This window comes from Coregonus clupeaformis, unplaced genomic scaffold (genome assembly GCF_020615455.1).
Source record: "Coregonus clupeaformis isolate EN_2021a unplaced genomic scaffold, ASM2061545v1 scaf0563, whole genome shotgun sequence".
Taxonomy (NCBI): domain Eukaryota; kingdom Metazoa; phylum Chordata; class Actinopteri; order Salmoniformes; family Salmonidae; genus Coregonus; species Coregonus clupeaformis.
The window spans coordinates 174,944-306,354 of record NW_025534018.1 but is presented as its reverse complement, the minus strand read 5'-3'; the positions used below and the strand labels follow the sequence as shown (position 1 = coordinate 306,354).

Sequence of the window (131,411 nt, the reverse complement as noted above, 5' to 3'; positions counted from 1 at the left end):
ACTGCCAGTGGCGGCTGGCCGATAGAGGGCGCTTAGGGCGCCGCCCCTTAAATAAAATTATTTTAAAAAAATAAAAAAATAAAAAAAATACATAATAATAACTAATAAAAAACATCAGTATGTCAATATTTGTGTGTTTGAAATATGGAATGCACACAGGTAATATGTGTAAGATATGATAGAAAATCATATTCGCAACCTTTCCTCTGCCTGTCAAACGCCTCGTCAGCTCTGGGCGATACAGAAAGTGCCCCGAGGAGGCGGGGTCTACGTAGCAGTTAAGCCAATTGCTAATTTAAGATATGAATGTATGACATAAAATGTAGTCAATAAGCGATCTTAATCGAATCCAAGGAGGGCGAATTATTTACGCCCCAAGCTCGCCCCCTGATAAAATAAGGACCGGGGTCCAGTGACGCCATTTTTACTAGACAACAATGGCGCAACGCAAAGCATTCTCCTAAGACCTAACCTAACTCGGTGAAATCTCTCCTCCAAGATCCGTTTGAGAGGAGAACTTTGTCAGAGAAAGTTCGGGTGAAAGAGCTGGGCCCAGATCAACCTGACCTCTCAATCAGACAGCAGGCTGGCGAGAAAGGGAAGCAGTATATGCGCGGCTTCTCCCGTAGCTGGTACACCAGGAAGGCTTGGCTAGCTGGGTGCACTGATGCTAATGCTTTATTTTGCTTTCCGCGCTTGCTTTTAAAAACGACGGGGTCAGATTCAGCATGGACAGTACCGGAGTGAGGGATATGAAGCACCTGTCAGAAGAAGGTAAAGAAACATGAGAACACCAGGGCACACATGGACAACTCTGTAAAGCTAGCTGTATTAGGAAGGGTGAACATTGCTACGCAGCTGGATGACGGCCACAGGATTGCGGTGAGGAAACACAATGAGAGGTGGATAAAAAAACAGGCACATTCTATCCAAAATTATCGATTGTGTAAGTTCTGTGGGGCTTTTGAGTTGGCCTTACGTGGGCACGAGGAGACTGACTCCTCAGACAACCCCGGCATTTTCCGGGCTTAGTGGATTTTGTTGCCTCCCTCGACAGTGTGCTGGAGGAGACCTGAAGACAGCTACCGTTTTTAAGGGCACGTCAAAGACGATACAGAACGAGCTGTTGGACTGTAGCTGTCAATGCTTAAGGATTACATCCTGGAGGAAGTAAAGAGTGCTGATTTTATCGCCATTCAAGCTGACGAGACGACTGACGCTTTCCACCCACTGCCAGTTGGTGCTTGTGTGAGTGATTATCATAGAGCCGTCCACAATTATATTTGTTTTAGTATTTTAAAAGGAAAGAGAAGACACAATCAGACGTTGATAATAATGCAGGAAAGTACTACACAGTTTGTAATAATTATTCAGGTGTCCACCAGGTCAATTTCTAGAAGAGGCCTAGTTGTTATTGAATATTAACTTTATTGCTAAGTGAACAGCAGAACAAAAATTATGTTGCATCCCTCTCACAAATGTAATAGAAAAAGGCTTTAAAACGTAATAACATCAGTTAATTATGTACATCACAGGTTAAAAGCAGTTACTAGACATAGTTTGTGTGTATATACACACTGTCTGTCTGTCTGTCTGTCTGTCTGTCTGTCTATATATATATATAAGTCACTGGTTGTGTGTTGAGGGGGAATTACAGTGAGTTAAGAAGTCTGATTGCAAGTTATCAAATTAAACTTTATTTTTTGGACCCAGGGCCTCAATTCCCCTCTTTGTGTGGGGACAGCGCATCTGACGAGCAGCAACAGCCCATCAAGCGACAGGAGGATGCTGGGACCAGGAGAACAACAGAGGTTGGCTATAGAGGTAAGTTGTGATGTAATTGTCAGTGTTTCCCACCTAGAACTTTTTTCAGGCCTGGTAGTATGTAGCCAAAACCCTGAACAATCAGCACCTTGGTAATCATATACTTGAGTTGGACATAGGCATGTGTCAGTCAGGATCACTTGTCATCAAAATAGCTTAATTGCAAATTAAAGCTGATGATGTATCTTTTACAGGTATGTGATACCATCCTGAGTCATGCCAAAGAGAGGTTCTCCTTCACCCAGCACCTCATCAGCGCAACACTATTGCACGGAGAGTTGTTCCCACAACACAGTGTGAAGTTCCCGATACAGCGCTTGAAACAACCGTGGAGCGTACCCCATGTTGAACAAGGCCAAGCTCAAAACCAAACTGTCCCTCATCTATGAGAACAGTGAGTTCAAGGCTTGTAGTGGTGCAGTGCCCCTGTACCAGTTCTTCATGGAGAACAACCTTCAGAGCACTTTCACAGAGACTGCCAGCCTCCTCAAGATCCTCATCACCACACCCATGACAACTGCTGAGTCAGAAAGGTGCTTCTCTACACTGAAAAGGATCAAGACCTTCCTGAGAAACAGCATGACACAGGATCGCCCTGAACGCTCTGGCCATGCTCTCCATGGAGAAGAAACTTGTCAGGGACATTCCTGACTTTAATCAAAGGGTCATTGAGAGGTTTGCCACTCAGAAGGACAGACGGGCAAAATTCCTGTACAAATAAGATGACAGACACACACACACAGAGCAGCTCTGGCCGCATGTTTCTTTGTATATAGTTGACCTTAGCATAAAATCCAGTTATATATGGTACTCTAGAAAGTCTTAATAGTGTCTTTGCTAATATTACTGTATATATGTTGTTTTGTATCAATTAATTGTTGCAGTTCTGGAGCACATTAACAATTAGTCACATTTAGTATGATCATAAAATACTGTATGCTATTCTTCCAGTCAAAGGTTTGAGTTCATCCACTTGATATCCATTTCTATATTATACATCCTTTCATACAGTGTAAGATTTCCTATAAACTTTATAATAATTTCATGTTATTGTCCACTTTCCACTCTGTTCTGACAGCATGCCTGTTGCGTTGCCTGTTTACTACCAATGGTGAAAAGTTCACTTTAAATGCAAATGAAAGGCTTGGGTTTGTGTAATATGTTTTTGTGTAAGAATGCCTCAACTTTTTAATATTGGCATTAAATAATTACTGAATGTTTCACTGAGCACTGCTGTCCTGCAGTTTGTGTTAAAATATATCGCGATGGTTACAGGAAAAAAAAGTATGGCACAGCCCCACCGAGAATATTTTTCACCAGCCGCCACTGAAAACTGCACAGAGCTAGGTGGACCCAGTGAGAGGCATGACATTATAGTCATAAGGTTTGGCCCTGGCTGGACCACAACGTGCCGAATAGCACGTCTCATTTCTTGCCTAACGACTCATCCTGAATTTAATTCCGCTGCTGTATCGATTGCTTCATGGAGAAGAAACGTTAGTGGGCGTGGCGTTTGGCCGGAGCGATGTGGCAATCTCATTTCAACCATGAGCAAAAAACGCACAGCTTCCTCTTTTAGAAGCAATAAGCAGATAACTGTCATAAACATTTATTCTAAAATAGATATCAAGAGTAACCTATTAAATCAGCTGTTTTTTAAAGCTATAATCTTTAAGTTGCTATATACATTTTGGGACTTAATTAATAATATATACCAATTGATTCTTGAAGAATATAACTTATCTTAACTTAACTTATCAAATCCTATATCCCAAAATGAGTACTGGAACCTATTTCAAGTCAAGTACAGATCAAATTCATATGTGCCCCTGCCAACTATTTTATAGCCTTATGTTATACTATTCATATTATAATAATGTTATTCTGGGCTATTTTAAATCATATTGTATAGGATATATTACTATAGATTACAGAAATTATAGGGTTAGTCCTAATTATAGCTATTGAATGAAATAGTCAGCAACATAGTGGACACCATGATGCAAATCACGAATTGTAACAAGCAACAAATCCAGGTGTAGAAATTGTTACATCAACTGCAACTTGCTTTCTCAAGTCCCCCTCCCATTTTTCCTCTTCTTTTCCATACGTCACTTATGGGCGCCCTATTGTAGCGGAGTTGTCATGGCAACGGCGTTCTATCTCCACTCCAAACACTTCGTGTGCCTAGCACATCTTTGACTTTGTTTGGGGTCGTCTCCTGTGATCTGCAAAACTGTAATAAATATTTGATGACTATTCTATGTTACTGCCTATTAAGTTGAATGTAAAAACCTCAAGGAGCCAATGTCGAACTCGACCCCCTTTAATGGTAAGTTGTCTCTTTTACAGCCTTGCTTCTGGCTTCAGCTAACGTTAGAACAAGCTTCCTACTTACATTGCTAGTTTACCTAACATTACCGTTAGTAGCTAGGCAGAAATGCGAGGTTCTCTTGCTAGCTAGCTAAAATGTTAATGAATCAATTTTATGGACAGGGTTTGTAAACTGAGTTAACATGTCATAAAGTTAACGTTAAAGGTTACAGGTCTTCAGATATCTTACAAATAGTTTTACAATGCTTACAATGACGTATAGCTTGCTTGCTGTTTGTGTACATGTATCTCCTCTCTTATCAGCGAGCCTACAAATGGACAGTAATGATGAGTGCCTAATTAGAGATGTTTTTTTCACTCTCAACAGATTTCACCCTGAAAGGCTCATCTTAGAATGGACATATTCAAGGAATGGGACCAGGCGCCTGTAGAAGTGGCTGAAGACAGAAGTGTGGCAGTCGAGTACACAGGATGGGACCAGAGCTGCCAACTACCCAACAGAGGCCATGTCGATGCCCTTTTGGATATCAGCGAGGATATCTCATCCAAAGAGCAGGAGCCATTTGAGTTTCTCTGTCTCTCCGGATGGGAGGAAGCTGTGAGTAATACACTGCGGTTTTATTTTTATTCAGCCAGTGTCAAGTTATTGCATAGGCACCAGATACACACTTCCATTTCATGTGAGTTAAGAAAAAGTGAAACAGTGTCAGTATGTTTATTCACTGTTTATAACTACATTTAATCTCAGAAATCATCTTAAAAGGTGAAACCTAATTTTCTCTAAGTTGCGATACACTGATTAAAATATAATTACGTTTCCCTTAATGCTGTTGTGTTTGTTGTTGAGACAGATCCGGGGCTGGGGCAGAACTACTCCACTTGGCTGCCTGGTTCAGACCCAGAGGAAAGGAAAGAGGGTCAAGTCTGGAGACACAGACCACCACCGCCACCTGTGTGTGGACCTCGTGAAGCTCTCGGACCCCCCTTACTCAGAGTCCAGCTTAACCCACTCCCCTGAGTCCTTCTGTGATTCCTCCCTGGACCAATGGGAGAAACCCCCCACAACCCTGGGAGACTTCCTGAACAGACCCACAGTCATACCTCTAGCGTCTCTTCAGAGGACTCCCCACCAGAGTCCTTCAGGGACCTTCAGAAAGCCACACAGCAACTGACACTCCGAGACAAGATGGTGGAGGACAAGGCTGAGGTGTGTGAGATCAGTGACTCACTGCTGGGATCGGCCCCCTCCCAGGGCCACCACCACTCAGCTTCAGAGTGTCCCATGACACTGATCATCAACAGCTTTGCCGTCCTACCGCCCGTGAAGGCCTCCCAGCCCAGACACCCTAGGGTCACCAGCCAGCTCCGGAGGGGGGAGACCGCAGAGGCTGGGTCAGATGGTGTCACACCTGCCGGGGAGAGCGGAGGTGTGGAGAGAGTAGAGGAAACGAGAGCAGCAGAAGCTGTCCCAGACAAAGACAGGCTGCCCAAGGACACCTACCAGGGATACCTCACCTCTAAGTACTGGCCGTCCAAGCAGAGCCACCACCTGTTGTCTGCTTTCAGCATCCCCATCCCCAAGAGATGTGACATGCCCCTCAGCACACTGGCAGAGCCTCTAGCCCGCGCCACCTACCCCCTGGGCAGACACCTCAGACAGGATCCCCGGACCAGCAGTGCTCATAGACTCTACTTTGGACTGAAGACCAAGAGCCTGAAACGGGCAGAGCCCCAGCTGCCCATTCTGTTTGGAACCAGGGTGCCCATCCCAGCTTCTGCACAGAGACTACTCTGAACAGAGACTGTTACTTTGCACTCCATACTCTTTCCCATCCCAAATGCTCAGTCTTTGTGGGTTTGTGATTAAAAGGAAGCTTTCTGTGAGATATCTTCATATCTTTTACATGACACTGATGACTGTATTTAAAAAAGCTTTGATGAATTCAACTTGGTTGTTTTACACTACATGGAATTGACATATGAGTTTACAGATTGCTGTTAGTTCTATGTGATTTATAGGCTATACCAACTCAGTCTCATTGTATAACCAGTTTATTCATGTGTTACATTCGTATCAAAAGGTAGGATTTGGTCCATCATCACTGTGATAATATGCAATCTAACATCAGCAATGCAAAGTAGTCCAGATTGCTAGAATACATTGTGCACACATGTTATGCTAATTTCTTACCACTGATTATTCAGAGTGAAATCCATTAACTGTTACATGAGCATGCCTTAATTACAAACACTCCACGCACCTGGACATATGAAGTTAATAATTTTAAATGTAGTGATGAATTTACATTTTACATTTTTAGTCATTTAGCAGACGCTCTTATCCAGAGCGACTTACAGTTAGTGAGAGCATACATTTTCATACTGGCCCCCCGTGGGAAACGAACCCACAACCCTGGCGTTGCAAGCGCCATGCTCTACCAACTGAGCTACATGGGACTATGAATGAATATGTATGCGTGATGGCAGCGTTTAGTTCTACATTTTGCATGTGCTTTTATTGTGGTGCTCACGCTTGAGCTTTTAGTTTCCCAGCAATTGTGCTCCTCCTCTACAATGCTGAGCTCTAGGTCGGTTTCTTGGATTCCTGAATGTTACACTGCAGACATTATTCCAATTGTGCTACCTCCTCTACAATGCTGAGCTCTAGGTCGGTTTCTTGGATTCCTGAATGTTACACTGCAGACATTATTCTTGTCAGAACCCCTCGGTGCTCCTCAGTATGACAAAACATGCTCTGAGCCATTGCCAAAGCATGCTAGTGCTATTGCACTCTAATGGAATGAGCAGTCAGTGATTGTAGTGTACCAACCCATGCGAAGATGTCATTGGTAGCCTATTGAATTACATGCTAGATGTGACCCACACTGTGATTCTGAGGGTCTGTGACAGCATAGGTGTGTTGGGGGAGGAATTAGTATCATAGTCCAAATTACAATATTGTATTCAAACGGACTGAGCATAATACACGTACATAGTAAACTAACTTGTACTGCCATACAACCCAGGTGAAAACTGTGACTGACGTTTACCGAAAAATTGCACGTTGAGTGTGCAATGTAGAGGATGGTGTTGTAAGTCAAAAGTAGCCTGTGCTTTAATCATTAATAAAATATTTGACTTGGCTTTATACAGCACTGCATTCCTGTCCTTTGATTTGAAGTGAACTAAGACTAAGCTAGTACAAACAACCAGCTACTACCTCAACCCTTTTTGAAGAGTTTATTATGAGCGTCTGCTGCATATCATCAACAACAAAACAAACAGCGAGAGGCAACCTTCATCAACCCTCTATACATTCAGGCAACTGAAATACAACAGATAAGGCTACAAACAGAAATGCAACTGAAATCATTTATCTTGGCACCAAAGACTGCATGCACTCCCTACTGAGAAAAACCGAAGCGCTGAAGTTGACACCCCCATGTACCATGGGTTGGGGTCAATTCCATTTCAATTCAGGAAGTACACTGAAATTCCAATTATCTTCAATGAGGAAAGATTGGAATTGTAATTTGGTTTACTTTCTCAATTGCCTAGAATTAAAATGGTATTGACTCCAACCCTGCCATGTAGTTTTTTAAGCAAGGCAGTTTTTCCCTCAGCGCTATTATAATCAAGTTCAAGAACGATAAATTAAATAGTAGTGTATTCAGTACAGCATAGTACAGTACAATACATTGTTATGAAATGTAGTGGTCGAGTATGAAAGTCTGTTATAAACTGGAATGAAACGGTCCTGTTTCGATTACTTTAAGATGCAGTGCAAAAACTAAGCCATGTTGTGTAGTATGGGCACAGTGTCATGTAGGCTACAATCTGCAGTTTCTGGGTACAGTTCTATACATATTGATAGTGTACCACAGTAGGGCGAATGCTGCCTTGGACAAAATACTGCATAGCATTCTTAGAACCTAGATGCGTAACACAAAACAGCTTTTTCCAAATACAACTCATAGAAGGCATTCTAACCAGTGGCGGCTGGTGAAAAATATTCTCGGTGGGGCTGTGCCATACTTTTTTTCCTGTAACCATCGCGATATATTTTAACACAAACTGCAGGACAGCAGTGCTCAGTGAAACATTCAGTAATTATTTAATGCCAATATTAAAAAGTTGAGGCATTCTTACACAAAAACATATTACACAAACCCAAGCCTTTCATTTGCATTTAAAGTGAACTTTTCACCATTGGTAGTAAACAGGCAACGCAACAGGCATGCTGTCAGAACAGAGTGGAAAGTGGACAATAACATGAAATTATTATAAAGTTTATAGGAAATCTTACACTGTATGAAAGGATGTATAATATAGAAATGGATATCAAGTGGATGAACTCAAACCTTTGACTGGAAGAATAGCATACAGTATTTTATGATCATACTAAATGTGACTAATTGTTAATGTGCTCCAGAACTGCAACAATTAATTGATACAAAACAACATATATACAGTAATATTAGCAAAGACACTATTAAGACTTTCTAGAGTACCATATATAACTGGATTTTTTATGCTAAGGTCAACTATATACAAAGAAACATGCGGCCAGAGCTGCTCTGTGTGTGTGTGTCTGTCATCTTATTTGTACAGGAATTTTGCCCGTCTGTCCTTCTGAGTGGCAAACCTCTCAATGACCCTTTGATTAAAGTCAGGAATGTCCCTGACAAGTTTCTTCTCCATGGAGAGCATGGCCAGAGCGTTCAGGAAGCGATCCTGTGTCATGCTGTTTCTCAGGAAGGTCTTGATCCTTTTCAGTGTAGAGAAGCACCTTTCTGACTCAGCAGTTGTCATGGGTGTGGTGATGAGGATCTTGAGGAGGCTGGCAGTCTCTGTGAAAGTGCTCTGAAGGTTGTTCTCCATGAAGAACTGGTACAGGGCACTGCACCACTACAAGCCTTGAACTCACTGTTCTCATAGATGAGGGACAGTTTGGTTTTGAGCTTGGCCTTGTTCAACATGGGGTACGCCTCCACGGTTGTTTCAAGCGCTGTATCGGGGAACTTCACACTGTGTTGTGGGAACAACTCTCCGTGCAATAGTGTTGCGCTGATGAGGTGCTGGGTGAAGGAGAACCTCTCTTTGGCATGACTCAGGATGGTATCACATACCTGTAAAAGATACATCATCAGCTTTAATTTGCAATTAAGCTATTTTGATGCAAGTGATCCTGACTGACACATGCCTATGTCCAACTCAAGTATATGATTACCAAGGTGCTGATTGTTCAGGGTTTTGGCTACATACTACCAGGCCTGAAAAAAGTTCTAGGTGGGAAACACTGACAATTACATCACAACTTACCTCTATAGCCAACCTCTGTTGTTCTCCCTGGTCCCAGCATCCTCCGTCGCTTGATGGGCTGTTGCTGCTCGTCAGATGCGCTGTCCCCACACAAAGAGGGAATTGAGGCCCTGGGTCCAAAAATAAAGTTTAATTTGATAACTTGCAATCAGACTTCTTAACTCACTGTAATTCCCCCTCAACACACAACCAGTGACTTATATATATATATATAGACAGACAGACAGACAGACAGACAGACAGTGTGTATATACACACAAACTATGTCTAGTAACTGCTTTTAACCTGTGATGTACATAATTAACTGATGTTATTACGTTTTAAAGCCTTTTTCTATTACATTTGTGAGAGGGATGCAACATAATTTTGTTCTGCTGTTCACTTAGCAATAAAGTTAATATTCAATAACAACTAGGCCTCTTCTAGAAATTGACCTGGTGGACACCTGAATAATTATTACAAACTGTGTAGTACTTTCCTGCATTATTATCAACGTCTGATTGTGTCTTCTCTTTCCTTTTAAAATACTAAAACAAATATAATTGTGACGGCTCTATGATAATCACTCACACAAGCACCAACTGGCAGTGGGTGGAAACGTCAGTCGTCTCGTCAGCTTGAATGGCGATAAAATCAGCACTCTTTACTTCCTCCAGGATGTAATCCTTAAGCATTGACAGCATACAGTCCAACAGCTCGTTCTGTATCGTCTTTGACGTGCCCTTAAAAACGGTAGCTGTCTTCAGGTGCTCCTCCAGCACACTGTCGAGGGAGGCAACAAAATCCACTAAGCCCCGGAAAATGCCGGGGTTGTCTGAGGAGTCAGTCTCCTCGTGCCCACGCAAGGCCAACTCAAAAGCCCCACAGAACTTCACACAATCGATAATTTTGGATAGAATGTGCCTGTTTTTATCCACCTCCTCATTGTGTTTCCTCACCGCAATCCTGTGGCCGTCATCCAGCTGCGTAGCAATGTTCACCCCTTCCTAATACAGCTAGCTTTACAGAGTTGTCCATGTGTGCCCTGGTGTTCTCATGTTTCTTTACCTTCTCTGACAGGTGCTTCATATCCCTCACTCCGGTACCTGTCCATGCTGAATCTGACCCCGTCGTTTTAAAAAAGCAAGCACGGAAAGCAAAATAAAGCATTAGCATCAGTGCACCCAGCTAGCCAAGCCTTCCTGGTGTACCAGCTACGGGAGAAGCCGCGCATATACTGCTTCCCTTTCTCGCTAGCCTGCTGTCTGATTGAGAGGTCAGGTTGATCTGGGCCCAGCTCTTTCACCCGAACTTTCTCTGACAAAGTTCTCCTCTCAAACGGATCTTGGAGGAGAGATTTCACCGAGTTAGGGTTGGGTCTTGGAGGAGTAATCGTTTGCGTTCGCCATTGTTGTCTAGTAAAAATGGCGTCACTGGACCCCGGTCCTTATTTTATCAGGGGGCGAGCTTGGGGCGGTAAAATAATCGCCCTCCTTGGATTCGATTTAAGATCGCTTATTGACTACATTTTATGTCATACATTCATATCTTAAATTAGCAATTGGCTTAACTGCTACGTAGACCCGCCTCCTCGGGGCACTTTCTGTATCGCCCAGAGCTGACGAAGGCGTTTGACAGGCAGAGGGAAAGGTTGCGAATATGATTTTCTATCATATCTTACACATATTACTGTGTGCATTCCATATTTCAAACACACAAATATTGACATACTGATGTTTTTATTATTATTATTATTATTATTTTTTATTTTTTATTTTTTAAAATAATTTTATTTAAGGGCGCGCCCTAGCGCCCTCTATCGGCCAGCCGCCACTGATTCTAACATATCGTGCAACCAAATGTTTTTGAAAGTAGAGGTACAGAAAATGTACTCAACATTCAAATTAAAGATACTCAAGTATTTGAAGTATTCTTCCAATACGCCCTCCACAAATAAATATAATTTAAATGTTAAATACATTTTGATCCTGAACTTCTTCCTACCTCTTAAAGCTGCTTAGTGCATCACTGCCCAATGAAAACAAAAAAATACATAATGAAAAATACTTTAAGGCACCAACGTAACAAAATCGAACATGGGGAAATACTCATAACTTGGAGAGCTCTTGTAAAGTTCACAACAAATGCCTGTTTCTTGAAATCTGAATGGGGTGCATGTGCAAATGAGGTAAAATATTGTAATGATACCAAAAGCTAGCTATGACCAATACAGTAGGCTTTAGAGTAGATAGTTCAAGAAAAGTTTGATAGAAATTGTAATATTTCGTCAGTTAATGTTCCCTAACGTTTAGTGGGGTTGTTATACAGTGCCTTCAGAGAGTATTCACACCCATTGCCCTTTTCCCCAAACAAATTTTGTGTTACAACCTGAATTTTAAATAGATTCAATTTTGTTTGCCACTGGTCTACACACAATACCCCATAATGTCAAAGTGGAATTATGTTTTAGGACATTTTTACAAATTCATATAAAATGAAAAGCTGAAATGTTTTAAGTCAGTAAGTATTCAACCCCTTTGTTATGGCAAGCCTAAATAAGTTCAGGAGTAAAAATTTGCTTAACAAGTCACATAATAAGTTGCATGGACTCACTCTGTGTGCAGTAATAGTGTTTAACATGATACATTTTTTTACATCATTTTCTGTACCCCCACACACAAAATTATCTGTAAGGTCCCTCAGTTGAGCAGTGAATTTCATGAAGTTATTAATTACACTTTGGATGGTGTATCAATACACCCAGTCACGCCAAAGATACAGGCGTCCTTCCTAACCGTACAGGTATTTCACCATGAGGCCAATGGTGACTTTAAAACAGTTAGAGTTTAATGGCTGTGATAGGAGAAAACTGAGGATGGATCAACAACATTGTAGTTACTCCACAATATTAACCTAATTGACAGAGTGAATAGAAGGAAGCCTGTACAGAATTCAAATATTCCAAAACATTCAAGCATAGTGGTGGCTGCATCATGTTATGGGTATGCTTGTAATCATTAAGGACTGGGGAGTTTATCAGAATAAAAAAAGAAACTGAATGGAGCTAAGCACAGCCATAATCCTAGAGGAAAACCTGTTTCAGTCTGCTTTCCACCAGACACTGGGAGATGAATTCACCTGTCAGCAGGACAATAACCTAAAGCACAAGGCCAAATCTACACTGGAGTTGCTTACCAAGAAGACAGTGAATGTTCCTGCATGGACTAGTTACAGTTTTGACTTAAATCTACTTGAAAATCTATAGCAAGACCTGAAAAAGGTTGTCTAGCAATGATCAACAACCAATTTGACAGAGCTTGAAGAATTCTGAAAATAATAATGGGCAAATGTTGCACAATCCAGAAAGACTCACAGTTGTAATCGAAAGTGATTCTAACATGTATTGACTCAAGGGGTTGAACACTTATTTAATGAAGATATATTTGTTATATTTTCCATGAATACAATTTTTTTTGTTCCACTTTGACAGAGTATTTTGTGTAGATCGCTGACAACAAAAATGATAGTTAAATCAAATTTAATCCCACTTTGTAACAACAAAATGTGGAAAAAGTCAAGGGGTGTGAATACTTTCTGAAGGCACTGTATATGGCGGTGGTGGACATACACAACCACAATGTAATCACAGTGACTAGAGAGTAGCTAGATCCTCATAGTGTTTCTCTACAGTGTTGTATCACTTCAGCACACTGTGCTGCTATACACTTACAGCCAGCTAATGAATAAGTCAAAGACAATGACAGGCTAGTCTGCTAACGTGGTGACCCAGTTTATAGGTGGGTGGCCCTGTAACAATAGGGCAATTCTACAAGACTGAACTTCACAATCACATGTCAACAATGGGAGTGCGGCAACTAACTTAGAATTTCACTAGTACGTTTATGCCACATCAAATCTGCCGGAAGCCATTCAATAGCAATATGATTAAGGAAAGGCTCAACAGGCAATACATACTCTCTTATAGCAAACATTAGTGCTCAAACTTTTAAAACGTTGTAAACGGACTAAATTGGCTTTTCAGACCAAATATATATTTAAGTAGTAAGACACGTGCAAATAAACATGTAAACAAGGATGGGAAATCATATCCATGAACTGATAATAAAGTGCTTTTGAACTAGCAGGGGGGAGATGTCTGGACATGCTATCCTAGACATACTACACCCCCCCCCCCTAGAATGTTGTAAGACTTCTAAGGCGGCTCACTTCTACACCTAAACCTCCATTAGTAGAGGGACATAGACTGTAGAGGATGATGAGCCCAGGACCTCCTGGATGGAAACCAGAAACCCATTGTGTGGGGTGAGAAGGTGGTGGGGGGGTATTCAGCTGTTGACCTTCTCGGAGTGCTGAAAGAGAGCAAATAGCTCCTCACACGTCTGCGTCTCCACCGAGCTGAAGTGGGACTCCATGTTCCAAGCCATGTCAGCTGACAGGAAGTCGTCCATGACTGTCTGGGTCTCGTTGCTGGTCAGAAAGAGGTTTCCGAGGCCCTCAGAAGATGCGTCGGTCACCGTCTGAGTCTCTGTGCTGCTCAAGAGCCTGGCCTGATCGCCCTGGGAGACAGAGGGAAGGGTGTTGGAGTTTGGTGTCAGCGGTTGGCGGAGGTCGGTCTGCGTCTCAGTGTCAGAGGACTCTGTGCTCATGGAGAAGCTGGACTGTCGCAGAATGTTGCCCAGGGGCATGTGGCCTCCGGCTTTCAGCAGGAAGTTGAGGTCTGTCTGGGTCTGGGTGTCAAACATCTCCAGTTCCAGGTCGCTGGCCTGGCTCCGGCCCGGCCCCTCACTGTTTCCCAGGCCCTCCAGAAGGAGGAAGTCTGTCTGGGTCTGGATGTCCAGGACCTCCAGGGGTGTGTCGGCCCCCAGCCCGCTCTCCTCCGTCTGAGTCTGGATGTGGGCCGCGTTCAGGAATTCCTCAAAGTCAAAGTCGATGCACGTGTGCTGTTCCTGAACAGAGCCCAGACCTGATCCACAGCCTGTTGAAGAATCCGTCTGCGTCTGGTGACCGGACAGAGAGTGACCCGACAAGATGTTCTCCAGGTCATTGAACAGAGCCAAGGTGGTCTGGGTTTGGTTGTCCGCCATGCTGCCCGACTGGAGATTGTCTGTCTGCATGCCAAAACACATGCCTCCTGCTGACTTGTCGTCGTCATAGAGACCATTACTGGCGCCGGAGAGGGGGTCGTCGACACCGTGGGTTTTGAAGTGTCCGTCTGTCAGTGCCGTCTGTGTGGAGACGCTGAGGGAGTAGCTGTCGAAGAGGTCTGAGCACATGATGGCCTGGTCCATCTGAGCCCTCTCTTCTGACCCAGTCAGGGGGAGGCTGGTCTGGGTCTGCTTGGTGATGTAGGGGGACTGGGATGGGGAGGAATAGGGGCAGGACAGCTGGCTGAGGGTGTGGGTATGGGTGTCGGTCTGCGCCCCGATGGTGGTGGTGGCTTTGGCCTTAGAGGGAAATGTCTGGGTCTCTACACTGACTGGCAGCAGGACCTGAGCACTCACACTAATATCTGTCTGAGAACACGATGAGACTGATGACTCACCAATGGGGCACACCTCCATCCCCACCCCGTCCCCCATAGGCATCCTGGACAAGTATGAGATGTCTGTCTGGATGTTGGTGGAGGTACCTCTCCCCCTGACTCCTCCTGGGTCATTGCCAGAGCCCACTGACTCCAGACTCACCTGCACCCCCATGCTGACAGGCCCCAGACTGGAGCGGGAGGCAGGCATGCTGCCCCTGAAGCCCAGGGTCTTAGGGTCCAGGTGGGGCACCATGGACTGGGGCATGAGGTGGAGGGTGCTGAAGGAGCCCTGGCTGTCCACGGCCAGCACCACAGACCTCAGAACCCCGCTCTCTGTGGAGGGGAGGAAGACGGGGAGATGGGCCAGCTGCATCACAGGGAAATTCACCAGTGCCACTTTGGGCTTGGGTAGGAGGAGCTTCTGGAGGTGTTTTGGGGGGTTGTTGTGGCAGACCCTGTCTGAAGGGAGGGAGCCCTCTGAAAGTTCTCTGTCAGTTTTTATGATCTGACACATTAATTCACTGGGCATGACTTTTTCTGCTCCACTTATCTGTCTCTCCATCTTCCGCTTTTTCACTGGTGGATACCTGCAAACACAGGGCAGAGGAGGGAATATGTCAAGCAGACCAAACAGCAGTAGGTAGTTATAAAGCTTTGACAAATACTAATAAAAGCAAAGTGCAGTGCCAGCATTCTCACTTAATCGTTGTGTTTTCATATTCAAGGTCTGTTCTCAAGCCACGTTGTGCATGCAGGTGTTAGTCCCAACATGATCCGTTATTGAATAATTACATGATGGTTGACTGGATAAACTGCATGACACTTGAAGACTTTGAGCCCCTCTGCCACCATGTGTCCACACTATCTTTAAATCCCCTCCACCAGCATGTCCACCCAAATGCGAGACTTACCTAATAGAAACCCATTTGAATGCCATGTGTAGACTATTGCTTTTAGGAGAACCCACTGACGGTTCATTGACACCACATGGAAGTGACTGCAATATGCAAGGAGGAAGGATAGCCTACCAAGTGAACGTTGGCTCCTTGCACAATGCATGTCTCAATCTGTCCATCTGGCTTGTCAAAATCCTCTGTTTCAGTGTCTATTTATTTGTCCACTTGTCTGTACCTCCATCCTTGGTACAGTAGCTAGTTAAGCATTTTTTTTAGCTAACTACTCAAACAGGCAGTAGATTAGAGGAAGAGTAGGGAAGCAAGATTCTCATCTCCTATATTCCTCCTTGGTGGACATTTCTGTAAATTCTCTTTTAGGGAGATGAATTTAGCATAAATCATAGAAAACAGAACACAGCTGTGTGTCACAGACTGGCATGTGAAAAATGTGTGGGCCAGTTCCAGTTGACATAATGCCAATTTGCTAGTGAGAGCACGAGCTCAAGATAGACAGGCAGGCAGCGTAAACAGGCAAAGTAGAGAGATCATTGAAAGATGACATGATCCAACCTCAATGCATAGCTAATGTGATTTACGGAGGATATTTTTTGCTGGACACTGTCTCCGGCAATGCTTATATTTGTCGGTTTTTATGCATTTTTATCGGCCAAAACCCATCAATAACCGACTAATGGAAACACTGCCCTCCAGTATGATATCCAGTATACACTGAGTGTACAAAACATTAAGAACACCTTCCCAATATTGAGTTGCACAGCCTCAATTCGTCGGGGCAAGGTGTCAAAAGCATTCCACAGGGATGTTGGCCCATGTTGATTCCAATGCTTCCCACAGTTGTGTCAATTTGGCTGGATGTCCTTTGGGTAGTGGACCATTCTTGATACACATGGGAAACTGTTGAGCATGAAAAACCCAGCAACGTTGCAGTTCTTGACACAAACCAGTGTGTCTGGCACCTACCACCATACCCCGTTCAAAAGCACTTAAATATTTTGTGTTGCCCATCACCCTCTGAATGGCACACATACACAATCCATGTCTCAACTGTCTCAAGGCTTACAAATCCTTCTTTAACCTGTCTCCTCCCCTTCATCTACACTGATTGAAGTGGATTTAACAGGTGACATCAATAAGGGATCATAGCTTTCACTTGGATTCACCTGCTCAGTCTATGTCATGGAAAGAGCACGTGTTCCTTATGTTTCGTACACTGAGTGTATACCTGTGTTCTGTGGGGACCTCATGGCCGGTCCTGTAGATATGTGACAGTAGCGCCGCTCTGCTGGCGTAAGGGCAGCCACACGTGCAGCGGTAGGTCCTCCCACAGTCCTCTATGTGGCGCCTCAGGTCCCACTCTGTGCTGTAGCCGTTGTTGCACTTGGAACACCTGTGCTTCTTCTCTGCATGCATCTTCATAAAGTGCTGGAAAGAGCAGAATACGCATAGGGCTATGAGAGGAAGTTACTCGTTACATGAACTGGAAGAAAGCTATAAAGGAATGTTCCAATTTCCTAGTTACACTTCAAAAGCCTCTCTATTGAGATATAATTATAAAGACACACTTTCCAATCATTTACAATTCCCATCCACCATCAGGATCTCAGGGGAGCTCCAAAGCAGGAAAACCCAGGAGGAAATGTCTGACTCAGTCTTTCAATTCATTAGACAATCCTCATGAGTCTGACTCAGGTGGTTTCAGTCAGGCTCTCTCTGGCATTATACAGATCTTAAACTGACTGTAGTGATGTGGTACCTGTTTAACCAGGGAGAACTGAGAGAAGGGTCTGTTGGGGCCTCGTGGACAGCCCTCTATGGGACAACAGTAGAGCAGCTTCTGGGAGCCCTTCATGTCCTTCCTGATGGTGGGGTTGACAAGACCGTCCTATGGAGAGAGAGGATGAATGATTAGATTGTGATACTATAGGTTTAGGATTTAGTGTAATCTATCAGCACTAAAATAATGTAGGCTAACCAACCGCATGTAGGAAGGTAGGCCATCAGCACAATTCAAGACCGTTGAGAGCTAAAGGCTAGGCATTAGTTATACTTTAGTTAGTGAGTGATGATTTTAGCCTAGGCTCTCTCTCTCAGAGTACCATTACAATGAAAACTTCCAGCGGATGGACACGCCAATTATGCTTTGTAGAAAACCATGCGAATGGCAAATACACAGACAAAGGTGTTCCAGATGGTAGGTCCACATCTACAGTATCAGTCAAAAGTTTGGACACACCTACTCATTCAAGGGTTTTTCTTTATTTTTACTATTTTCTACATTGTAGAATAATAGTGAAGACATCAAAACTATGAAATAACACATACGGAATCATTCTGTGGTAGCCATGGTGGTTAAGTGTGCCTTGAATTCTAAATAAATCACATACAGTGTCACCAGCAAAGCACTCCCACACCATAACACCTCCACGCTTTACAGTGGGAACTATACATGCGGAGATCATCCGTTCACCCACACCACGTCTCACAAAGACACGGTGGTTGGAACCAAAAATCACCAATTTGGACTCAAGACCAAAGGACAAATTTCCACCGGTCTAACGTCCATTGTTCGTGTTTCTTGGCCCAAGCAGGTCTCTTATTATTATTAGTGTCCTTTAGTAGTGGTTTCTTTGCAGCAATTCGACCACGAAGGCCTGATTCACACAGTCCCTTCTGAACAGTTGATGTTGAGATGTGTCTGTGACTTGAACTCTATTTTGATTTGTTTAACACTTTTTTTGGTTACTACATGATTCCATGTGTTATTTCATAGTTTTGATGTCTTCACTATTATTCTACAATGTAAAAAATTGTAAAAATAAAGAAAAACCCTTGAATGAGTAGGTGTGTCCAAACGTTTGATTGGTAGTGTATATGACTTTAAAGAGGTTCAGATGAAAGTAATAAGCTTAACAGCACATTGAGCTTGTGCTTTCCACAGTGTGTGATTCGTCACTCCACACTCCTGGCAGTCTCCAGATAGCCGTGCCGAAGCAGCTGTCAGCAGCACATTGCATTAATTCAATGAACAGCATCATGATGCTTATGTAAGAGTACAGCACTGACAGAGCTTGGTATGCCTCACAGGCCACCGATAGACCTCTGCATCGACCCCTGTGTATTTCTAACCATCATTATTAGCATTGCAGTATTTCCCTGCCCAAGGTCACCTAGTAGGCTACATCTACTGTGTCATTGGTACAGTACTTATAAAAAGAGACATTTTGATGTAAATTAGGCTAATATACATAAACATCCTGCATAGTGCTAAAATGATCTGTCTTCACAGTGAACACAGACACTGTTTCTTATACTATTGTACAGGCGATGTCAGAGGCATACAGTTCTGCATAGGCGTCTTGCAGCAGCAGATGGACTAACTGGCGTCTTGCAGCAGCATTCAGACTGTCTGTTCTAGGCCAGAGCACAGTCCCTGAGCTGCTCTCCATGACACTATTATGTCCCTTCCCTGCAGACAGACCAGGCACAGTGCATTGACAGACGGTGATACAGTCAGGCAGGGCAGAGATAGCTTTGTTTCTGTCTGCTACAAGACAGCTTGGGTAGGGTCTGCTGGGCAGCACCGCAGCTAGGAAATGCAAACTGAAAATATGTCAGTGTGCTACATCAAGGAGTCAGGTCATCAAAAGTATTTAACTTGCGAGTTTAACATGTTGAGTGACTCACTAACACCCTCCACACAGCCATTACACAGGAAGTGTGACTAGTCTACACTACAGCCTGCCTAGTACAGTGCATAGGCTAATATTTGAGTGTGCGTTGTAATGTTCAGAAGTGTGTGAAATTAAATTGATTGTTGTGTTACAGCAGTTGGCCAGCAAATGTGATATGGCAGTTCAGCAGAGCTAAGGCACAGTGAGTGTCCAGCGACAACAGTGTTATAACCCAAATCATATCTCTTTCTGCGTTAAGGAATAAAAAAAGAACATGCCTGACCAGTGTGTGAGTAACAGCGGAGGGACAGAAAGCAGCCTGTGCTGTCCTGCCCTGATGACTCCGGTAGGGTAGCGTTAGCCCATAACTACATTTAGTGCTATTTATGAAGGTATCTTCTGGCCGGGGGAGTTTTGTTAAGAGCCCAGACACTCATTCTGAATGTTAACACGTCTCGCTTCCGATACGGTTTTGGAAACATAAGTAACGTATCTTTCAGATCAGTGAGAAATCATTTTCAAAAAACAAAACGGTTACATTTCTACACACCTTTAAATGGTTAGTGTTCCCACGCGGCCATATCTCCATGTTACAGTGCTTGTTTACGGAAGACAGAGGCGACCACCTGTGCTAACTAGCTATCTAGCGTGCTCGAACACCTGTGTGTAAGCGTAACTGTAGAGGAAGTGTAGTTCGTCACTGGAGGCACACAGACGTATGGATCTGTGCAAACCTGCTATAGTAAATGTATTTTATTGAAAGATTATTTCTCATTCATATGAAAGATAAGTTTCATATGTTTTGAAAACAAGCTATGATTATTGACGTTTCTAAACGTTAAAACAGAGCGTCGGGATTGTAGTCACATGGTCCCACCGGTAAGCGGTGCTTATAGTTGAGAACCTTGGTGATAAGGCAGAATGCCTTGTTAATGCCTTGGGTTCTCGAAAGCAAGGGTAGCGTTACCTCTACTGTCAGTCCTTTCACACAGTCATGGACATCTAAGACTATGCTCACTCAACACCATTTTGTTCAGATTGACATTGTGTTTCCTTCATGAACTGCTGCACCATGCTTTTTCTCCTCCATCTCTCATTCTCCTGCATTAGGCCCATTTGAATTGGTTCAGTATTGAGAACAGTTAGTACTTATGTGGGGAAATGAGGAGCATGAAGTGCTTTTCAGACCTAATTCAAATTCAAACATTCACCTTTTATTTTCTTACAAAGAGCTCAGTCTGTAGCAAGACAAAAGACAGCTAGATCCCAGCAGAGAACAGCATTCATTTGGGGGAAACTGGAATCATTAGGACTCCCACGGGGGCAGCAAGACTTGGCGAGGACATTGCATACATTTCTGTTCAAGTGGAGGACCTTTGTCTACAAGACTTTCCCTTACTATAGCCAATATTCATATTTAGGCTAAAGACAGTGTGACATTAACGGTTAGTTGTATGGTGAGACTGATTTCATTGCACATCTAGGCTTAGGCCATCTTCTTCAGCCATTTAAACATTAATTCACTAAAGGTTATTTTAATTGCTCGAATTTCCAGACATTTCTGACTGTCAATAATATGACACAAAATTAGGCTATGTGGGCATGGAGACAAGTATGTTTACATGCACACTAATAATTCGATATTAAACTGATTATGGCAGAAGGCCGAGTATGTCATTAATCATGTAAACACCTTACTCTGCTTATCTTAATCGGCGTAAGGTCTTAATCGAAGTAAACATACGCTGATTAAAACACCTTGTTTTCTGAGCAATCTTCGAATTAAGGCATGAAAACGGTTTAATCCGCGTTCCAGCGGTGTATTTGATCTGCGCATGTGCCAGCAGCCCTAGCGCAAGCCTACCTCATGCGTTGGTGAAGTGAGTTCGGAAGATCTTAAAGTATGCATCTTTTCACATTCAAACGTTATATGTCCTAACTCAGAATCAAATAGTCTTCGTTAAAATAATATGGTCAATGTGGTAAACGTTTATTTTGATTGGCGATTTTCTGCATTTATCAAAAGTCCCATCAAAATCAAATAAAATGTTATTTGTCACATGCACCTAATACAACAGGTGTACACTTTACCATGAAATGCTTACTTACAAGCCCTTAACCAACAATGCAGTTAAGGAAATAGAGTTAAGAAAATATTTACTAAATAAACTAAAGTTAAAAAAATAAAAGTTACAATAAAATAACAATAATGAGACATACAAGTTGTACCGGTACCGAGTCAATGTGCGGGGGTACAGTAATTTCAGATGTCCATGTAAACAGGATTATTAGTGAAATCGACGTTGTTCTTACAAAGCATGTAAACGTTTTAAACGAACTATTATATTAATCTGACTATCCACAATAATCGTATTATTGTGCGCATCTAACCGTGTGTGTTTGAACAGAGAATATATTTGTATGTCAGACATGTAAAGGCAGTACAAGAAAACTAGTTAATTTAACAGCCAGGATAATCAGTCTCATACAGCTATGATCCTAGCCTAGGATGATTGAAACATTGCTTAAAGCATTGTAACACAATAGTTACAAAGTAACGTTATCCGCAATATAGTTATAGGTAGACAACTTCAAAGTACTAGTCTCAAACAGTGCACGATGACTTGTCGTTTTTCCAATAAGCATGCCGCTAACTAGCTAACGCAACTAGTTAGCGATCCTAGTATCATGAATTGAAAAATAGAAAGACTACGTATTGAAATACATCAGTAGCCCCGTAGGTTAGCTTGCAAAGAGGCTAACAAGCTAGCTACCTTTACTCTGTGGGACTTCACCAGATGCATGTTCAGGGCTGGCGTGTTCGGTAGAATCTTGCCACATCCTTCCACGGTGCAGAGGATATTGGTCCGCACTTCTTTGGTGAGCTCCATGATAGACGGTTTGATAATCTCCCGCGTCTGTGCGGGGTGCTCTTGGATGCATTTTTGACTGCCCATGGAAGCGTTATCGTTTCGGTTTGCTTTCCCCGACGCAGAGGCAGCCATGTTTCTGTTGACAAGTTACCAACCCAAACGCTCCTCAACCAGCAGAAACAAGCCAGGAAAATATGGTCCGGAAAATACAAGGACGCGTCCACTTCCGACGCGTCCACTTCCGGGAGACCTTTCTTAGCAACAGACAGCCACTCCCACACAAGCGTCCTGGCAACATCAGAGGGGTGGCAAGTAGCAATATTGTAGCTACTTCTATGATACATTACATGTGCAAAAATGTAAACAAGCCACCCATGACCCTTTGCTGTACACTACTCAAGTAACACAAAGTAAATTCATCCAATAACATTTATTAGAGTACAGATTGTAGTATATGAATTGAGAAACAATAACGATTATTCTTATGGGGGAAGAATTGAGTTTGAAACTGCGAAATGCAGAACTGCACTCTAAATTCATCAACATAATTGCAGAAAATGTTTTTTTTGTTCATACAAAATAAGTGAAACAAATTACATGAAATAAAACAAAATAAAACAGATTACATCTGTCAATTTATTTAATCTGAAACAGAGTGCATGGGGTAAACAAGGTGTTCTAAAAAAATTATGTTAAACTACATACAATGTTAACACATTCAATACAAATATACACTACTTGGAGTTAAACTTGATTTAAACTCCTTTGTCTGTAATAACAAAATAGTTTCTCCCTTTCTGTGTGATGGATGAGAGAAGAGGGGTGACTGGGGTTGACGCCATACCTGTCGAACACAAGCACAAGCAATTACTGAGGGGATTCGTTTTTGCCAGCCCTGTTCACGGGGTAGGCTGAGTTTGCACAGGGTTAAAAGTGATTGCATTCGTTTTTTTAAACTGGGCATCATGAGCCGGGTTCCCTGCATGAAACAAAAGTGATGTAACACATGGAGTAATGAGTTAGGATTTCATGTTCACATGCAAAAGTGTTTGCTATTGATAAAAACACATAAATCACTATCTACCTTTGCAAAGAACAATAGTTTGAAAATGTCTGAATGATCCATCATGCTGCCATGTTGACAATTTGACCAGGTTGCACATATTACTGTTAGATTATTAAACTATTACAGACTACAAAGGGAAGCACAGCCGCGAGCTGCCCAGTGACACAAGACTTCCAGACGAGCTAAACCACTTCTATGCTTGCTTCGAGGCAAGCAACACTGAAGCATGCATGAGAGCACTAGCTGTTCCAGATGACTATGTGATCACGCTCTCCGTAGCCGATGTGAGTAAGACTTTTAAGCAGGTCAACATTCACAAGGTCGCAGGGCCAGACGGATTACCAGGACGTGTACTCCGAGCATGTGCTGACCAACTGGCAAGTGTCTTCACTGACATTTTCAACATGTCCCTGACTGAGTCTGTAATACCAACATGTTTCAAACAGACCACCATAGTCCCCGTGCCCAAGGACTCTAAGATAACCTGCCTAAATGACTACCGACCCGTAGCACTGACGTCTGTAGCCATGAAGTGCTTTGAAAGGCTGGTCATGGTTCACATCAACACCATTATCCCAGAAACCCTAGACCCACTCCAATTTGCATACCGCCCCAACAGATCCACAGATGATGCAATCTCTATTGCACTCCACACCTGGACAAGAGGAACACCTACGTGAGAATGCTATTCATTGACACACCAAGACAGTCGTGAAGAGGGCACGACAAAGCCTATTCCCCCTCAGGAGACTGAAAAGATTTGGCATGGGTCCTCAGATCCTCAAAAAATTATACAGCTGCACCATCGAGAGCATCCTGACTGGTTGCATCACCGCCTAGTATGGCAACTGCTTGGCCTCCGACCGCAAGGCACTACAGAGGGTAGTGCGTACGGCCCAGTACATCACTGGGGCCAAGCTTCCTGCCATCCAGGACCTCTATACCAGGCGGTGTCAGAGGAAGGCCCTCAAAATTGTCAAAGACTCCAGCCACCCCTAGTCATAGACTGTTCTCTCTGCTACCGCACGGCAAGCGGTACCGGAGTGCCAAGTCTAGGTCCAAAAGACTTCTCAACAGCTTCTACCCCCAAGCCATAATACTCCTGAACAGCTAATCATGGCTACCCGGACTATTTGCACTGCCCCCCCACCCCATATTTTTACGCTGCTGCTACTCTGTTAATTATTTATGCATAGTCACTTTAACTCTACCCACATGTACATATTACTTCAACTACCTCAACTAGCCGGTGCCCCCGCACATTGACTCTGCACAGGTACCCCCCTGTATATATAGCCTCCCTACTGTTATTTTACTTCTGCTCTTTTTTTCCTCAACACTTTTTTGTTGTTTTATTCTACTTTTTTATTAAAAATAAATGCACTGTTGGTTAAGGGCTGTAAGTAAGCATTTCACTGTAATGTCTGCACCTGTTGTATTCGGTGCATGTGGCCAACAAAATTTGATTTGATTTGAGCAGGGTGCTCCGCCCTCATCGGTTTTAGCCGGTCATGTAACTGGCCATAGCCTAGTTCACCCCGGTTCAGTCTAATCGAATCCACTCATTTAATAGCAGACCCTCCGAATCAAATAGTCTTTGGATGAAAAACATCAAACAACTCAGCACATCTGTCTGGAGAATGAGATGGACACAGTGAAAGTCTGTCATGGTTCCTCTGCCCCCTTGTGGCCATGGACATAATTGAATAAAGAAGTGGAGCTACGTATGAGCAGTTAACTAACTAAAACCACATTAAATAAAACGTTCTAATGCTGAGCATTCACCTGGAAGACTTGACTTCTCAACCTGAGGGTATGGAACAGACTGCAGAGAGAGAGAGCTATTGTTCATCATTTGGTGTCTCTGCAGCTCTAACTAGAAGATGTGGCTCTTCCATATTGACATAGATTAAAGGGGATATTAAACAAAGCCCAGCCCCAGACATATAGATACTGTACCTGAGGACACACAGTGCCTGAGTGACTCTAGGAGGTTGGTGCTGGCAAACTCCACCACTCCTCTGAAGGGCTCTTCTCTGCCTGTCAACGTCTTGTTAGAGTCATCTCGGAACTTGGTCTCCAGCTAAGAAGAGAGCAGAATACATTGTCACACACAGCACAGCAGGCACATGAGAAGAAAGCTTTTCGTAAACAACCATAGTTCAACTTCTTGCACCCTGTAGACAGCTTTTTGCAGTTGAGGCAGTGTCCCATCGCCGAAGGCCTCACAGGCCATCTGAAGTCGGTTCTCTGTATTCTCAGCCTGTTCTTTCTCTATATTGGGGTCTAATATGAGAAAATAGAATGTCAGTGAAACATAAACTAAGTCAATATTCTATTGATATCTAATTAGTTGTGGTTGTCACCATGATTATGTTCATGTATACATTACAATTGTATTTTATAAGCAGACAACAAAACATACTTCTAGGGACAGGATTCTTTTCCTGGAGAGGTTTTGAATGTTTGGTGGGGAACACCTACGAATGAAGGAAGAGGTGCAGAACACAGAATCTCGTTAGTTAGTTCTATAGGCTTTCCTTGTTAGCAGTAAGCAGTGGGATGGTCATGAAAAGGGCTTTTATATGGCCTGTGTCCCTTCACAGCACCAAGGCCTACCTGTTGGTACTGCCTCATCAGTAGATCTCTGATGGCGGCGAGGTTCCGTCCACTGAGTTGAGCATCCTTCATAGAGCCATATCTGGTGGCCAGAACCAAGGCCTGTAGGACAGAACTCAGTCTGTTAAACAGGCGATACAGACCATAGAAACAGATTTCAAAGCATTGCAATATGACGTTATGAATCACCTCGGGGGCAATTCAGAAAGCATCCTTGCCTGGTTTAAAAGAGGCTTATGCTTCGAAGTTAAGCCGGTCACAAAGACATAAGGGGTCTGAAGATGGTGGACAATGTATGTGGGTTTAAGGTGGTTAGGCTTTGTGAAGTTGTCCCCCCAGGCAATACGTATCCATATGGCCTCATCTGTGTGTTTCTTTATTTTAATAGACACCTTTGAAGGAAAGACAAATACAGGCATTGACTAAGAGATGGCACACACAAGCACAGCAATTGAGGGACATTACATTATGTCAATTTTAAGGAATGTTAGTTTTCTGTCTTTTCTACCAAGCATATAAAAGCTTAAAAGCCGGAAAGCATACATACATGGCTGATGAGCTCTGTGAGGTTGGCCTTGAATTGTTCTTTGAACTGTGTCAGCTCAATGGATGGTGCATCCTCTGTGAAGAAAAATATAATGAAATGAACAGTAGTGCTGATTAGGCTACCTCTAATACCTTCGAACTCTAATATTGATTAGGGTACATTTTTAAATGACAACTTTGTGAGTGTCAGTAAAAGCACCAGATACTAAATGTACAGCAAGGTATTAGAGACTCTCATTTACCCTCTGCATCAAGGAGCTGGAAGCCATGCCACATTCCCTGGTTCGGATTCTCAATGATATCTGGAAAGCATTGGTGAAATGTATTATCTATTACTGACAACTAAGTAGACCATTAGCTACTGAGGGGTAAATTAGTTAATTCACGCTGTCAGATAACACTTACAGATCATTTCAAGTTCTGTGATGTGTTTCACTGTCAAGCCCTTCTCCTGGGAAACATAAAAGTAGAATGTATCAGAAAGGTTGATTGTATAACAACAAAAAATGTCCCAATATGATAGGCATGATTAAATTTAGCACACGATGAACTGTTAAGGAGAGCTAGATTAAACTAATAAGCAGTGGTGTAAAGTCCTTAAGTAGAAATACTTTAAAGTACTACTTAAGTCGTTTTTTGGGTATCTGTACTTTACTTTACTATTTATATTTTTGACAACTTTTACATTTCCTTCACTACATTCGTAAAGAAAAGAATGTACTTTTTACTCCATACATTTTCGCTGACACCCAAAAGTACTAGTTACATTTTGAATGCTTAGCATGACAGGAAGATGGTCTAATTCACGCACTTATCAAGAGAACCTCCCTGGCATCTCTACTGCCTCTGATCTGACGGACTCACTAAACACAAGTGCTTCCTTTGTAAATTATGTCTGAGTGTTGGAGTATTCCCTGGCTATCCATAAATAACAAAAACAAGAAAATGGTGCCGTCTGGTTTGCTTAATATAAGGAATTTGAAATGATTTATACTTTTACTTTTGATACTTAAGTATATTTTAGCAATTACATTTACTTTTGATACTTAAGTATATTTAAAACCAAATACTTTTAGACTTTTACTTTTCAAGTAGTATTTTACTGGATGACTTTCACTTTTATTTGAGTCATTTTCTATTAAAGGTATCTTTACTTTTACTCAAGTATGACAATAGGGTACTTTTTCCACCACTGCTAACAAGTTAGCTAAAGAGAACATCACATCATTAGAAAGCTAGTTAGATAGATAACTAAATAGTTAAGTAGCTACATCTACCTCACAGAGAGCCAGTAAATGTTCCGTCAACACCCATTTTGGTTGTGTGAAGTCCTCCCTTGATAGATGAGCCCACTTGCTAAGCATTGTCTGGAGCATTTGAGAAGGGATTCGTCGTATCATACGTTGTAATATACGCTTTGTAGAGTCATCCATGCTTAAAATATATGCTTTAACAAATACAACTCTTAAAACGCATTAGCAAGCTAACAACAGACACACAAATCCAAAACAAACCGCCGAACAAGAGTCAACCAATCGGAATAACTTAGTGTGTCAGACTTCCTGTTTCGTCATTTCCTCTTAAAATAACGTTTCCCATATATTCACATGCTTTAGAGATGTTTAGAGGTTATTAAATGGGGTTTAAGATCGGCCTAAATTAAACCAAAAACGTTCAAAAACAAAATAAATAGAAACTAAGATCTGGGATTTTGTAAATGTATTGTCTTTCCACTGCCCGATGCGATGGCGCCGTCTGCTGGAGCGGCATAGATGCACAGTGTTTAGGATTAACTACATATAATGATGTAGCTATGATGCATACGTTGAGATATGTAAATAAAATGTGTTTTATGTTCCAGTTGTGCAATGATTGGATTTATTTGCTGTGTGCACGTTGAGTGAGTACCCGCCCACATGTAAGCAACAATTAATGTGATTGGACCACCATCCAACGGGAGCAAGTGTTGATTTGCTGCTGTAATGTCAATCAGGTTACCATTTCCCACAGAGTGTACTGTCCTTGCTGTTACGAAAGGGTGAGACAAGTGTAGCTAGCTAGCGTGCTATCAGCATGTCCTCCCTTTATCAATAAATAACTAGGTTTACAATTGAATGCTATGTCTGAAATGTTAAACACATTTTCAAAGATTTGTACTGTAGCTAGCTAGATGTAAATACATCGACAGTAACCTGGCAGTAATAGGAGTTAAACAAGGGGTTGAAATAACGTTACATTTGCCCTTAAGTGGTATATCTCGCTAGCCATTGGCAGCTAGCTACATTTGGTCAACTTGCTATCAACGAGATATTATATTCCTGGAAGATTGATATCCTAATGATATCCCACCTGAACTGGTAATATCTTTATTCAACTAGCTACCTTATTCTATTCAAAGCTTTTAAGGTAATTCCAGTCTATTTTGGTGGCTACTATACTAGCTACCAGTGTGTGAGTTGTACTGTAGCTAGAACAGTCTGTATCTAACTAGCTAGCATCATTCAATTTAACCATTTTTGTTTCCTTGGCCCCTTTGCCGCAAACACATTTGAGTCTATTTCAACAGGTCTCTGAATATGTAACAAAGTCCATCTCTAAACAACCACAACTTTATGACTGTTAACAACAACGCTGCCAACTACTAGCCTATTTGTTAAAGTAGAGGCTGAAATCCCATTTTATTTTTATTTTTTAGTCATTTTAGCAGACGCTCTTATCCAGAGCGACTTACAGTTGGTGAGTGCATACATTTTGGCAATCACAGCTTTGAGATTCATCTGGATGAAAGGATGGGCTCTTATGACAATAGCCACTCCTCATTGTGTCTGGTACTCTGTCTGTCCTTCATACACCCACACAGGCAAAACTATCCATGTCTTTACCTGGGCTTGTATTAGTTTTAACCTGCCCACCTGTGTTTTACACCTGTCTTCTCTCTCATTACAGGTAAGTGTAAACAGAAAACGGATAATCAACATGAGTTTGCAGGATGGAGAGGGACTGGGTGGATGGAGTATCCTTAGAGTAGACACTCGTTACAGAAACCCAAATAGGAATTTTAAGCATACATTGTAGTCATAAACATGGCTGGTATTGTTTGTTTGTCTTTCCAGGATTGTTTGAGTGGTAAGCCCTTAACTCAGAATGCACCCTGATCTGTCGCCTCACCTGCACACGGACGAGTGCAACATACTGATAAACCTGCTGAAGCAGTGCCACATGGAGGTAAGATATTGTATACTTACCTGAGAACCATAGACTGGGTCATTCCATGTCATTTCAGCAAGCCATGACACCCACCGTCTCAGGTTGTTCTGAAATTGCTTCTGTAGTTAGAACCAGATAAGATTAGCATTCCTGAAACATTATTTTGTTGAAATTTAATTTGATCTCTGAGAAATTAAGCTAATTGAATGCTCCTAAATAGGCCCTTTTAATTTATAGGATTCACATAATATTCAACAAATATAGTACCCAACATCCAATTTGGATCAAACTTCTCCTACCATTGCTTAAGGCATAAGGAATCCAAGAAAGTGGTCAAAAGCCACCCATGGACCCACCACACCCCAGGCCAACCCCACCCCAACAACCAGTATACACTATCAGATTTCTGTGTCTCACAAGTAGTATGGAGCTGTGGCTTGGAGTATTGCTACTTCACCCTTTGTATTATATTCCCTGTGAATTTGGTGATGGTTTTTCCCCGTTTAGAGAAGTTATCCATTGAAGTCGCTTGCATTATTTAGCATAAATTCGTGTCAAAGTACCAGGTTTTGCCCACAAGATGCCGCTGTACCTGCTACTGCCACCACACCCTTTTATCCGTTTTGCTGGTCTCTTGTGGTTCTGATCAAAGGCTCAGTGCAGTCAAAGACGTGATTTTCCTGTGTTTTATATATATTTCCACACTGAGGTTGGAATAATACTGTGAAATTGTGAAACAAATGATAATGCCCTTTTAGTGTAAGAGCTGTTTGAAAAGCCCGCCTGATATTTCAGCTTGTTTTGGTGGGATGGAGTTTTAAGAAAGAGTTCCAAACCTCTCTGCCAATAACAGCTAGTTTTTCCCTCTCCACATAGACCACTACCAGACAGTCCTAGCTAAATTCTGGCTTGAGAAAGTGCTCTTTGCTAAGAAGCTATTTTTGTTTCATTTTGACCATTTGAATGGAAAACAACCACAGTAAGGTACTTAATTGGTACCCAGAAATTATTTAATATTGATATAAAAACAGCTGCATTGGACCTTTAAATGGATCACAACATTTTCTTTGGAATTTAGGGTTGAAAACCAATAGCTTTTGCTCATGGTGAAAATAAAGTGTGGTCTAGCCAGTCCTCCATGAAAGCAATTCAGTTTGTCCTTCTTTTAGCAACCTAATGCTTCAACCCAACTCACCTTGAATAGTCCAACAAATGGCAGCTCTCTGAGAGGGCTATCCGTATGTAGCAATTCTCATATGAACACTTTTCCACAAGCCCAAAACTTGGGTTAGTGACTAAAATGTTATGACAACCCTAATAAAATAATACAATTATAAGCCATTGCATGGTAGTCATGTTTTAAAATAACATTATTAGAAAACATCTCTATGTAGTGTGATTAGTGACATTTACCATTAAACCCAACCCAATACCATTACCAATGCAAAAACACTATACAGTGTGTGTTTGGGTAAACCACTATACAGTGTGTGTTTGGGTAAACCACTATACAGTGTGTGTTTGGATAAACCACTATACAGTGTGTGTCTCCCGAGTGGCGCAGTGGTCTAAGGCACTGCATTGCAGTGCTAGCTGTGCCACTGGTTCGAATCCAGGCTCTGTCGTAGCCGGCAGCGACCGGGAGACCCAATTGGCCCAGCGTTGTCCAGGGTAGGGGAGGGAATGGCTGGCAGGGATGTAGCTCAGTTGGTAGAGCATGACGTTTGCAACGCCAGGGTTGTGGGTTCGATTCCCACGGGGGGGCCAGTGTCACGAACCGGCTCAAGTTCGTAACAAAAGGGAGACACGTGGAGACAAGGAATACTTAAAGTATATATTTATTAACTAAAGTAAACTAACTCAAATAACAATGGGGTGTGTAATCAGTAATCAGTAGTGTGAGTGTTTGCTTGCATAAATGTAATATGGAAAAGTGTTGAGAGGTGCCAAAGCAAACAACCAAAAAGGCCACAAAAATACCACAACCAAAGTCAAAGTATCTGCCTGGAGAGAGTCTCCTTCATGAATGTGGAAGAGGTCCATTTATGCTGGGACACACCCGGCCCAGGTGTTTCCCATGTAGCTGACGACCCTCCCAACTCCGCCCACCGGCATCCTAATAAGGAAACAAGAGCAAAGAGAGAATACGGCAGACAGAGTGGGAGGGTCGTCACACCCCCCCCATAAGACCGGGGACCAACAAGGACCCCGGACCAACGTACCAGCCCCTGCGTCCCAAACCGACAAATTGTACATGTTCACACCTCCACTTGCCCCCCCATCATCCTCCTCTCCAGACCTCAGCAACCTTTACACAGGAAGCAACCTTTAAGAGGAAAGAAGAACACAAGACTAGGAAGGGACAAACCGGAAAGATAGAACATGACAAAATCAAACAATGGTCGGTCACATCAATATTCATGAACAGGGCGCACGAGAGAGCGCATCAGCAATCACGTTATCCGTCCCCCGGATGTGCCGCACATCTAGATGGAAGGATTGTAAAAATAAACACCATCTCATTATCCTCTGATTAGGGCACCTCATGGACCTCAAAAAGGTGAGAGGGTTATGGTCGGTGTAGACCACAATAGGTACTACACCCGACCCAACATACACTTCAAAGTGTTGTAGCGCCCATATAAGTGCTAATGCTTATTTTTCAATGACCGAATAGTTCAACTGATAATGGTTAAACTTTTTTGGAAAAGAAACTAACAGGCCTCTCAACCCCAGCCACATCTGCTTGCAGCAAAACTGCACCCGCCCCCACATGACTAGCATCTACCTGCAAGGTAAATGACAAATCCACACGAGGAGCAGCCAGTACCGGAGTTGAAGTAAGCAACCTCTTTGCATCTTCGAAAGCCTGTTGACAATGAGAAGACCATACGTACACAGCCTTAGCTTTCAGCAAATCTGTCAAGGGAGCGACCACAGTAGAGAAGTTCCTACAAAAACCACGATAATACCCAATCATTCCCAAGAAACGCATCAGTTCCTTTTTAGTAGCTGGTAGTGGAAAAGCATCAATAGCTACCACTTTAGCCCGAACAGGACGCACTTCACCCTGCCCAACCACCTTTCCAAGGTATGTAACAGTCGCCTGAGCAAACTCACATTTAGCCAAATTTATCGTGAGGCGACCCGCAGCCAGACGTCCAAACAAGGCTTGAATACGGGACAGATGTTCCTCCCAAGTATCTGCATATATCACTACATCGTCCAGATAAACAGCGCACCCGGCCAGACCAGAGACAACCCTGTTCATAAGTCGCTGAAAAGTGGCAGGCGCATTACGCAGTCCGAAACTCATAACCGAATACGAGTACAGACCAAAAGGTGTAATAAAGGCAGAGATTTCACGTGCCCTACTCGTCAGTGGCACCTGCCAATAGCCCTTTAACAGGTCAAATTTGCTCACAAACTTAGCTGCGCCGAATTGATCAACGCAGTCCTCCATCCGAGGAAGAGGAAATGAATCTGGCTTAGTGACATCGTTTACCTTACGGTAGTCCGTACAAAATCTATTTGTTCCATCCGATTTACTGACCAAGATACAGGGAGAAGCCCAACTGGAGAAAGAAGGCTCTGCTATTTTACTCTCCAGCATGTACCGGACCTCAGCATCCAGACAACGCAGTTTCTCTGAAGAAACTCTATAGAACCGTTGACGAATGGGGTCAGCATCTCCAATGTCAATATCATGTTCTATTAAGTTTGTACGTGTAGGTGTATCAGAAAACAACCCTGGAAATCTCAATCAAACCAACTATCTCTTTCCGCCCATCAACAGGTAGATGAGTAAGAAGGCTATCTAAAATCTCCAGTGTCTCTGAATTTTTCAATCTACCCTGCAGTATGCAATCATCGGGACCAGAAACATCTTCCTGCTCCTGCACAGACCTAGCATGACCAGAACTCTTGGAATAAACAGTATCAGCCAAAAGAACAGCCTTACCGTCCTCTGTAGACTCCCACTGTTCAGTCTCAGAGGAACGTGCATAATAGGGTTTTAACAAATTTACATGGCACAGTTGGTGTGCTTTCCTCCGTTCTGGAGTGGCAACTAGATAATTTTGCTCAGTGTACTGGCGCACCACTGTATATGGACCTTGAAACTTGGCTTGAAAAGGAGAACCAACAATTGGCAGCAGAGCCAGAACCTGATCACCTGGACTAAAGTGACGAGGCTCAGCTCGGCGATCATATATGCTCTTCATCCTGTCCTGTGAAGATGATAGCTTCTCTTTAGCCATTTCACCAGCGGCATACAAGCGTCGCCGAAAATCACACACATATGATAACAGGGACTGAGGAGGCTCGGGGAGACTTCCAGTCATCCTGGAGAACAGATAAAAGCCCACGCACCCGATGTCCAAACACTAGGTCATTTGGGCTAAAACCCGTGCTCTCCTGTGAAACCTCCCTAGCAGCTAACAATAACCAAGGCAACCCCTCCTCCCAATCCTTTTCCATCTCAGTACAATAAGCTCTCAACAAAGACTTAAGTGTTTGATGGAAACGTTCCAGTGCTCCTTGACTTTGGGCATGATAGGCGCTAGACAAGTTGTGTTTAATATGGAGTTGTTGGAGAACCTGACCAAAGAGATTAGAGGTGAAATTAGATCCTTGATCACTTTGAATGACCTTAGGGATTCCAAACGGTGAGAGAAACTGAGTCAAAGCTTTTAACACAGCCTTAGTCGTGATAGACCGGAGAGGATAGGCAGCAGGAAACCTAGTGGTCTGACACATCACAGTCAACAAATAATTACTACCCTTTCTAGAACGAGGCAGAGGACCAACACAATCAATAATCAAATACTCAAAAGGTTTACTGAGTACAGGAATAGGGAACAGTGGTACCGGCTTAATAGCTTGATTAGGTTTAAAAGTTAATTGACAGGTGTGACAAATTTTGATGAAATCAGAAACATCCCTCTTTAATCTTGGCCAAAAGAAATGTCGTAATATACGATTGTAGGTTTTTCTCACACCCATATGCCCAGCAACGTCATTGTGAGAAGTTGTTAGCGCCAACTCACGAAGCTTAACTGGTACCACCACCTGACTAATCGCCTCCCCCAGAAAACAACTATCATGAGACATCCACTTTCTCATCAGGACCTCTTCTTGGAGAAAATAGCCCTGTGCGACATCTCCCAACTGTTCCACAGGCACAATTTGGTCCCGCAACTCTTCTAATGTAGGGTCAGTCCGTTGCGCCTCGATTAAATCGGAGCGGGATATAGATAACGGGATAACAGGGAAAACAGTAACAGACTTCTTTGTGGTATTCTCGTTAGCCAGCTCCGTGACCAGGTCGTCATGGATCATAGAACGCGTCACTGCACACACAGAAAACACCTTTGGGAAATTCTGCGCACTCTCATCAGGAATCCCTACAATTGACGGCTTAGTGGAAACCACTAAAGATGGAAACGCGATAGGCCACACACGCTCCCCAGCCAAGTTATTTCCAAGGATCACGTCAATACCCTCAATAGGCAATGAAGGACGCACCCCCACAACAACCTCACCTTTCACCAGTCCACAATCCAACATCAGTTTATGCAATGGAACTGACAGTGTTCAAACCTATTCCCCTAATTAGAACACTATTCCCCGAATCAGTCTCCGCAGAGAAGGGTAACACAGATTCCAACACAAATGATTCAGAGGCACCTGTGTCTCTTAGGATCTTTACTGGCACTAGGTTCTTACTTCCTACCATAGACACAAAACCCTCCGTAACGAAAGGTAAATAGTCGGGATCAATATAACCTTTCACCTGGCTCTGGGCATGAGACAATGCGTCAGGAGTGAACTGATGTGGAACAGGCGCTGCTAACGCTGCAGGCCTCGATTTACCATAAGCACCTGTACTGAATTTACCCCTAGACCTAAGAAGCGGACATTCATTTTTCCAATGACCTAATTCTTGACAGTAGTGACACTCTTGACCAACGTCAGTTTTACCACAGGTATCAGGCTCAACCCTAGTTGAATGAAACTCTGCCCGGGAACCGAAGTATCTCGGCGAGCGAGGCCCAAATCTCTGCGAACGCCCCCACTCACGCCGAATACGGGGTTCTGCAAAAACATTTTTGTGAGTCAACACCTATTCATCTGCCAAAACCGCAGCTTCAGCGACAGTCTTTATTTTTCGTTCGTTAATGTACGTCGCTATACGATCAGGGATTGTGTCCTTAAATTGTTCTAACATAATCAGATCACACAGCCCTTGGAAAGTCATAACTGCAGAGGCAGAACACCAGCGATTGAACTGTGAAGATAATATTCGCGCAAACTCAACATGAGTCTGCTGATCATCCCTTTTTAAAGTTCTAAATTGTTGGCGGTAAGCCTCAGGGACCAATTCATAACTCTGTAACACAGCCGTTTTAACCTTCTCATAACTAACACTGTCTGCTACACTAAGAGCTGAATATGCTTCTTGCGCTTTACCAGTCAGCACACACTGCAACATCAAAGTGCGATCAGAATCAGGCCAACTCCTAGCGTCAGCAACACGCTCAAACAACGAAAATAATGTCTCCGGTCCTTTTCATTAAACTGGGGCAACAACCGTAAATTCCCAACAATATCAAATGTGTCTGGATTACAACCAAAAGAGGAAAGACCCCTAGGTAACTCTGGGTCACCTTCCCAGAGCAAACTCTCCCCTGAGAGCTTTCCTTCCCTAACCAACTCTAGTCGCTCATGTTGCAGCTTGATTTTAGCACGCTCCATATCCTGTTTAAATTCCAATTCCCTTTCATATTTTACACGATCATGCTCCATTTTAGCTCTTTGTCCATTTTGTTCATGCTCTAGCTGTAACAGAAGCAGTTCTTTCTGCTGTTCAAAAAGAAGACTACTATGACTAACCGATGGAGCGGTCATTGTAACATATCGGGGAGACAATGTGTCCTCAGCAGAGGCTGCCCCAGTGGTAACATCCAGAATACCACTCTCCATCAAATTGGCCTTCAATATTAACCTAATATAATTTTTTTGGCGTTTATCACTAATTTCAACCTTGTAGTGTTCAGCAACCTTCAACAGCTGTTCTTTAGTACATAATTCTAACAGTTCTTCTGATGGAAAGCGAATGAACTCGTCTACATTAGACGCCATAATCAGGAAGAAAGAAAAAAAAAATATATATATATATATCATAATAATCTTGCTCAACCCCTCTGCTGAGCACACCAGACACAAGAGAAATGACAATCACACCGAGCACCACAGAAGAGAGCTGGGATATGGAGCTTCCCCATAACCTACAATAACTCAACCCTAGTCTTCGTGTGGATTCGCGGTGGGTAATTACGCACTGTAGCCCGCTGGCAAGGAATTAAACCCCCCAGCACGCTGGTAGATTCCACCAAGCCACGGATGTGCCCCCGAGACAACTGCTCAGTCCACAGACACCACACAAAAATAACAAACATTTAACCATGCCCAACGTATCCCAAAACAAAACACGTCACTAAGCCTATCAGGGGAAAAATCTATAGCTCCGGGTAGAAAATGTCACTACCCTACCCAATCTCCCACTGAGGTACACAGCCGATTGTACTCACCTCCTCAGACCGATGCCCCAACAGCGAGTAGAGCAAGAGTTTCCAGGCTGGGCAGGGACTGGAAACTAACCAATGTACTCTCTCCAACGCAGTACACAACCCAAAGGAAACCAATACTGGGCCTATCAAACTCAAACAAACTAACAAAATTTACACAAAAAAAAACTACAGAATTGGACATTAACTCCACGTTCTCCCAAACACAACCAGTTCAAGATCCCGGACGAGCCCCCACTTGTCACGAACCGGCTCAAGTTCGTAACAAAAGGGAGACACGTGGAGACAAGGAATACTTAAAGTATATATTTATTAACTAAAGTAAACTAACTCAAATAACAATGGGGTGTGTAATCAGTAATCAGTAGTGTGAGTGTTTGCTTGCATAAATGTAATATGGAAAAGTGTTGAGAGGTGCCAAAGCGAACAACCAAAAAGGCCACAAAAATACCACAACCAAAGTCAAAGTATCTGCCTGGAGAGAGTCTCCTTCATGAATGTGGAAGAGGTCCATTTATGCTGGGACACACCCGGCCCAGGTGTTTCCCATGTAGCTGACGACCCTCCCAACTCCGCCCACCGGCATCCTAATAAGGAAACAAGAGCAAAGAGAGAATACGGCAGACAGAGTGGGAGGGTCGTCACACCAGTATGAAAAATAAGAAAATAATGTATGCACTAACTGTAAGTCGCTCTGGATAAGAGCGTCTGCTAAATGACTAAAATGTAATGTAAATGTAAAATGTGTTTGGGTAAACCACTATACGGTGTGTGTTTGGGACTTTTACCATTGAAGACCATGAGACCATAACATTTAAACAATTAGATCTGCTGTAGCCTAATGGTTTGCTTGTTCTCCAGGAATGGTCTAACTAACCCAGACCTTTTTTGAAGGGAATAAATCACACACCGAGGGGCCGTTTCCTGGACACAAATTAAGACTAAGAGAAGGACAAACGGAATTGCTTTCATGGAGGACTGGCTTGAATTGTGAGGATGACCATACAATTTATTTTCAACATGAGCAAAATATATTGGTTTTCTACCCAAAGTTGCAAAGAACATGTTGTGATCGATTTAATAAACACATGAGACCAGCAAAACGGATAAAAGGGTGTGGTGACAGTAGCAGGAACAGCGGCATCTAGTGGGCAAAACCTGGTACTTTGACACTAATGTATGTTAAATAATGCAAGCGACTTCAATGGCTAATTTCTCTGAATGGGAGAAAAAAAAACATCACAGGGAATACATTACAAAGGTTGAAGAAGCAATACTCCAAGCATGAGCTCCATACTACTTGTCAGACATAGAGAACTGATACTGTATACTGGTTGTTGGGGTGGAATTGACGTGGGGGGTCCGTGGGTGTCTTTTGATAATTGTATTGGATTTCTCATGTCTTACTCATTGCTAGGAAGAGTTATGGTCGAAATTGGATGTTAGGTACTATACTGAACAAAAATATAAACACAACATGCAACAATTTCATCGATTTTACTGAGTTACAGTTCATAATTTATAAGGAAATCATTCAATTGAAATAAATTCATTAGGCCCTAATCTATGGGTTTCACATGAATGGGCAGGGGCACAGCCATGGGTGGGCCTGGGAGGGCATAGGCCCTCCCACTGGGGAGCCAGGACCAGCCAATCAGAATGAGTTTTTCACCACAAAAGGGCTTTATTACAGACAGAAATACTTCTCAGTTTCATCAGCTGTCCGGGTGGCTGGTCTCAGACGATGCCGCAGGTGAAGAACCGGATGTGGAGGTCCTGGGCTGGCATGGTTACACGTGGTCTGCGGTTGTGAGGCTGGTTGGAAGTACTGCCAAATTCTCTAAAACGACGTTGGAGGCGGCTTATGGTAGAGAAATGAACATTAAATTCTCTGGCAACAGCTTTGGTGGACATTCCTGCACTCAGCATGCCAATTGCACACACCCTCAAAACTTGACATCTGTGGCATTGTGTTGTGTGACAAAAATTGTGCTGTGGCCTTTTATTGTCCCCAGCACAAGGTGCACCTGTGTAATGATCATGCCGTTTAATCAGCTTCTTGAAATGCCACACCTTTCAGGTGGATGGATTATCTTGGCAAAGGAGCAAAACACGCTCTTTGTGCATATGGAACATTTCTGTGATCTTTTATTTCACCTCATGAAACATGGGACCAACACTTTACATGTTGCGTGTTTATTATTGTTCAGTATACATTTACTGAAGAATATATTAATCCTATAAATTAAAATGGCCAATTAGGGTGGAATCAATTAGCTTAATTTCTCAGAGATCACATTATATTTCAACAAAGTCATGTTTCAGGAGTGCTAATCTAACCTGTTTCTAACTACAGAAACGACTTCAGAACAATCTTAGATGGTGGGTGTCAATCCTCTTTCTTGTGCTTTTTGAGGTGGAATTTCTCAACTGGTCTAAGAACATGTCCCACATAGACCTCCATCTGAAAGATCTACTGTATTGCTCTACACTGTAGCTGTTCTGAACTAATGTATAGGAGCAGTCAAGTATAGCTACACTCTTATCTGTCAAAAACATGTCATTAATGCCTCATCCTCAGCACAATGTCAAGAAGTTCTTTGGCCATTGCAATGATATGGACCGTGCCATGAGGGCTTGTTTGAAGGACGAGGTGAGGACTACCAGCAATTTGGTTTTAATTCAAAAGGGATGCCTCACCAGATGACTACTATTGTCATATTTCATTGATGGGAGCACTTTGGTATTTTCGACAATGTGTGTGTGTTTCTCTTTCTGATCAACAGCGAATTGCAAAGAGGGAGAAAAGCAAACAGCATGCTAAAGAGATGAGACAGAGGCTGAAAGACGGCCCTAAGGAGGACTTCTGAGTTGCAGAACTGGCTGAGCCAATGCTCCAGGAAGGGGCACAGGGACTGGGTATTGGATGACTGGGGACTTACGGGGGCCTACTTTACTGCCTGGACATCTGGCCACAAGAGATCTCTCATAATGTCAGTTTAAGTATGTGTGTTGAATAGTGTTGGGTGGGGTGGATTGTCATAGACAGTGGTGGATGATGGAGAGAGAAAGGGTCCTGTGATCATTTCGCTACTCTGTGTTCAGAGCTCATATGGGGGGTCTGTTTCGAGGACTGCTACCCCATCCCCATGCAATCATGGTTGATTGCATATTGAAAGTGGTTAACAAAATAATTGTTTTAAATTGTCTGCGTTTCTGTCTGGGGGATGACAATGTAGAATGAACACTGTATTCCTATTGAATAAAGTGTACCAAAACACAGAATTGCCTTGATGTTATTTTCATATGGGTAGTCAACAGATGCTTTACTTATATGTGAAAGCTCCAAGCTCACAGGACATTTCATTCATTTACAAATGTATCAGTGTCATGCTCACAGTCTTATTAACCCAAGTCCTCAACGGACGCTTAAGAGGGTTGTTCATATCCAGCTTCCATTCAGCCTGAACAATCTACTGCATGTGTTATCACAGTAAATAAGGCCTTTTCAAAGCAGGCCGTTTTGACTCACCTGAGGGCTATTCTCTGCTGTGGTCGATTGTTATTGGTCTGGCACTTCAGTCAAACGAACAGTCTGGCTCCCACCCAGTGTGTGTGTGTGTGTCCGAACACAGAGGGGAAGCATCTGGACATCCATAAGCTCAGTGGATCTTCCAGAGAAACATACTACAATGACCATCTATACAGCAGTTAGCACTAGGAATACCATGCACTTTGTAAATGTTAATTGATCATTAGATCTTAATTATGCATAATTACATGCTACAGAGACAAAGCCATGGTTGGTATTGCCTAAATGTTGAATGAATGCCACTAGGTAATTGTGTGGAACATTGTAATATTTCATTCAGAGCAAACATCCAACCCTGCTCTTCCTGTCTGGATGACTCACAGCGGTTTAGCATTAGGCCCCCAGTCATTTCTGGAAAGCAGAGTGACTGAAAAAAATGCTGAAGAGGGTTATACGTGAGAGTGTCATAGAGGAGTAACCCATTCATGTTAATTTTATGTGGTGTGTTTCAATGGAGAGGAGCCTAAGGACAGATGGATGCTCTTTTAGTTTTGCCTACAATATATTTATCTGAGCCAAATTATGTGTGCTTTTATCCAAACAAGGACATTGATACTATACAAATTCAGCAAACAAAAAGCAAGTAAGTAGGACATGATGACTAAGTAGGAACAAAACTGTTTTTAGATACACAACAAAAACACCATGTTTAAATTAATGTCATAGTTTATTCAAAGCAGATCGACCTCCAAACTCTCACAACGTATGGATACAGCATCCTACAGACAAAATATACAACTTCTAAGGCACCCCGAGGTGTGATTTTAGACTAGAGAAAGGAGTAGAAACTCAACATGCTATAGGTTTGTAAATGCTTGGAAGATGCATATAAACATAATATGGAGATGATAGGAGTTTACAAACCAAACCTAAACACATAATATTCAAGGGTAAGTCCTCCACAAATTAATTATAAATACATGTTTTACTTCAAATTTTTAAATGCATAATTCAAACACAATGTTACTGTATTTGGGTCCTGGGAGAGCAGCCTGGTCTCAGACTATACGTAACATAGTAAATGTAAACCAAGGTACAAATTAGTATGATATGTTATGTTTGGTATGGTTAGATAAGACAGATGGTTACTTAAGGCAAAAATGAAAGTAGGGTGGTTGGTCGGGGTGGATTGGTTGGTGTATAACGCGAATGTCTAGAAACCCCAAGGTTGCGAGTTTGAATCTCATCAAGGTAAAGTTTAGCATTTTAGCTAATTAGCAACCTTTCATTTATTTCCTACTTTTTAGCTACTTTGCTCGACTTAGCATGTTAGCTAACCCTTCCCCTAACCCTTTTAGCTAAGCCTTCCCCTAATCCTAACCCTAACCTTAACCCTTTAACATAAATCCTAAACTCAACCCTTACCTTAAACCCTAATACTAACCCAGGCTAATGTTAGCCAGCTAGCTAATGTTAACAACCTAGCCACCTAGCTAGAATTCGTAACATATATTAAGTTGAGCAATTTCGTAACATATCATACGAAATGGGTGATGGACATCCACAAATGAATACATACCATACGAAAGTAACATACAGTGGGGAAAAAAAGTATTTAGTCAGCCACCAATTGTGCAAGTTCTCCCACTTAAAAAGATGAGAGAGGCCTGTAATTTTCATCATAGGTACACGTCAACTATGACAGACAAATTGAGAATTTTTTTCTCCAGAAAATCACATTGTAGGATTTTTAATGAATTTATTTGCAAATTATGGTGGAAAATAAGTATTTGGTCACCTACAAACAAGCAAGATTTCTGGCTCTCACAGACCTGTAACTTCTTCTTTAAGAGGCTCCTCTGTCCTCCACTCGTTACCTGTATTAATGGCACCTGTTTGAACTTGTTATCAGTATAAAAGACACCTGTCCACAACCTCAAACACTCACACTCCAAACTCCACTATGGCCAAGACCAAAGAGCTGTCAAAGGACACCAGAAACAAAATTGTAGACCTGCACCAGGCTGGGAAGACTGAATCTGCAATAGGTAAGCAGCTTGGTTTGAAGAAATCAACTGTGGGAGCAATTATTAGGAAATGGAAGACATACAAGACCACTGATAATCTCCCTCGATCTGGGGCTCCACGCAAGATCTCACCCCGTGGGGTCAAAATGATCACAAGAACGGTGAGCAAAAATCCCAGAACCACACGGGGGGACCTAGTGAATGACCTGCAGAGAGCTGGGACCAAAGTAACAAAGCCTACCATCAGTAACACACTACGCCGCCAGGGACTCAAATCCTGCAGTGCAGACGTGTCCCCCTGCTTAAGCCAGTACATGTCCAGGCCCGTCTGAAGTTTGCTAGAGTGCATTTGGATGATCCAGAAGAGGATTGGGAGAATGTCATATGGTCAGATGAAACCAAAATATAACTTTTTGGTAAAAACTCAACTCAGTCGTGTTTGGAGGACAAAGAATGATGAGTTGCATCCAAAGAACACCATACCTACTGTGAAGCATGGGGGTGGAAACATCATGCTTTGGGGCTGTTTTTCTGCAAAGGGACCAGGACGACTGATCCGTGTAAAGGAAAGAATGAATGGGGCCATGTATCGTGAGATTTTGAGTGAAAACCTCCTTCCATCAGCAAGGGCATTGAAGATGAAACATGGCTGGGTCTTTCAGCATGACAATGATCCCAAACACACCTCCCGGGCAACGAAGGAGTGGCTTCGTAAGAAGCATTTCAAGGTCCTGGAGTGGCCTAGCCAGTCTCCAGATCTCAACCCCATAGAAAATCTTTGGAGGGAGTTGAAAGTCCGTGTTGCCCAGCAACAGCCCCAAAACATCACTGCTCTAGAGGAGATCTGCATGGAGGAATGGGCCAAAATACCAGCAACAGTGTGTGAAAACCTTGTGAAGACTTACAGAAAACGTTTGACCTGTGTCATTGCCAACAAAGGGTATATGACAAAGTATTGAGAAACTTTTGTTATTGACCAAATACTTATTTTCCACCATAATTTGCAAATAAATTCATTAAAAATCCTACAATGTGATTTTCTGGATTTTTTTTTCTCATTTTGTCTGTCATAGTTGACGTGTACCTATGATGAAAATTACAGGCCTCTCTCATCTTTTTAAGTGGGAGAACTTGCACATATGGTGGCTGACTAAATACTTTTCCCCCACTGTATCATACTAAATGGAGTGTATGAATTTACATAAAGAATTATACGAAATGCTTTGAGACCAGGTTGGGGAGATCTCAAAGCAAAACTCTAATCTTGAATATATTAATATACATTTTATCTTACACTATACTTTAACAATACACTGATCAACACACAAACAAATCAATTAGGGAAATTCAGGGAAATTGTTACTCAAATATAATCGGGAATGGTTGATTAGAAATTGATAGAGCTTTGATTGGTCAGAGCTGTTAATAGCAATATTACTTTAAATGTTTCAAAGTTTTGCATAAAGTGGTTATCAACAGCCTTATAAATATAAATAATTATGCTACATGTAACCATTTTTGTGTGTGTTTGTTGTGTCACTATTATCACACAGGGCAGATCTAGGGAAAAAAGCAATTTACTGAGAAAATCTGGAACAGAAGATAAGAGGGAAAGAGGTGCCTCTGGGGAAAGGGAAATATTATGTCACTGCAGCCCGAAGGGGAACTTGAGCACTAACTTTAAATAAATACAAATAATAATTGTGCAAGATTTCTAACATTGCTTACTATGGCAACACAAACATACCCTGAAATGTAAAGTATTTTGACAGGCAAGACATGTATCTACAATATTGTACATGCATATAGTTACACAATATAACAACTACATGGTTCATATACAGTCATGGCCAAAATTGTTGGCACCCCTGAAATTTTTCCAGAAAATGAAGTATTTCTCACAGAAAAGTATTGAAATTACACATGTTTTGCTATGCACATGTTTATTTCCTTTGTGTGTATTGGAATAACACAAAAAAAAACAGGAAAAAAGCAAATTTGACATAATTTCACACAAAACTAAAAAAATGGGCCGGACAAAGTTATTGGCACCCTTTCAAAATTGTGGATAAATAAGTTTGTTCCAAGCATGTGATGCTCCTTTAAACTCACCTGGGGCAAGTAACAGGTGTGGGCAATCTAAAAATCACACCTGAAAGCAGATAAAAAGGAGAGAAGTTGACTCAGTCTTTGCATTGTGTTTCTGTGTGTGCCACACTAAGCATGGAGAACAGAAAGAGGAAAAGAGAACTGTCTGAGGACTTGAGAACCAAAATTGTGGAAAAATATCAACAATCTCAAGGTTACAAGTCCATCTCCAGAGATCTAGATGTTCCTTTGTCCACAGTGCGCAACATGATCAAGAAGTTTGCAACCCATGGCACTGTAGCTAATCTCCCTGGACGTGGACGGAAGAGAAAAATTGATGAAAGGTTGCAACGCAGGATAGTCCGGATGGTGGATAAGCAGCCCCAAACAAGTTCCAAAGAAATTCAAGCTGTCCTGCAGGCTCAGGGTGCATCAGTGTCAGCGCCGAACTATACGTCGAAATTTGAATGAAATGAAACGCTATGGCAGGAGACCCAGGAGGACCCCACTGCTGACACAGAGACATAAAAAAGCAAGACTACAGTTTGCCAAAATGTACATGAGTAAGCCAAATTCCTTCTGGGAGAACGTCTTATGGACAGATGAGACCAAGATAGAGCTTTTTGGTAAAGCACATCGTTCTACTGTTTACTGAAAATGTAATGAAGCCTTCAAAGAAAAGAACACAGTACCTACAGTCAAATATGGTGGAGGTTCAAAGATGTTTTGGGGTTGTTTTGCTGCCTCTGGCACTGGGTGCCTTGACTGTGTGCAAGGCATCATGAAATCTGAGGATTACCAAAGGATTTTGGGTCGCAATGTAGGGCCCAGTGTCAGAAAGCTGGGTTTGCGTCCGAGATCATGGGTCTTCCAGCAGGACAATGACCCCAAACATACTTCAAAAAGCACCCAGAAATGGATGGCAACAAAGCGCTGGAGAGTTCTGAAGTGGCCAGCAATGAGTCCAGATCTTAATCCCATTGAACACCTGTGGAGAGATCTTAAAATTGCTGTTGGGAAAAGGCACCCATCCAATATGAGAGACCTGGAGCAGTTTGCAAAAGAAGAGTGGTCCAAAATTCCGGGTGAGAGGTGTAAGAAGCTTATTGATGGTTATAGGAAGCGACTGATTTCAGTTATTTTTTCCAAAGGGTGTGCAACTAAATATTAAGTTAAGGGTGCCAATCATTTTGTCCGGCCCATTTTTTGATTTTTGTGTGAAATTATGTCAAATTGGCTTTTTTCCTGTTTTTTTTGTGTTATTCCAATACACACAAAGGAAATAAACATGTGCATAGCAAAACATGTGTAATTTCAATACTTTTCTGTGAGAAATACTTCATTTTCTGGAAAAATTTCAGGGGTGCCAACAATTTTGGCCATGACTGTATGTGTACAACTGCAAAAATTGACAATTTCCTGAATTATACAAAACAATTTCCACAAAACTACATTTCATTATTGGGTAAACCAAAAATAGATATCCATACATACAATATATGTAGATATATATTTCCCATTTCCTGAAGCCATCATCACATGCAGGTATAATCTGCTTCAGCTGCACTACTACTGCATCTTCACAACACAGACAGCCAACAGACAAAAAGTGCAGTGATTACTTTGGGACAAAACATAATCTTTCTGTGCTTTACAAAAATACACAATGTCTCACTAATAACCAATTGCAAGGTAATATCAAAATAATTATCTGTCCAAATATCATAACCACACTCTTTACAATGTAATATACATGCCTTTATAATCAACGGATACAAACCCTGGTCGTCTTCACGATTCAATACTGCAGTAGCCCACTGAGCTAAAGGCAGGGCATTAGCTCTGGGAGCCAAAATAAGTCTTAAGGTCTCAGGCAAGGTTAGTCAACACAGAAGAGTAGTTCAGCGAACCACCCCCGATACACCTTTGCACTGTAATACATGTCATATATGTACCTTGATGATAATGATGACGGTGCACATGTTGCTGCTGATATAATAATGATGATTATGATGATGACTCTCTCTCTCTCTCTCTCTCTCTCTCTCTCTCTCTCTCTCTCTCTCTCTCTCTCTCTCTCTCTCTCTCTCTCTCTCTCTCTCTCTCTCTCTCTCTCTCTCTCCTCTCTCTCTCTCTCCCCTCCATTTGCCAAGGAGAGGTCTCCTGTTGATCTATCAACAGTGTCCACATTCAAATGAAAAGATGCAATCAGACAGCTCTGGTTCTCTATGAGAGTGCTGGTCGTGGTCAAAGAGGGCCCTTCTACACATCCACAATCAATCAGAGGTCAAACCCACCCTTACTGACAAACCAAATACAAGCAATTGAATAAACACTTCCAAGAGAGCATCACAAAACTGTCTTTATAAATCCAGAAAGAGTTCACTGTCAACACTGCCCATTCACAGTGACTTCCCACTTATGGGTGTGTATCATTGGGCATGACCTCTAACTCTTCCCCAGTGGCGCTCCAGTTACACCACACCTAATTCAATGGACAGGTTTCACTTCAATTATTCTTTACATCTTTGGCCAGGGTTACTGCATTGTCCAACTCTGTCCATAGAGAGAGGTGAGAAAATATGTGTTCTACTCTTTAAAGCAAGATACAAAAAAAAAACAGCAGACTAATGGAAAATATATACACTTGGTATCCTTTTTTGCATTTAGGATAAAATCTAAATACATTTTCAAATAAATAATTGAACAATGATTTTAGCCATCAGATGAGCTCTTTTGCCTCCAGCACTCACACAACATTCTGGCGCTGTGCCTCCATTTCCTGAAGAGCCTCGTTCAGTGTCATGGCTTCCTGTTCCAGGTCAATGCTTCCTCAGGAAGGGGTTGACTGGACTCCCAGCCGGCCAATATGAATGCAGAATGAATCCTACACATTAATCCTCTCCAGAAGGTGATGCTTGACCCACAGGAGAGAAAACAGTAGGCCTTGCGGATCCTCTCTTACAGGCAGGGAAGTTGAGGGATGACCAAAGTAAAAAACCCATTGATGATGGTGCTCTGCAGGCCCAGATGTTGACGAGCGGAGCTAAGGCCTCGGAGACTGGCAAACTGCGCTCTGCTGGTTGTTAAAGAAGACTGTTGGTAACTGAAGACCAAAGCCCTATATCTTCAGGGATGTTGCTCAGTAGGTAACTGAAGACCAGATCTCGTGGCCCAGTTCTGCAGGTGCATGGAAGTGAGAGGTCACAGGTCAGAGGTCAGTTATCATACACCTTGTTCTGCAGGTAGCTGAAGAGCGCCTCCAGTCCCTTGGTGGAGCACCACAGCTGTTTGAGCATCTGACACTCTTTCTCGTTCACCTCCTCCAGGACCGACTTCAGGATGCTCCGCACCAGGCATTTAGACTCTTCCAGAACCTTCCACACACAGGGACAAACAGAGAGTAAGAGGTGGCCTGCTTCATATATCGAGGCCCTTCATTTTCACACCCTTGATCTGGCAGCATTGTACTGTATTAGTTACAGTACCCTTGCACATACAGTGAGGGAAAAAAGTATTTGATCCCCTGCTGATTTTGTACGCTTGCTCACTGACAAAGAAATTATCAGTTTATAATTTTAATGGTAGGTTTATTTCAACAGTGAGAGACAGAATAACAACAACAAAATCCAGAAAAACGCATGTCAAAAATGTTATAAATTGATTTGCATTTTAATGAGGGAAAAAAGTATTTGACCCCCTCTCAATCAGAAAGATTTCTGGCTCCTAGGTGTCTGTAATACAGGTAACGAGCTGAGATTAGGAGCACACTCTTAAAGGGAGTGCTCCTAATCTCAGTTTGTTACCTGTATAAAAGACACCTGTCCACAGAAGCAATCAATCAATCAGATTCCAAACTCTCCACCATGGCCAAGACCAAAGAGCTCTCCAAGGATGTAAGGGACAAGATTGTAGACCTACACAAGGCTGGAATGGGCTACAAGACCATCATCAAGCAGTTTGGTGAGAAGGTGACAACAGTTGGTACGATTATTCGCAAATGGAAGAAACACAAAATAACTGTCAATCTCCCTCGGTCTGGGGCTCCATGCAAGATCTCACCTCATGGAGTTGCAATGATCATGAGAACGGTGAGGAATCAGCCCAGAACTACACGGGAGGATCTTGTCAATGATCTCAAGGCAGCTGGGACCATAGTCACCAAGAAACAATTGGTAACACACTACTACACACTACTACTAATCCTGCAGCGCCCGCAAGGTCCCCCTGCTCAAGAAAGCACATATACAGGGCCGTCTGAAGTTTGCCAATGAACATCTGAATGATTCAGAGGAGAACTGGGTGAAAGTGTTGTGGTCAGATGAGACCAAAATCGAGCTCTTTGGCATCAACTCAACTCGCCGTGTTTGGAGGAGGAGGAATGCTGCCTATGACCCCAAGAACACCATCCCCACCGTCAAACATGGAGGTGGAAACATTATGCTTTGGGGGTATTTTTCTGCTAAGAGGACAGGACAACTTCACCGCATCAAAGGGTTGATGGACGGGGCCATGTACCGTCAAATCTTGGGTGAGAACCTCCTTCCCTCAGCCAGGGCATTGAAAATGGGTCGTGGATGGGTATTCCAGCATGACAATGACCCAAAACACACAGCCAAGGCAACAAAGGAGTGGCTCAAGAAGAAGCACATTAAGGACCTGGAGTGGCCTAGCCAGTCTCCAGACCTTAATCCCATAGAAAATCTGTGGAGGGAGCTGAAGGTTCGAGTTGCCAAACGTCAGCCTCAAAACCTTAATGAATTGGAGAAGATCTGCAAAGAGGAGTGGAACAAAATCCCTCCTGAGATGTGTGCAAACCTGGTGGCCAACTACAAGAAACGTCTGAACTCTGTGATTGCCAACAAGGGTTTTGTCACCAAGTACTAAGTCATGTTTTGCAGAGGGGTCAAATACTTATTTCCCTCATTAAAATGCAAATCAATTTATAACATTTTTGACATGCGTTTTTCTGGATTTTTTAGTTGTTATTATGTCTCTCACTGTTCAAATAAACCTACCATTAAAATGATAGACTGATCATGTCTTTGTCAGTGGGCAAACGTACAAAATCAGCAGGGGATCAAATACTTTTTTCCCTCACTGTACATATATATACAGTGCTATGAAAAAGTATATCATCCAAAACACACAATCAAGTCTACATGAAAATTGCTAAAAAGCAACAAATTGGAAGTTTTGGAATGGCCTAGTCAAAGTCCAGACCTAATCCCAATTGAGATGTTGTGGCAGATGAAATGAGCAGTTCATGCTTGAAAACCCACACGTCACTGAGTTAAAGCAGTTCTGCATGGAAGAGTGGGCCAAAATTCCTCCACAGCGACGTGAGAGACTGATCAACAACTACAGGAAGCATTTGGTTGGAGTCATTGCAGCTAAAGGTGGCACAACCAGTTATTGAGTGTAAGGGGGCAATTACTTTTTCACACAGGGGAATTGGGTGTTGCATAACTTTGTTTATGAAATAAATGAAATAAAAAAATGTAATTGTTGTGTTATTTGTTCACTTATGTTCCCTTTATCTAATATTAGGTTTTGGTTGAAGATCTGATAACATTCAGTATCACAAATATGCAAAAGTAGAGAAAATTAGAAAGGGGGCAAATACTTTTTCATAGCACTGTATATATATTGCACTTTTCACTTATATGTGGTTTCTGTTTGTGGTTAGATAATATTATTTAAGAGTTTTATTCAATTTACAGACCAATGCTCCAGGCAAGTTCCTAGCGCAAGGCTTGGGATATAGAATGCCAGCTCTACATGACTATCTCTATGTCAGAAAAGCCTACCATAGCACTGCAGGTGGCCATCTCCTTCACGCGCAGCATCACTTCCTGGTTGAACGTGGTTGGCCAGAAGACCTGTGACACCAGGCCCCGGCTGCAGGCTTCCTGTGCCGTGAGTTTCCTCCCGCAGAACAGCATCTCATTGGTCTGTCAGGGTGAGAGGCGGAGACAGGGAGGAATCAATTTTTTTATGTACAACAAGTTAATGTAAATGTAAAACATTGAATCGTGTTTTACTGCAGAGCTGGGGAAAAAACCTGCACAGGGGACCAGGCAACCAGACTCACCAGAGCCACTCCAAGGATCTGGGGGAAGGTGTAGGAGGAGCAGCCGGAGGGGGTGAGGCGGAGAGCGGCACAGGGCGTTTGGAACCAGGCCCGCTCGCTGGCCCACACCACGTCACATAGAGGCAGGATAGAGGCCCCCAGGCCCAGGGCAGGCCCGTTGATGGCCACCACGATGGGCTTCTTAAAGTGGATAAACGCCAGCACAAAGTCCCTGGGAGAGGAGACACAAAACAGTGAGTATAAACTATACAGTATAATATAAGTGTGTCTTTGAGCTTATTCGTGCTTATCCTGCTTTATGCAAATCAGGGCAAGCAGCCTTTCTTAGTTTAAAGTAAGCAAAATGATCTGCCAGTGCACTAAGATAATAAGACATCTTACCAAGATAAATTAAGATCAAATATCTTGAAATAAGATCATTTATCTTACCCCACTTGTATCAAGCCTTTTTTTTACGTTAAAATAAGCAAAATTATCTTCCAGTGCGCTAAGATAATGTATCTTGGTCAATGCAATCTAATGGTAAGAGATATCTAGGTAAGTGTGTGTGTGTATGTGTGCCGTGTTCCCTGTTCCTGCTGTAGCCTTGTTTAGGTGGATAATTAAGTGATAATGCCCGAGAAGCCAGTGTTTTTTGGATATATTCGTCGAGGGCCGACAAACCGTGCCAATATATCCAACAAACACTGGCTTCGAGGGCATTATCACTTTTATACAACGGGTTACCAACATATTCAAATAATGATTGACATAATTTATTCTTACTATTTCATCCTTCCACAAGATATAGACGCGACCCAGTCTTTCAGTCTTTTTGTTCTGTATCTCTGGACTTTGCCAGTCGTTCGTTCTAAACGTTCCATTGCCATACTGGCTGGCAACGTTCTTATCCCTTGCTTGCTAGCTAGCCAACTACGGCTAATTTACAGTCACGTCAAAAGGTTCCGCCAGAATAACAGCAAAGTAGCTGCATTTGCATTTGTTTAAGCTGTTTTCTAGTGACATTTATTTGGATACATCCATAACAATGAGCTAATGAGGAACGATTTCGCCTGGCATAGAGAATGTGCTCACTCGACAGGACACTGTTGTTCAGACAGAGGAGCTAGCCAACAACACAGCTAACACAATCACTTCAAACTGAAGCTGGAAAGACTGCAAATTAGCTGCGTTTCATTTGACCTTTTTTCAGTGGACATTTTTTTGTATATATCCATAAAAATGATGCCAGTTGATTCATGATTTCGACTGGCTGAGAAACGCTGCCTGCCTGTCTGTCTCGTCCCGACAAGTTCAATACTATGGGACAGCAGGAGATCGAATTTGAATATTGAAACAATGTTGCAAATGTCAGAGACAGACGGCAATGTTTATACAAATCTCCGCTGTTGAAAACTAAATGTTAGTCTAAAAGAAACGTGAGATAATGTCTAGATGCTTTTTATAGTGGAGATCAAGTTTATAAAGTGCCTGACTAGGTTGATGAGACAGTGGATTGCGCAGTCAGGTGGAACAGTGTAAATAGGCATTTTAACGTCATTGATTTAGCTGGTGGTAACTTGTGGAATAGACACTGGCTGGAATGCGGTTTTAACCAATCAGCATTCAGGATTAGACCCACCCGTTGTATAATGGCAATCATGTGTTGTTTCTGTGTTTGTGTCTATAGCCTTTGTTCCTCTCTTACCGTACAGCGTCAGCAATGCGGCTGCTCTCTTTCCTGCGGTCTGTGGAGAGGCGTCCTATCAGGTAGGATGGGTCCAGGCCACTGCAGAAGACACTCCCCACAGCACTGAGCAGCAACAGCTTACTGTCATCAGCTGCTGCGTTGCCCAGAGCCCGACACACCTCCTTCATTATCTACACAGAGAGAGAGAGGGAGGAGAGAGTGAGAGGAGGTAGGGTGGAGAGGGAGAGGGAGGAGAGAGAGTGAGAGGAGGTAGGGTGGGGAGGGAGAGGGAGGAGAGAGAGTGAGAGGAGGTAGGGTGGAGAGGGAGAGGGAGGAGAGAGAGTGAGAGGAGGTAGGGTGGGGAGGGAGAGGGAGAGAGAAGATTGAACTACCAGATCATAGCCCTGCTGTACATCTCCCCAATGATCTACAGACAAGATAAGAGTGTAGCTGTAGGATACCTTCTTTATCTATAGCTAGAGACAGGTAAGACAGGTTATATCTAACTGAGCAATCAGATCAATATATACTGAACAAAAATATAAACGCAACATGCAACAATTTCAACGATTTTACTGAGTTACAGTTCATATAAGGAAATCAGTCAATTGAAATCAATTCATTAGGCCCTAATCTATGGATTTTACATGACTGAGAATACAGATATGCATCCGTTGGTCAAAGACACCTTAAAAAAGGTAGGGCCGTTGATCAGAAAACCAGTCAGTATCTGGTATGACCACCATTTGCTGTGGAAAGTTGCCCCACTCCTCTTACATTTACATTTTACATTTTAGTCATTTAGCAGACGCTCTTATCCAGAGCGACTTACAGTTAGTGAATACACTGTTTTGTGTTGTGTGACAAAACTGCACAACATCTTTGGTGGCCTTTTATTATCCCCAGAACAAGGTGCACCTGTGTAATGATTATTCTGTTTAATCAGCTTCTTGATATGCAACACCTGTCAGGTGGATTGATTATCTTGTCAAATGAGAAATGCTCACTAACAGGAATGAAAACAAATGTGTGCACAAAATGTAAGAGAAATAAGCGTTTTGTGCATATGGAACATTTCAGGGATATTTTATTTCAGCTCATGAAACATGGGACCAACACTTTACATGTTGCATTTATTTTTGTTCAGTGTAGTTCTTCACACCTGTCCAATGAAACTGAGGCTAGAGATCGAGCCATCAAACCAGTGCACATGACTCTAGATCCCAGCATAAATCTTCCCCTTAATGACAGAGAAGGCAGAATCCTAAATTGACATAGCAGCAGCAATTTAACCTCCTCTATATATCATGCATGTATTGATGTCATAGAGCAGCAGTCAATCAGTCATTCTGTATTGTGTTTATTTTACTCTTGGTCTATGCTGTATTTATGTGGAACCCCCACTGGGTGAGACCATTGTTCCCTGAACCCCGAGGTCGTCTGGAGCCTCCATAACCCCTCCATCACCCCACTCACTGACCCTAACCCTAACCCATGTAATCTGATTACTAGGGCCGGGATGATAGCAGTATCTCAATATTTATTTCCATGGCAAAAATTAAAACACGAAGCAGAATGAAGTGTTTGGTATTTTAAAAACCTGCTGTATGTAAAATATGATGTGCTATAGTTTGGAAAATAAATGTGACTCTGGATGACAACATAATAATGTTTGGTTCCAATATCAGGCCTGTTTTCCTAAAGAAGTTAAATCTGCTTCGTGTTTTGTTTCCTTGCCACGACACTAACGAGTATCACGATACTGGTATCGTCCGGGCCTACTGATTACCCCCTGACCCAGGTCTCCCAGTCAACTCAATTCAACATCTCTTACACACTGCATAATCCCTCCTGAACATCAGATGGATGTGGTGTGTGTGTTTGTGTGTGCGTGCCTGCTCCTGTGTGTGTGCCGATGCTCAATTAAACCTGAGGAAAGATAGACAGGGCAGGAGAGTGATACTGACACAACTGGAAGGGGGTGGGGCTGGCATGGCAAGCAATATGTAGTGGTGGTGAAGACACTGCAGCCAAACAGTGTCATTCAGAAGCCAGCCCTGTACACAGGCCCTGCCTGGGAGCCATTTGTGGGAAGCAGCGGGGGGCATCCACAACAAATTGGACTAGAACCATATTATGTGTCAGCTCCCTGAGAATGAAAACGGTGAGCCATGCATATAGATTGTAAAACCCAAAATACATGTGTTCATTTGTCAGCGTGTGCTTGTGCGCGCTTTGCATGTGTGAGTGTGTGCATGTATACACATCCGTGTGTGCGCTGTGTGCATGTGTGTTCGTACTGGGCTTGTGTTCATGTGTCAGCGTGTGTGTGTCTGTGTGTGTGCTGCTCTAGGCTTGTCCTCTGGGCCGTGTGTCTTTCCGCTCCATGCAGCGTGTGTGTGGATTGAGGTCAGCGAGCTAAGCATCTCTCCACAGAGAGCTATCCACCAGGGGAAACAGCGTTAGCACGCTAAAGGCAGGTAACACTCCTGCTAGTACAACTTAAATCCTATATCCCTCTGAGGGAATTCTGAAATAAATAATACTAGAAAGGGAAACTCACTATAGCTGCTACAAAGGAAACCCCTTTTGACATCTAATGAAGCAGTCTTTTTTATGATTTCAACCTCAACTCTCCATAAGGCTAACTACTTCTTTGGTATTTTAATTTGTATTTTATTAGGATCCCCATTAGCTGTTGCGAAAGCAGCAGCTACTCTTCCTGGGGTCCACATAAAACATGACATAATACAGAACAGCAATAGACAAGAACAGTCCAACTACATACATTCAAAACATCACACATAGCCTACATATCAGTATATACACACAAAATATCTAGGTCAAACATGGGAGAGGCATTGTGCCGTGAAGTGTTTCTTTATCAGTTTTTTAAAACCAGGTTTGCTGTTCACTTGAGCAATCTGAAATGGAAGGGAGTTCCATGCAATCATGGCTCTATATAATACTGTATGTTTTCTTGAATTTGTTCTGGATTTGGGGACTGTGAAATGACCCCTGGTGGCATGTCTGGTGGGGTAAGTGTGTGTGTCAGAGCAGTGTGTAGGTTGACTATGCAAACAATTTGGAATTTTTAAACACAGTGTTTCTTATAAAAATAAGAAGTGATGCAGTCAGTCTCTCCTCTATTTTTAGCCAAGAGAGACTGGCATTCATAGTATTAATATTAGTCCTCTGATTACAGTGAAGAACAAGACGTGCCGCTCTGTTCTGGGCAGCTGCAGTTTTTCTAGGTCATTCTTTGCAGCACCTATCCATATGACTGGGCAATAATGAAGATACGATAAAACTAGAGCCTGGAGGACTAGCATTGTGGAGTGTAGTGTCAAAAAAAGCAGAGCATCTCTTTATCACGGACAGACCTTTCCCCATCTTTACAACCATTGAATCAAAATGTTTTGACAATTACATTTTACAATCCAAGGTAAAACCAAGTAATTTAGTCTCCTCAACTTGCTCAGCAGCCACATTATTCAGTATCAAATTCACCTGAGGTCTAGATCTTAGGGAATGATTTGTACCAAATACAATGCTCTTAGTTTAAGAGATGTTCAGGAATAGTTTTTTACTGGCCACCCATTCTAAAGCGGACTGCAACTCTTTGTTTACAATTGCAGTGATTTCACTAGCTGTGGTTGCTGACGCATATAGGGTTGATTCATCATCATACATACAGTGCATTTGGAAAGTATTCAGACCCCTTGACTTTTCCCATATTTTGTTACGTTACAGCCTTATTCTAAAATTGATTAAATTGTTTTGTTTTTCTCCTCATCAATTTACACACACAATACCCCATAATGACAAAGCAAAAATGTGTTTTTAGAAATTTTAGCTAATTTATAAAAAAATAACAAACGGAAATATCACATTTACATAAGTATTCATTCAGAGTATTCAGAGACAACGAGCGACAGCTGCCTCTGATTGGGAACCACACCGGCCAACATAGAACTATACATATTAGACAAGAAAAAGCCACATAGAAAAAGCACAACAAGGAATATACTCACCCTGACTCAACATATAAGCGTCCCCTGAGTCAGGGCGTGACAGTACCCCCCCCCAAAGGTGCGGACTCCGACATAAACATAAACATAACAGGGTAGGGGCCGGGTGGGCATTCCGCCTCGGAGGCGGATCCGACTAAGGGCGTGACGACCTCTCACTCTCCGCCTCCCTGTTGCGCCCCTGGTCTGGTCTGGACCTAGGCGCGCTGCTTTCCCTCTCCTTCCTCCCACGATACGCCAGGCCCTGTCTGGACCCTGGTGTGGGAGACCCCGAACCTGGAGAGGGGCTGACGTCTGGGTCTGGACTGGAGCCGCTGACCGGAGCTGGACTGGATCCCGGTGGAGCGGACTGCTCTGGCTCCGGAGTGGAGCAGCTGACCGGAGCTGGATCAGGCACCGGTGGAGCGGACTGCTCTGGCTCCGGAGTGGAGCAGCTGACCGGAGCTGGATCAGGCACCGGTGGAGCGGACTGCTCTGGCTCCGGAGTGGCGCAGCTGACCGGAACTGGATCAGGCACCGGTGGAGCGGACTGCTCTGGCTCCGGAGTGGAGCAGCTGACCGGAACTGGATCAGGCACCGGTGGAGCGGACTGCTCTGGCTCCGGAGTGGAGCAGCTGACCGGAGCTGGATCAGGCACCGGTGGAGCGGACTGCTCTGGCTTCGGAGTGGAACAGCTGACCGGCACTGGATCAGGCACCGGTATAGCGGACTGCTCTGGCTCAGGAGTGGAGCCGCTGACCGGAGCTGGATCAGGCACCGGTGGAGCGGACTGCTCTGGCTCCGGAGTGGAGCCGCTGACCGGAGCTGGACTGGATCCCGGTGGAGCGGACTGCTCTGGCTCCGGAGTGGCGCAGCTGACCGGAACTGGATCAGTCACCGTTGGAGCGGACTGCTCTGGCTCCGGAGTGGAGCAGCCGTGCCGGACTGGACAAACGCACCACTGGTCTGGTGCGAGGAACAGGCACGGGCTGGACCGGACTAGGAACACGCACCACTGGCTTGGTGCGAGGGACAGGAACGGGCCGGGCCGGACTGGCGACGCGCACCACTGGCTTGGTGCGAGGAGCAGGAACGGGCCGGGCCGGGCTGGCGACGCGCACCACTGGCTTGGTGCGAGGAGCAGGAACGGGCCGGGCCGGACTGGCGACGCGCACCACAGGCTTGGTGCGAGGGGAAGGAATGGGCCGGACCGGACTGGCGACACGCACCACGTCCTTGGTGCGAGGAACAGGACTGGGTTCCTTTATTAACCCCCGCTCCTTCTGCTGCCTAACCAGCTCCTCTCGCCGTGCCTCTACTCTTTCCTTCTCCCTTTTAGCCTCCTGTAGCGCCTCCCTCTGACCGAATAACTCCTGCTCCCTCTGAACCAATAGCCCCCGTAACATGGTGGCCTCCTCTCCTAACCTGCAGATCCACCCTTTAACGGCCTCCTGCTGCCTCGTCGTCCACACCGTGTGCCCCCCCCCCCCCAAAATGTTCTTGGGGTTGCCTCTCGGGTCTCCGTCGTCGGCACTGTTGGCGCCGTTTCTCCTCTCCTACCTGGGCATCCTCCTTCATCGCCCCACCGATAACGGACGGCCTCCTCCTCCGTAATTCTCCCCCAACCGAGGAGGACATCTACTAACGTAACCTCCTGTTGATTCCCAGGCGTTTGCTCCTTCTCGGCACGCTGCTTGGTCCTTGTTTGGTGGGATCTTCTGTCACGCTCGTTGAATGACGGGTCAGACCAAGGCGCAGCGTGATATGCATACATGCTTATTTTAACTATTAAACACCACGACAAAACAATAAACGAAACGTGAAGTCCAAGGTAGTACAGAAAACAAACCTTACATGGAACAAGATCCCACCACTAGACAGTGCCAATAGGCTGCCTAAGTATGGTCCCCAATCAGAGACAACGAGCGACAGCTGCCTCTGATTGGGAACCACACCGGCCAACATAGAACTATACATACTAGACAAGCCACATAGAAAAAGCACAACAAGGAATATACACACCCTGACTCAACATATAAGCGTCCCCTGAGTCAGGGCGTGACATCTAGAGGTTTTCATCAAGGATCTCTCTGTACTTTGCTCCGTTCATCTATCCCTCGATCCTGACTAGTCTCCCAGTCCCTGCCACTGAAAAACATCCCCACAGCATGATGAAGCCGGTGACTGATGTGGTATACTCCTCAATGCCATCAGATGATTCCCAGAACATATTCCAATCTGTGCTAAGAAAACAGTCATGTAGCTTAGCATCTGTAGCTACACATCACTGACAAACTGAAATGGTCCACCCACACAGACAGTGTGGTGAAGAAGGCGCAACAGAGCCTCTTCAACCTCAGGAGGCTGAAGAAATTTGGCTTGACAACTAAAACCCTCACAAACTTTTACAGATACACAATTGAGAGCATCCTGTCGGACTGTATCACTGCCTGGTATGGCAAATGCACTGCCCGCAACCGCAGGGCTCTTCAGAGGGTGGTGCGGTCTGCCCAACGCATTACCGGGGGCAAACTACCCGCCCTCCAGGACATCTACAGCACCCAATGTCACAGGAAGCCCAAAAAGATCATCAAGGACATCAACCACCCGAGCCACTGCCTGTTCATTTTACATTTACATTTTAGTCATTTAGCAGACGCTCTTATTTATTTTTCATACTGGCCCCCCGTGGGAATTGAACCCACAACCCCGGCGTTGCAAACGCCATGCTCTACCAACTGAGCTACATCCCTGCCGGCCATTCCCTCCCCATACCCTGGACGACGCAGGGCCAATTATGCGCCTCCCCATGGGTCTCCCGGTCATGGCCGGCTACGAGCCTGGATCATCCAGGTGCATCAAAGCTGGGACCGAGAGACTGAAAAACGGCTTCTATCTCAAGGCCATCAGACTGTTAAATAGCACATTAGAGGCTGCTACTGCCTACTGAAATCACTGGCCACTTTAAGAAATGGAACACTAGTCATTTTAATAATGTTTACATATCTTGCATTACTCATCTCATATGTATATACTGTATTCTATAATATTCTACTGTATCTTAGTCCATGCCGCTCTGTCATTGCTCGCCCATACACTACCTTTCAAAAGTTTGGGGTCACTTAGAAATGTCCTTGTTTTCGAAAGAAAAGCAATTCATTAAAATAACATCAAACTGATCAGAAATACAGTGTAGACATTGTTAATGTTGTAAATGGCTATTGTAGATGGAAACGGCTGATTTTTTATGGAATATCTACATAGGCGTACAGAGGCCCATTATCAGCAACCATCAGTCCTGTGTTCCAATGGCACATTGTGTTTGCTAATCCAAGTTTATCATTTTAAAAGGCTAATTGATCATTAGAAAACCCTTTTGTAATTATGTTAGCACAGCTGAAAGCTGTTGTGCTGATTAAAGAAGTAATACAACTGGCCTTCTTGAGACTAGTTGAGTATCTGAAGCATCAGCAATTGTGGGTTCGATTACAGGCTCAAAATGGCTAGAAACAAATAACTTTCTTCTGAAACTCGTCAGTCTATTCTTGTTCTGAAAAATGAAGGATATTCCATGCGAGAAATTGCCTAGAAACTGAAGATCTCATACAACGCTGTGTACTACTCCCTTCACAGAACAGCGCAGAACGGCTCTAACCAGAATAGAAAAAGGAGTGGGAGGCCCCAGTGCACAACTGAGCAAGAGGACAAATACATTAGTGTCTAGTTTGAGAAACAGACGCCTCACAGGTCCTCAACTGGCAGCTTCATTAAATAGTACCCGCAAAACACCAGTCTCAACGTCAACAGTGAAGAGGCGACTCCGGGATGCTGACCTTCTAGGCAGAGTTGCAAAGAAAAAGCCATATCTCAGACTGGCCAATAAAAAGAAAAGATTAAGATGGACAAAAGGACACAGACACTGGACAGAGGAAGATTGGAAAAAAGTGTTATGGACAGACGAATCGAAGTTTGAGGTGTTCGGATCACAAAGAAGAACATTTGTGTGACACAGACCAACTGAAAAGATGCTGGTGGAGTGCTTGATGCCATCTGTCAAGCATGGTGGAGGCAATGTGATGGTCTGGGGGTGCTTTGGTGGTGGTAAAGTGGGAGATTTGTACAGAGTAAAAGGGATCTTGAAGAAGGAAGGCTATCACTCCATTTTGCAACGCCATGCCATACCCTGTGGACGGCGCTTGATTGGAGCCATTTTCCTCCTACAACAGGACAATGACCCAAAGCACAGCTCCAAACTATGCAATAACTATTTAGGGAAGAAGCAGTCATCTGGTATTCTGTCTATTATAGAGTGGCCAGCACAGTCACCGGATCTCAACCCTATTGAGCTGTTGTGGGAGCAGCTTGACCGTATGGTTCGTAAGAAGTGCCCATCAAGCCAATCCAACTTGTGGGAGGTGCTTCAGGAAGCATGGGGTGAAATCTCTTCAGACTACCTCAACAAATTGACAACTAGAATGCCAAAGGTCTACAAGGCTGTAATAGCTGCAAATGGAGGATTCTTTGACGAAAGCAAAGTTTGAAGGACACAATTACTATTTAAATTAAAAATCATTATTTCTAACCTTGTCAATGACTACATCTCCTATTCATTTTGCTATATTTCCTATTCAAACTAATTTCATGTCTGTTTTCATGGAAAACAAGGATATTTCTAAGTGACCCCAAAATTTTGAACGGTAGTGTATATGTATATATTCTTAATTCCATTCCTTACTTAGATTTGTCTGTATTGTGTATATGTTGTGAAATTGTTAGATATTACTTGTTAGATATTACTGCACTGTTGGAGCTAGAAGCACAAGCATTTCGCTACACCCGCAATAACAACTGCTAAACACGTGTATGTGACAAATAACATTTGATTTGATTTGACCACTTCCGTATTGAGCGAGTCACTGGTACTTCCTGCTTTAGTTTTTGCTTGTAAGCAGGAATCAGGAGGATATAATTATGGTCAGATTTGCCAAATGGAGGGCGAGAGAGAGCTTTGTACGCTTCTCTGTGTGTGGAGTAAAGGTTTTCTAGAGTTTTTTTAAAATCTGGTTGCACATGTAACATGCTGGTAGAAATGAGGTAAAATGGATTTAAGTTTCCCTTCATTAAAGTCCCCGGCCACTAGTTGCGCCGCCTCTAGATGATCATTTTCCTGTTTGCTTATGGCTTTATACAGCTCATTGAGTGCGGTCTTAGTGCCAGCATCGGTTTGTGGTGGTAAATAGACAGCTACGAAGAATATAGATGAAAACTCTCTTGGTAAATAGTGTGGTCTACAGCTTATCATGAGATACTCTACCTCAGGCGAGCAAAACCTTGAGACTTCCTTAATATTTGATTTCGCACACCAGTTGTTATTGGCAAATAAACACAGACACAGACCAGCTATTCTGTCTTGCCGATGCATGGAAAAACCAGCCAACTGTATATTATCCATGTCGTCGTTCAGCCACAACTCGGTGAAACATAAGATATTACAGTTTTTAATGTCCCGTTGGTAGGATAGTCTTGAACGGAGCTCATACAGTTTATTCTCCAATGATTAAACGTTGTCCAATAGGACGGATGGTAGAGGCGGGGTACCCACTCGCCAACAAATTCTCACAAGGCACCCGGACCTGCATCCCCTGTATCAGCATATTTTCTTCATGCGAATGACGGGGATTTGGGCCTGGTCCGGTATCTGGAGTAAATCCTTCGCGGCCGACTTGTTAAAGAAAAAATCTTAGTCCAGTTAGAGGTGAGTAATTGCTGTTCTGATATCCAGAAGCTCTTTTTGGTCATAAGATCCCTGTATTGCTACTGCTGTATCATTAAAAGGAATTATTTAAGTGAGTTTCAGAGATGCCTTCAGAAAGTATTCATACAGTGCCTTGCAAAAGTATTCATCCCCTTGGCGTTTTTCCTATTTTGTTGCATTACAACCTGTAATTTAAATTGATTTTTATTTGGATTTCATGTAATGGACATACACAAAATGGTCCAAATTGGTGAAGTGAAATTTACAAAATAACTTGTAAAAAAAAAAATATATATATATAATGGAAAAGTGGTGTGTGCATATGTATTCACCCCCTTTCATATGAAGCCCCCAAATAAGATCTGGTGCAACCAATTACCTTCAGAAGTCACATAATTAGTTAAATAAAGTCCACCTGTGTGCAATCTAAGTGTCACATGATCTGTCACATGATCTCAGTATATACAGTGAAAAATGTATTTGATCCCCTGCTGATTTTGTACGTTTGCCCACTGACAAAGAAATGATCAGTCTATAATATTAATGGTAGGTTTATTTGAACAGTGAGAGACAGAATAACATAAAAAAATTCAGAAAAACGCAGGTCAAAAATGTTATAAATTGATTTGCATTTTAATGAGGGAAGTAAGTATTTGACCCCTCTGCAAAACATGACTTAGTACTTGGTGGCAAAACCCTTGTTGGCAATCACAGAGGTCAGACGTTTCTTGTAGTTGGCCACCAGGTTTGCACACATCTCAGGAGGGATTTTGTCCCACTCCTCTTTGCAGATCTTCTCCAAGTCAATAAGGTTTCGAGGCTGACGTTTGGCAACTCGAACCTTCAGCTCCCTCCACAGATTTTCTATGGGATTAAGGTCTGGAGACTGGCTAGGCCACTCCAGGACCTTAATGTGCTTCTTATTTAGCCTTTTCAATGCCCTGGCTGAGGGAAGGAGTTTCTCATCCAAGATTTGACGGTATATGGCCCCGTCCATCGTCCCTTTGATGCAGTGAAGTTGTCCTGTCCCCTTAGCAGAAAAACACCCCCAAAGCATAATGTTTCCACCTCCATGTTTGACGGCGGGGATGGTGTTCTTGGGGTCATAGGCAGCATTCCTCCTCCTCCAAACACGGCGAGTTGAGTTGACGTCAAAGAGCTCCATTTTGGTCCCATCTGACCACAACACTTTCACCCAGTTCTCCTCTGAATCATTCAGATGTTCATTGGCAAACTTCAGACGGGCCTGTATATGTGCTTTCTTGAGCAGGGGGACCTTGCGGGCGCTGCAGGATTTCAGTCCTTCACGGCGTAGTGTGTTACCAATTGTTTTCTTGGTGACTATGGTCCCAGCTGCCTTGAGATCATTGACAAGATCCTCCCGTGTAGTTCTGGGCTGATTCCTCACCATTCTCATGATCATTGCAACTCCACGAGGTGAGATCTTGCATGGAGCCCCAGGCCAAGGGACATTGACAGTTATTTTGTGTTTCTTCCATTTGCGAATAATCGCACCAACTGTTGTCACCTTCTCACCAAGCTGCTTGGCGATGGTCTTGTAGCCCATTCCAGCCTTGTGTAGGTCTACAATCTTGTCCCTGACATCCTCGGAGAGCTTTATGGTCTTGGCCATGGTGGAGAGTTTGGAATCTGATTGATTGATTGCTTCTGTGGACAGGTGTCTTTTATACAGGTAACAAGCTGAGATTTAGAGCACTCCCTTTAAGAGTGTGCTCCTAATCTCAGCTCGTTACCTGTATAAAAGACACATGGGAGCCAGAAATCTTTCTGATTGAGAGGGGGTCAAATACTTATTTCCCTCATTAAAATGCAAATCAATTTATAACATTTTTGACATGTGTTTTTCTGGATCTTTTTGTTGTTATTCTGTCTCTCACTGTTAAAATAAACCTACCATTAAAATTATAGACTGATCATTTCTTTGTCAGTGGGCAAATGCACAAAATCAGCAGGGGATCAAATACTTTTTCCCCCTCACATGTTCTGAAAGGCCCCAGAGTCTGCAACACCACTAAGCAAGGGGCAGCACCATGAAGACCAAGGAGCTCTCCAAACAGGTCAGGGACAAAGTTGTGGAGAAGTACAGATCAGGGTTGGGTTATAAAAGAATATCCGAAACTTTGAACATCCCACGAAGCACCATTTTAAATCCATAATTAAAAAATTGAAAGAATATGGCACCACAACAAACCTGCCAAGAGAGGGCTGTCCACCAAAACTCACGGCCCAGGCACGGAGGGCATTAATCAGAGAGGCAACAAAGAGACCAAAGATAACCCTGAAGGAGCTGCAAAGCTCCACAGCGGAGATTTGAGTATCTGTCCACAGGACCACTTTAAGCCGTACACTCCACAGAGCTGGGCTTGATGGAAGAGTGGCCAGAAAAAAGCCATTGCTTAAATAAAAAAGGATTACTTTATCCTATCCCAGGTATTCCTTAAAGAGGTGGGGTTTCAAATGTCTCCGGAAGGTGGTGAGTGACTCCGCTGTCCTGGCGTCGTGAGGGAGCTTGTTCCACCATTGGGGTGCCAGAGCAGCGAACAGTTTTGACTGGGCTGAGCGGGAACTATGCTTCCGCAGAGGAAGGGGAGCCAGCAGGCCAGAGGTGGATGAACGCAATGCCCTCGTTTGGGTGTAGGGACTGATCAGAGCCTGAAGGTACAGAGGTGCCGATCCCCTCACAGCTCCATAGGCAAGCACCATGGTCTTGTAACAGATGCGAGTGTCTGTATCATCTCCCAGTGTCTGTTGGAAAGCAGACTGAACCAGGTTTTCCTCTAGGATGTTGCCTGTGTTTAGCTCTATTCCGTTTCTTTTTATCCTAAAAAACTCTGTAGTCCATGCCGATGTCAAGCATACCCATAACATGATGCAGACACCACCATGCTTGAAAATATGAAGAGTCGTACTCAGTAATGTGTTGCGTTGTATTTGCCCCAAACATAATGCTTTGTATTCAGGACATAAAGTTAATTTCTTTGACAATTTTTTTGCAGTTTTACTTTAATGCCTTATTCCAAACTGGATGCATGTTTTGGAATACTTTTATTCTGTACAGGCTTTATGTCTTTTCACTCTGTCATTTAGGTCAGTATTGTAACTACAATGTTGTTGATCCATCCTCAGTTTTCTCCTATCACAGCCATTAAACTCTAACTGTTTTAAATTTACCATTGGCCTCATGGTGAAATCCCTGAGCGGTTTCCTTCCTCTCCGGCAACTGACTTAGGAAGGATGCCTGTATCTTTGTAGTGGCTGGGTGTATTGATACACTATACTAATTAATAACTTCACCATGCTGAAAGGGATATTCAATGTTTTTTTTGACCCAGCTACAGTGGGGGGGGGAAGTATTTAGTCAGCCACCAATTGTGCAAGTTCTCCCACTTAAAAAGATGAGAGAGGCCTGTAATTTTCATCATAGGTACACGTCAACTATGACAGACAAAATGAGAAAAAAAATCCAGAAAATCACATTGTAGGATTTTTAATGAATTTATTTGCAAATTATGGTGAAAATAAGTATTTGGTCAATAACAAAAGTTTCTCAATACTTTGTTATATACCCTTTGTTGGCAATGACACAGGTCAAACGTTTTCTGTAAGTCTTCACAAGGTTTTCACACACTGTTGCTGGTATTTTGGCCCATTCCTCCATGCAGATCTCCTCTAGAGCAGTGATGTTTTGGGGCTGTTGCTGGGCAACACGGACTTTCAACTCCCTCCAAAGATTTTCTATGGGGTTGAGATCTGGAGACTGGCTAGGCCACTCCAGGACCTTGAAATGCTTCTTACGAAGCCACTCCTTCGTTGCCCGGGCGGTGTGTTTGGGATCATTGTCATGCTGAAAGACCCAGCCACGTTTCATCTTCAATGCCCTTGCTGATGGAAGGAGGTTTTCCCTCAAAATCTCACGATACATGGCCCCATTCATTCTTTCCTTTACACGGATCAGTCGTCCTGGTCCCTTTGCAGAAAAACAGCCCCAAAGCAAGATGTTTCCACCCCCATGCTTCACAGTAGGTATGGTGTTCTTTGGATGCAACTCAGCATTCTTTGTCCTCCAAACACGACGAGTTGAGTTTTTACCAAAAAGTTATATTTTGGTTTCATCTGACCATATGACATTCTCCCAATCCTCTTTTGGATCATCCAAATGCACTCTAGCAAACTTCAGACGGGCCTGGACATGTACTGGCTTAAGCAGGGGGACACGTCTGGCACTGCAGGATTTGAGTCCCTGGCGGCGTAGTGTGTTACTGATGGGAGGCTTTGTTACTTTGGTCCCAGCTCTCTGCAGGTCATTCACTAGGTCCCCCCGTGTGGTTCTGGGAATTTTGCTCACCGTTCTTGCGATCATTTTGACCCCACAGGGTGAGATCTTGCGTGGAGCCCCAGATCGAGGGAGATTATCAGTGGTCTTGTATGTCTTCCATTTCCTAATAATTGCTCCCACAGTTGATTTCTTCAAACCAAGCTGCTTACCTATTGCAGATTCAGTCTTCCCAGCCTGGTGCAGGTCTACAATTTTGTTTCTGGTGTCCTTTGACAGCTCTTTGGTCTTGGCCATAGTGGAGTTTGGAGTGTGACTGTTTGAGGTTGTGGACAGGTGTCTTTTATACTGATAACAAGTTCAAACAGGTGCCATTAATACAGGTAACGAGTGGAGGACAGAGGAGCCTCTTAAAGAAGAAGTTACAGGTCTGTGAGAGCCAGAAATCTTGCTTGTTTGTAGGTGACCAAATACTTATTTTCCACCATAATTTGCAAATAAATTCATAAAAAATCCTACAATGTGATTTTCTGGAGAAAAAAAATCTCAATTTGTCTGTCATAGTTGACGTGTACCTATGATGAAAATTACAGGCCTCTCTCATCTTTTTAAGTGGGAGAACTTGTACAATTGGTGGCTGACTAAATACTTTTTTTCCCCACTGTACCAATAGGTGCAATTTTTTGCGAGGCGTTGGAAATCCTCCCTGGTCTTTTGTGGTTGAATCTGTGTTTGAAATTCACTGCTCGACTGAGATAATTGTATGTGTGGGGTACAGAGATGAGGTAGTCATTCACAAATCATGTTAAACGTTATTATTGCACACAGAGTGAGTCCTGGCAACTTATTATGTGACTTGTTAAGCACATTTTTTCTCCTGAACTTATTTAGGATTGCCATAACAAAGGAGATGAATACTTATTGACTTGTAAAATAAAAAATACATTTAAAAAACATAATTCCACGTTGACATTATCGGGTATTGTGTGTAGGCCAGTGACCAAAAAATCTCAATTTAATCAATTTTAAATTCAGGCTATAACAACAAATTGTGGAAAAAGTCAAGGGGTGTGAATACTTTCTGAAGGCACTGTTTGAATGTTATCTAATTTTAGCAAGTTATTGATTTCATAAACCTTATTTCTAAGGCTAAATATATTAATAGGGGCTATTTTTTGCCCTTTCCTGGGTAGCTTATCGGAGATAGACATAATATTACGGAAAAAAAACACACAAAGCATGACTGATTCCCCAGACTGAAGGTGTTCACCCCCAATGATCCCTAATTTCTCTGGCACAACTGGAGGAGCATGCGGCAGAGGGCAAATACCTATGATGAAAATTACAGGCCTCTCTCATCTTTTTAAGTGGGAGAACTTGCACAATTGGTGGCTGACTAAATACTTTTTCCCCCCACTGTACTTCCAAAGTCGTGGCAAAATGGCTTAAGGACAACAAAGTCAAGGTATTGGAGTGGCCATCACAAAGCCCTGACCTCAATCCTATAGAAAAAGTGTGGGCAGAACTGAAAAAGTGTGTGCGAGCAAGGAGGCCTACAAACCTGACTCAGTTACACCAGCTCTGTCAGGAGGAATGGGCCTAAATTCACCCAACTTATTGTGGGAAGCTTGTGGAAGGCTACCCGAAACGTTTGACCCAAGTTAAACAATTTAAAGGCAACGCTACCAAATACTAATTGAGTGTATGTAAACTTCTGACCCACTGGGAATGTGATGAAAGAAATAGAAGCTGAAATAAATCATTCTCTCTACTATTATTCTGACATTTCACATTCTTAAAATAAAGTGGTGATCCTAACTGACCTAAGACAGGGCATTTTTACTAGGATTAAATGTCAGGCATTGTGAAAAACTGAGTTTAAATGTATTTGGCTAAGGTGTATGTAAACTTCCGACTTCAACTGTACTTGTATAAGCTGACGTCAAGCACACTCCAGAGCCAGTTAAAGATGCATTTCCACATTTATTTGCAATGGTCATCTACAGGCTTGGTAAAAGGAAAGAAAGTGTCCAAAGGTGGAAAGAGGGTAAGAGTGATTGAGGGAGAGAGCACATTAATATGGAGAAGAAGAGAGGTGGTAAGAGTGAGACCGCTGTTGCTAAGTAGTGGAGTGAAGGAACGAAATGGTCAACCTGCCTCAGCGTGGGAGGTAACGGTAAAAGTACTGGTTAACGGCTCAGGAAGATCCCTCTCTTCTGAGAGAGAGAAATAGAGAGGGAAAGATAGAGTTATCATCAGCTGAACGTATCTTGTTAGACTGAGGCAGAGTAACAGAACCATTTGAGCCCTCAGCTAACAGGCTTACTGTGACAGATAGATCGTTTGCGCTACATGCACGCTACACGCATGCCAGGTAACAGGGGTTTTCCACTATCCGTGATAATTTGGATAACCACGCTAGCGTCGCAATCATGTGGGTGCTAGCAAGCATTCTAGATAGTGCTACGTATCAACAGTCAATCCAGTAGGGGCTGGAATCTGTAGTGAGCTTTGATTGGTCATCCTCGCCGCAATATCGCATAAAGAGTATTTGCATAAAGTTAAGCTTTTTCCACTCCCTCGCCATGCTTGCATCGCCCTACGGTCCCCTCACCCACTTCGCTTCCCTCCATTGAAAATTAACAGCTTCATCGCCCCTATCATGTTCAACGCAGATCAGTGGATGTTTGGTGAATGACTGACACTATAGAGACCTGTTGTTTGCAAACATAAGAGAAGGAACCTCTTTATCCTGCTCCTATGGGGGAGACACACAATCAGGTATTGCTTTGGTCTTCCATATGGACATGCTATACAGGACAAATGACACATTGACGTCAAGGCTGAGGTCATAATAATATATAATAATAATAATATGCCATTTAGCAGACGCTTTTATCCAAAGCGACTTACAGTCATGCGTGCATACATTTTTGTGTATGGGTGGTCCCGGGGATCGAACCCACTACCTTGTCGTTACAAGCGCCGTGCTCTACCAGCTGAGCTACAGAGGTCATCAGTTGCTGGCCTTAGGATGGCTTCTGTATGGTATGACACATAGGGCGAGATCATACAATACGAACATATCATTATGTCATGGCCTACTGGGACGCACAGGGATGTGTCATAGACTCATACATGACAGCATTCAACTGCTTGCCATTAATAGCTTGATGCCTGGGGAAATTAGCAATCAGCTGTCCGTCATACACAAAAATAGACAGATAGACATCTCCCAAGAGAAGATTTTCTAAAGGAGGACCACTCAGCCTGGAAATATATGGAATTATATCACAGAGCAGTATGGAAATACAGCACTTGAGAGTGGATGAGTAAGCCTTATTGCACACTTAAGCAGAAGGATTTTGTGCAAGGGAATCTTGCATATCACTAGAGCTGACTCCGGTAAGACATGGGGTGGCGGTCTGTGTATATTTGTAAACAACAGCTGGTGCGTAAATCTAATACTAAGGAAGTCTCAAGGTTTTGCTCGCCTGAGGTAGAGTATCTCATGATAAGCTGTAGACCACACTATTTACCAAGAGAGTTTTCATCTATATTTTTCGTAACTGTCTATTTACCACCACAAACCGATGCTGGCACCAAGATTGCACTCAATGAGCTGTATACGGCCATAAGCAAACAGGAAAACTCTCATCCAGAGGCGGCGCTCCTAGTGGCCGGGGACTTTAATGAAGGGAAACTTAAATCCGTTCTACCTAATTTCTTCCAGCATGTTAAAATGTGCAACCAGAGGAAAAATCAACTCTAGACCACCTTTACTCCACACACAGAGACGCGTACAAAGCTCTCCCTCGTCCTCTATTTGGCAAATCTGACCATAACTCTATCCTCCTGATACCTGCTTATAAGCAAAAACTAAAGCAAGAAGCACCAGTGACTCGGTTAAAAAGGAAGTGGTCAGATGACGCAGAAGCTAAGCTACAGGACTGTTTTGCTAGCACAGACTGGAATATGTTCTGGGATTCTTCTGATAGCAGTGAGGAGTACACCACATCAGTCACTGGCTTCATCAATAAGTGTATCGATGACGTCGTCCCCACAGTGACCGTACGTACATACCTCAACCAGAAGCCATGGATTACAGGCAACAGCCGCACTGAGCTAAAGGGTAGAGCTGCTGCTTTCAAGGAGCGGGACTCTAACCCGGACGCTTACAAGAAATCCTGCTATGCACTCAGACTAACCATCAAACAGGCAGTCAATACAGGACTAAGATTTAATCGTACTACACCGGCGCCGACGCTCGTCGGATGTGGCAGGGCTTGAAAACTACTACAGACTACAAAGGGAAGTACAGCCGCAAGCTGCCCAGTGACACAAGCCTACCAGACGAGCTAAATCACTTCTATGCTCTCTTCGAGGCAAGCAACACTGAAGCATGCATGAGAGCATCAGCTGTTCCGGATGACTATGTGATCACGCTCTCCGTAGCCGATGTGAGTAAGACTTTTAAGCAGGTCAACATTCACAAGGCCGCAGGGCCAGACGGATTACCAGGACGTGTACTCCGAGCACGCGCTGACCAACTGGCAAGTGTCTTCACTGACATTTTCAACATGTCCCTGACTGAGTCTGTAATACCAACATGTTTCTAGCAGACCACCATATTCCCTGTGCCCAAGAACACTAAGATAACCTGCCTAAATGACTACCGACCCGTAGCACTCACGTCTGTAGCCATGAAGTGCTTTGAAAGGCTGGTCATGACTCACATCAACACCATTATCCCAGAAACACTAGACCCATTCCAATTTGCATACCGCCCCAACAGATCCACAGATGATGCAATCTCTATTGCACTCCACACTGCCCTTTCCCACCTGGACAAGAGGAACACCTATGTGAGAATGCTATTCATTAACTACAGCTCAGCGTTCAACACCATAGTGCCCTCAAAGCTCATCACTAAGCTAAGGACCCTGGGACTAAACCCCTCCCTCTGCAACTGGATCCTGGACTTCCTGACGGGCCGCCCCCAGGTGGTAAGGGTAGGTAACGACACATCTGCCACGCTGATCCTCAACACGCGGGCCCCTCAGGGGTGCGTGCTCAGTTCCCTCCTGTACTCCATGTACATCCATGACTGCATGGCCATGTACGACTCCCACACCATCATAAAGTTTGCCGACGACACAACAGTGGTAGGCCTGATCACCGACAACGATGAGACAGCCTATAGGGAGGAGGTCAGAGACCTGGCCGTGTGGTGCCAGGATAACCACCCCTAAATAAGATCTGGTGCAACCAATTACCTTCAGAAGTCACATAATTAGTTAAATAAAATGTCCACCTGTGTGCAATCTAAGTGTCACATGATCTGTCACATGTTCTCAGAATATATACTCCTGTTCTGAACGGCCCCAGAGTCTGCAACACCACTAAGCAAGGGGCACCACCAAGCAAGCGGCACCAAGTTGTGGAGATGTACAGATCAGGGTTGGGTTGTAAAAAAATATCCAAAACTTTGAACATCCCACGGAGCACCATTAAATCCATTATTAAAAAATTGAAAGAATATGGCACCACAACAAACCTGCCAAGAGTGGGCCGCCCACCAAAACTCACGGCCCAGGCAAGGAAGGCATTAATCAGAGACAACAAAGAGACCAAAGATATCCCTGAAGGAGCTGAAAAGCTCCACAGCGGAGATTTGAGTATCTGTCCACAGGACCACTTTAAGCCTTACACTCCACAGAGCTGGGCTTCATGGAAGAGTGGCCAGAAAAAAGCCATTGCTTAAAGAAAAAAATAAGCAAACATGTTTGGTGTTCGCCAAAAGGCATGTGGGAGACTCCCCAAACATATGGAAGAAGGTACTCTGGTCAGATGAGACAAAAATTGAGCTTTTTGGCCATCAAGGAAAACACTATGTCTGGCGCAAACCCAACACCTCTCATCACCCCGAGAACACCATCCCCACAGTGAAGCATGGTGGGGGCAGCATCATGCTGTGGGGATGTTTTTCATCGGCAGGGACTGGGAAACAGGTCAGAATGGAAGGAATTATGGATGGGGCTAAATACAGGGAAATTCTTGAGTCTTCCTGAGATTTGAGACTGGGATGAAGGTTCACCTTCCAGCAGGACAATGACCCTAACCATACTGCTAAAGCAACACTCAAGTGGTTTAATGGGAAACATTTAAATGTCTTGGAATGGCCCAGTCAAAGCCCAGACCTCAATCCAATTGAGAATCTGTGTTATGACTTAAAAATTGCTGTACACCAGCGGAACCCATCCAACTTGAAAGAGCTGGAGCAGTTTTGCCTTGAAGAATGGGCAAAAATCCCAGTGGCTAGAGGTGCCAAGCTTATAGAGACATACCCCAAGAGACTTGCAGCTGTAATTGCTGCAAAAGGTGCCTCTACAAAGTATTGACTGAGTGAATAGTTATGCATGCTCAAGTTCAGTTTTTTTGTCTTATTTCTTCTTTGTTTCACAAGAAAAAATATTTTGCATCTTCAAAAAGTGGTAGGCATGTTGTGTAAATGAAATGATACAAACTCCCCAAAAATCCATTTTAATTCCAGGTTGTAAGGCAACAAAATAGGAAAAACACCAAGGGGGTGAATACTTTCGCAAGCCACTGTACCTTAATTACCTAGACTAACCGGTGCCCCTGCAAATTGACTCTGTACCGGTATTCCTGTATATAACCTCCCTACTGTTATTTTATTTTACTGCTGCTCTTTAATTATTTGCTATTTTTATTTTTTAGTTATCTATTTTTTACTTAACAATGTTTTTTATTTTCTTAAAACTGCATTGTTGGTTAAGGGCTTGTAAGTAAGCATTTCACTGTAAAGCATTTTATTTTATTTGATCTAACTGGCCAATTAATACCAGCTTTTCAGCAATGGTAATGATCAGTTAAGGACCCGCTGATAACTGGGCAGTGGGTACTAGAGTCATTGGAGAAGCAGTGGGTTTTCTCCCGTATCGACTCTCTCAACATTTTTCACCGCCACTAACGCTATGTAACGGATAGACATTTGAATCACTCAGTACAGTTGTTTGAAGTGAAGAAAGTACTGCTGAGAACAACTGTAAAGGCATGCTTTGACAATAGTCATATTTTACACAATGACAATCCAAACCCATTCTCAGTGTGTAAGACAAATAGAAAAAACGGTTCTATGCTGAGTTTTATGTCAAGGCAATAAAAGGCTGTAATTTTTCTGTCCGAATCTTCCTATTGAGATATCCTTAGAAATCACATCACACAATAGTCTGTGATGGGCCATAATTCAGTCGAGTCACATTGTTACTCATTTAAAATGTGAGGCAATGCATAGTGACATATAAATTCTGTAGCTCTCCTGTCCAACAGTACATACATGTGAAGAAAACACTAGGTACTGACTTATTCAAAAAGGCAATGCACAGCTTATGAGTCCTATTTCTGTGTGTCAAAGCTGTTACCTATGTTTGTTGTTGTTGTTGTTGTTGTTGTTGTTGTTGTTGTGTGTGTGTGCGTACATTCATGAGTGATTGTGTATCGTATCCCCTACCTCTGGTGTTAGTGCGTTGTTGTCAGATGTCTGGCTGGAGAGCAGTACGTGCGTGAAACCCTCCTCCTTCCTGACAACAATGTCACGGAATCGACAGTTGGACTCGTTCTGCCGCACGTTGTACCTCAGCCGCTTGTCGAACACGTAGCCTTTGTCCTCTCCAAGCTTCCTCTTCACAGAACTGTGCAGATTCATCTCACCGTTGGAGAGTGTGGAGCCTGTTGGAACATATGGAGCAGAGTGAATGATGAGCAGAGTGAATGATGAGCAGAGTGAATGATGAGCAGAGTGAATGATGAGCAGAGTGAATGATGAGCAGAGTGAATGATGAGCTGAGGATCCATTAGGAGTCAGAGCAGTGTACCCTACTTTAGAGAGACTTTCCTGGAAAACGACATGGTGCATCTCAAGGGGTGTACTTGAGCCTCTTCACTGGAAGACTTATTCAGAGACAGCTTTTGTGCATACAGTAGTACTGTAAGTGCCAGCTCAGCTAGTGACACAATAGACATGCAAATAATATTTTAACAACTGCTGTGGAGCTGGGATGTGCTTTACTGATATCCAAAAAAACATGGTCACCTATATTGCTCTGTTTGCATGTCAATAGTTGTCTATTAAAATACTCCCTTGAAAGAGTGAGAAGGCTATATCAATTTTCTTTGTCATCGGGTAACATCATCCTCATTTTGCATGCTGCTCCTGTCAGCGTATCATAACTATTGAATCAAACCCCATCTTGATTCTATTAGTCTCTCAGACAATGAAAGAGGCATGACTGCAAATGAGCAGAGAGAATGGATTCACACCAAGGCCCCAGTCTGGGGTAAACTATGGATGTGACAACATTCAAATGCAAGACCATGATCCTCAGAGAGAGACAAGGCGGCTCATCTTGTTTACAGGACAACATAAAACAGCTACTGAGCACTACTGAGCACGGCTGAGCACTACTGAGCACGGCTGAGCACGGCTGAGCACTACTGAGCACAGAGGACCAAACAGGGACCAACATTCAGTTACTGACCAAGGCAAACATAACTTGACCCATTGAGAAATTACCAACTACAATGATCATTTATTCTATTTCTACAAATATATTTTATAACAACAAATGTATCAGCACAAGTATTCTATGATCTGATTTGACCATGAGAAAAAGAGCTAGAGCGTAAATGCTGGCAAACCGTGTTCAAACCTTGGTTTGATCCCTCAGGGGTAGACCTTTCAGAGTCCCCAGACCCCAGCCAGATATTATAATGCAAGGCCAGCTGTAAGCGTGACAGACATTTCTCCTCTGTCATCTCGTGACATTAGACATCATAGGTCACAATGTTATCACCCGACCAATAAACTATTACACTCATTGCGATGGGACCATTTTGAGGCAAATGTTTCAATAAAGGCAAAGTGACACTAATGGATCCGTATAGTGGATTTACATAGATTGACAACATTAAAGCCTCAACCCTGTCCCGCTTTCATGATAGACAGAGGTAGAGACGATAATGCAAAGCAAAAGGGACTGTAGCTAATTTGGGACCGACCACCTCGATTCGTTCTTATGTTGCAAAATTTGAAATGGTGTTTTTTACATTGGATAAAAGTAGTGATTCAGAGCTACCAAATGGTATATCATACACTGCAGTTGAGGAACAATGGGAAAGTAATTCTGCTTTGAAAGTTGATAAACTTGTAACCCCACTTTTGAGGAAATGGCCCTTGAATGTTTTGGTACACCTACTGGAGAGCTCTTCTTTGTCTACACCTATTCATCGTTGTTCACACCCTCTTAAGCCTTAGCCCCACCCATCTCTTTAGGTATTCACATGTGAGGCCATGTTCTAAACAGAGTGAGTAAGGTCTTGTTGTTACGGTTCGGCACTGTTGGTCCGGTTCCCGCTTGTTTCCCTTTTCCTTTTTCCCCTGTGTGTGTGTGTTGTCTGTGTCTGTCTCCCCCTGCTGTGCAGCCCAGTCAGAGGATCTAGGTCAGGGGGCGTGGCCATTCTCTCTCATGCTCCGTTACTTCCAGCTGCGGCTCATTGTCATCAATCAACCAGCAGTTATCTACCCGGGCTGGACACCTCTCCAGCGCCAGTTCGTTCCTACACTACCTGTGATCCCGTCTGTTCCTGCTGCCTGCCTACCTGCCATTCCCACGCCGCAACCTGCTCATCTGTTGTCTGATATCCTCGTCATCCAGCTCTCCGGACTACTGGCTCTCCCCCCCACTCAGCTCCTACCCCGGTCTGAAGCTATTCCACCCTGAACTGTTTCTCTCTGCCAATTCACGCTGAATAAACAACATCCTAATTCACCCTCTGTTGTCCGTGTGTCCGTCTCTGCACCTGAGTCCCCCACCAAGCCTAATAGAACGAACTGGCCAAACATGGACTCAGCAGAGATGCCACATGAAACAACGGGTGATGGCGTACAACGCGCCCTCCATTCACAGGGAATGTTATTGGGACAACACGACCAACTCATCCGGACTCTTGTGGATAACAACCAGCAGTTGTTGGATCAAGTATCTCATCTCACCTCTCAGGTAGCTAACCTGGTAACACTCACTACCCTTCCTCCCTCTGCTTCTCCTCCGCCTGTTCCTCCTACAGTGGCTCCAGGCTCGAGCTTCCGCTCCTGCCCTTCGGGAACCCCCTACAACCTCACCCGAACCTTTCACCGGGGACCTGAACAAATGCCGTGGTTTCCTGCTTCAGTGCCGCTTGGTGTTCCAACAGAAGCCCCTGTCTTTCTCCACGGAATCCTCAAAGGTACATTACGCACTGGGGTTAATGAGGGGCAAAGCTTTGATTTGGGCAGAAGCGGCTTGTTCTACTCAGCAGATTGCCAGCCTGTCGTTTGACGATTTTTCCTCTCAATTGAAAGTTGTGTTTGATCACCCGGACCATGCCGGGACCGCCACAAAGAGACTATTGAAGCTACGACAGGGCACGGGTAGCGTGGCTGAATACGCCATTGATTTTTGGACCTTGGCAGCCGATTCCAAGTGGAATGACGAAGCTCTTCAGGGAGCGTTTGTTAACGGTCTAAGTGACACGATTAAGAATGAACTAGCTGTTCGTGATGAGCCTGCTAACCTTCATGTTCTCGTTTCCCTTGCTACACGAATAGACAACAGGCTACGGGAGAGGAGACAGGAGAGGGGCGGTCGGGTCCACACCGCAGGCGGGGCCCCCTCGCTTTCTGCAGCCCGAGCTACACCACCACTCGGACACCGCCCACACACCGCAGCGGATCCCTCCACGGAACTAGACGAGCCCATGCAGCTGGGCCGTGCTCGTCTGTCCCCTGCCGAAAAGGAACGGGCGCATGCGGGCTGGTGAGTGCATGTACTGTGGGGACCGCACTCATTTCCTGGTTAACTGTCCGGTTCGCCCAAAAGACCAAGCTCGCAGGTAAAAGTGGGCATACTTGCAGTGCTACACCTGACTCAATGCCCACAGCACCCCGTCTAGTTATCCCAGCTACAGTCCAGTTCAGGAATCTATCTCTCCCACTAGCTGCTCTCATCGACTCTGGTGCTGAGGATAGTTTCCTTGACGTTAACCTGGTCACTCAGGCTGAGATCCCTGTTAAGCCCCTGCCTAAGCCTATAACAGTAACCGCTATTGACGGCCATCAGTTTGCCAACATCACCCATCAAACTGTCCCCGTTTCTCTCATGCTGTCCGGCAATCACAAAGAAACCATCCAGTTTAAAGTAGTCTCCTCCTCGGCCTCCCCCCTTATCCTCGGTTTCCCTTGGCTTAGCATTCACAACCCCCATATTGACTGGCAAAACCACAAAATACACAGTTGGAGCACTCACTGCCATTCTGTTTGCCTTGGGTCGGCGATTCCGCCCTCGGTAGGTTCCCCTGCTTCCCCTGTCAAAACCCCAGACCTCTCTTCAGTCCCTGAGGAGTACCTGGACCTGGCCGAGGTATTCAGTAAGTCCAAGGCACTTTCATTACCACCTCATAGGCCATACGATTGCGCTATTGAGTTACTGCCTGGAGCCCCTTTGCCGTCCAGTCGGCTTTTCAATCTGTCCCGTCCCTGAGAGAGAAGCTATGGAAACCTACATAGGCGACTCCCCTAGCCTCTGGCATCATTCGTCCCTCATCTTCCGCTGTTGGTGCTGGGTTCTTTTTTGTAGAGAAGAAGGACAAAACATTACGCCCCTGCATTGACTACAGAGGACTTAATAACATCACAGTCAGAAATACGTACCCCTGCCTCTCATCAACTCAGCATTTGAACCCCTTCATGGTGCCACCGTGTTTACCAAACTCGACCTACGTAACGCTTACCACCTCGTTAGGATCAGGCCGGAGACGAATGGAAGACTGGGTTCAATACCCTCTCGGACACTTTGAATACCTAGTCATGCCATTCGGTCTCACTAACGCCCCAGCAGTGTTTCAGGCCATGGTTAACGATGTGTTGAGGGATTTTCTACACCGTTTTGTGTTTGTCTATTTGGATGACATTCTAATATTCTCTAAGTCACAGGATGAACACGTCTCCCACGTCCGTCTGGTTCTCCAACGCCTCATGGAAAATAAACTGTATGTGAAAGCAGAAAAATGTGAGTTCCACCGGCAGTCCGTCCCCTTTTTGGGCTTTATTATCGAGCGGGGACAAGTGTCACCAGACCCTGACAAGATCAGAGCGGTTGTGGAGTGGCCCACACCCACGTCTCGGAAGCAGCTACAACGCTTCCTGGGCTTCGCCAACTTCTACCGCCGCTTCATCAGGGGTTTCAGCCGAGTGGTTGCCCCCTGACCAAGCTCACCTCCCCTAAGGTGCCATTCCTGTGGACGCCTGAGGCCGAGTCAGCTGTGAGTACATTGAAGGAACTGTTCACCACCTCACCTGTTCTTATTCATCCAGACACTAGTTTGCAGTTTATTGTGGAAGTGGACGCCTCTGATTCGGGGTGGGGGGCAGTCCTGTCACAACGTTCCCCCACGGACCAGAAGCTCCATCCTGTGGCCTTTTTCTCCAGGAGATTGACCCCTGCTGAGAAGAACTACGACGTGGGTAACCGGGAGTTGCTTGCTGTCAAGTTGGCGTTGGAGGAGTGGAGGCACTGGCTAGACGGAGCAGAGCAACCCTTCATAGTCTGGACAGACCACAAGAACCTGGCTTACATCCAGTCATCCAAGAGGCTGAACTCCCGTCAGGCCAGATGGGCTCTGTTCTTCAGCAGGTTCAAGTTTATTTTAACATATCGTCCTGGCACACGTAATGTCAAGCCTGATGCTCTCTCTCGCCAGTTTACAGACAATGAAGACTTCAGCAATCCTGAACCTGTTCTGCCCGCTTCCTGTTTGGTGGCGGCTGTTCACTGGGAAATCGAGTCCCTCGTCCGATCGGCACAAGAGTTGGAACCTGACCGGCCGATGGCCCCCCGACCTTCTCTATGTTCCCGCAGCCGTGCGGCCGCAAGTGCTCAACTGGATCCACACCTCACGATTCTCCTGCCACCCTGGTATGAACCGTACACTGTCGCTACTTAAGAGGCACTTTTGGTGGCCATCCGCCGAGGCTGACGTCCGGGAGTACGTGGCGGCCTGTTCCATCTGTGCCCAAAATAAGGCTTCCCACAGGGCTCCTTCGGGCCTGCTGCGGCCTCTCCCAGTCCCGAGTCGTCCTTGATCTCATGTGGCCTTGGACTTCGTCACTGGACTTCCTATGTCTGAGGGTAATGACACCATACTCACCATCGTGGACAGATTCTCTAAATCTGCCCATTTTGTTGCATTACCAAAATTACCGTCTGCCAGTGAGACAGCCGACCTCTTTGTCCTACATGTATTCCGTCCCCATGGAATACCTGTGGACATAGTGTCCGATAGAGGTCCACAGTTCATTTCTCGGGTATGGAAGGAGTTTTGTTCGGCTCTGGGTGCCTCTGTCAGTCTCTCATCAGGTTTCCATCCCCAGTCCAATGGCCAGACTGAGAGGACCAATCAGGACCTGGAGGCTGCTCTACGCTGTGTGACATCCCAGAACCCGTCCACCTGGGCCAAACATCTCCCGTGGGTCGAATATGCCCACAATTCCCTCACCTCATCTGCCACCGGCCTCTCACCTTTGAGGCGGCTTTGGGGTACCAACCGCCATTGTTCCCGTCTCAAGAAAAGGAGTTAGCCGTCCCGTCAGTTCAGGATAACCTTCGCCGCTGCCGCAAGGTGTGGGTGGACACCCGTGAGGCCCTTCTACGGACAGCAGAGCGTAACAAGAGGGTGGCGGACAGGCACAGGGTAGTCGCTCCCCAGTTCCAGCCTGGTCAGCGAGTCTGGCTCTCCTCCAGCAACATCCCCCTGCGCACTGACTCCCGTAAGCTGTCGCCCCGGTATTTGGGTCCTTTCGAGATCGACTCCATCATCAACCCTTCGGCTGTTCGGTTGAAGCTTCCCCAGGCCATGAGAGTCCATCCTACATTTCACGTGTCCCAGCTGAAGCTGGTCTCCTCCAGCCCTTTGTGTCCGCCTGTGGATCCCCCTCCGCCACCGCGATATGTGACGACCATCCAGCCTACACGGTGCGGAGACTGCTGGACGTCCGGAGGCGTGGTAGAGGGCTTCAGTACCTGGTGGACTGGGAAGGATACGGTCCCGAGGAGAGGTCCTGGATTCCCCGACGATTTATACTGGATCCGCAGCTGGTGGCTGACTTCCATAGGGACCACCCTGACAAGCCGGGTGGGTCGCCGGGTGGCGCCCGTTGAGGGGGGGGTACTGTTACGGTTCGGCACTGTTGGTCCGGTTCCCGCTTGTTTCCCTTTTCCTTTTTCCCCTGTGTGTGTGTGTTGTCTGTGTCTGTCTCCCCCTGCTGTGCAGCCCAGTCAGAGGATCTAGGTCAGGGGGCGTGGCCATTCTCTCTCATGCTCCGTTACTTCCAGCTGCGGCTCATTGTCATCAATCAACCAGCAGTTATCTACCCGGGCTGGACACCTCTCCAGCGCCAGTTCGTTCCTACACTACCTGTGATCCCGTCTGTTCCTGCTGCCTGCCTACCTGCCATTCCCACGCCGCAACCTGCTCATCTGTTGTCTGATATCCTCGTCATCCAGCTCTCCGGACTACTGGCTCTCCCCCCCACTCAGCTCCTACCCCGGTCTGAAGCTATTCCACCCTGAACTGTTTCTCTCTGCCAATTCACGCTGAATAAACAACATCCTAATTCACCCTCTGTTGTCCGTGTGTCCGTCTCTGCACCTGAGTCCCCCACCAAGCCTAATACTTGTAGTAAACAACCAAAGATTTCAAGATTAAAAATGGTGAATGTAGTAGCCTACAATAAGGAAAAACTCCAGGTAACAATACACTTTCTAGTCCTTTGCCTATATCCTAATCTGACTTTGGTGCAGGTCATGTAGTTGTTCACATTACTGTCTCTGGTAAACACACACTATATCAAACAAAATCAAAGTTTATTTGTCACACGCACAGGATACAAAGCTGTAAACGGTACAGTGAAATGGTTACTTGCATAATTGCATAGTAGCAATATCAAAAATAGAACATGTCCAGATAAAAATGTATTAGTTATAATTATTAGATGATGCTTCCGAGACACACTTGTCTAAATTGATGGGTCATGTGAAAGAAATGCTATAACCACCCCCCAGCCACATCTAGCTAAGTGGATGGGTCACTATTGTCTAGACATGTACACATGGAGTCTTTTGTTTAGACATGTAGGTAGCAATACAAACTGATTGACATAGCTAGCCACCATGCATGAAATGCTGTAGTATGAATCTGCAGGTAGCTAAAGCTAACCAACTAGGTTCAATGTTAGCTAGCTAGCTAACATTATGCTACAACTAGCAATGCAAAAGGCTTTCTGAGATACAAATAATATTACTACACAGATCATACACGCAACATTAGCTAGCAAGCCAGCAAGCTAACGTTCGTTAGCTAGCTAACAGTACGCTTTAACTTGCAATGAAAATGACTTTCTGACAAAATTAGAAACATATAATATCTGAAAATGTAGCTAACTCTTACCCGTAAACATGGATGAATGCTTCATAGCAGTCTGGAACCCCTTTAGCTGACCGTTTTGTTTGTACAACTTGTTTGGCCCGCGTTGTGTCAAGTCACTCCGGTACTGACCGTGTGCAGAAAGTAGTCCATCACAACTTTTCCCCACTGATCTGCTAAATTCAGGGCAGCAATGTTGTTGAGAGCAGTAGCAACACTTTTGCAGTTCTCTGTGGCTAATGTTTTATCTTTCAAAAAATCTGCGGTAGGAAGGATTATCTACACTTACTGATTAGCTCATGTTATAGACAGAAACATGCTACATGGCAGACCAATCCGAACTCATCTCTTGGCATGTCCAGCCCATCCATTATCTCAGCCAATCATGGCTAGCAGGAAGGTTCCTGTCTTTTTCCGTGGCTAAACCAACTAGGCTCGTAATTTAACAATTTTTTTTGTATTTAAGACACATGAAAGTTCACATATTCCAGAAGGCATTTCTGCCCCAAAACATATTTTGATCAAAATAAAACGATTACGTTCAAATGCCTCTCCTGTGAAGTAGTGACGTACGACATACGCCTAGCTTCCTGAAACGGGTGACATTTATGAGCCCATTGCTGTGCCTTTCAGCTGCAAAGCAAAGGTAGATAGTTGTGAGCCCATTGCTGTGTCTTTCAGCCGGGGTCTAGTGACTCTGGAGAGGAAAACAATAGGTGTAAAATGAGTCACGCCATACAGCGTATTGTCTGTGGAAACACACAAAGGGTTTCTGTGGAAGCGCACATATTTGTTAAGCTTTTTACAAGGGTTTGAGACAAATATGTGCTCTGCGAAAATCTCTGTGCAAGTGTAATACAAGCATGCCTGCTTTTGGCTTGTCTTCGTAGTTTGATGCAAATAAATGCAGTGACTTCCCATCTCTTGTTCTAGTCAGATAACCGAACATTGTTCAACATCTTCAAAGCTCTCCCGTGGCCTAGGGCTCCAGCTTATCCTGAGTGCTAATAGAGAACTAACAGTAACAATAAAATGCATTACTGAACATGATTCACACCTAACATAAATATGAGGTGTACAATAGTACTGTGTTTCAAGTTGTATAGTGTAACACACTGTTGTAATGTTGCAATTAACTGCCTTCAGTAGATCATCAGTATGCTGTAATGTGTTCAATTTGCCACATGGTACTGATTTGCTTGGGTATGAGGTTGGACTAAAACAAAATCATAATAAGAGGGCAAAATACTACCACTGACAAACATCCAGTCTATCCAGACATTTGTAAAATAATCTAACTATCAATGTGATGACAAACAGCCCCCACACATTGTGATTTGACCCTGGCAGAGGTGGAAAGGACTTTATAAATATAATCATTAACTCAATGAGGCTAGTCTTGGACTGTGACCCAGGAGTGGAATTCACTCTCCTTATCACCACTCTCAGTAGTACAATACTGAGCCATAAGGACCTCACAGAGCATGTATTCAACTGTAGGTCACAGAGGCATCCTCTGGCAGTCTCATCTACATCTTATACATCTGGTACTCTGCAGAGATACAACCTGGTTTACCAAATCCACCATGGCATGTAGCTAACTGTCCAGGATACAATGCGTTTCCATTTCAAATGAATATTCCCATCCCACTGGAATCACTGTAATTCAATAGAGAACAAAACTACATTGAATCGGAAATGAGTGAAAACCAAAATGACAACAACAATATAACAATGTCATTTCCACTGGGCTATTATGTAAGCTAGCTTTGGCTGGCATATTGGCAAGATAGCAAGCTGACTGAACAAACCAGCATCACCTCAAGCTGTGATGTAAATGTTCCGGCTATCTCTCCCTCTGTCTATCAATCCTACTAGAAATCCTATAGTTCACTGCACATGTTCATTCAATCAATAGCTAGGGCCCTGAATGTTTTCTGGCCAGGTCACTTGGCCAGGACAAACTCATGGCCCTACTATCTATAATAAGGTATATATTCAATTCAGAGCGCATCACTTACCTAGTTCATTGACCAGTGGTGTCCCGGTGGTCTCCACGCCCCCCATCACCATCTCTACCGTGTCCTGGGGCAGTCTGTGTGTCCTGGCTGCTGCCCTGTACAGGTCAGGGTCCACCTCTCCGTTCTGTAGTCCGTTATGAGGGCCCCTTACTGGGGGCACAAACTGCAGTCCCCCCGGAGGAGCCTTGTACGGCATAGCTTTTGTCATCCTGTGTGGAGAGACATGCTTCCCTCCCCCTCCTCCTCCAGCTCCTCCTCCGCTCACCTTCTTCTGCTTCTGAGAAGCTCCAGTGCCAACCCCCAAACCCATGTCCACCCTTACTCCTGCCCCAGGATTAACCCCGGCCCCTGTACTACCACTAGTCCTTTTCTTCTTGCGTGCCTCTGCTCGTGCTCTCGGGGTGTCTGGGGCTGGAGGACAGGCGGTGAGGAGGTGTGGTCCAACCGCCCCTGGGGCCCCTCCCGGCCTCCCTGGTCCCCCTGCCGCTCCAGGGGGCAGCTTGGGGGGTTTGGGTTGCTTGTGTTGGGTGTGTAGACGCAGGCTGTCAATGAACTCCTCACAGTGCAGCAGGTGGTGCTCAGGCTCCCAGGTGTCCTCCTTGCTGCCGTAACCCTTCCACCGGATCAGGTACTCCCACTTGCCCTTCTTGTTGCGCCGCTTGTCCATGATCCGCTCCACCTAGAGGGAGAAAATCAAAAAAGAGATAGTCAGAATTTCAAATGACATGATCACAATTCAATGACATTATCCTTGCCTAATAAATACCTATCAGTTCCTTCGCCATTCATTCAAAACATTTGCATATGATAGCATTTGTAATGATTTCAAATCAGAGCCAAAAAGTACCACCTGTTACCATGTCATTCTCTAGTAAGCATGTGTAATAGGGATGTAAAATAAAGTGTGACCAGGATAGAGCTCCACTTTGAATCTCTCCTCTTTAATTTTAACATAACCAGTCTATCAGTGATTCTGTTCTGGAATTGCTGTGCTTATAGACAAGCTCTCGTCATGCGTTAGAGAGAGCTGCACTAGGAGAGGAATGATGGAAGCAGCACTGTGATCACACCATTACAGATGAACCAGATATCTGTTTTGTGGATGATGATATAGGATTGATCAGCAAGTCAGAGTGGGACATTTCAACAAAGTTATCCAACTTCAATAATGTAAAATGTGGAGCTGACAGACTGAGCATTTTGGCAAAAGGGTAGTTATATATGAATTCAATCACTTTCTGACTAAACGAAACCTTCCATGAATGTTTGCCCATGGTAGAAGTGGTCAGAAAGTGACTTGCCAAAACATTCAGGAGATAAAGGTGCTCAGAGTTGACCCATTTTGCATACCCACCCTACCATGAGACATCCATGTCTTCATCACTGGAAAAGATAAACAGTTGGGTTTGATATCATTTGAAAGCTTACAAACAGGGTTGTCAAACTATTTTATAATCACTTTTAGAGGTGAAAGCCATGTGGTGGCTATAAACAAGTGAGAAGCGTGACTCCAAACTGCTGTCTGAAAGCAATGGGCACTTTCTCATTCACTCAAGAGATTTCATTGTTTTAGAAACATGAAATGAAATTGGTGATTATAGTGCCTACACTACAGTCTAGCTTGTCCATTGTGTAACAGACAGGCAGGGTGTTTTTGACATATTCTCAAATGTACAATAATTAGACTCAGGAGAGCTGGTAATGATGGAAACAATGTTTTGCAGCACTGAACAAGTCCATTACCAATGAGGAAGCAAATGTACTGATAAAGAGTAGATGTCAATGGAATAGTATACACACACACATACTTCCCTGACTAAACAGAAGGATCGCTGAGGGGGAAGAATCTGTTTCAAAACTGACCAAATCTTTTTGGTTTTGCCCTATAGACACTTACAGTATTGTTATTTTTTATTTTACCTTTATTTAACTAGGCAAGTCAGTTAAGCACAAATTCTTATTTACAATGACGGCCTACACCGGCCAAACCCGGACGACGCTGGGCCAATTGTGCACCGTCCTATGGGACTCCCAATCACAGCCGGTTGTGATACAGCCTGGAATCGAACCAGGGGATCTGTAGTGACGCCTCAAGCACTGAGATGCAGTGCCTTAGACCGCTGCGCCACTCGGGAGCCACAGACAGAAGCACAAAGCACTTCTTCTTCCTAAACTCTATATTAACACTACTCAAGCCGGCCAATAGTACCAACTCCAGAGAGCTGGGAACTTCAGAGCAGCATATCCCATCTCAATTCAAAAAGAGAGCAAAACTTAACATCTCAGACTATTCTAGCACAGATTAAGACACACTGTATATACAAACTTCATGAATTACTTACACTATATATACACAAAGGTATGTGGACACCCCTTCAGATTAGTGGATTCGGCTATTTCAGCCACACCCATTGCTGACAGGTGTATAAAATCTAGCACACAGCCATGCAATCTCCATAGACAAACATTGGCAGAAAAATGGCCTTGCTGAAGAGCTCAGTGACTTTCAATGTAGCACCGTCATAGGATGCCACCTTTCCAACAAGTCAGTTCGTCAAATTTCTGCCCTGCTAGAGCTGCCCCTGTCAACTGTAAGTGCTGTTATTGTGAAGTGGAAATGTTTAAGAGCAACAACGGCTCAGCCGTGAAGTGGTAGGCCACACAAGCTCACAGAATGGGACTGCCGAGTGCTGAAGCGCTTAGCGCGCAAAAATCATCTGTCCTCGGTTGCAACACTCACTACCGAGTTCACAAGCCTATGATCACCATGCGCAATGCCAAGCGTTGGCTGGAGTGGTGTAAAGCTAGCCACCATTGGTGATGAATCACGCTTCACCATCTGGCAGTCCGACGGACAAATCTGGGTTTGGCCGATACCAGGAAAACACTACCTGCCCCAATGCATAGTGCCAACTGTAAAGTTTGGTGGAGGAGGAATAATGGTCTGGGGTTGTTTTTCATGGTTCGGGCTAGGCCCCTTAGTTCCAGTGAAGGGAAATCTTAATGCTACAGCATACAATGACATTCTAGACGATTCCGTGCTTCCAAATTTGTGGCAACAGTTTGGGGAAGGCCTTTTCCTGTTTCAGCATGACAATGCCCCCGTGCACAAAGCGTGGTCATATAAAAATGGTTTGTCGAGATCGGGGTGGAAGAACTTGACTGGCCTGCACAGAGCCCTGACCTCAACCCCATCGAACACCTTTGGGATGAATTGGAACGCAGACTGCGAGCCAGGCCTAATCGCCCAACATCAGTGCCCGACCTCACTAATGCTCTTCTGGCTGAATGGAAGTCCTCGCAGCAAAGTTCCAACATCTAGTGGAAAGCCTTCCCAGAAGAGTAGAGAGTATTATAGCAGCAAAGGAGGGACCAACTCCATATTAATGCCCATGATTTTTGAATGAGATATTCGACGAGCAGGTGTCCACATACTTTTGGTCATGTAGTGTATGTCTCTCGGCTTCTGGGGAGAGTTGATTCCTAAAAGTACATTTGTAACGTGTTGCTGGTGGGAGATACAGTAGGACCCGCTCCACTGTGGGAAGGAGATAAGAACCCATAGGCTGACATGTAGGCTGCTATCATGGAGAACCCTTAAACATGACTGTGGATATTCATGGTCACACACACACACACACACACACACACACACACACACACACACTGGTTGAGCATGACATTTGACAGAGCCATTACAAAGAGTCAAGGGGGAGCTTTCTCCATTGTACACACAGACACCCAGATGAATAATAAAAGGTTATGTTCTATGGATCATGGGTTATGACCCTTTCAGTAGCCTATATCATTCTGTATAACATTCTGTTTTCGTAGTATGTTTATGTGTGTGTGTATATATGTGCCTATGGTACAGGTGCTCTCCTGTTTACCTGTTGCATGTCCACCCCCAGAGACAAACAAAAAGAAACAAGCCTAATTGGTTGGCAGCAGCTCTCACGCCCTCCACCACATTATCTCAGGAGGGACCTTCCCCCTAGTTCCTAGTTCCTTCTAGATCTGCTGTTCTCATGGAGGCAGTTGATAATGGCACTGGAGAAACTAGCTGCAGACCTTGACGCTTCAGGTTCTCTGTAGCCATTCATGCTTTATTCCAATAATCATCATTACATGCTGCAGAAAAGTAATAATAGGCTCATTCAATCTTTATTATCACATTGCTTCCTTTAGGAAGCCACACACTGTAGAATTTAAGTGTATCAATAGACATAACTCGATATCTATGGTGTCCTCTTTCAATAATTTGTGACGGGCTCTTAGATTGCAAATGAATATACAGTTCTCTATAGATTGTCAGCTACTAACTTTAATTGATTACCTATGTTGTTCTTTGACAGTACAACATTTAAGATAGAAACAAAATGAGTATTGGCGTTTTATAGAGAACAGTCTGTTTATACTGTAATCCATTTCTTGATCCAGTCCTCCATTCATTACACAACCTCGCATCTTGCCAATAGTTGTTTTTCTTCAGCAGTTAACCTTGTATCAGATGGAAGTGCCCTGACATTTAGCCCCAGCATTTCCTTGGTGTTTAGTGGTCTCATACACAATGCTGCGGATGACATGCTGTGGGAAGACAAGCAGACTCCCACACTAAGGAGCATGCAGACATCAGTCTGGCTACTATACTTTACCCTCCCCACTAGCTATGTAGCTGCCTGCCTCCAGTTCAAATGCTTTTCTCCTTTCCTTTAGAAAACATCCTCCCACCCACATGACTTCAATGGAGCTTGATTTAGCCCTAGCATCGAAGGTGGGAGGGGCAGCATGAGTGTGTGTTGGTGTGTGTGTGTGCCTGTGTGTGTACACAGGAGAGTTTAATGAAATGCATGTCCAGTGTTTAAAAGAAAAAAATGAGTAACAACGTAGTGATTTGCTCCTACACAGGAGAGCGCGAGCAGCACAGAGCTCCACACGACATGAACATCTGTGTAAAACACACACACAGCAAGCCGGAATGGCCGTCTGTCTCCCAGCAAGTCCATTAACACATAGTAGGACACTGAGCCCAAATGGCCATCTGCCCATTACCTGCCCATTACCGGGACATAAATACAGAGCCGCTCCACATTGATACTATGCTGGCCTGTGTATAACAGTTACAGTGCATTCAGAAAGTATTCAGACCCCTTCACTTTTTCCACAATTTGTTACGTTGCAGCCTTATTCTAAAATGGATGATTGTTTCTTTTTTTTCTCTCATCAATCTACACACAATACCCCATAATGACAAAGCAAAAACAGGTGTTTAGAAATGTTTGCACATTTAGTAAAAATGAAAAAAATGGAAATATCACATTTACATAAGTATTCAGACCATTACTCAGTACTTTGTTGAAGCACCTTTGGCAGCGATTACAGCCTCGATTCTTGGGTATGACGCTAGAAGCTTGGCACACCTGTATTTGGGGAGTTTCTCTCATTCTTCTCTGCAGATCCTCTATTTTCAGGTCTCTCCAGAGATGTTCGATCAGGTTCAAGTCCGGGCTCTGGCTGGGCCACTCAAGGACATTCAGAGACTTGTCCCGAAGCCACTCCTGCATTATCTTGGCTGTGTGCTTAGGGTCGTTGTCCTGTTGGAAGTTGAACCTTCACCACAGTCTGAGGTCCTGAGTGCTCTGGGGGAGGTTTTCATCAAGGATCTCTCTGTACTTTGCATCTTTCCCTCGATCCTGACTAGTCTCCCAGTCCCTGCCGCTGAAAAACATCCCCACAGAATGATGCTGCCACCACCATGCTTTACCGTAGGGATGGTATTGGCCAGGTGATGAGCGGTGCCTGGTTTCTTCCAGACGTGATGCTTGGCATTCAGGCCAAAGAGTTCAATCTTGGTTTCATCAGACCAGAGAATCTTGTTTCTCATGGTCTGAGAGTCCTTTAGGTGCCTTTTGGAAAATTCCAAGTGGGCTGTCATGTGCCTTTTACTGAGAAGTGGCTTCCGCCTGGCCACTCTACCATAAAGGCCTGATTGGTGGAGTGCTGCAGAGATGGTTGTCCTTCTGGAAGGTTCTACCATCTCCACAGAGGAGCTCTGTAGAGATGACCATCGGGTTCTTGGTCACGTCCCTGACCAAGGCCCTTCTCCTCCAATTGCTCAGTGGCGGCCAGCTCTAGGAAGAGTCTTGGTGGTTCCAAACTTATTCCATTTAAGAATGAAGGAGGCCACTGTGTTCTTGGGGACCTTCAATGCTGCATAAATTTTTTGGTACCCTTCCCCAGATCTGTGCCTCGACACAATTCTGTCTCGGAGCTCTACGGACAATTCCTTCGACCTCATGGCTTGGTTTTTGCTCTGACATGCACTGTCAACTGTGGGACCTTTCCAAATCATGTCCAATCAATTGAATTTACCACAGGTCGACTCCAATCAAGTTGTAGAAACATCTCAAGGATGATCAATGGAAACACGATGAACCCGAGCTCAATTTCAAGTCTCATAGCAAATGGTCTGAATACTTATGTAAATAAGGTATTTCTGTTTTTTATTTTTAATAAATTTGCAAAAAGTTCTAATAAAAGCTTTGTCATTATGGGGAATTGTGTGTAGATTGATGAGGATTTTTTGTATTTAATCCATTTAAAAATAAGGCTGTAACATAACAAAATGTGGAAAAAGTGAAGGGGTCTGAATACTTTCTGAATGCACTGTAAACAGTGTATCATATTAAGCCTGAATGGTGGTCTGTGCCCAGCTTGCTCATTACCAGAGAGAGGAGTGATATTAAAGAGACATGTGCTGTGGAGAGTCTTCACCTCATTCCCTGAAGCCAGCTGCTTCTTACAGCGCCATGGTGGCCCTGGCCAGTCTGCTCCTTCTGACAATGACCACCCCCAAGGGGGACAATCAGCAGGGGGCAGACGTTCAATCTCAGTAGCGCACACACACACACACGTGTGCATGCACATACACACGCACACACACACACAGTTGGGCTGGTGTAATGAGACCGTAACATCCTCTTTCTCACTCTGACATAAGGGCCATTGTTAGTGGCCAGACCTGACATGTCACCCTGCTGGGTTCTTACTTCCAAATTGATTCTTTCTGTATGCCTGTTGGCCAACTATTCAATAGGAACCACAAGCCTAGAAACACTGATTACATGTACATTTGCAGACAAGTGGACATAAACACGAGAAACAAAAAGAAAACACACACACACACCTCTTCCATTCCCTTTGCATTCCAACTAGGCTATCAGGCTAATATTTAATGTTTTAGGTTTTAGGTGTGGATGTGGATGTGGAGCTGTTGAGCTCCAGCAGTGACGAATGCTCCTGCCTCCCGAGGTGCTGTGCACATTAGTATGACTAAACAACCTAAGATGGGCGAGCAGCAGGGGTGTCATGAAGAGACCATTACGATGCTTACTGCCCAGCGGTCACACTAACCAGATCAAAGCAGACTTCAGAAAGAGAGAGAGAGGAGGGGGAAAACACTCTCCTTCCTCAGGTTAGTAAAACAGACAAGGGGAGTGGGTTGGAGAGGGGTTCAACAACACACAATACATGACTATGAGCTGGCAGGGCATCAGTGGAGGTGGAGATGCCTATCCTGAGCTGCCAAAAGCCTCTGAGCCTCCAGTTCACAGTACCCAGAGCCTGGGTATAGCAGGAACACACTGAGGCCTGCCAGGGCCGAGTACTGCAGTTGAAAAGGTGTCATAGGGGTTAATTTTGTCCTTCTAAATTAAATGTGTGTTTGTTGGTGGTGAACACAGAATTCATGAAAGAAGCCACATCTCAAATTAAGCAATGAGCTTGAACACATTGTGAGTATACGGTCTCTGAGACAGCTTCAGTGTATTTGGCGGCCCATTAAGTGCCGTGTATCTTCCATGCAATGCATAGTTTATTGCCCTCATGGCCCACATGTTTTCCCCCTGCGAGGTCAACCCGTTTCCTCGAGTCTCTCTCTACGGCTCCCAATGGCCAGTTAGAACTACTTTTGTTTTGATCAAGAACTTGTGGAAGTGTGTTGTGCCTTTCAACTGTGCTGATAAAGGCTGCATGTTGATGGTTAAAAACTTGATTACCTTATGAATTTTGAATTAAGAGAATAATGAACTGATGATTATTTCAGCTGCATCTTGACAGCTCATCAAGTTGAGCAATATTTAAATCACTTGTTGACTAATCATAGGTTCTAATTTAGATTAACTCCATGACCACTTTCATGAAATTTTCTGGAGGCGTGCAAATTAGATTTATTTCTATAACAGAATATTTATATTTCCCTACATCATATCATGTATTTCTTGATAACAGAACACTAACTTCTAAATATAGCCTATCCATTGCTAATCCATAGGATTACTGCTGCTCCGTCACACAACAGAGGACTTTGAAGATCTGCAGGTGTTCTGAGACATTGGTGCTTGGGGCATCTAGTGTAGGTGGCCACTTGAATAGACCAGACCATCTCAATCAATATGAGATAAGGAGAGTGAGTGTGTGAGTGAGAGTGAGAGAGAGAGAGAAAGAGAGTTAGTGGGGGGGGGGAAGCAGAGAGAGAGAGAGAGCAGCAGAGAGAGAGAGAGAGAGAAACAGAGAGATTCATGTTTGAGTGATGGTGCATAAGAAAGTAGCCTAATTGTACAATCATAGGCCTATCATATTTCAAAGATATTCCTCAGAAATCTTTGTGAAATTAAGTTGAGACATGATCTTGAAATATCAATAATTCTAAGCTATTTAATGTTTCAAATTCGATGCACATCATTTTGATTCAACTTGCATGGCATTTAACTGGGTGTATAGACCTAGATGTTTCAGTTCCTAATTGGAAAGTAAAAACTATAGTTCAAATTCCTCTTCTGCACATCATAGCTTCTTAGTTCTTCTAAACTAAGTGTATCATAGGCCTACAGTTTGTTAGGTAGCCTAACACACCTTCATATGTAACACACTTACAGGCCTACATTTCCTGAATCAAATTCATGAGCCACACAGAAGGACACTATTGATAGTGAAGTCTTCCTCTCATGCTTTTATTACCATGAGGTTTAACCAGCTCACCTCACCTCGCTTACTGGAAAACACAGATCTATGTGCAAAAAAGGCACGTCCAGAAGGAACCTGTGCTAACTGTCAATTTCAATAAGTGATCGTCATCGTTTTGACCGTCAGAAATTGCACATTTACGTTGTAGCCAATTAATATGCCATACGAAATGTGACCAGGGCTTGTTAGGTTATATAGAGCAACAGACCTCCCATCATTTAAGTGCATTTCTCATGACTAAATCGTTTTTTTAAAGGTCAACCTTTTTTTTAGTGCAATGATTAAAATGATTGAATATGGATTCAAACACCTGAAGAGGATTATTTTGTGGAAAGTGCACATTTTCCAACTATGTCAGCAAGAAGGAAATGTAGGCCTTATGACGATGTTATTACTCATGACAAAAAATTACTCGTTTGGTAGAGCATGGGGGTTGCAATTCCAGGGTTGTGGGTTCGATTCCCACGGGGGGCCAGTATGGAAAAAGTACGAAAATGTATGCACTCAATACTGTAAATTGTTCTGGATAAGAGCATCTGCTAAATGCCTAAAATGTAATGAATAAGAATTATAATCAATCTCTACAGCCTAAGGAAAACAGTCAAATGGTGATCATTTCAGAAGACATTTAAATTGACTAAACCATTTCTCAAAGCAATAGTGAAACAATGTAACAGAGAATTCCTAGCCAATAAATCAGAGGAAAGCACACATTTTAGTTATGACAACAAACAACAGGAAATAGCTCACAGCTGAGAACAAGCACTCATGTCAACCTGGCCAACAGTTGATGGTGACATGCCACACAGTAGGTCAAGTGCAAGGCAACTTATTTACCTACAGTTGAAGTCGGAAGTTTACATACACCTTAGCCAAATACATTTAAACTCAGTTTTTCATAATTCCTGACATTTAATCCTAGTAAAAATTCCCTGTCTTAGGTCAGTTAGGATCACCACTTTATTTTAAGAATGTGAAATTTCAGAATAATAGTAGAGAGAATGATTTATTTCAGCTTTTATTTCTTTCATCACATTCCCAGTGGGTCAGAAGTTTACATACATTCAATTAGTATTTGGTAGCATTGCCTTTAAATTGTTTAACTTGGGTCAAACATTTCGGGTAGCCTTCCACAAGCTTCCCACAATAAGTTGGGTGAATTTTGGCCAATTCCTCCTGACAGAGCTGTTGTAACTGAGTCAGGTTTGTAGGCCTCCTTGCTCGCACACGCTTTTTCCGTTCTGCCGACAAATTTTCTATAGGATTGAGGTCAGGGCTTTGTGATGGCCACTCCAATACCTTGACTTTGTTGTCCTTAACCATTTTGCCACAACTTTGGAAGTATGCTTGGGGTCATTGTCCATTTGGAAGACCCATTTGCGACCAAGCTTTAACTTCCTTGAGATGTTGCTTCAATATATCCACATAATTTTCCTTCCTCATGATGCAATCTATTTTGTGAAGTGCACCAGTCCCTCCTGCAGCAAAGCACCCCCACAGCATGATGCTGCCACCCCGTGCTTCACGGTTGGGATGGTGTTCTTCGGCTTGCAAGTGTTCCCCTTTTTTCCTCCAAACATAAGGATGGTCATTATGGCCAAACAGTTCTATTTTTGTTTCATCAGACCAGAGGACTTTTCTCCAAAAAGTACGATCTTTGTCCCCATATGCAGTTGCAAACCGTAGTCTGGCTTTTTTATGGCGGTTTTGGAGCAGTGGCTTCTTCCTTGTTGAGCGGCCTTTCAGGTTATGTCGATATAGGACTCGTTTTACTGTGGATATAGATACTTTTGTACCTGTTTCCTCCAGCATCTTCACAAGGTCCTTTGCTGTTGTTCTGGGATTGATTGGCACTTTTCGCACCAAAGTATGTTCATCTCTAGGAGACAGAATGCGTCTCCTTCCTGAGCGGTATGACGGCTGCGTGGTCCCATGGTGTTTATACTTGCATACTATTGTTTGTACAGATGAACGTGGTACCTTCAGGCATTTGGAAATTGCTCCCAAGGATGAACCAGACTTGTGGAGGTCTACAATTTCTTTTCTGAGGTCTTGGTTGATTTATTTTGATTTTCCCATAATGTCAAGCAAAGAGGCACTGAGTTTGAAGGTAGGCCTTGAAATAAATCCACAGGTACACCTCCAATTGACTCAAATTATGTCAATTAGCCTATCATAAGCTTCTAAAGCCAAGTAAACAATTGTTGGAAAAATTACTTGTGTCATGCACAAAGTAGATTTCCTAACCGACTTGCCAAAACTATAGTTTGTTAACAAGAAATGTGTGGAGTGGTTAAAAAACGAGTTTTAATGACTCCAACCTAAGTGTATGTAAACTTCCGACTTCAACTGTATCTGGTGATGATCAGGCAATCCGACTAGTTTTTGACTTTGTAATGCAACTGGTATCTGCTACCCGTGAAAAGAAACTGAAACATGGTTGCATGACATCACTCCTCTAATAAATTAGAGTTGGAGTCAGCAACATTGTCAACAATAGGCCCACAATAAGCACAAGACTAGCATGGAAGACTGACCAAGTTGTTGGCAGCAATAAGTCCAATCACCATAAAAGTAATGCCATCCCATTGGATCAAAACTGGTTGAATCAACTTTGTTTCCACATCATTTCAACCCCCCAAAGAAATCAATGTGATGACGTTGAATCAACGTGGAAAACTGATTGGATTTGCAAAAAGTCATCAACATAAGGGCATTTTTTTCCACCCAACTTTTAACCTAAATCCAACAAAAAAAGGCACCATGTCATTGATTTCACGTTGAATTCACGTTAGTTGAAAACTCAACCAAATGTAGGCCTAAATCAAAACTAGACGTTGAACTGACGTCTGTGACCAGTGGGATGTGCGCGTAATCATCGAGACCTTCTAGGCTATTCCATCCATCCATCACCTAACATTTAGCTAACTTTACGCCCCGGAATTGTTGAGGAGCACATTCTGGCACGCCAAATTCATCATCTAGTTAAACCACAATAACTCCATCGAAGCTTCTCCACCACATTGTTGTCACCTCCACTAAATGTTTGCTAGGCTAATAATAAATTACCTATCCTCTGGCATGCGCACCTTCCTAACCATCACCCGTCTGGAGCTATTCACCGTGTCCGTTTAGTGCTCCTGTCACTTTATCATGACTTTCAACTCGCGCGACCGACATGGAGTTTATATTTTATTTTATGATCTTATCGCGAACTCGAACACTCAAAACTCTATACAATTCACCCGATATAAAAGTCGCCGAGGCACATTGAAAAAAAGACGAGCCTCATCTTCTCGAGAGGGTTGGTTAGTTTCGCCTGTTAAAAGGTTTAGGACATCGTTTTTTCTCCATAAACGAGGACCTCCCCTTACTTCCTAATTCCAGTATTCGTCGATATTACAGAGTATTTCGCTTAGACATGGTTTCACAGTACCTCGTAAAGGTCTCCGGAAGCCATCCTGCGGTGCGGACTTCGGCGGCGCGGCGTTCTTGCTTGCCTTGTTGGCTTTTTTGGATCCTATTCGCTCCGTGTTTTGGCAGATAGACTGGTATTAGCGAACAGCCTTGTTATTCTGAGCCAGCCGCAGTAGCAGATCATCAGACAGTGTCAATCGAGCCCGGCGCTCTGCGATGGATCGCTCTTCACTTAAAACAAACAACCAAGGGGAGATTGGGGCGGTGTTGTTTATTCAGTGCCGAGTGGATGACTGAAATTAGTCAACGTATGAACGTAATCATGTGTGAAATGCGCTCCAGTCCCCTGCGCTGTAGAGGTAGCCCAATCTCCATGAACCAAATGGATGATGAAGAGACGTCTTCAGTTGAGGGACACCAAATGATGAGTCCAATTTGCTTTCCTTTCCTGTCTGTCCAGTTGAATTGACATGATCATTTGAAGAACTAATTGGTTTTATAATCCATTTCACCTAGCACATTTGTTATTGTGAGTAACGCGAAGTAGTACATTTGATTAGAGAACTGTCATTGCTCATTATAGTAGACATATTGTCCTCTTCCATTTTACTGCCATGTTAAAATGACATGTTGACCCTGACACTCACTGTAATGAATGTTCTCCATGTAATAACATAGTTGTTAACATTTATTTACCCTAAATGAGATAGGCCTACTTTTCCAATACTGAATGGGTTACCTTTACTCATTAGGTGTAAATGAAATGCTGAATAAAATAGGTCTGCTCCTCTGAATACCTTCGTGTTTTAGTTGGTGCCTAAACTCAACTGGTTATTAATTTAATTAAGAATACGATTATTATTGCTTTTTCGATACTGACATAGTGTGGACTCACATTTGTTTGTTTTTATTTCAAAGCAGAATCCTGCAGAACCTGTTGCATTCCACATCCAGGGTTGCCCAGCCTTGACTTGATAAATGGGCAATAGCCACAATGCAATGCAAAGAAGACTGAAGACAGTGATAAGCTACAGTATGGTACTTTCAACAGTTGTGAATGTCACATCGGACAATTATTGACAGTTTACAGTTTAGTGGAAAGTGTATGAGGAAAATAGATAGATCATTTTGATATTATTGCTCTATATTGATTATAATCTGAGAGCACTTTAGGTACTTCTTACAACTTGGTGTCCTGTGATACCCATTTAACGGGCTGTGGTTTGTTTCATATTAAACTCTTATTAAATGCTTAACACACATTTAGCTCCTACTCACCAGATATTTAGAGATACTTGGTTTCTCTCCACAGAGACAGACCGTAGGGTTATTTGTGTTCCAGTAGGGCTATGTGTGTGTGTGTGTGTGTGTGTGTGTGTGTGACCACAAACCATACCCTTCAACCCCACCCCCAACAATGGCCTCTAAGCCAGCACAGCAGCACGGTTGATGGGAAATTAGGGCTTGTGGTTCTTCCTGTGACCCCATTTACTGTCCGCTGTCTGCGTCTCTCTCTCCTACTGCAGTTCATACAGCTTCATTCTGAATCATGGGTTTTCCGTGGCCATTTTATGACCACAACACAGAAGGAATTTATTTTCAAATGACAGGCCAAATAGACCCTGGAGTTTCCTTAATGTGGTCAGAGGATGACACCATTTATAACTGTATAACAAACCCTCTTGGAGTATGAAACAAGGGCTGAAAATGTGTGTGAATGATTTGTAGGAATGTTACTGGCATGTTAAAACATTGACCTCAGACATGTTTTGCCTTTAAAATTAAGGACATCTCTAGCATTAAGGGAATGAGGAAATGACAGAGGAGGAAGTGTAGTCTAAATAGATTCCAGTTTGCTGTATGAGATCCCTCTGAGGATAAGTTACCTTTTCCATTTGCTGAAAACCAAACTGGTTGGACTGTTTAGCTGGAGGTACACCAACACCAAGTCTATCATATGCTGTCAGCGGCTCTGCATTTCATTGTATTTGGCATGACTAGGCAAAGTGTTATATGACAGGTTTTAAAGCAAGGCCAAAACTGAGAGTGGGAGAGGGAATAATAAGAAATGACACCCCTGTAAAAGTTTAATTATCTGTATTTCTAGTTGTGAAACCACTATATGTTATTGGTATGATGGACACAAACATCTACCTTCTACAAAACCGCTGTAGGCCTATCATGTACAGTACTACTAAGATATAATGGGGTTATAACTTATAAGTGCTCCTGATAAGTGCTACAATGCGTTATGACTGCATAATAACCCATCGTACCTGTTGACCTTAAGTAACATGTTACTGCTGCTTTGGCAAACGCACATGTTTAGCCATGGCTATTTACAGACCATGACAAAGGGTTTATGCCATTCACTGTTAGAATGACAACACAATTATCAGGCACAACAGAAGGTGTGCCCTTTTGAACACATGATGTCAGCTCTCTGTTTGCACTTTCACCTCATACCTTACACCCAAATCATTTGTCACCGAAAGGAAAACAGAGGGAGGGACATAACTGCAATGACTCCACTCTACTTTGATTATACAGTGGTGAATTTAAGCCTCTGTGTCCAACCTTCTATATGTTTTCAGACAAACTCAGCAGGAAAGTAGTGGGTGTGTGTGGTTTGTGATTAATTTCTAAATGTCATACATACCAGCGTTTGTCTAATGAAAAAACAACCAGTGTGAATCCCCAGCAATGGTCATTTTCCATAGTCTATTTAGATTTTAAAACCCCATTTTACACTACATCTATTCTAGAAAATCTGTACTTGTATGTTTTGCCATCAAGCCTTTAAAGTCAGGGTGCTTATGTGGCTTACTCCTTTGACAGAGCTAGGTTTGAACTATGCTTTTTGCCTTTTTGTTCATACAATCAAAAAATCTGCTAAAACATCTATCTCATTTAATCCCCCTGTAGTTTACACATCAAAGTTCAGTCTGTCTTTTACAGTCCTTGAAGCCATTATAAACCAATAGTATTTTGTGTTTGAGCCACAGAGTCCTCACAGATATATTTGACCTTGTATCAGTTGGGAGTGTTGAGTCATTATTTGGCGATATGGAAGAGATTGTCTTTCTCAAACAATCTGTCATCCCAACAGACTTCACTCAGGTAATTGTTTGATTTGTGTCATTTATCAACAATGTCGGGCAGTTTCTTAAATCCACTGTTGTTCCATTCCATCAGAAAGATAGTGTCACCTCTACGCAACACATTTATCAGCACTATCGTGGATGCCTTTCATAGACAACTGATGTGTGCATAACACTTGCCCAGAGCAGTAAACATATGGCACATGATAAATATCTCAGAATAATCTGAAGTCACTGAGAGACTCAACTGTATGAAACATGAGACATTGAAGATTATAATAAATACCGCTTTGATGTCATACAAGCAAGCCAAATGTGCACTTCACATTTCGTCATCATAAAACTCATGTCATATACAGTGTCAACATTTATAATCACTATGTTTGATGTACAGTTACAAGATGACATAGTGTCATACCCTGGGTTGTTCTGAACAGAATGAGCCTATGTTTGGCAATTGTGAAGAAAATAGACAAACATAGCACGCATAACTCCTTTCTATGCGCACCAAAATTACAATTTGTTTCTCTAAATTGCCTTGTGAAAGCCTAACATTGTAAGATCGTATTTTATAACTCAGCTAGTCATGTTGGCAATAGAACAAGCTTTCAATTGATGCCCACCTGACCCAGATTATGATTTATGATGGACCGTTTTTGGATTGCGTAAACAACAGTAATTGTGTGTTGGCGGGGATGCAAGGCTGTGTTCCAAACAAAACAACTACAAGTGTGCTTGCTCTAGTTCCTCAACGGCACAGCTAGGAGAGCTCAAAAAACCACCTTGAAGACTCTTCTTTGAGTCATAAAAGTGCATTGAAATGACTTAGGAACTGTCAACACTTTGGAGAGGTGTGTGGCCACTTGGAGACACCAGTGTCCTCTTACTCAAACCCTTGTCACTTTTTTGTCTTAGGTTGCACCTACGCCACATTTTTCAAGAATATTCTTATCATGTTACTGAATGTATCCAGAGTATTTTCAGATTTCGTTATCATACAAATGTGGCCAAAAAAAATTGTACAGTAAACGTAAAATGCACAGTGTAATCAACAGTGTAATGTTGGGATTCGGTCTTGTGTCAGGTGATCTGTTGTGTCCTCAGCTTTGGTCTAATAATATTCCCATAATCTCCAAACCTTTCCCTTTCAATTGCTACCATGCTTATGCATTTGCTTTTCATATTTATTCTGTAAGAAACATTTCAATTTAACCCTATCCATATAGCCCAATTCCCACAAGTGGAACGGGTTAAAAGTCTGCTGAAATTCTACACATTTTTCCATGGGGTGGAGAGAAGATATTGCAGTTTTAACGCTAATTTCCTGCAATTCTAAAGATTTTTCCAATACTTATGCCATGTTAATATGATATCTGAGTGAGCGTGACTAACAAAATCAATGGGGGCCCCCTGGACGTCAGGGCCCCTGGGCACTTGCCCTGCGTGCCCGGTCGGTAATTTGATCATGATTACTACAGGTTTAGACAGCTGGGTAGACTAATTTACCAATCCCCCCAAAAATAGCTGACAAGGGATAATTGAGTGACTACCAGTGACTGACATAACAAGAGAAAAACTGCTGATGCACAACCACATTTCGAAATTGCACCTTGTGTATTCTACTATTCTAACTCCCAACAGTAAGTTGAGACCCAGACTGAGTTCCTAAAAAATGATTTATTTTTTGGGGTCGGGGGCTCTCTAGCGGCCACGGGGCCCTAAGCAGTTTCTTATGGCTAGGGCCGGCCCTGACACGGGGAAATGTGTTTCAGCTCAAACAGGGTTAAACCATAATCATGTGGCAGGTAGCCAGGAGAGAGAAGCAGGGAGCACTGCATATGAATAAATAAAGCCTTCTAGAGAGAGAGGAAGAGTGTGAGTTAGTGAGGAGGAGAAACAACAGAGATAGTGAGGAGAAGAGAAAGACAGAGAGAGTAAACAATAGAGACAATGACAGATAGTTAGGGAGAAATAGAAAGAAATAGATGGAGAAAGACAGAAAGAGTGAGAAAAATAATTCGAGCACAAATGAAAAATTGCTGCCATGAGCAGTGTTCCAGAATTGGGGTTAAACAACATCCTGATGGTGAGTCGATATCATCAATTGTGTGAGAAATGGAACATGCACCACACCAAATGTTTTCCAGAGAGCTGAATATTCCTCTCTGCATCACGGAACAGGCAGAGTGCGGTCACACAGTAACAGTTTGTGAATCCTTAACCAAGGAAAGAGGAACCATCCCAGTCTATCACAGCAGCCATTCCTCCTCACAGCACCCCCATAATCCACATAGCTTATCCATTTATCTCCTGGTGGCCCACAAAGGATTCAGTCAAAACAGCCATTAGGCATCAGACAAAAGTAATACACAACTTCAGGCTTTATCGCCTTCTGTGAGACTCCCCAGAACTTTGATTTATTTTGCTCCTCAAGTGGCTGTTCATTCTGGAGAAGCCTTTGCTGGGGAAAAAGTGAATTACTTTTATTCATCATTGCCATTGTCTGGGGTAGGCATGTTCTCATGTTCTCTAAAGCAATGCATTGGGCAGGGCAAAATAAACTGGATTGGGTGAGTAACGCTCACATAGTGATCACCCTTGTTTGAGACCTGCAGACTTGCATTAGCAAATGCCCAGACTTTAGCTAGCATGCTAACACAGTCATATGGTAAATATACAACATGGTTTCAAACCTAGATGGTCACACACATTCTTGTTAGCATTGCCAAATATGCTCTGTGTGTTTAGGATCAGGTTAGCTGGAGTCTTGACAGGAGCCCTACAACACCATGTAAACACAGTAGGATAAACTAGCCCCTAACACTGATCTTAGGTCAGTGTTTGTATTTTCCCCTTTCCTCAAAGGTTACGATTCAAAGAGTGTAAGCTGAACTAGATACTACATCAGTTCCTAAGGGCAACATCTAGCTGGAGTTATGTAAACACTACCAGGAAATGCCCACTTCCTCATTGAGTGCAGGGGTGTGTGCTGTGTACACACAGGCTCTGAACAGTATAGGGGGTGTCACAAAGCAGCATCAATGGATTAGCCAGCTTTTACAACTTTATATATCTGATTATCTAGATTCTCTAAATGTCCCATATTCAAACATTTTTATCCAATCTTTTATTCAACAATTATCTGGGAATTAAAATCCAGTTTCATGGACCCAGATGAAGCCAACACCTGGACAAAAAAAAACCCAGCCTTTGTGGAGAGTCTCTATTCAAAGTTGATAATGGTTAGATGGCTAACGTATTGCTCCTATGCTGTGATCTTTAGCCAGGGGAGGATCATGTGCAGGAACAGAAAGAGACCACAAGAGCATCTAGCTGGATGGACCATTAGAAAAATATTACATCAGTTCTAAGGCGTTCAGAGGAACTCCAGAGTCTATTTGAAATGTGTATAGATGTATGGTAGGAAATGTGTAGCTACTTGTGGCTGGATACTTACATGTTCATGCAGGGTCCTGAAAAAATAATAATACAGGAGTGTACATATGTACATAATACAGGAGTGTACATATGTACATATTTTACTATATTAATTTTACTATGTGAGTTCAAATCCCAGGTGAAGAGATGTTGAATACGAATTACTGTATAAAGGAACATGCACAATGTAACCATGTACAGTACAAGTCAAGAGTTTGGACACACCTACCCATTCCAGGGTTTTTCTTAATTTTTAAAATTTTCTACATTGTAGAATAATAGTGAAGACATCAAAACTATGAAATAACACATATGGAATCATATACTAACCAAAAAAGTTAATTTGTGGAATTGATTTAATTCTTAATGCGTTTGAGCCAATCAGTTGTGTTGTGACAAGGTAGGGTTGGTATACAGAAGATAGCCCTATTTAGTAAAAGACTAAGTCCATATTATGGAAAGAACAGCTCAAATAAGCAAAGAGAAATGACAGTCCATCATTACTTTAAGACATGGTCAGTCAATCCGGAAAATTGCAGTCGCAAAAACCATCAAGCGCTATGATGAAACTGGCTCTCATGAGGACCGCCACAGGAATGGAAAACCCAGAGTTACCTCTGCTGCAGAGGATAAGTTCATTAGAGTTACCAGCCTCAGAAATTGCAGCCCAAATAAATGCTCCACAGAGTTCAAGTAACAGACACATCTCAACATCAACTGTTCAGAGGAGACTGCGTGAATCAGACCTTCATGGTCGAATTGCTGCAAAGAAACCACTACTAAAGGACACCAATAATAAGAAGAGACTTGCTTGGGCAAAGAAATACGAGCAATGGACAGTAGACCGGTGGAAATCTGTCCTTTGGTCTAATGAGTCCAAATTTGAGATTTTTGGTTCCAACCGCCGTGTCTTTGTGAAACGCAGAGTAGGATGAACGGATGATCTCCACATGTGTGGTTCCCACCGTGAAGCATGGAGGAGGAGGTGTGATGGTGTGGGTGTGCTTTGTTGGTGACACTATCTGTGATTTATTTAGAATTCAAGGTACATTTAACCAGCATGGCTACCACTCCCATCTGGTTTGCGCTTAGTGGGACTATCATTTGTTTTTCAACAGGACAATGACCCAATATACCTCCAGGCTGTGTAAGGGCTATTTGACCAAGAAGGAGAGTGATGGAGTGCTACACCTGGCCTCCACAATCACCCAACCTCAACCAAATTGAGATTGTTTGGGATGATTTGGACTGCAGAGTGAAGGAAAAGCAGCCAACAAGTGCTCAGCATATATGGGAACTCCTTCAAGACTGTTGGAAAAGCATTCCAGGTGAAGCTGGTTGAGAGAATGCCAAGAGTGTGCAAATCTGTCATCAAGGCAAAGGGTGGCTACTTTGAAGAATCTAAAATCTAAAATATATTTTGATTTGTTTAACACTTTTTTAGTTACTACATGATTCCATATGTGTTATTTCATAGTTTTGATGTCTTCACTATTATTCTACAATGTAGAAAATAGTAAAAATAAAGAAAAACCCTTGAATGAGTAGGTGTGACCAAACTTTTGACTGGTACTTTATGTCAATATGTGTCAAATATGTACGTTTAAAACATTGTATGCTAAAAGCACTGCGTGTGTGTAACTAGTGCCACAGCCTTTTTTTAGGTAAAACGACAAAATAATAATTTCTAGTTGAATTAACAGAATTTTTGCCTACGCTTTTCTCATGTTGGAGCTAAGTTTGGGTCAACTAAAAATGTTAAGTTCAGGTAACACTTTGACTGAAGAGTTGAGTAAACTAAAAAAAGGCTGTGGAACCAGTTACTCAATACTATTTAGTTGAAACCACTAGATAAAAAAAAGAAGCATGGTCACGTTGCAATGTCAAGCATAAGGACTTTTATTACATTGAGAATAGGAAAATATTGCCTGGCTACCCAGACTCCTTTCTCCCGCAAAACGCTACGCCACCCCTACGGACGTTAGTTTCTTCTCCACAATGAGTCTGGATCTGAGTACCTCCTCGACCCTTCACTGAATGCGAACACATTCGGGACAGTCCGATTTGTCCAGAAATCGATGGGTTGGGCCAGAGCCAGAACACACGTGGGTAAAGCGTCATTGGCTTTGATACGCTGATTGGTTAGAGACGATCCAATCGCTGATGACTTTGTTTTGTACAATGCCCCTCGTCACCACCAACGACTTCAATGATGGCAGTCTCAGACTAAAGTATGTAGCGAATGACAGAGCAGCGGAAGAATTGAATGTAAGTTGTCAGGCTAAAGAAAATAAGCAGCTGCAAACTTATGTACACATGAACAAAGTATTTACAAAACAATAAACAGGACAATGAACAGACAGGAACATAAACTAGACAGTCATCAAATAATAAGTAAATGAAGTCGAAGCCAAGATTTATACCCATGCTTTAATAATGCCTGACAACAACAATATAGCAACCTGTCCCCTGACTGGCCAATACAGAAATGACATTTACATTTACGTCATTTAGCAGACGCTCTTATCCAGAGCGACTTACAGTTAGTGAATATATATTTTTTTTAGACTGGCCCCCCGTGGGAATCGAACCCACAACTAAGCTTCATCCCTGCCGGCCATTCCCTCCCCTACCCTGGACGACGCTGGGCCAATTGTGCGCCGCCCATGAGTCTCCCGGTCGCGGCCGGCTGCGACAGAGCCTGGATTCGAACCAGGATCTAGTGGCACAGTTAGCACTGCGATGCAGTGCCTTAGACCACTGCGCCACTCAGGACACCGTTAAGGCTATACATTTTCATCAAGGCCTTACCTTGGAAGATACCATTTTGCACTAATCAATTAAATGTTAATCAATATAGGCATTCATGCACAATACACTTATTGGTAATGAAGTTACACAATTACCACGAATACACACAATTACAGTGTTTAAATCATGCTTAAAGCATCACATATAGCGGGGTTGTCACGTTCGTTGAGTACAGGATTGGACCAAGGTGCAGCGTGGAATGCATACATGTTTATTAACTAAGTTAACACACAACAAAACAACAAAAGCAACGTACCGTGAAGCTCACAATGGCTACACACAAACAAGCCAAACAAGAGTCAAGATCCCACAACATAGGTAGGCAACATGGCTGCCTAAGTATGATCCCCAATCAGAGACAACGATTGACAGCTGCCTCTGATTGTGAACCACACCCGGCCAACATAGATCTACAAACATGCGCCGGGCTCTCAAGGCCAGGGCGTGACAGTACCCCCCAAAGGTGCGGACTCCGGCCGCAAAACATAACTTAACAGGGGAGGGTCCGGGTGGGCGGCCTCGGTGGCGGCTCCGGCTCTGGGTGTGACGTCCTCTCCCTTACTGCCTCCCCGTTGCACCCCTGGTCCAGTCTGGACCTTGGCGCGATGCTTCCCTTCTCAGTCCTCCCACGATGCACCAAGCCCTGTCTGGACCCTGGTGTGGGAGGCCCCGACCCTGGAGAGGGGCTGATGTCTGGGCCTGGACCGGCAATCCCCCCGCGATGCACCAAGCCCTGTCTGGACCCTGGTGTGGGAGGCCCCGACCCTGGAGATGGGTTGACGTCTGGTTCTGGAGTGGAGCCGCCGACCGGAGCTGAACTGGACCCCGGTGGATCGGACTGCTCTGGCTCTGGACTGGAGCAGCCGACCGGGGCTGGACTAGGCACCGGTAGAGCGGACTGCTCTGGCACTGGAGTGGAGCCGCTGACCGGAGCTGAACTGGACCCCGGTGGAGCGGACTGCTCTGGCTCTGGACTGGAGCAGCTGACCAGAGCTGGACTGGGCACCGGTGGAGCGGACTGCTCTGGCTCTGAACTGGAGCAGCTGACCAGAGCTGGACTGGACACCGGTGGAGCGGACTGCTCTGGCACTGGAGTGGAGCAGCTGACCGGAGCTGGACTAGGCACCGGTGGAGCAGAGTGCTCTGGCACTGGAGTGTAGCAGCTGACCGGAGCAGAACTGGTCACCGGTGGAGCGGACTGCTCTGGCACTGGAGTGGAGCAGCTGACCGGAGCTGGACTAGGCACCGGTAGAGTGGATTGCTCTGGCACCAGCCGTACCGGGCTGGGGACACGCACCACTGGTCTGGTGCGAGGAGCAGGCACGAGCCGCGCCGGACTGGAGACACGCACCACTGGTCTGGTGCGAGGAGCAGGCACAGGCCGTACCGGACTGGAGACACGCACCACTGGTTTGGTGCGAGGAACAGGCACGGGCCGTGCCGGACTGGAGACACGCACCACTGGATTGGTGCGAGGAGCAGGCACGGGCCATACCGGACTGGAGACACGCACCACTGGTTTGGTGCGGAGAGCAGGTACGGGCCGTACCGGACTGAATACACACACCACTGGTTTGGTGCGGAGAGCAGGTACGGGGTGTACCGGGCTGGTGACACGCACCACTAGTTTGGTGTGGGGAGCAGGTATGGGCTGTACCGGACTGGATACACGCACCACTGGTTTGGTGCGGGGAGCAGGTACGGGCCGTACTGGACCGTGGAGGCGCACTGGAAGTCTGGAGTGTAAATCTGGCACAACCCGTCCTGGCTGGATGCCCACTTTCACAAGGCACGTGCGGGACGCTGGCACAGGACGAAGGCGCACTGGCGACACAGTGCGTATCTCCGCATAACCTGTTTCCACAATGAACACACGCTCCTTACAGTGAGTGCGGGTAGCTGGCTCTGCTAACCTCTGCTCTAACGACTGAGCTCTCTGCTGCTGGAGGGTTAATTCCTCTCTCAGCTTCTCTTGTTGCCTGGCCAGCTCCTCTCTCTGTGCAACCATTGACTCCCTCTCCATAAGGGCCTCCTGCAGCGCCTCCTCTTGAAGGGAGCTCTCCTGCTCAATCTTAGCGAGCAGCCCCCGTAAGGTGGTTGCCTCTTCTTTCAGAGTGCTAATCTGCAGGTCTCTCCGAGCCTCATGCTGCTTAGCCAACCACCCCGTGTGCCCCCCCAACATTTTCTTGGGGCTGTCTCTCTGGCTTCATTCGTCGTCGGCACCGTTGGCGTCGCCATTGATCCTCTCCTACCTGGGCTTCTACCTTCGCCCAGGGTCCTTTACCCGCAAATATCTCCTCCCAAGACCACATCTTCCTCACCTGTGTCCAGGGAGTTTGCTCCTCCTGGGCACGCTGCTTGGTCCGTTGGTGGTGGGATCTTCTGTCACGTTCGTTGAGTACAGGATTGGACCAAGGTGCAGCGTGGAACGTATACATGTTTATTAACTAAGTTAACACACTGCAAAACAACAAAAGCAACGTAACGTGAAGCTCACAATGGCTACACACAAACAAGCCAAACAAGAGTCAAGATCCCACAACATAGGTAGGCAACATGGCTGCCTAAGTATGATCCTCAATCAGAGACAACGATTGACAGCTGCCTCTTATTGGGAACCACACCCGGCCAACATAGATCTACAAACGTAGAATATACTCATAGAAATACACACCCTGACCAAACCAACTAAAGAAAACCGGTCTCTCAAGGCCAGGGCGTGACAGGGGTACAGGGCTGTGCAGACCTTTCAGGGGGCAGGTCCTCAAAATAAAAATGAAATACTTTCATAAATCATATCTCGAAATTCATAACATATTTTTTGTTTGTTTGTTGCATAGGCCTATTTATTTCTGCAACAACACACTCACTCATAATCACAAATTGTAAGCAAGCTAGTAAGAGTGCCTCCTAAAGACATGATTGACATAAGGAAAAGAGGGTGGGCTATCAGCTGATCATTGGTGATGATAATTGATGTAAATCTGCTAGTTAGCTAGCGCCATTTATGTTACTGATTGTGATCTAGGCCTGCCTCTCTGTCTTTTTGCCTCTCTCTGCTGCGTATCAGCCAACCAGACTGAACATTGATGATGGTATAGGCTAAATCAAGTGTTGTCAAGTGTTAATGAAATGTTATGCTGCTGTGGCAGTATTGTTGATATTTAAACTAGGTAGCTAGCTAGCTACACACACTCGACCGGTAACCACATCTCTCAAGCCATGCATGTTTGGATACCAGGCGCATGTTTTCCAGACTTGGAAAAAGGCGCAACTGGGCGCACACGAGCTCTGTAGGCTACAGGGCAGGTCAACAGGTGGAACCAACAGAAGGGTGGGAGTGACGAACTTGATGATGCCATGCGGGTAGTTGGTTCCGAACAACAATGATTTATAAAAACAATAATCATTGTGTGTGTGTGGGGGGGGTGGAATTATACCACTACCCAAAAGCCACCTAAAAGGGCACTTTGGAGACTGGAAGGGAAAAGGGCATGTGCATAGAGCCCTATCTGTGCACCTGCCTGCGACACATTACACTCTCCCCTAGGGTTAGCAACAAGGCCTATTATCACACAAACCATGTGATAATTGGAGCTTCTGAACAATTCTGAGCGCCGCTCTGTTTGATTCACCTACCCACAAACAAGACAGAAAGAAATTCCCCAAATTTCACCTCTTCAGCTACGAAGAAGGCATGTAGGCCTAAGTTCTAAACACTTCTCAATATAAAAATCGTGATCTCATTACCCCAAAACATGTGGTGATAACATTTAAATTAACAAAAGGCATGATAAGAGAAATTAACCTAGCGGAGCAACAAACAAATGTTTGGCGCCAAAACCAATTGAACGACTACGTCAGAGTAGAAACGTAGAAAATATTGTCTTTGTATTTAGAGTTCTCTGACATCGGCCTACACACTGTCATCGGCAGCTGTTCAATGGTTTGGCCACAATAAGACACAGATAGAGACTTGGCATGTCTGCCCTTGAACAAACACAGTATATTGCTGAATACAAAATAGAAATAATTTTCTCCCATTAACTGAATAAATATGAAATCAATAATTAATCTCCTTATTTATTTATTTTATTGCTCGTGTCTGCACCTTGATATGTAAGCGGACTGGCTTCATGACGTCTGTATGGTTGCTCTGCTGTAGTTAAGGTAGCTCTGGAGAACCCAAGGCCATACAACCATAGGGTTCTCCTTTGAACAATTGACCACAGCGGGGCCAATGTGTACAGCTGTCCCGACCCTCCACTGGCCCTATGACCGTGATTGACTATACAGCGATACCTCGCCTAGCCACGCTAGTTTCGCCCGTCATGTGGGTGCTAGCACGCCGACAGCATGGTACGTAGTGCTAGGTATCAACAGCCAATCCAGTAGGGTCTGGAAGCTATGGTGAGCTTTGATTGGTCAATCACGCCGTGATATTGCTGTGCATTTGCATAAAGTTCAGCTTTCCCCAACTTTAGTCCCGTCCTGTTCACGCTCTCTTTACCCTGCTCGCATCGCCCAACGCTCCCCCACCCACTTCGCATCTCATCGCTTTCTATCCATTGAAAATGAATGGCTTCTGATGTTTCATCGCATGACGTCATCCCAAGTCAATATGGGTCGCTAGCATAGAGAATGATAAAGGACTCTTCTTTGTATATGTCCCATTATGGCGTCTGTGAGCGGACAGGCAGCGCTATTGAGGCCATCTCTTCCTCTACTACTTCTATGAGTTGGTAAATTAACTGAAAGGGTGCATACATTACATTTACATTTTAGTCATTTAGCAGACACTCTTATCCAGAGCGACTTACAGTTAGTGAGTGCATACATTTTCATACTGGCCCCCCGTGGGAAATATACTGCCACCTGGAGTGTGTTTTTGAACAGGAATAAAGCCAAGGTTAGCGATTTAATGCCACCTGCAGTTATTGAATGTTTGCTCACAAGTATAATTAATTGGCTGATCCCTCCTGATGACCCGGAAGGAATTATTTGAGCCTTCCTTAACCCATAGGAAGTCCCACCCAGAATACTACTTAAAAATTGTGAAAGTCCCCAATGGCGCTGCCTATGATAAAACGGGCTTTTGAGTCCTCTATCTAGCTGCTAGCCACTATGCGACATAAGCGACCCTAAGGGGACCCCAACCCAAATGTTTTTATAATTGAATGTCTTAACTTTAATGTTGAGAGTTAGAATACTAGAATACACAATGTGCTATTTAAAAATGAGGTTGTGCATCATTACTTTTTCTCTTGTTATATAAACATGTTATGTAAAAAATTTTTTGTTGTAAGTTAGTCTAGCCAGCTATCTAAACTTGTCAACATAATCATGGTCGAATTATCGGCCGGGCACGCAGAGCACTTGCCCAGGGGCCCTGACCTCCAGGGGGTCCACATAGATTTCGTTAGTCACTCATATCATATTAACATGGCATAAGTCATGACAAAATGTGTAGAATTGCAGGTAATTAGCTTTAAAACTGCAAGAAAATGTATTTCCACCCATGGCAAAATGTGTAGAATTGCTTGAAATCTGTTATACATTTGCAAAATCTTATTTCCGTCCCATGGTGAAATGTGTAGAATTGCAGCAAACTTGCTTTAAAACTGCAAAAGAAAATCTACGCCCCATGGCAAAATATGTAGAATTGCAGGGGGAAAAAAGTATCCACCATCAAGAGGGGGGCCACTAAAATGTTTTGCCCGGGAGGTGGGGGCCCCCTCCAACAAAATGTTGCTTAGGGCCCCCAAAAGGCTAGGACTGGCCCTGATCACTGAATATATATGGTTTTGGAAACCTCAGAACCTCTACTTTCATATCACCCCAAAATAATTTTATAAATACAAAAGATGCACTTACTGTGTACTGTTTTAACACATATTCCCACTGAGGTGTTTTGCACTGTAAAAAATACTTTGGCTCGAAGCTGTTACAAAAAAAAAAACTGTGGAAAAAACTGCCAACAATAAGTGTATATTTTGTATTTGTACATTTCTTTTTGGATGAAAAATAAGTTGAGTGTTCAAGGTTTCCAATCGCAATCAAGGATCAATTCTTTCTAGATATGCATTTCACAGTTGACCAAATCATCTCAGCTAATCAAAAGGGATGTGGAATGACTCATGAGAAGGCCTATAGTTAGGGCTAATGTTAGCAGAGGCAATTGTAAGAGAGGGCTTGTCCTGCAGTGCTGGTCAAATGCAGGCCATATCACTTTTAGACATGCTGCAATCAAAGTTTTGCACCCTGTGTTCTATCTTTGGACAATATAAAATATTTAAGCAATACCAGTGAACATTCATTTTACCCCAAGGATACTACTTGCTGAATAGAATGTGACTTTAGGCAGACAATGTCCTTCATCTCAAATGTGTGCCTGATTTGCATTTAATTGTGTAAACATTTGCATGGCTGATTAAACTCCTAATCTAATTTTGCTATTCATGTCCATGAACAATATCACACATCACTTTAGCTAAAAACATATATGTCCTGAGAAATCTCACTGGGTGTTCTCTTCGATGGTGCTTTCAAAACATGGGCCCTGTTCAAAAACATAAGAACCCCCTCCTTATATTTTAGGTATTTAAAGAGGGCCTGTGGCAATAGATGAGAGGAGAGGATAGATATGGATATACAGATGAAGAGGAGAGGAGAGGGGAGGGGAGGATACCTAGAGGAGATGAGAGGATCCTAGAGCACAGACGGAAAATACGATTTGAAAGGTTGGATGGAGGCTAGAGAAGCCTGACAACACTAAGGGAGAGGATAGTTTGAGAGAAGAGAGAGAGGATAGGGAAGTAGGGAGGAAGAGAGGACATTGAAGAGGAGGAGAGGAGGGCAGGAAACCTTAGAAGTCATGAAACATTCAGGGTTTTACGGCTGTTTGTCTTCATCTCTAGTTCATCTCGAAGGCAATGAAAGGCCAGTACATGATGCATGAATTCCCTGTCAGAGTCCTCATCTAGCGCTTCAAATAAAATGACTTTACAGACTCCATTGACCAGTAAATAAAACAGACTGGCCACATTGTACCAGTACTCACCTAACTTTTCACAAGCTTTTCATTGTAGGAGATATCTTACAAAACCCCGGTGCTGTGACGCACATAACCCAATTAATTAATTAAGATTGTATCATTATGATAATAATACATATTTTAATAGTGAATCAACTGTTTAATGGTCTGTACTTTTCCTATAAAAAGGTTTCACCCAAAAAGCTTATAAAACAGTTAGTTCCGGTCATGCAATCTGATTGGCCGAGAGGTGTCATGGGCCTGCAGGTTTTTGTTCTGGTACTAAATCAGCCAGCACTCAAATAATAGAAGGCAACAAACGGATTGAGCGGCTGTTCCAATCAGAACCATACAGTATATTCCCAATCAAGCTTTAATCACCTGCTGATGCAGGTAGCACATTTCTGCCAAAATACATTTTGTATGCAAATGTCTCCAGACGTCTGCCAAAAGCTGCAGGTCAACGAAAAGTTATGAGGCTGGGCGTGTAATTAATGTAAGGGCAATAATGTCTTTCATATATTCTGTAGTGCAGAGGTCCTGCCAGCCAGGGCCATTTCTTATTCATCTCCAGTGCTGAGGCTGAGAAAATGAACCCCCATAAACACATCACCTCAAACATTTTCCCCTGGCAACAGTGTTACCAAACACAGCCGTAAAAAGGCCTTACCAAACAATTTCCCCTAGCAACAGTGTTACCAAACACAGCCGTAACAAGGCCTTACCAAAAACTTTCCCCTGGTCTGACAGGAATAACACATAGACGCAGTAATAACCAACTTAAACCGCAGGACTTTCTACCTCCAGGCTTGTTTGAATTATCTAGGCCAGTGTGCTTCACTCCTGATCATGGAGAGCTGCAGTGTGTGTGGGCTTTTGTCCCAGTCTAGCACTGCCACACTAAACCAATTCATCATCAATATCTGTATATGTTGAATCATGGTACTTAGCTGTTGTACAGCCTTAAAAAGATATACTCTAAGTACACCTGGTTGAAAGGGTTATTAAACATATGAGTAGGATGTACAATTTCGATTTAATAATAATTATATTATGTCCGAGAGTCTACAACTTTTATATTCATTTGAATATTTATGTTCTTGGACAGTGGTGTAGAGTACTTCAGTAAAAATACTTTAAAGTACTACTTAAGTGATTTCTTTGGGTATCTGTATTTTACTTTACTATTTACATTTTTGACTACTTTTACTTTTACTTCACTTTGTTCCTAAAGACAATAATGTACTTTTTACTTCATACATTTTCCCTGTCACCCAAAATTACTCATTACATTTCAAATGCTTAGCAGGACATGACAATGGTCCAATTCACACACTTCTCAAGATAATATCCCTGGTCATCCCTACTGCCTCTGATCTGGCGGACATTAAACACAAATGCTTTGTTTGTAAATTATCTCTAAGTGTTGGAGTGTGCCCCTGGCTATCTGTAAACTTTAAAAACAAGAAAATGGTGCTGTGTGGTTTGCTTAATATAAGGAATGTTAAATGATTTCTACTTTTAATTTTGATACTTAAGTATATTTTAGCAATTACATTTACTTTGATACTTAAGTATATTTAAAACCAAAAACTTTTAGACTTTTACTCAAGTAGTATTTTACTGGGTGACTTTCACTTTTACTTGAGCCATTTTCTATTAAGGTACAGTTTCTTTACTTTTACTCAAGTACGACAATTGGGTACTTTTCCCACCACTGTTCTTGGCTATATTTTCGTCCTCGGTGCTGTAAAGTCTAACACTATTGTTGGGTTTTATTTTTCTCATAATTGGATCTGTATGTGATGAATAGCTTGGAAGGAATGCATTAATGAGGAGCAATGTACTGATATGGATTGTTTCACATAACAGGGTGGGGAACGTTGGGGGTAGGACAGATAAGACTTGTGTTTCTTGCAGACACTCTCTCTTTGATGTCTGTGAAACTGTCCTTGAACCTGGCTACAGTGGATTTTGTGTATTTTCGGTGCTGACTCCGCAGGTTATTATCATAGCAACTATGCCTGGTAACAAATGGAACAGATTGGCTGAAATGGAGTCTGGAAAACACTCAGTCCTTTGCTCTGGTTGGCCAACAGAAGAGGTGGAGGCTTTCTGTCAGAGTATTTGAGAATAATTATTGTTTACAGATTCCTAGTTCTAAGAGTGCCCTGCGTGGTATCTCGGTGGACCCGTATATACGAACCTTCATACTTATCATACATACATTTTGCATATAATAAATTTAGCTTGGATTGAATATCTCTTGATTATGTTTTCTCTTATTCCAATACCAGATTTGAATTACGCAATTTCTAACAATTGGTGACCTCCGACTGTGATCTGGTAGCGGAACTTCACTTCGCTGGAATTCACCCAGCCTATTGGACATCACTGTCATCGAACTGTGTTTCACAAATTGCCCGGGCTTCTATAAAGGTAAGCAAAACACCTATTGTAATATAACTGAAGTTTTGCACATTGGCTTTATCCAAATTAATTTTGTGAAACACCTGTTTGATGTAAGTGAACCCTATTGTACTATAAATAACAATTACAGTATACTATTTCGATTTCATAATATACTATGCAAATGTTTGATGATTGTGATGGTTAAACCCATGGGAGTGCGAGCTATGACTAAGGCTCATAGGAGGCACTTTAAAGTAGATTAGACAGTGCGACGCTATGACTAAGGCTCATAGGAGGTACTTTAAAATAGATTAGACAGTGCGAGCTATGACTGAGGCTCATAGGAGGTACTTTAAAATAGTTTAGACAGTGCGAGCTATGACTGAGGCTCATAGGAGGTACTTTAAAATAGTTTAGACAGTGCGAGCTATGACTGAGGCTCATAGGAGGTACTTTAAAATAGTTTAGACAGTGCGAGCTATGACTGAGGCTCATAGGAGGTACTTTAAAAATAGTTTAGACAGTGCGAGCTATGACTGAGGCTCATAGGAGGTACTTTAAAATAGTTTAGACAGTGCGAGCTATGACTGAGGCTCATAGGAGGTACTTTAAAATAGTTTAGACAGTGCGAGCTATGACTGAGGCTCATAGGAGGTACTTTAAAATAGTTTAGACAGTGCGAGCTATGACTGAGGCTCATAGGAGGTACTTTAAAAGTTAGACAGTGCGAGTGTTGTCGTATGCATGAGAGTGTGAATGATAAACCTGTATACCTTGATAGAAAACTAATTGGGAATCAAAGACGTCTGTGCCTCTCCAAACTGTATAAATTTGGGGATAACTGTTGGGTTTGTGGTTGCTTAAACCATATAACCCGTTAATAACAATTGGGAACATAAAGCTAAAGTGATTAATTGTGTGACTGAACTGGTTTTGAATAGTTGTGTTGAAGCAATTCGGTTTATTATTTGATTTAACGTTTGGCGTTTGACCCTGCAAAATACTGGTTAAACAATTAGACTGAAATAATTCGGTTTATCGTTGAAATATAAACATGCACCAACTTTAACTAATTAGGTGGGAATAATTTGATTTAAATAACTAGATTAAAAAATACTTTAAATAACCACAGAATATTGGAAACACTTACACAGCTCCTCGAAAGAGCCTGCTCCCAGAGGAGAGGGAGAGAAAGTTGCGAGGGGAGGGGCTGGAGAGAGTGAAACTGTGGCTTTTGGAGCGAGGAAAGACTGGAGTTGGCTGGGAACACCACGGGGTGATTATTTGAGAGGTGCCTGTGGGTTTCTGACGAGGGATGAGATGGGTGAGAAAGTAGAGAATATTTACATTTGCATTTTTGGTGATTTGGCAGACGCTCTTGTCCAGAGCGACTTGCAGGAGCGATTGGGGTTGAGTGCCTTGCTCGAGGGCACATCGGCAGATTTTTAGCCTGGTCGGCTCGGGGATTGGAACCGGCGACCTCTTGGTTGTTGGCGCGGCGCTACTGATCACTAAGCTGCCTGCCGCCCCATATGAGTTTAAGGTTGTGGCGTTGATTGATCATGTGATAAGGTTTCATTTGTAATCGGACCATAACTAAAGTGGTTATAGAAGTAATGTATAGGTAGGGGAGAGCCAATAGGGGGCTCCATTGAACTATTATGGTTTATTTGGCATTTCAATGGCATAAGGTGAAATCTGTATGCATGAGGGGAATTCGATTATGTATTATTATAGTATTATAGACACTCCGTAATAAATAAACTGAACCAAACAAGACGTTACTACAGCAATAGAGAATAGTTAATGTTACGTTAGTTCTTAAACCTGATGATAGAGGTAAATGCAGAACGCTGTTAGAGAGTGTTTTATTTTTGCTAATAGTGTGTTTGAGACGGAAGGGCTGGCTAGACGGGGGTGATGACGTGGCTGGATGTGCGACGTGAAGATATTTACTTTGAGAGAATCGTAGATGGTGTGGAGTGACTGGCGATGTCCCTGGTTCGAACACAGGTAGGGACAGTAGGTAAAGCTTACGCAGTGGGGCTATATACCTGAAAGGTTGAATTAGATAGCTTAAATAGAAGTATTCTAGAAAAGTCTATGTAAATATGTTATAAGGTTACCATGCGCTCTCCCCGAAGGAGCAAGGGGAGGGTGAGAGACAGTACAGTTCAGATGGTAGGAACATCATTAAATGTATGCTAATCAACGATAGCAAGTATTTGTTTTATTAATTAGGGCATAATCAGAGAGAACAGTTAAATAAATTGAATAGCGCCAGCCTGTGGTGGGTTATGGATTTGTTACATAAACTTATATTTTAAACTAAAGTGATGGAATAGGCTACAATTATAACATTATCAGAAAAAAGACACAATTTAATGTGAAATAGTTTATTACAATTATTATCATTGATCCAGTAATGATATAAGGATAGACAAATAATTGATAATGGATCATTTGAGATGAGATCACATGTGGCAGAGTTAGGGTAATCAATTAAATAATCATTGTATACTCGAGGAATTTTGAGTGGTTTTATAGATTAGTTATGGGGAATTAGATTGATACAAACAATTATTGATGGGTTAAGACTGGGGATAACCAGGAGAAAGAGATTAGCTCATCTCGTTGGAATGTTGCCAAGGGCTAGGGGAGCAGTAGTGAAGTTAGGCCGTATTTAGGTCATAAAAGTGAGCTACCAAATTAAGGCCTGGCTATTTGTGGTTGTTTTTCAAATTGGGTTTTTCAAACAAAACAAAACACACCTAGTATGATGTTTATAAAGCCTTGTTGTTTCAATTTTGGGGGGGTTTCAGCAGGTCAAGGGTGATAGGTCTTAGAGGAGCACACAGTGAATTTTATGGAGTTTTTTAGCTTTTGGCTGAGTTTGGGGTTTATATGATTTCTTATGAGAATGAATGTCATGAGGACTTAATGAACACTTGGGATAACTAACATTTATGAAGTATGTAGAATAATGGTAATGTTTAGTATACTATGGGATTAAACAGTTCGTTAAATGATTTCAATTGCCTCTGAACTCTGTTTTAACATTCTAGTGTTATTTTAATCATCCACACTAGTAAATCTAAAGGCATGAGAGGAGGACTTTAAGATAGTTTATTTTACTAAGTTGAGGGTAATTTATAGTACTGTGAAAATTGTGGAGAAGATTATAATTTGGTAATAATATATTTGATTTGAACCATAAAATAACAGAAGAGAGAGTGGAGGAATGGCAATTGGATAATGGAATACCAATATTAACTAAAGTGATTGTTTAGGTAGGTGGTAATATTGACACATGGCCAAATCATGTGTCAAAAAGGGGGTGGTTGGATTAAATATTAAATATATACGAAGGAGAGGACAAAATACTTTAAAAAAAACAAACATGTATGATAGTTTATTAACCACACCTGTATGTCAGAGGTTTTGTGCCCCACAGGTGAACTAAAGGAGAAGGTGACCCACTCTATCTAACCAGGAGACTGAATCAGGCCTGGCGGGAAGGGCCCTACCAAGTACTGCCTTTGCCAGCAGAATAGCTGAGAGATCCATCTGGGTGCATGTCACTCACTGCAAAAAGGTAAACCCAGCTACACCTGACGAACAAACACAGAGTTAGGAGAAAGATCCGATCACCACAAGGGCTCGGGGGTTGGCTCCTTAACGAAGATTCCCTTACCCTGTCTGATCATCCCTGTGTGAGTTTGATAGAAGGTGAAGCAATGGGTTGGCCTCTGGCGTCTGACATGTTCTCAGGGCGAGGGTGGAGATTCACAGGTCTCCCGACGGTAGGTAGCTGTCTGATTGTGGGGGCCATATTCCTAACACACACAGACCCTCCTGTTTCAGCCAGAAGTGGTAGTTAACCTAACACAAGTTGAAAAGGCATAGGAGACAGCTAGACGTAGGGAAAGGGGAAATACTAGGGACTTTAGGGAAGGACATCACCAATCTCCATACACAGTTTAGGGACAGGTGGAGTATTGTGAAAGTAGGGAATTATCAGAAATGGCAGTGCGACCCATATGAGGGTAGGTACTGTCTGAAAGTCTGAATTATGCTAAAACAGATTACAGATCTGACAAGTGAGATATCTTCTTCAACTGGGGCACCCTATAGAGTAAACCTCTCTGAGGGAGGTAGTGAGACAGTGCAAACTATAGACCTGAAGGAAGTAGTACAGATGGAGATGGAGTAAATAGATTTTAACCTGTGGTTGGAATGGATTCAGTGTACGGTCTAAAGAGGACTGTTGTGCCTGTAGGACAGCCAAACCAAGGTTAACAACTGCTCAGTTCCCTTTGACTCTCTGTCAGGTTTATCCTCCATGCAAGCCACCCTGGGAATGTGGTGAAAGAGTCTTATGGTAACTTGCACTATCTGTTTCCCCCGATAACAAAGTCATCCCGACCTGGGTTGCCTCAGTTTGAAGTCACAGGGGATTCTAATTGTTTTTCTAGGACTAGTAAGGATAGGATACAGGGTAGGGCCTTTTAGCTCCTGCTCCCACACAGAGAATGTCACACCTAAAGAGACCATGACTAATCTCTCCTCTTTGTTGCAGCCAGAGGATTTTAGGAGCCAAAAACCAGACCCGTGCTGACATCTGATGGATGTGTGGTGATAACTGATTGTGAACTCACCTACATAAGCAAACAATCAAACGTGTCAGAGACTGGTGAGTTGTCACATAGAAAGTAGGACCGCCTCCAGGAATCCTTTGATGAAAGGATATATACTGATGGGATCCACAATCAGATCGCAGCTGGGTTTGAATCAAGTATTTTCTGGTGGTCAACAATTAATAAAAATGTAGATTGGATAAATTATATTTAATATAACCAGCAAAATATTTATAAACCACACTCGTGATGCAATAAAGGGATTAGCTGAGCAGACAGCGGCAACTAGCTTAATGACATGGCAGAATAGAATAGCTTTAGATATGCTTTTGGCTGAGCGGGACGGGGTTTGTGTTCTGTTTGGATATATGTGCTGTACTTTCATCTCCAACAATATAGCACCGGACGGGCCCGTGACCAAAGCGCTTGAGTGACCATCACCACGCTGGCGAACGAACTGGTTGAGAACTCTGGTATTGATAGCTCCATAAACGGTTGGTTTGATAACATATTTGGTAAATGGAAAACTATTGTTGTAACTATTCTGGGTGAAGTTATAGCTTCTATGGGTATACTTGTTCTTTGTGGATGTTGTCTTATTTCCTGGCTGAGTGACTGGTTTGGTGAGTACTCTTCTATGGTGGTTACTGGATTTCTGACCCTAATAATTGTGTTTTTGCTGTTAATGTGTTGTGCTGCTTGCATCGTCCCCTGTCTCAGGAGGTCAGTGGTAGGAGCGGTGCAGGCGTCAGGTATGATGCTGTTGTTACTGGCCCAGGATGATGCAGGTGACTCTGCTACTGACTCTGAGACCAAGCTGGATGATCCATGGTTTGCCTAGTAAAATACATACACGCATTTATTTTCAGTTCTTGCTCATTTATTACCTTGTGTTTTTACTAACCACTGTGATTGTTTATTCTTCCTGATGTGAAGGTATAGGATTCCTGGGTGGCTGGTAGCCAACTCAGTACATGTTAGGAGTAGTGGAGGAATAGAGGGTTACAATTATTATTTTTTATTTTTTATTGACATTAAATGTTGTGATTTAATTTCCATATCCTGTTATTCTTAAGGGTGATTATACTCTGTTTAGAGTGACACCATAAATGGTGTCAAAAGAGGGAATTCTAAAATTTCCCTTTAAAAATCTTTAATCACACCCTAGAGTTTTAGAGTTTTAATAATCTTGTGTTTTGTGTTCACTCTAGGGATAATCCTGTGTTTTATGCTTTATTAATCAAGTTAACCATGTGAATGTTTGTCTTTCCTTATGTGATGGTTTGAACTTCTTTGATGACTGGTAACAGTTTGCAAGTTGGGTGTAGATTGAAGGACTTTTATTATCAAATTGTCTATTAATAAAAGTGTTTATTTTTGTTTGTATTGTATTTTAATGAGTGACACCCTAGAGGGCGTCAAAAGTGGGAATTGTTGGGTTTTATTTTTCTCATAATTGGATCTGTATGTGATGAATAGCTTGGAAGGAATGCATTAATGAGGAGCAATGTACTGAAATGGATTGTTTCACATAACAGGGTGGGGAACGTTGGGGGTAGGACAGATAAGACTTGTGTTTCTTGCAGACACTCTCTCTTTGATGTCTGTGAAACTGTCCTTGAACCTGGCTACAGTGGATTTTGTGTATTTTCGGTGCTGACTCCGCAGGTTATTATCATAGCAACTATGCCTGGTAACAAATGGAACAGATTGGCTGAAATGGAGTCTGGAAAACACTCAGTCCTTTGCTCTGGTTGGCCAACAGAAGAGGTGGAGGCTTTCTGTCAGAGTATTTGAGAATAATTATTGTTTACAGATTCCTAGTTCTAAGAGTGCCCTGCGTGGTATCTCGGTGGACCCGTATATACGAACCTTCATACTTATCATACATACATTTTGCATATAATAAATTTAGCTTGGATTGAATATCTCTTGATTATGTTTTCTCTTATTCCAATACCAGATTTGAATTACGCAATTTCTAACACTATGCAAACATGCAAATCCCACAACAGGACTTTCAGAGAGAGAGAGGGAGCAGAGCTGTATTGCTTGGCTCTACATGAAGAACTGAGGCCGTACAGGAGGGGAATGAGAGGAGGACATCAAGGAACCACCTGAATACATCAAGGTAAAGAACAATATCACCTCTAATTGTTAACCAGTCCCTGGTCTTAATGTAGTCTACTCTACATGATCTGTTTATTTGAGGACAGATTGACTGAGACGGAACAGCACGGCACAGTTCAGTTGATCACTCACTAGATGGCGATGTTGTATCATAGAAAAAAACGTTGCTACACTGCTACTTCTCCTACAGACCACCACATAAAACTGTTGGTAGATGTTGCCTTGGCTTCATGCACAGATTTAGGATCAGCTAGCTATCCCCAATCTTAACCATAACTATAGGGGGTAGAAATGTAACCTTAGATCAGTGAAGAAGTACAACTCCATCCTACTACTATACGCTCTCAATCATTTCTCTCACAGATCAGCATTTCTATGATGGATGCTCAACATTCTTAATGACATGTTAATGCAGTACCAGGAATGAATAGAGCGTCATTAGCCCAGCTGAATCAGGTGATGTCATTGTTCATCAGAACAGATAGCATCATCACATGCCTTTCATCTAATGGTTTTAGACAGATGCATCCCCTCCACCACATTTGACTGAATGATTGGCAGTGTCATGTCCGAATTGGAAATCCCATTACATCTTATTTGCAGTTGTGTGAATTAGCTTGCAGATAGGAGAAATTAGACCTAAAGAGTGATGTGTGTTTTTCCAGTCACTCCTCTCACAAGCCACTCTAATCTGTTATGAAGATGAAAATCCCTTTTCAGCTTGTAATTAAACTTGTAGCTAAACTTGCAATGCAATGACATCTAGATATTAGAATGTAACAAATTGTTTTCTATTTCATAACTAGTAAAAATGAGGTGTTTGGTGGTCCCATCATCATAGGAGTTTGATGAATGAGATGACTGTGTCTCTTCTCACCCTGCAGAGGGCAGACAAGTCCTTCACAAATAATTTATGGAGAAAAATGTGTCACTATATCTACATCCGTGCTAACATACTGTACACACACTGTTTCCATCTAAGGAATTTAGTACAATGTGACTGGTGAATTTGTTTACGAGCACTTAAGAGCATGGGAATATTTGAATAATTTGAACACATTCTGTATTTGTTGGTCATCTGTATGCAGCAGCAACAGCCTCCTGATTTAAATTTGGATAATGTCTCGCCTCCTTAACCATGAACTACGACCTGAACTGAGTTGGGGAACAGTAAAATAATACAATAAAACAACATTATCATTCTATTTCCAATTAGCGACTGGCATCACTGCTATTGCACCAGGGTTCAGGGCTGCTGTATCCACCTCACCTTTCCTGGCCCCTCCTCTCCACAACACTAAATATTAATTATTCAGCTACAATTAGCAAGATGTCAATAGTAATTGCCACGAGTGCACTGCTCCTCTGACATTCAAAAGGCATTATTGTGAAACCGTGCTTACGCCTCGCACATGCTAATCTCACCCGGTTTTAATCAAGGCACGCTACTGTGTACACACACACACTTGTTTTTTTATCCTCGTGGGGACCTAAAATTGATTTCCATTCAAGATCCTATTTTCCCTAATGCCTAACCCTTACCCTTACCCTTACCCTAAACCTAACCCTAATGCCTAACCCTAAACCTAAACCCTAACTCTAATTCTAACCCTAACCCTAATTCTAACCCTAAACCTGACCCCTAAGCTTAAAATAGCCTTTGTCCTCGTAAGGACATGGGAAATGTCCCCACGAGGGAGAATGTACTTTGTTTTACTATCCTTGTGGGGACGTTTGGGGATTTACACACACTCACACACACACACACACACACACACACACACACACACACACACACACACACACACACACACACACACACACACACACACACACACACACACACAGAGAAAGAGAGACAGACAGACACACACACACACACACAGAAAGAGACAGACAGACACACAACGCATGCACGCCCACACTGCATTTGTGAGAGAACAAGCAGATCTACAGTATTATATGAAAGATAGAAAAAATCAAACATCATCTAACAGGGAAATAATCCAAGGAAGCATTTCCTGCTGCATTATTTCTTCTGTGGTATTTACTGGCAGTTCCACCCCTACCCGCTGCTTCTGCAGTTTACTGGCAGATCCAGCCCTTTCTCTCTCTCTCTCTCTCTCTCTCTCTCTCTCTCTCTCTCTCTCTCTCTCTCTCTCTCTCTCTCTCTCTCTCTCTCTCTCTCTCTCTCTCTCTCTCTCTGGCTGATGTCTACCATTCATCCCCATTAGTGATCCTGTGTCTTCTCCTCACCCCTAATTCCTTTACATTGGCCTAAGTGACTGTTACTTACCTGCCTCTGTTGTCCCTTCGTTCATAATTCCCTTCCATTGGCCTAACTGTTATTTACTGAGCTGGAAGCATGGACCTGCGCTGTGGTTTTCCTCATAATGTTCTGTATGATAAGGATGGAGTAGTGTCTGCTACTGAGAGACATTGGTTTGATAAGACTATGGAACTATGTACTTGAATTATGCCTTTTGTACACAGACTTTAGACTTACACATGTACTGCATGGTGTGTGAAGTTAAAGTTGTGTTTGAGCTTCCACTGAATGTGCCTCTGTTTGTGCAACACAGCCAACAGTATGATGTATGATGACCTCTGCGTATGTACATGTGACTATTCCATTTCATGGTAGAACTGTGTGTATTTATAAACCAGCTCTATTTATCTCCTCACCTCAATCGATCTCTGTCTGTTAAGGTAGTCCAGAATAGGAGCTAATTTGTTCTACTTTGTCCCTCTGTCATGGACAACAGCCTCATCTCCTGTGGTTTGATGCCTCAACAGGCAACCTACTGGTGTCTCCACGCTCCTGGTCAGATAACCATCATTATAGTGAAAAAATTCTCCCACTTTTTACCCATTTCATTCACATGTTTTTTGAAGTGTTTGAAATAGATAAGCATTAAAATATCAATAATAAAAGGTTTATTTTGACAATATAGCTTTACCATATCAATTGATATTGAACGTCTTTGTAAACCATTTTGAAACAATGTTCATAGACTCAGCACTGAGACCCAGTATACAGTGTTGCCTGTGAACATCTCTGTTACTCTGAGTTATTTGCTAGGTGGTGTGCCGGTTTGATTTATTCAAGATTTAATTGGAATTTTTTCAGGACACCCCCCATCCCCTCTTACCCCTCCTCCATCCCTCATCGGCCCACTCCCCTTTGGCCGACACCTGGAAATGTTCCAGACTCCAAAAACATGATCTGCATTCAATATGGGTTTTGTATTTGGTTGAAAACTCTGGGTCTGGACTTGGAAAGACTGACTTGGACTAAGAGGAAGGAAATGGCAGATTGATTTGTGGTGACGTTATTAAATGACTAGAGGAGAGATGTGTGTTTCTAAAGTGTCCGCTTTTAAATGTGTGTAAAACATGTGATATGATTTACACACATACTGTGTGAGAGGAGTGGTATGGAAATGATGGAACACATTTTCCCTTTCTTTCTTCCTGGTTTCTTCTTTCATCTCTTCTTCTTGTGATTCCCTGTCATTATTCCTGTCCCTGTCTTGTCTGTGTAAGGTAACAGTTTTAGAAATGGAGTTGGGTTTCTCGATGATGTCTATTTAATCTTCTTTTGATTAATTTGTTTATCAGGCCTATAACAAACCCTCCACATGCTTGGTTAGTCAAATTATCGAACCTCTGCGTTCCGCAGAGGACAGCACTGAGCAGCCAACCTGTATTAACATGCAAGAAAATTACATCCAAGCCCAGTGATCAATACTGATTATCTTCTCCACATAACTGAAGTGGTGACGATGTGGGATAGAGAATACATAAACTACAAGCTGGATTGTAACATATGCTGTATTTACACAATCCTAAATAACGCTTTAGGGCTTTGTCCAACTAGCACTTTCATATGGTGTAACACACACACACACTCACACACACACACACACACACACACACACACACACACACACACACACACACACACACACACACACACACACACACACACACACACACACACACACACACACACACACACACACACACACACACACACACACACACACACACACACTGGGTGGTGGAGGAGTATTGATGGCGGTGATAAAGAGATCTAATAATGTCATAAAGAGAAGGGAAGACAAGGTGCTGTAAGTAGAAATAGGCTAGACAGTGTAACCAGTAATCAGAGCAGTGGGGTGGAAAACTACACAGGATGGCAGGTGTGTGTGTGTGTGTGTGTGTGAGAGTTAGAGAGAAAGAGAGAGGACGTGGTAGATAAAGGGTGGAGGTTGTGAAGCCTAAGGAGAAGAGGAGGATGGAGAGAACAGGAGGAGGAGTGGGACTAGAGTTCACCTCTGAAGGGGACAGGGCCTTTGTAGACTCTGCTGATTACAAACCATAGGTCTCAATTTCTCATGACAACACCATGAACTCCAATTCAACTGGGGTAACTTCAGTGTCATGGGATGGAATATAAAGCTCCCATTGGTTAATGTTGTCTCCCTCAAAATATAGCATGTAGAGAACAAATGTTGAGGCCGAATAAAAACTTACCACGATGTACTGATGTTTCCCTTACATATAGTGGAACTCTCCATCACTCCTTCTCTCCATCCTGTGGTGTGATAGGTTGGGTTTCAGCTCATTGTGTTGTGGAGAGTCTGGCTTTGGACCTGTTCTGCTGCGGCCATTCAGTATTTTTTTTTTGTAAAGTTCCATTTCCTCCCTGAGATCCAAGAGTGTCCAGACCCTGGCACTGGAGAGACGTCTTCTTTAAAGAGGTATTATATAAGAACATGATCCGCTTGTCTGATATGGCTTTATGGAAGAGGGCTAGGCCTTACCATAATAGACTCATGTAACCTTCTATAATGCTATTTATTTCATTTTGAATGCAAGACAAATCCTTTTAAAGGTTACTGTAGTTAATTTTTGTTTATTTAAGAACATTCTAAGTGTTGGTATTCCTGATTCCATATATGATCATGAGTCATATAATGCCTGATGAGAGCACAATTGGGGATAACAACACTTTGGATTTTCATACATGAAAACACACAATGACTCATCAACAACAACACTAAGATAAAATGCAATATCCGTGTGAAATCAATATGTAAACATGGCTCAGACATTGTATAGGCCTATTCTATAATGTTTTCTTACAAAGAGAAAAAGATGTGCGCTTGTGTGACTCTCTAAAAGGGGGCGTGTCAGTAGCATGGTACATCTAATTTCCCACTCCGGGGTGATGTGATGAGCTGTCACTGTTAAGTAGCTCTCTGTAGCCCTGGATAACTATATCTGTAGTAAGCACAACACAGGATGCATTGGGCAATTCATTGACAATTTCGGCTTTATCTTGCTTATGTAGAGCGGGTACTACCTGTTTCCTGAAAAGGGTGCGAGAGGGCGAAGTTCGTAACGTGGCTCGAGCACTTCCATGAGGTGCTGACACCCACTATTCTTCTCAACCACCGAGAATGGGCTCATATCCGTGGCTATAAACACACCTATCGCTCTTGTAATTTCTTTGGCCCGGTCAGAATCAGCTGCAAAGGGCTGCTTGAATGCAGAGGGGAGAAGTTCTTTTGTGTTTCCGTCTTGTTCCGGTGGTAGGAATACTGGGGTGATGTCGGCGTAAATGTGTCAATATATTTGAGGTGTTGGCTGCTGCGTACAGTAGGCTATTCTCATTGAGCAGCAGCGACATACCCTCTCTGTCCATCGCTGTTGTAATCTACTGGGAAGCCAAAATGTTGGCAAACTGGAGATTTAAACGATGATAGAGAATCCTAATCGTTTATCGAACCCACCACTAGCCATCGTACAGAACTATACAGAACTAGTTCCCATCTGTGCTTCACAAAAGGACAGTTTGAAGTGCGCCAATTAAGATTTGAATTTAGATTACAATGTGTGCATAGGCTTTAGTTGTTTTAACGGAATAGCCTGAAATGTTTTACTCAAGAGGCATACAAAGCATAGAAAGCAGCTTGTTTTTATATTTTTTATATATTTATTTTATGTATTCATTCAGGTTCACAGTGCTGACCGAACCGAGGTCTCCGTATGAACGGTTCGGTATGAATACGTGTACCATTACACCCCTAGTACACGCTCACCATATTTTGCACTCACTCCTCTTCTGGAAGTTCATAATCAGATAAGTAACCCTTGCAAAACAATCAAAGGCTTGGCCATGTGTGCTGTTCTAGAGAACCCAGCTCTATTCTCAATGGACGGATGCCTCTTACACTGACAGACACAGAGAGGAGCAACAACAAGGGAAGAGGGGCATTGGTGCTCAATCATGCCTGCATTAGCAGAGGGCAGAGAAGAGGATAGGAGGGGACCGAACAGAAGGGATACTCAGAAATGAAGTGTTCTTCAAAAACATAGACAGAAAAAGCTCCATGAGGAAAACCAAAACATGTTGCGCAGAAAGGATGTACCGTTGAAGTCGGAAGTTTACATACACCTTAGCCAAATACATTTAAACTCAGTTTTTCACAATTCCTGACATTTAATCCTAGTAAAAATTCCCTGTCTTAGGTCAGTTAGGATCACCACTTCATTTTAAGAATGTGAAATGTCAGAATAATAGTAGCGAGAATGATTTATTTCAGCTTTTATTTCTTTCATCACATTCCCAGTGGGTCAGAAGTTTACATACACTCAATTAGTATTTGGTAGCATTGCCTTTAAATTGTTTAACTTGGGTCAAACGTTTCGGGTAGCCTTCCACAAGCTTCCCACAATTGGGTGAATTTTGGCCCATTCCTCCTGACAGAGCTCGTGTAACTGAGTCAGGTTTGTAGGCCTCCTTGCTCGCACACACTTTTTCAGTTCTGCCCACAAATGTTCTATAGGATTGAGGTCAGGGCTTTGTGATGGCCACTCCAATACCAATACACAATTGGCCCAGCGTCGTCCAGGGTAGGGGAGGGAATGGCCGGCAGGGATGTAGCTCAGTTGGTAGAGCATGGCGTTTGCGACGCCAGGGTTGTGGGTTCGATTCCCACGGGGGGCCAGTATGAAAAAAATTAAAAAAATAAAAAAATAATGTATGCACTCACTAACTGTAAGTCGCTCTGGGTAAGAGCGTCTGCTAAATGACTAAAATGTAAAATGTTGTCCTTAAGCCATTTTGCCACAACTTTGGAAGGATGCGCTTGGGGTCATTGTCCATTTGGAAGACGCATTTGCGATCAAACTTCCTGACTGATGTCACCCCCACAGCATGATGCTGCCACCCCCGTGCTTCACGATTGGGAGGGTGTTCTTCTGCTTGCAAGCGACCCCCTTTTTCCTCCAAACATAACAATGGTCATTATGGCCAAACGGTTCTATTTTTGTTTCATCAGACCAGAGGACATTTCTTCAAAAAGTACGATCTTTGTCCCCATGTGCAGTTGCAAACTGTAGTCTGATTTTTTTATGGTGGTTTTGGAGCAGTGGCTTCTTCCTTGCTGAGCGGCCTTTCAGGTTATGTCGATATAGGACTCGTTTTACTGTGGATATAGACACTTTTGTACCTGTTTCCTCCAGCATCTTCACAAGGTCCATTGCTGTTGTTCTGGGATTGATTGGCACTTTTCGCACCAAAGTACGTTCATCTCTAGGAGACAGAACGCGTCTCCTTCCTGAGCGGTATGACGGCTGCATGGTCCCATGGTGTTTTTACTTGCGTACTATTGTTTGTACAGATGAACGTGGTACCTTCAGGCGTTTGGTAATTGCTCTCAAGGATGAACCAGACTTGTGGAGGTCTACCATTTTTTTCTGAGGTCTTGGCTGATTTCTTTTGATTTTCCCATGATGTCAAGCAAAGAGGCACTGAGTTTGAAGGTAGGCCTTGAAATACATCCACAGGTACACCTCCAATTGACTCAAATGATGTCAATTAGCCTATCAGAAGCTTCTAAAGCCATGACATCATTTTCTGGAATTTTCCAAGCTGTTTAAAGGCACAGTCAACTTAGTGTATGTAAACTTCTGACCCACTGGAATTGTGATACAGTGAATTATAAGTGAAATAATCTGTCTGTAAATAATTGTTGGAAAAATTACTTGTGTCATGCACAAAGTAGATGTCCTAACCGACTTGCCAAAACTATAGTTTGTTAACACTAAATATGTGGAGTGGTTGAAAAACAAGTTTTAATGACTCCAACCTAAGTGTATGTAAACCTCCGACTTCAACTGTATCCGTTCATGTTCAGATGAAAGGAGTAAAGAAGAGTAGAAGATATGAGTGGGAAGAGTAGAAGATATGAGTGGGAAGAGGGAAGAGTAGAAGATATGAGTGAGAAGTGGGAAGAGTAGAAGATATGAGTGGGAATTGGGAAGAGTAGAAGATATGAGTGGTACATAAGTGGAGATGAGAAGAGACGAGAGAGTAAGATGGTTAGAAGAGAGAAGGGGATGGAGAAGAGGAACAGAGTGGTTGAAAACAGACGAGATGAGAGAGGAGATGAGAGGAGGATAGGATGGGGGAGGGCCCGCACGTCAGCCCAGCTCTTGGACATCAACAGTCTCTCTCTCTCTCTCTCTCTCTCTCTCTCTCTCTCTCTCTCTCTCTCTCCCCTCTCCCTCTCCCTCTCTCTCTCTCTCTCTCTTTCTCTTTCTCTTTCTCTTTCTCTTTCTCTTTCTCTTTCTCTTTCTCTTTCTCTTTCTCTTTCTCTCTCCCTCCCTCTCTCCTTCTCACCACTTGGAGGGGCAGGGGCCAAGATGTGATATATAGTGTGAGGGGAGAGTGAGAGCCCCCCTCAGAAAGACCAGAACCAGTTTCTGAGAGTGTGAAGACGCCAATTGGCTGTCTTACCATGCTGGGCTTGAATAGGCCTGAACACTGGATTAAGTTCTGCACATGCATACACACACCACACACAGACACTC

At 43.4% G+C, this 131,411-nt stretch overlaps 5 protein-coding genes across 7 annotated transcripts; 2 read left to right on the top strand and 3 right to left on the bottom strand.

Moving 5' to 3' along the window:
* Positions 1-3,982: 3,982 nt before the first annotated feature.
* On the top strand, positions 3,983-5,330 carry LOC121575680 (uncharacterized protein C16orf46 homolog). The gene is made up of 3 exons (XM_041888942.2): positions 3,983-4,156; positions 4,526-4,756; positions 5,010-5,330. Exons 2-3 carry the CDS (start codon positions 4,553-4,555, stop codon positions 5,328-5,330), a joined length of 525 nt encoding a protein of 174 aa, XP_041744876.2. The 5' UTR covers positions 3,983-4,156; positions 4,526-4,552.
* Positions 5,331-12,806: 7,476 nt separating this feature from the next.
* LOC121575683 (ATM interactor-like) lies at positions 12,807-22,750 on the bottom strand. Its single transcript, XM_041888948.2, has 4 exons — positions 22,367-22,750; positions 17,675-17,803; positions 17,144-17,343; positions 12,807-15,591 (listed from the first exon to the last, which is right to left on the bottom strand). Exons 1-4 carry the CDS (start codon positions 22,595-22,597, stop codon positions 13,806-13,808), a joined length of 2,346 nt encoding a protein of 781 aa, XP_041744882.2. The 5' UTR covers positions 22,598-22,750; the 3' UTR covers positions 12,807-13,805.
* Positions 22,751-22,876: 126 nt separating this feature from the next.
* LOC121576059 (centromere protein N) lies at positions 22,877-28,222 on the bottom strand. The gene is made up of 10 exons (XM_041889351.2): positions 27,974-28,222; positions 27,102-27,147; positions 26,939-26,998; positions 26,698-26,771; positions 26,369-26,542; positions 26,151-26,252; positions 25,957-26,011; positions 25,708-25,817; positions 25,491-25,614; positions 22,877-23,309 (listed from the first exon to the last, which is right to left on the bottom strand). Exons 1-10 carry the CDS (start codon positions 28,127-28,129, stop codon positions 23,221-23,223), a joined length of 990 nt encoding a protein of 329 aa, XP_041745285.2. The 5' UTR covers positions 28,130-28,222; the 3' UTR covers positions 22,877-23,220.
* A 436-nt stretch (positions 28,223-28,658) lies between these two features.
* On the top strand, positions 28,659-40,777 carry LOC121575684 (COX assembly mitochondrial protein 2 homolog). 3 transcript variants are annotated; one of them, XM_041888949.2, is made up of 5 exons: positions 28,741-29,053; positions 29,643-29,709; positions 29,851-29,921; positions 40,074-40,145; positions 40,279-40,777. In XM_041888949.2, the coding sequence occupies exons 2-5, from the start codon at positions 29,673-29,675 to the stop codon at positions 40,360-40,362; spliced, it is 264 nt and encodes an 87-aa protein (XP_041744883.1). In that variant the 5' UTR covers positions 28,741-29,053; positions 29,643-29,672; the 3' UTR covers positions 40,363-40,777. The 3 variants fall into 3 exon arrangements, with proteins under 3 accessions (XP_041744885.1, XP_041744883.1, XP_041744884.1); XM_041888951.2 differs by lacking the exons at positions 28,741-29,053; positions 29,643-29,709 and adding an exon at positions 28,659-28,734 and having other exon boundaries at positions 29,810-29,921; XM_041888950.2 differs by lacking the exon at positions 29,643-29,709 and having other exon boundaries at positions 29,810-29,921.
* Positions 40,778-47,734: 6,957 nt separating this feature from the next.
* Positions 47,735-98,137, bottom strand: LOC121575685 (chromodomain Y-like protein 2). Its single transcript, XM_041888952.2, has 7 exons — positions 96,983-98,137; positions 84,523-85,201; positions 74,496-74,713; positions 52,921-53,093; positions 51,234-51,444; positions 50,950-51,093; positions 47,735-48,516 (listed from the first exon to the last, which is right to left on the bottom strand). The coding sequence occupies exons 1-7, from the start codon at positions 97,004-97,006 to the stop codon at positions 48,358-48,360; spliced, it is 1,608 nt and encodes a 535-aa protein (XP_041744886.1). The 5' UTR covers positions 97,007-98,137; the 3' UTR covers positions 47,735-48,357.
* Between the last annotated feature and the right edge of the window lie 33,274 nt (positions 98,138-131,411).

Excerpts from the sequence above, each read along its gene's own strand:
- LOC121575680 (XM_041888942.2), top strand. The coding sequence starts at position 4,553 with ATGGACATATTCAAGGAATGGGACCAGGCGCCTGTAGAAGTGGCTGAA. Across the intron at positions 4,757-5,009 it reads TCTCCGGATGGGAGGAAGCT|ATCCGGGGCTGGGGCAGAAC; the intron begins GTGAGTAATACA and ends TTGTTGAGACAG.
- LOC121575683 (XM_041888948.2), bottom strand. The coding sequence starts at position 22,597 with ATGGCTGCCTCTGCGTCGGGGAAAGCAAACCGAAACGATAACGCTTCC. Across the intron at positions 17,804-22,366 it reads TGAAGTCCCACAGAGTAAAG|GACGGTCTTGTCAACCCCAC; the intron begins GTAGCTAGCTTG and ends CTCTCTCCATAG. Across the intron at positions 15,592-17,143 it reads GAGGTCCCCACAGAACACAG|GTATCCACCAGTGAAAAAGC; the intron begins GTATACACTCAG and ends CTGTGTTTGCAG.
- LOC121576059 (XM_041889351.2), bottom strand. The coding sequence starts at position 28,129 with ATGGATGACTCTACAAAGCGTATATTACAACGTATGATACGACGAATC. Across the intron at positions 26,772-26,938 it reads CCAGCTCCTTGATGCAGAGG|AGGATGCACCATCCATTGAG; the intron begins GTAAATGAGAGT and ends TTTTCTTCACAG. Across the intron at positions 26,012-26,150 it reads TGATGAGGCAGTACCAACAG|GTGTTCCCCACCAAACATTC; the intron begins GTAGGCCTTGGT and ends CTTCATTCGTAG.
- LOC121575684 (XM_041888949.2), top strand. The coding sequence starts at position 29,673 with ATGAGTTTGCAGGATGGAGAGGGACTGGGTGGATGGA. Across the intron at positions 29,710-29,850 it reads AGAGGGACTGGGTGGATGGA|ATCTGTCGCCTCACCTGCAC; the intron begins GTATCCTTAGAG and ends GAATGCACCCTG. Across the intron at positions 29,922-40,073 it reads TGAAGCAGTGCCACATGGAG|CACAATGTCAAGAAGTTCTT; the intron begins GTAAGATATTGT and ends CCTCATCCTCAG.
- LOC121575685 (XM_041888952.2), bottom strand. The coding sequence starts at position 97,006 with ATGGCTTCCGGAGACCTTTACGAG. Across the intron at positions 74,714-84,522 it reads ACCACTGGTCAATGAACTAG|GCTCCACACTCTCCAACGGT; the intron begins GTAAGTGATGCG and ends ATGTTCCAACAG. Across the intron at positions 51,445-52,920 it reads CGCATTGCTGACGCTGTACG|GGACTTTGTGCTGGCGTTTA; the intron begins GTAAGAGAGGAA and ends CTCCTCTCCCAG.